The sequence below is a fragment of the Myotis nattereri genome (assembly GCF_964212035.1).
Source record: "Myotis nattereri genome assembly, chromosome: 5".
In the NCBI taxonomy this organism is placed as follows: domain Eukaryota; kingdom Metazoa; phylum Chordata; class Mammalia; order Chiroptera; family Vespertilionidae; genus Myotis; species Myotis nattereri.
Window position 1 is genome coordinate 88,663,993 of NC_138080.1, and position 132,720 is coordinate 88,796,712.

The 132,720-nt window shown below is 48.4% G+C and overlaps 1 protein-coding gene across 4 annotated transcripts; it reads left to right on the forward strand.

Moving 5' to 3' along the window:
- Nucleotides 1-220: 220 nt before the first annotated feature.
- On the forward strand, nt 221-91,341 carry ADRB2 (adrenoceptor beta 2). 4 transcript variants are annotated; one of them, XR_013996051.1, is made up of 4 exons: nt 227-2,303; nt 3,852-3,941; nt 17,471-17,575; nt 17,945-18,823. XR_013996051.1 is itself a non-coding variant. In XM_081092293.1 (2 exons), exons 1-2 carry the CDS (start codon nt 451-453, stop codon nt 91,211-91,213), a joined length of 1,233 nt encoding a protein of 410 aa, XP_080948419.1. In that variant the 5' UTR covers nt 221-450; the 3' UTR covers nt 91,214-91,341. The 4 variants fall into 4 exon arrangements, 1 of the variants encoding a protein (XP_080948419.1); XR_013996050.1 differs by having other exon boundaries at nt 17,471-18,823; XR_013996052.1 differs by having other exon boundaries at nt 3,756-3,941; nt 17,471-18,733.
- Nucleotides 91,342-132,720: the final 41,379 nt, after the last annotated feature.

Consider the following 132,720-nt stretch of genomic DNA (forward strand, 5'->3'; position numbering starts at 1 on the left):
GGGGAGCCAGGAGGGGTGGTGGCCCGCCCGCCTGACCGGAGTAGCAGGGCTCCGCCCGGGCCCGCCCCAGGAGGGGGCGGGAGAGGGGAGGGGAGGGGAGGGGCAGGAAGAGGTGGGGGCCTCGCCCCTTCGGAGAGGCCGGTGAGCCATTGGCGGAAAGTTTCCGCACGTCACCTGGGAGGCCGTTCCTCTAAAGCCCTGTGCACATAACGGGCAGCGCGCACTTGGAGGCGGCTGCTCTAGATCTCAGGCTGGGACTGACGGGCACCGCGAGCCCTAGGCACCCCACAAGCTGAGTGCAGGACGGGCTCCCACCACACCCACCCCACGGCTGCTGAATGAGGCTTCTAGGCGTCCCGTTGCTGGCCGCAGCGCCCAGCCGAAGGTCCGCCCTCTGAGGCGCGGCCAGTGAGCCCGCAGCCCCTGCGCTCACCTGCCAGCCTGCGCGCCATGGGGCAACCGGGGAACCGCACCTTCTTCTTGCTGGTGTCCAACGGAAGCCATGCACCGGGCCAAGACGTCGCGCAGGAACGGGACGAGACGTGGGTTGTGGGCATGGCCATCCTCATGTCGCTCATCGTCCTGGCCATCGTGTTTGGAAACGTGCTGGTCATCACAGCCATTGCCAAGTTCGAGCGTCTGCAGACGGTCACCAACTACTTCATCACCTCCTTGGCCTGTGCTGACCTGGTCATGGGCCTGGCGGTGGTGCCCTTTGGGGCCAGCCACATCCTTATGAAAATGTGGGCTTTTGGCAATTTCTGGTGCGAGTTTTGGACTTCCATTGACGTGCTGTGCGTCACGGCCAGCATTGAGACCCTGTGCGTGATCGCGGTGGATCGCTACTTTGCCATCACGTCACCCTTCAAGTACCAGAGCCTGCTGACCAAGAATAAGGCCCGGGTGGTCATTCTGCTGGTGTGGATCGTGTCAGGCCTCACCTCCTTCTTGCCCATCAAGATGCACTGGTACCGGGCCACCCACGAAGACGCCATCAAGTGCTATGCCAGAGAGACCTGCTGTGACTTCTTCACGAACCAGGCTTACGCCATTGCCTCCTCCATCGTTTCCTTTTACCTGCCCCTGGTGGTCATGGTCTTCGTCTACTCCAGGGTCTTCCAGGTGGCCAAAAGGCAACTCCAAAGGATCGACAAATTCGAGGGCCGCTTCCATGCCCAAAACCTCAGCCAAGTGGAGGATGGGAGGAGCGGGCATGGACATCGCAGGTCCTCCAAGTTCTGCTTGAAGGAACACAAAGCCCTCAAGACTTTGGGCATCATCATGGGCACGTTCACCCTGTGCTGGCTGCCCTTTTTCATCGTCAACATTGTGCACGTGATCCAGGATAACCTCATCCCCAAGAACGTTTACATCTTCCTAAACTGGGTGGGCTACGTCAACTCTGCTTTCAACCCCCTCATCTACTGCCGGAGCCCCGATTTCAGGAGTGCCTTCCAGGAGCTTCTGTGCCTGCGCAGGTCTTCTCTGAAGGCCTATGGGAATGGCTACTCCAATAGCAATGACAAGTCTACACAAGACTACACAGTGGAGACCAGTGGATATCACCTGGGACAGGAGAAAGACAGCAAACTGCTATGCGAGGATGCCCGGGGCAGGGAAGACTTTGTGAACCGTCAAGGTACTGTGCCTAATGATAGAATTGATGCACAAGGGAGGAATTGTAGTACAAATGACTCACTGCTCTAATGCAGCTTTTCTACTTTTTCAGACCCCCTTCCCTGACAAGACACTAAGCAGACTATTTAACTTAAGTGTAATAAATTTAGAATGAAATTGTATAGAGATGTGCAGGAGGAAGAACATCCTTCTGCCTTTTTTTTTTATTTTTGTAAGCTGTAAAAAAGAGAACACTTATTGGATGGTTGTTTCTTGTACAATTCAGTTCCTCTTTGCATGGAACTTGTCCGCGTGTGTCTGAAGGGCTTCAGTCCCAGAGGACCTGGGGCTGCTATGTTTTGATGACTTTTCTGCGTATCTACCTCATCAGTCAAGTATTAGGGGTAATCTATTGCTGCTGGTAATGTGTATCTGAAGGAGACCTTCCTTCCTGCCCCCTCGGATGGAGGATCCGGAGTAGCCTGGACCTGACAGCTGTGAACACGCTCCTCTTATTTGCTGAAACAGGGTGTTGTGGGCAGGCATTTCAGGGGTAGCTTCAGTTGTTTTCCTGAGCAAAGTCTAAAGTTTACAGTAAATAAATTGTTTGACCATGACTTCATTGCACCTGTTTCTCCAAAACCCCTCGACTGGAGTGTGCTTGCCTCCCCCGCTGGAAACCACAGGTAACTATTTGTAATAACTGCCCGGTGACTTAATGTGGAATGGCACAGGAATGGCATGCCCTGATTGCTTAACCCTTTCCCTGGCCTTTGATTCTGTCGCCTGCAACCTTGGTCTCTCCTGATGCTGGGGCGCCAGATCAGTTCTGCCTGCTCCCAGCTGAGCTCGTCTCGCTGGTCCTATGGTGATTACTCTTTGTTGTTACATCAGAAACACTGACTCATGGAAATGGAGTTAGGAGCATCTGTTGTGTCCCTTTGTGCACCCCCACCACCCACCTTCTAGTTCTACTTGCTTAATAGCTGCTTATATTTATTGTTTGGCTGTGTCTCAGAGTGGGGATCTTTGTGCTGCACCAGGGCTTGGTATTTGAGGGATAAGTCAGAAGTTAATGTAAAACAAAAACAAACAAAAAACAACTACTAAACTTAACCTCGTAATTTCAAGGGAAACTGAAAGGACATAGGTCAGAGGGAGAAAAGCTGGAAGCCACTTAGCTGATGAACACCCCATGACCTAGAAACAGGGTTCTAACCCTCCTCTTTCTTTACTTCTGTCCCCTTTCCCTTCTCTCTAACACTCTTCTCACTTTAATATAAACCAAGATTTCTCAACCTCAGAGCTAGTCTTTGGGCCAGGTAGTTGTCTGCGGTGGGGGAATGTCCTATTCATTGTCTGACATCTCTGGCCCCTACCCATGAGATGCCAGTAACACCCTCTGAGTTGTGACAACCAAAAATGTCTCTAGACATTGCCAAAAACCCCTCGAGGGGGTGAGATTGCCCCTGGGAGAGAGCCACAGATGTAACTCAAAAATCTAAACCGATTTCTAGATTCTGTCTGATGTAAGCACTTTATTTTGTGCAGCCACAGGGAAGGATTTTTCATGGTTCACCGGCGAGGGACAGACCCTGGGCCAGTGCTCTGTTCACTCCATTCTGCTGCCTTCCGAGCTCACCTTCCAGCTGCCCAGATACTGACTATGGGCTGAACTGTTGGGGAGGGTTTATCAATGGAAGCCAGTCCTGGGAGCTGTTACTGCCTGTTTGTGGAGAGATAATGCTGTTAGAAGGCGCATAAGGGAAAATCACAAAAGTAAACACATTTCTTCTCTCACCCCCTTTCTATTTTTGCCTGTGTGTCTGAGCCAGGGCTTGGCCCAGGTTTGACCGGGTGGAGCGTCCTCCTTGGCAACGCTAGCCTGGAGATCAGCCTGCAGGGTTCATTGCCATTTCACTTGCTTATAAAGCTGATTCCACGTTTCTCTTCCCTCTGTCCCAGCCACGGTCCCCAACCAGAAAAGCACTGGCCCCTTCTGCTTCCTGTCGGTTCAGTGATGGGTGTCTGGGTGAGCGCTGAGCTCTCGGGAGAAAGTTGGGTGCCTATGATTTTGGAACGGACGGTGGAGAATTGGAGAGTGTCTGCCATTCAGCACCTTTCCTCTTTCTCCAAAGGCTTTCATACCTGTTATCACATTCCCCTTCTCCTGCTCTGGGCCCCACACCTAGAGATGCAGGCAGCTTCTCCAGCTAACCCCCCACTCCTCGTAGCCTCACGGATCTCGGACTTGGAAGAGCCCATAGAAAGCATTCGACATCGGCAGAGACCAAAAGCCTACAAGGGGGAATGACCTGCTCAAGGTAAGAAGCCAAGGACATGAGAGACGGGGCTACAGCCAGGGTGTCAGGAGGTCCGGGAACTGGTGTATCCTGTCCACCACATGCCCATTGAAATCTGCCCTTACCCTCCATTGTGGAGGCTTTGATCTGGGGCTGTCACATAACAAATTCATCTCAATGGGGGGTGTTTATTGCTTTTACACAAAATTATTAACACAAAATTCAGGCAATAAATAAACCATCTGCCGTAGGGAACAAGAGAAAGAATGTTCTTTGACTCAGCAAGAGTCCTCAGCAGATATCGGTCAGCAATTAGGAAATTATACTATACATGCTAGTTTGGTTAGAGGAGCATCTGATGTAATGTCAGTTAGAAGTTCAGCTATGAATGTTAATTTAGATCCCCCGACAAAAAGGAGTTTAGCCATATTCCTGTCCTTTGAAGAATACTTTTAAGAGCATTGATCAGTTTTAAGGGTCTTGACAAGCAGGAGCATTTTAGGCATGTCTCAGTCCCTTGCTTTCTACCTCCTTTTGTTTCGATTTGTTTCTTTTGGGGCAGGAATTTGCCAGTGTCCCTCTGTGCCTCTGTTTGCTGACAGGTTGGTTACATAAGGTCTGTGTTGGCTTCATGGTCATAAAGTTTTCCTTGCCTGGACAGCAAGTCCTCGGAGTCTGTCAAATGAGAACCTTATCCTGAGATGCAAGTTGACAGGTGTGCAAAGTGGCGGGACAGGGTGGGTCTCCCCTCCCTCTCCCCCCTCCCCACTCTCAGATTGTTACTCGGGGAGGGAATCTGGGGAAAAGGAGCTTGGAAATAGGAACTGTCATTACAAGATGCTTAGAATGTTTCCGGGGAACCTACTGCCTAAGGAAGCCTAGACCGGAATCAGTTGGGGGCTAGTATAGAGCATCTTCTGTGTGCAGTACGAGAAAAATATAGGGTTCAGTCTCTGCCTCCTGTAGCATCATATTAATAATATTAAACAGATCCTTTGATGGAATCTTGCTGAATGTTAGGGACTGTGCTAGGCACATTTTTAGGCATTATGTCATCTTGATAGCCTTCTGATGTAGGTAGCTTAATTGTCCGCATCTAACAAATGAGGAAACGGAGGCTCGGGATGGTTCAGGAACTTTCCAAAGCCACACAGCTGGCCAGTTGCAGAGTCAGGACTGGAACCCAGGACCATGTGAGTCCAGCACCCATGGAGCCCAGCACACATGCAAACCAGGAAGCAGCATGAGGCAGCTTGTCTGCTGTGCCAGGACAAGTGTAAGAACTGGAAATGCAATACCTTGTTGAGAGAAGAGGCGAGTGCTGTGGGCTGGGGCACGGAGGAATGTCCCCTCCGAAGCATGTGACTGCATGGCTGCTGGGGACTGGGACAGGACACCAATCACTGGCATGCCCAGCTCGCTTCTCTGAATCTTTGCTTTGTCTTTTCATCAGAGAATTAGTCCAAACTGAAAAGAGGATGTGAAACTTTAAACAAGCACAGGCTAAAGCAGAAGCACAGCCCGCCTCGGGTCCTGACAACTTCACTCTTCGTTCCCAGGCTGGGAAGGTCTCCTAAACTGAGCACTTAGCAGAACCTTGTGGGAAACGTGCAGGCCTGTGTGGCCCTGCAGTGTGTTATCCGTTCTGAAGTATCATCCTGGGCAAGGGAGACAGGTGACCTGACAGCAAAGAGCAAGGGGGGTCAATGCACTTTGAATGAGACTTTTCATCGACAATGTAACGTACACTAAATCCAGCTCTGTTCTAATCCCTACCTCACTGCCTGTGCAAATATAATGCGAAAGAGGCATTTTTGACATACCTAAGAGAACAAACTTCCCAAGCACTTTCAAGAACTTGAGAAGTACGGGTGTCTTATGAATAATAGGAGCCAAGGTGAGGTGAAAAGAAGCCTGGATCTATAAAATGGCCTGCGCAGGTGGTCTCTAAGCTCTCTGAATATCCATATCTATAGCGATATCAAGATAGATAGATAGATAGATAGATAGACAGATATAGATATGGATATGGATATGGATATAGATATAGAAATGGATATGGATATGAATAGATATAAATATATAGATATAAATATTTAGATATAGATATAAAGGCTAAGTAGAGACCGCAGTTTATATTTTTAATTTGAGTTGATCACATTTATCATATAAATAATGGTTGAATATCCTGGTGGTGGTCAGCCTGCAGAAAAAGACTATTGGTGCATGATAACTGCCTTCAGATATTTTCAAACCATTGGAGGAAGAAGAGCTTTTCAGTTCTATATGAAAACCAGAAGGCAAGCAGAACCTCAGAGGAAGGTAGATTCCAGCTCAGGTGAAGGAAAGACTTTTCCAAGAGTGAAATAGGTTACCTATCAGCATAGTGAGCCTCCTGTCGTTGGGAGCATTCAAGGAAGCCCAATTGCAGTTCAGTGCAGGACGAAGCACACGGAGTTCCTGCGCTGAGCGGGAGCGGGACTAAGCTCCTTTCAAGTCTGTGAATTCTATGTCCTTGAAAACAATAGACCTGAATGTTTTTTAAAAGTATTCCGACCGTTCCCTAATCCCAGCTCCGCTGCTCCCAACTCAATTGGATTTCAGAGGTTTCACTGCATTCCTAAACAGGAAAACCTCTGAGGGAAATCAGGATCTCAACAGTCTCTGGCCCTGAAAATCCAGAAATAGAGCAGGAAGGTTAAGCAGTTTTCCAAACTATCAGACCTTTTCATCAGCTGCTCTTCCCATGCCTTTTGCAAATGACCTACTAACTCCCAGAGAGAGAGGAACGAGGGCTGCACAGTTCTGTCTGCAAAGGCTATTACATCCTTCCCCACCCGCGGAATCATTGCACTTCCTGTGGTCTTTCCGTCACCCGCGCGGGCCTGGAAGGAAGGGAGGCAGGCCCCTGGCCAGCACCGAGCACTTCAGAGCCCTCCGGTCTAAGGGCCTGAGCCTTGGAGTCTGGCATAGCCAGCCACTAAATGGCTGGGCAACCCCGGGCAGGTCACCTCCCTCCTCTGGGCCTGTCTCATCATCTCTAGTGAGAAATACCTGGCTTGACATCTGTAAGATTTCAGGAAGTCTTCAGTGCTGCGCATCTGGCTTCATTGCTTTTATTTTAAAAGTACTTTGTTTTTCCTTGTTGAAAAGATAATATTAAAAATTGTAGAACATTTAAAAAATTATGAAAGCACAAAATGAGCTCAATCACAGATAATGTTACCGGCTAGAGTCAGGGGTGGGCAAACTTTTTGACTCGAGGGCCACAGTGGGTTCTTAAACTGGACCGGAGGGCCGGAACAAAACCATGGATGGAGTGTTTGTGTGAACTAATATAAATTCAAAGTAAACATCATTACATAAAAGGGTACGGTCTTTTTTTTTTTTTTTTTTTTTTAGTTTTATTCATTTCAAACGGGCCGGATCCGGCCTGCAGGCCGTAGTTTGCCCACGGCTGGGCTAGACACAGCCATTGTTGCCTGGGATGCATAGGCTCCCAGTCCTTGCCCTAAGCATAGCTATACAATGTGTATAAATATATTTTTAATAAAAATGGAATTAGATTATTCATAGATTTTAAACCCACCACGAATACTTTTACATGCCTCTTTGTGTGTGTTTTATGTATCATATGTTCCAGGTACGATCATTCCTACAGGTCTACCGGCCTAGCAGGAACAGTGGTCAGCATTTTTGAATTATCACCCCCAGGGCATCTAGACTGGGAGATCTGAGCTAGGGCTCAAAGATATGCATTTTATACCCCACACATGAGTGAAATCATATTGTTCTTAGCTTTTCCTGACTGATTTATCCCACTTAGCATAATGTTGTCAAGGTCCATCCATGTTGTTGCAAATCTGAAATGCATGAACACAAGCAGCAGTGTGGTGGTTGCCAGATGAAAGGGGGTGGGAGGAGAAGGGGGTCCTAATATAAGGTGACAGGAGAAGATTTGAATCTGGGTGGTGAGCACGCAGTGCAATATACAAATCTTGTGTCATAGAAACCCACACCTAAAACCTGTATGTTCATGTTGACCAATGTCACCCCCAATCAATTGAATAAATAAATATGTATTTTTAAAAATCTGCATTTTAGCAAGTTTGCCAGGTTTTTTCCTACATGGCTGGTCCATGGACCACATTTTGAGGAACAGGCTTACAGAGATGCATTTTGTAAATGAAACAGAATGCTCCCTCCCCACCCCTTGCTGGTGGATGAAAAGACATTTCTATACTTGTCTCTTTGAAAGCTCACTCGCTGCACCTGGGCTCTGACTTTGAAAGCACGGTCTCGGCCCCGGGGAACTCCCAGGGCAGGGTTCCCTCTGCCTTGTTAGGCGCCACTGTGCCGGCCGGTGGACTTGGGTTAACATCAGTCTCTTCAAGTGATATGGTGACCAATACCTGCTGTTTGAAAAGGGCAACAGTGGATCTCTATTCCATAGAGCACCTCTTGCGATCAGCGTGGCCCATGATTATATTTGTCTCCATCTTATCAGAAAGGAAACTGAAACGTAAAGGAGTTATATTGCCGAAGATCACAGGACTCACTGGAGGAGAGCCAGGTGTGCGACCCAGAGCCGCTGTGCTCGGGGCCAGGTCAGAGAGGGGAGGGACCCTGCTGAGAGGACGTTGCTTATGGGTGCATTTTGGTGATTCTCCAGGGATTTTTCCAGAGAGGCCGGATTAATGTCTGAGCTTGGAGCTAAGGGGTAAGGCCATGCTGTTTAAGTAGGTTGTGGCTAAGTAGAAGCCAGGAAGCCAGGTCGCCCTGAGAGCTGGCAGCTCGGTGTCCTTCACCTGAGTCAGCTCAGCAGGCCTGAGCTGCCCCTGGCAGGTCGGGGGCAGAGGAAGGCACCTGTACCGGCCCACGGCTTTGCGCTGAGTCAAATCACTGTTTTTGAGTCCGGAAACCCTTGACATCTGGAAATGGAGTGCTGTTCCCAGTTCTCTGCCCAGGTCTGTGTCAACATCTCAGGTTTCACATTAGCGATTACCAGGGTGGGCTGGGCACTGAGCAGGCCCTTCACGTTGGAGCCCAGGTGGCCAGAGGCGGGTCAGCCATGAGGGAGGACCGGGCCAGGCGAGGACCATCTCTCCTGCTTGTTCCATTCTTATTTTCCCAGCGCTGTGAGGGGAAGACTAGAGTTTCTGAATGTGTTCATTTATCCAGGAAGCGAAAACAATTTTTTGAAAATCACAGCGGCAACACCCATGACGAAGCAAAAGCGGAGTCCCCGGGAGCCCCTGTTTCCTTCCAGCCATTACTGATCTCGCCGCCCGGGCCTGGTGTCCCAGAGCACAGCGGCCCTTCCCGGGGAGTTGTCCTCACCATCCCCATTCTGTCTCCGTTCTCCTGCCCACTTTTCTCTCTATAAAACGCCTATTAGATGTTTCTAAATATTGCAGACAAGCCTGCTTTGTTTGGTTTGGTTTGTTTTGTCAGAGAGGTACTCACTGTTCTCGTGAGATGTATTGCGCCCTTAAGCCTGTGCTGCCTACAAACAGTCAGGCTCCCTTGCCAGTTTAAGTTCCGCCGTGTTTCTCTAGAAATACAGCTGCTCACCTGGCTCCCTCAGCCCCAGAGAACAGGCGGCTCAGGCTCCAGGGTCCGGGTGGCCAGCCTTAGAGATCTCTTTCCGAAGGACCGTGGAAGGGCTAGTGGGGTCAGTTTTGGTGTGAATCTCCTGACAGTATTTTATTTTACTGCAGTAGGTCCCAAACCTGGCGGAGAGCCCCAGCAGTGATTGGGGGAAAATTCTGAGAAATTGCACATTCCTGATGCCCCTCCCCCTCTCCCTGCACACTCTCTCCCCCACCCCCACCCCTGAGATTCTGATCTAACAGGCTGTGGTTGAGGGCCGGCGATTGGGTTTTGCCACAGCTTCCTGTAGAGGACGGTGAGTCAGGTGCTCTGAGGATCGCATTCGGGGACCTAGAAATCGCACTGCCTTCCCCTTCCCACCCTTCCCTGCGCAAGAGGATGTAGGATGTAGGCATGGAAAGCATGATCCCGCACAGCTGCGTGCATTCACCAAAATAATGCTGCTGCCAATCAACGCGATTCTAACTTTCCTGTTATCAAGTAAAACAATGTAGGTGAAAACAATTTAAAAATACAACATGACTAGAGAGAAGGAAGGTGATAATCAAGAGCCTTGAGCAATCGGGCACTTGATGACAAATGTGTTTTGTGACAACAGTTATGCCTCCCAGTAGCATCGTGGTCACGTGGTCCCAGAGCCTCTGCCTGAAGACCAGGAAGGAGCAGCCCAGGAAGAGAGGGGGATGTTGCTCCATGATGGGCTCCTTGTCCAGTGCCCCTTGCTCCTGGACACTCTGCCTTGGTCAAGGCAAATCACACTGAGGTCTGTGTGAATCCATTTGCCTAATGTACACACCCCTCCTACTTCAAAATCAGAAGGGGGACCCGCCCAGCTGCAGAGAAGGGTATGACTCATACATATACATTCACCTCCCAGATAAACACACTGACACACACACAGACTTGGTCATTGATGCCAACACCCATATCGACACAGATACCCACGTGCATTTTCACATACATATATGTTCACTGGGAGGTTCTTCTGTGTCTACTTCCATACGAATATGCACATCCCCAGAGGACACAGATGCACTCGGGTCTAATCATTCTTCCTTAGATAAATACACACGCGGGTTCCCCAGCACACTTCCGTGCGCTCCAAATCAGCGAACATGCCATGTCTAGTAGTCACGGTCCCACGGCTACCTCAGTGCCATGTAAGGGCAGGCTCATACACTGACCCCTCTTCCTGGGTAAGTATATGAACCCTTAATTCAAGGCATGGCCACTGCGTTCTTCCTGAGTCTGCGTAATGGGAGAGAGATGTTTTGAAAAATTATGCAAAGTTGCAACTGGGATAGCTGCTAAGAAGGAGATACAGGTGTTTGGGGGGCATCTTCTAGTAAGACGGAGAGCTCAATAAAGGTTCTCCTGGGGAGGTCAGGTTTTGGCTGAGAGCTAAGGAAGGCCAGATCATTTCTAGAGGAAGAGAGGAGAGAAGAATATGCCACTCAGGGAGAAAGGCACATGCAAAGGCCCTGTGCTGGAAGGAAGCCTCTCGTGCATAAGAAGTTCTAAGAGAAGGTCAGTGCAGCCGGTGTGCAGAGGGAGAGCACAGCAGACGCAGGATGAAGCTGCCCAAGGGGGTAGGGGCCACATCTGAAGGTCTTTATCCTAAGAGCATTTAGGAGCCATCGCTATGTGTAGAGCAGAGATCCGATTTGAACTTTGAGACGATCTCTGACAGTATGCCCACTCAAACGAAAGCACTCTTGCGTAGATCGGTGCACACATATGGGCTCACAGGCACACTGTGTGTTTCTTAGAAATGCATGCTTACATATGAGCGTTCACTGGCAGATGCTGCCTCTGTGAACACACCCGTATGTATTACACACATGGTGTATATAAACCCAGTGGGCGTTGGGTACCATCAGGACTAGGCTTGTCCTTGGCGAGGGATGGGGAAGTGGTGCATCAGAGCTGAGCCCTCTGACTTTGGAGCCTTGGGCTTTGCGGCTTGGCCTCACGCATGTGCCTCCAGCTCTGCTCCCCCTCCTCTCGGCTCAGAGCACCCAGTGACAAGGTGGGGTTTCTTCCAGAACACGATCATTGACTATTCTTGGCCCAGGCAAGGAGGGGAGGATGGGCAGGTCGGGTTGCATAAAGATTGCCTTGTGCCTTCCCAGAGTCATAAGCAGAACCTCTGGCCAGCTCCAAGCCCTGACTGCTCTTTGCAGAGAGTTGGCAATAGAGAGAAGTAAACAGAAGCATGGGAATCAGAGGTCTGTGGGTCCTGGTGGGGACCCTGTGGGGCTGGAAGTAGTATGTTCCATAAGGAACCACTGCGGGGAATGTGACACTGGAGGAAGGAACAGACAAAGCCCGGCAGGAAAGCCCTCTTCAGGCACGAGGTCTGACGCGGTGCCCTGCTGCCTTGGCTCGGCAGACTCTCGTACACACATATTTACGCATTAACGAATTTCCCTCCAGTGGGTGTAGCATCTCACAGCAGAGGAAGTAGCAAGTCACTTAGCAGCCACACACCCTGCCTTACTTTCCCTCCAATGAATTAGAACTACACTTGTGTGCATTTGGCTCCTGTGTACCAGCAAAGCCAGCAAGGGCCTGGGCCAGGCCAGAAACAGACTCAGGGAGATCAATAGGAACATTCAGGCCAAATTGAAGGCTCACCTACGGCCTTACATCTCGGGGCCATCAAGATGTCCCCAAGTGAATCTGCATAGTCCAAAAACTCCTACCCACGGAGACTGTATGTCTTCAAGTGTGCGCTTGGCAAATGTTTTCTTCCATGATTAAAAGGAATTATATAATGTAATGTGAAGCTCTTTTTATTTTGCTTCAGGCTGTGCAAGGAACATCTTTCTTTGCTCCCAGTTGGGTGCTATTTTGTGCTCTCTTGGCAGCAACCTGCCAGATCCATCAAGCGCTGAGGGCCAGAGCACTGTGCTCAAGGGGACACTGTGTCGTAACCCTCTCTCGTATTGATCCAGCTCTTGGCCATTCACAGAGGGCTTTTATATCTGCTGTCTTATCCAATCCTCACAAATCTGAGGTCAACATGATTGTTCCCATTTCACAGACAAAAAGACTGAGGTTAAAAGACTTGTCTAAGGGCATGGATTGGGCCTTGAACATAGATCTTTATACTTATCCTCAGGAAGCAACACAAGTTAGACTGCACTCTGCTATCCTCCTGGAACCCAGGGCTCTCCTTGCTGTACTTCTCTGTATTTTATCTTATAAATAAACTAGAGGCCTGGTGCACAAAATTCGTGCATGGCTAGGGTCCCTAGGCCTGGTTGGCGATCAGGGCCGATAGGGGCCTTCCAGATGCCAGCCGGGGACTCCCTTCCCCAGCTGCTGGCTGCTGACTGGGGCCTTCCTTCGTTCTGTGCCACCCCCTGGTGGTCAGCGCACATCATAGCGAGCGGTCTGTGGTTGAACTCCCGAGGGGACACTTTGCATTATTAGCCTTACATATATATAGATTCAGCGTTAACACCCCCCACCCCCATACACACACACACCCAGCACTGAAGCCACAGCTGCCAAGCTGCAGATAATCTCCTGCTCAGGGACAGTCCCCAGGATGCTTTCAATATTGACAAGCCCCAACCATGGGTGAGTTCATGTTAGGTGGCGGCAGCGTCACTATGTCTTAGAGCAAAAACCCCAAGTCTTTCTGGTCCCGCGTGCCAGAGACCAGGTGCACGTTCACCAGGTCAGAGTGATGGGATGTTATATCCTGCTTCCTATACCTGCCCTGCCACTGAGGCTGCCCTTGTTCACGTTGCCTAATTCCTCTGGATCAGGAAGTTTCTGTGGGAAGACCCGGCGTGATCTGCCCCACTCCCACACCCACTGGGCACAGGCCAGCCTGCTGCGAAGGGCCAAGTTCCACACCTCGATAAAAATTGCAGGCTCCCAGAAGTATTTCAGCTTCTGGAAAATGGCTCGTGTTTGGTTGAAATGTTTTATTTTAGTCATAGCAATTAGATGTTCTTGTTTTGCACAGGCATCTACCAACAGAATTGGCTTCAACACAGGTGAGCAGGATTTAATGGGTCTGGGAAAACGTGCGGTAGATGACAACTCCCAACCGTGAGGAAAACTCCCATTGGCAAGCTCTTCTTTTCAGGGCATCAGCTTATCTGGTTTGCTTCGCTTTCCAGAGTGTGATTAAGTCATTAATTCATTTATTCAAAGATCTTTGAACACTTACCTATGCTGGCACCTGTGCCGGCTACCAGAGGTACAACCATGACCAAGGTAAACATGGTTGGTCCCTATTTTTTGAAGCTTCTTACAGTCGAGTGGAGAAGACAGACAATAAAGGGGATTATAAATGATGTTTGGATCAAGCTCCCTAATACTAACACCAGAGGAACTTAAATATACTGGTGAACGGGGGTGAGGGAGGGAAAATTGGTTTCTGGAGTTAGCCAGTGGGTTCGGGAAGCTATCTGGTACCTGTCAACCACAGACTGGCCACTAACCATTCCTAACAATATTACCATTTTCCTTTGAAAAACATGACGGAAAAAAATGGAATTGAAGGTGGCTCCCAAGGTCATCAATTGCCTCTGTCGTAGTCCACCCCTGGGCACTGTGTCCAGTTCTTAGGGAAACGTCTTTGCAGGGAAGAAGGGCATTTGGGCCCTTCTAGGCTGGCCAGATTTAGCAAATAAAAATACAGGGCCTCCAGTTCAATTTGTACTTCAGATAAGCAAGGAGTTCTCTTATCATGTAGGTATGTTCCGAATATTACATGGAAGATACTTACACCCCCTCTCCCCCCCAAAAAAGATCATGTGTCTGAAATTCAATTTAAAGGGGCATCCTGTATTTTCATCTGATAGCCCTACTAGAGAACAGGAACTAAGATGCTGAAATAAATAGTTGAAGGAGCCTGGTTTTTTAGCTTGGAGACAATGTTAGGGAGAACCTGGATTTGTGTAGGGAAGCATTTTTCAAACAGCATTTCTGGTGGTCTATATGGAAAACAGTAAGGAGCACTGGGAGAAAAAATAAAAAGCGCGGGAGGTCAAACCCTTGGGAAACGTTGCTCGCCCAGGGCTTTCTGCCGGCGCTCACGCTCTGCACAGCGTAGTAACAGTTGCGAACAAACGGTCTTGCAGGAAACGTACCTGGTTGACCCGCTTTCACCTAGCATGCCCACAGAATGCTGTTTACGGGCCTCTGTCTGTTTGTTTTGATGTGTTTGTTTTAGAGAGGACACCTATTCACAGCGGGCAAACTTCTGGCTCTGCTGAGCACGCTTGGCGGACCCCGGTATAAAAAGTGAAAGTTGTCTTCACATGATCCCGAGTGCTGCTGGGAGGAAACCCGTTGAGCTTTTGCAAACCAAAGGGCAGATCTGGACCCAATGCACAGGTAGCAGACGAATACTGGGACTTTCTAAAAATTACAATCGTCTGCAAGGTTGCTGGCTTCCTGTTCCTGGACACATTAAAGCAGAAACACAATGCCATCGGGGACACTAGAGGAAATTCCTGTCCTGTGTGGGACATCCTCAGGGCCTGCTCTGAAAGGTGTGTACACATAAAACACAAGGGGGCTTCCTCCAGCAAACTCTCTTTAAAACTATGTCCCAGGCTCTATTTCTCTTCTGTGGTCTGAGTCCAATCCTTTGGATTCGCTCTTGCTGTGTTCCCTTCAGAGCTATGGACCAACCAAACTCCTCAAGGTCAGTCCTGGTCAGCGAATGATCTTTGCTCTGCTCTGGGCCTCTTCATAGCCAGGCCCAGCACCGTGGGTCTTGGCTGCCAGGAATCCCACCCTGAGCCTCTAGGTGGGGCTTATAAACCTCAGATGCAACAGGGAGCTCACTGCTGAGCTTAGCAGCCCAGGGAAGGGTGGGGTCTGAGAAACCTGGCCCCAAAGTCCTCTAGGCTTGTGAGACCTGCCCTCCCCAACCACATAATATCCACAGTGGAGTCAAGATCACCACATAGCAGAGGCACTTGGCATAATAGAAGTGAGCAGAAGGTCAGATCCCAACTCTGCCACCTTCCTGAGTCTAGGAGCTGGACACATTTCTGTATTTCTCTCTGGAAAGAAAGAAAAGAAAAGAAGCGATACACTGCATCACAGTCTTATGAAAATTAAAAGAGATTAAAAGTACATAACAGACCCAGCAGAGTGGACATTCAGTAAATGTTTATCTAATGGATGATTGTGACCATGATAGCAAAAACTGTCCAAGAAGGTAAAGCTCTTCTTTAGAAATTCACTGATTAGCGTGCCAAGATGTCAGGCCCCTGCCAAGGCCATAAGCTGGAGATTGTCTAGCTCTCTACCCCAGCCGTGGGCAAATGGCCCGCGGGCCAGATCCGGCCCATTTGAAATGAATAAAACTAAAAAAAAAAAAAAAAAAAAAAAAGACTGTACCCTTTTATGTAATGATGTTTACTTTGAATTTATATTAGTTCACACAAACACTCCATCCATGCTTTTGTTCCGACCCTCTGGTCCAGTTTAAGAACCCATTGTGGCCCTCAAGTCAAAAAGTTTGCCCACCCCTGGTCTACCCCTTTCCTTTCAAGAGTCTGTGCTTGAGAACAGAAAGTAAGGCATGGGCTGCCCTGGCCAGTTTGGCTCAGTGGGTAGAAGGTTGGCCTGCAGACTGAAGGGTCCTGGGTTCAATTCTGGCCAAGGGCACATGCCCAGGTTGTTAGCTTGATCCTCAGTGGGGATCATGCAGGAGGCAGCTGATCAATGATTCTCTCTCATCATTTATGTTTCTATCTCTCTCTCCTTCTCCCTTCCTCTCTGACATCAATAAAAATATTTTTTTAAATAAAGTAAGGCATGTGTACTACAGCATGCTGCTTTCCTTTCACAGTCTAGAAAGAGCACTGGCCCTTCCTGACCCAGTCCTCATCTGCATGACAAAGGGGTTGGAGTAGAGTTGCTTCTAGGTTCTGTGAACTGTGCCTTTGAATTGGGGTGGTGAATTCAGATACTTAAGTAATATTAATGGTCCATAGTACTTAATGGAAAAAGAAAAAAGACCTCGCCAAACTAAAGCAGTGTGTGTGTGTGTGTGTGTGTGTGTGTGTGTGTATACATGACAACACACAATATACACAAGGGGCTTTGAAATCACTTTACCTGACCCCTGCGGTTGTGCCTGAATACAGGTTTGGCAAATAAAGAGTTGGACCCAGACTGAATTGTGAAGGAGTGAGATGAGCCCTGACCTCCGAATGAGAAGAGCAGGGTCCAAGTCCCAGCCCTGACTCTGTGGGACAGCTCCCTCCCCATCTCTGGGGGGTGGCACCGTCCCTCCCCATCTTCACCCTCCCCATCTTCACGTGAGGGGCGTGGTCCCAGCATCTCCAGGCGCCGTGTCTTGGGAAAGAGCCTCTGATCTATTTTCGTTGGACGTGCATGCTCTCCAGGAGGATTACCATCCGGCTGACTCAACCGGGCTTATTCCTTTTGTCTGATCGCTCTGCTGTCATAAGGCAAGCTCCGCGGCCAGTTTTAGCCCTTCTTGGATTAAGGGAGTGTCCAAATGAAGGTACTGGAGTATTGGTCACGGTTTCTGCCTGGGACACTTGCCTCCCCCTCCCCTCCACACCCCACCCTGACGCTCCCTTCCATCTGGCACAGGCACAGCACAGCACAGCCCTCCTGCTCCGTGGATGACACGCTAAGTAGAGTCTGGTTTTCACATTAGCTGAGAGGAGGCCCTGAAGTCAGAAATCCTTGGCACATGAGTCATTTGGTCTCTTTGTGCCTTATTTCCCCAGCTCTGAGTAGGCGGAGCTCGCACTCTGTCTCCCTGTGTGCTGTGGGCTCCTGCGAGGTGGCCCTTCCCCATGGGCAGGGGCAGGTCCCTGCTTTCCCAGGGGGGCTCACTTGGAAAGCCACAGCCCAGGGGGATTCTCTAGTAAAACTCGGTGTCTCTCTGTCTCTCCGCTTCCGCACCTGGCCCCCTCCAGACCTCCTGCAGCACCGCCCGCGTGCACTTGCTAACACGCAGAAGTCAGCTTTGCTGAAGAGCCTTCCATGGCTCCCCATTGCCTTCAGGACAACGGTCTCAGCAGGTGAGTTTGCAGGAAGAGCAGAGGAAACCCACTGCAAGAACGACACTCCCCACTCCCCACAGACCCCTGCAGGCACTGTGTGTCACAGGGGCCTTCCAGGTGCGAGGCCATGTGCTGGGGATAAGCAGAGACAGGCTTGGGCCCTGTGTTTAGAAGCTTATACATTTTTCACAAGACAGGTCAACAGGTACCCAACAATAATGTGTATTTTAATGTTTAAGTCCTGGAAGTGCTCTTAGAAATCATGGGCCTTGCCCAACTGCCTCTCATTTTACAGTAGTGGAAACTGATGTCCCAGAATTGGCAAATTATAAAGAAAAACTTGTCTCATAAGAGGTCTCCCTGCTTCTACTCTGCCTCCACCACCAGGAGCCCCTCTGCACCCTGCAGCCAGAGCCATCTGTCTGAGCAGCGTGTCACCTGGTCACTCCTATGAGAAAGCTTTCTGTGGCTCCCACTGGCCTACAATAGAAGCCAAACATCCTCCCAGACCCGTGGTGCCCAGGGTGTCAGGTCCACGCAGCCCGGTCGTTCCCTGTGATGAGAATGTCCTTCCGTTTCAGGACTAATGGCCCCTCTTCAGGGCTGCCCTCCCTGACCATCCATGCAAGGCAGGTGCACGGCCCCACTCATTGCCTTCCCATCACCCTGATTGGATGTGTTCAGAGCACATAATACCATCCACATCCTCTTGTTTGTTTACTGATTTTTCTTCTTTCATATCTGGGTCAACTTACTAGAGGCTAAGCTGCAGAGGGCTGAGATTTGCCTCTATCACTAGCACCTACAACATACTTGGCTCATAGTTGACACAAGAAATCTTTGCTGAGTGACTAAACCAAGAAATGAATACATATCACTGGAAATTTGAAAACGTAAAATAGCATAAAGAAGCAAATAAAATCACTCATACTTCCTCCTTCTGGATATTACTGCTGTTAGTATTTTGGAGTATTTTTTCAGGTCTTTTTTAATGTATATGTATGATGTATAGTGTGTATTTAACAAAATTAAGATTATGTTAAATTATGGTTTGTATCCTGCTTTTTTTCACTTATTATATTGTATCTCCACATGTTGTAAAATAATCTTTTAAAATATTTTTTTAAGTGCTGCACAAAATTTCATATGGATGCAATAAAATTAACTTAAGCATTTCCCTATGGTAGGACATTGATAATTTAATTTTATCTTCTAATTGATCTACTCCCTGCCCAAACCATTCTAATAAAATTTGGTTTTGAAGGTACTTCTGGTAACTTTTCCTCACTGTGAGTAGTTGGGTAAAAGAAAGTAACATCTTTCTTTCCAGGAAATGTCAGCAGACCAATCCTTAGTTTTGTATGTTTTCTATGGTCTCTCTCGGGGGGGTGGGGGGGGATTGACTTAGTTGATGATCTAGTTATTAAGTGAAAAATAAGTGGTGAGTAAAGGGTTGCGTTTCTAAGACTTCCTGTTTGCAGAAACCAGTTTATGTGTTCGTAACTGAATGCTGTGCGTGGGGATCGGACGCCGATCCCCATGACATCTACTGCAGACTCTTGGCCCAGGGATGCCTTCCTGTTGAAGTTAATGAAAACGCAGGTACAGAAGATCCAAGAGTTCCCTAATACTCACAGGCATAGAATCTTTGGGAACAGAATGAATATGAAAGATAACTAACCCCCTCACTTTTCAAGAAAAAAGATACTGAGACTCAGAGGCAACCTCTTGGCCAAGGTCTCATACAAAAAATGGGGGAGCCTTTCACCTCTCTCCCCTTCCCCTGCCTCCCTCTGTCTCTTTCTTCCTCCTTTTGAGATTAATCTTTCGTGAACTAGACTTCGGAAGAGATTTCACAGAGCTAGAGATCTTAGAGATGAACCCCTCCAACCTCTTCATTTTTGAAGATGAGGAAATGGAGGTCCAGACAAGGGAAGGGCGTTGTATCAGGTCACCACCCCACGGGCTTGTGGCGGGGCTGAGATGAGAACCCACTTCCTCTCCCTTCTCATCTATTGGCCTTCCCACTGCCCCAGCTTTGTGGCACTTATTAGCATCTGTCCTTGGGCTGCCTTTCCTTGAATATAAGAAATCATGTTATTCCACATAGAAAATTGAGAGATCAGAGCCTTCCATTAAAGCCAGCCCACATTTACAGAGTATTGGCTGTGGGCACGGCACTGCAGTCGTGCTGAGAATAGAACAGTACCTACCATGAAACATCCCTCTGCCATCATCCCCCACCCCCCGGCAGCACTGCGCTCCTGAAGAACATGTGGACCCCTTTCCCACTCTTTCCACACTGCTCATGTGATCTTTTGATTGTCAATCTCTCCCACTAGACTAAGCGTCTGAGAGCAGAAGCCCTTTTTTTGGTCTTTGGTTTCTCAGCACTCTATGCCCTATTTCAAGAATCAGTGCCTGGGACATAATAGATGCTCCATAAATATTTGTTGAATGAATGAATCCAACATAAGTCTCCATGTTAGTTTGGTGGGGCTGCCATAACAAAATGCCACAGACTAGGTGCCTTCAATAACGGATATTTATTTTCTCACAGTTGTGGAGGCTGGAAATCCAAGGTCAAGGTGCCCACAGGGCTGGTTTCGCCCGAGGCCACCCTCCTTCCACCACTTCACATGAGTTCTCCTCTGTGCACACACATCCCTGGTACCTCTCTGTGTGTCCTAACCTATTCTCCTAAGAAGAGTCATGCTCCAGCAAGAAATGAACTGCTCAAGGCTACATGGCTGGTGGCAGAGCTGACCTCACCACCTAGATTTCCCAGCCTACGGTACACTCTGTTAAACTCTGCCTGCATAAGTATAAGAAAACACAATTTAAAGAATGTTTTTCCCCCATGTTTGCCCATGCTGTCCATCCCGTTTTCACCTACTCTCTGAGTCTGGAAATTGTTTATTTTTCCAAGTTTCAACTCATTAATATCTTTCCACCTGAAATAACTACTATCATTCAAAATCAGAAAGATCCTAAAGAAATCTCAATGAATGTAGTTCCCTGTGTGGCTTTGTAGAATGTGGCCAAATGGCTCATTGCTACATTTTAAAGACCAGAAGGACCTGTTGTCCTTATATCTCATAGACACTTGGCGATAAACTTAGAGATAAACTACACAGCCACCCTGGCCTGGTTTGTTTTACCAAATAAATATATTAGGTCAGCAAACATCTACTGGTGCCTCCTGCATGCCAGGCACCATGCTGGCATCTCAAGATCCAAAGATATATCAGCTGGGTTCCTGGGAGAAAGGTTCTTACATATGGACACACATACATACACACTCATACACGAGTCTGTCTCACATCGTTTCTGCCCTGATTATAGCTCCTCACAGAGTTGATTTTCCAGCCCAGGGATGCAGTCTGGGCCCAACCAAGAAGACAGAAACCTCTCTAGGTCTTTCCACATCAGAAATGTAATATAAGGAACTGGATGCACAGGTGATAGAAGAACTGAGAAGCTATAAATGGGATGGTGAGGAACCAGAGATTAGCAACGGCAGGAAGAAACCACCGGAGGGACACAAGAGAAGGTGGTGTTACAAGATCAGGGCATGGATTTGGCAGGAGCCGAAGGCACGGAGCACATGAAGCCACTGATGGAGAGGCCGCTGAAGACAGACAGAGAAGACAGAGCCTGCTTCTCTCCTCCTCTCCCTCAACTTCCTGTCAGAGACTCTCATCAGCCCAACTGGCCTTAAAGCAACAGGTTAGGGCGCCTGGAACATGTCGGTCTCTCTGATGCAAAGCAGAGCAGGGGAAAACAAACAGGGGCGGACTGGCACCCTGGTGACCTGGGGCAAGTCCCTTGTCTCTCAGTGTCTTAGCTTCCTCATTGGTAATCTGAGAAGAACAATGCCTTCCATGTTTATTGTGAGACTTACATGAAATAAAATAGGTGAAAGCACTTTACAAGCTTCAAAAGGCATGTATACAAATGTAAGGGGTTTCATTACAGCTTTTAATCCCACGTGTTGTGAACTGTAGGCTCTAAAAAGAAGTGTGGTGGCGCTCAGGGTCATCAGGAACTTTGCCATGCCTTGCTGATGGCCTAAGGGAAGTGGCGCTCATTCTGTCACTCTGGCTCATCAGCCATCAAAAACCACCAGGACTGGTTTTGAACCCATTGTCGCATATCTGAAAGGATGTCAGAGCAGGCCCTCGAGTGTATTGGGGATCTATCTGTGGTTTTGAATCAAAAAGTGACAAATAAAGAGGACTCTAGGAATTACTTCTAGAACGTTTATTCCACTCTGTTCATTTGACAAAGGACCAGAGAGAGGATGGAATTTGCACGCTATCAAACTCACAGACGCACAGCCCCAGAGGAACCTCCCTCCTTCCTTGCTTGACCTTGGGATTTCAAATTAGTCTCATCTGACAGTTTTTACTTTCAACTTCTCCTTCCTCCTTTTCCATTCATCCTTATGCCTCTTTTCTTTCCTTTTAGTCTCTTATTTCTTCTTTCTCATAATGTTTGACAATTCGATTTCACACTTTTTCTTCTCTACACTGATGGAGAACAAAAGCTTAGCACCGAGCCCTGTCTATTTTAAATTAAGAAGGTGTGAACTTTTCCAGATAACTTAATTCCCCCTTTGATATTAGGTGTAAGAAAGTATCATCACAAACTCGTTTTGCTGCCAACCTCAGGGCTTACTGTGAAAACCACATGGTACAATCGCTTCCTTTCTACCAGCGGAAAGTACAGGCCACGACCACAGCTTCTGACTGAGTGCCAGGCCACTCCAGCCAGGCCCAGGAGACTGGCGGGATCCTCGCCCCAGTGGTACAAGGTGGCTTGACACTCTCAGCAAGATGGATCCTATCCTCTGCAACTTTTAAAAATTTTATTTTATTTTTATATTCGGTTTCACCTTTTGTTGAATTTATGGAGGTGACATTGGTTAATGAAATTATAGATTTCAGGAGTACAATTCTATAATTCATTGGCTGTATGTTGTACTGTATGTTCAGTTCACCACCCGGTAACTTTTGATGTATCTCAGTGGCAAGTGACATTGGTCAGGGGATGACAAAGTTAGAGGGTGCATCCCTCACTTGTCAAGTGAAGAGATGGTGCTTTGACCGTCTTTAAGCTCCCTTCTAGTGCTGACATTGAAGAAATCAGTATCTTTCCGCCAAAGAAGGCCTATTATGGTCAGAGAGGCACTAGGACAGTAATGGCCCCCTGAGTGACTTGAGGAATTTCCAGTGGCCCGCTGTGCATTGACATTTTGCTGGCGCAGAGTCTGGGGCATCTTTAAATGTCACAGCCAGAAGAGCGCTAATCATCATCTTCCATGAGTGCACTGAGGAGTCTGGGACCTGAAGCTTATGGGTACTTACCCACTGATTCCTTCAGTAGAAATTCACTGTGCCCCTGCCATGTGCCAAGCACTGCCCTGGGTCCTGGGGTACAGTAATGAATAGTACAGAGGAGGTATCAGCCCTAACATATGCTAGTGGGGAGAAATGCATGATAACAGGGAAACTAACAAATAAGCAAGATAATGAATGTGTCATAATTGCTTGGAAGGTAATAAAAATATAATGGATTCATTCACTTTATTCGATAGATATTGAATAATTTGGGGTGAAGGGGTGCAAAAGTTGTACTTAAGATCTAAAGCTGGAGAAGAAACCAGCTGTGGAAACCAGGGTGTAAAAAAGTTATAGGCCGAGGGAATAGCATATGCAAAGGCCCTGAGGCAGGAAAGCATGTGTTACGTTTAAAAAGTGGAGGGACAGCCAGTCTGGCTGGATTGTAATAAGGGAAGAGTCGTACGAGGAGTGGCTGAAGACAACCTCATGGGCCCTAGTAAGGAGTTTGGGCTTTATTCTAAGAATGGGAAGCCATTGAAGGGTCTTAAGCAAGAAAGTGACGTAATATGATTTGGCACTTGAAATAGTCCAGACAAAAAATGATAGACAAAATTAGTAACAAGGGAGATGGAAAGATGAGGGGCTTGGGATATGTTTAAACATGGAGCCTATAAGACTTACTGATCCTTTGGTTATAGAAACTGAGAATCAGAGGACACAAAGAAGTCATCTAGGCTTTTGAACAGCTGGGCTAATGGACGTTCCGTTATGATGTGATAATGAACATTAGAGGTGGGTGGGATTAGAGAGACCAATTTGTGAGGGGAAACGAACATTGCAGGGAGCACAGCTTAAGAGTGTACAGGTATGTGGGTGGCATAAGAATTGGTGTATTGGCCAGTATTAGCTATGCTTTAAGAGATATTGAGAACTTGAATTCAGCAATGGTATCCCACAGGTGTGATTTTTGGCCCTAAGGGACAGTGGGCAATGTCTGGAGACTCTTTTGGTGGCCACGGCTTCAGGTGGGTGTGGGTGGTAGGGAGAAGGGCACTGAGGTCCTTTTTTAAAAAAACTTATTGAATTGATTGGGCTGACGTTGGTTAATAAAATCACATAGGTTTCAGGTGTATAATTCTGCAATACATCATCTGCATATTGTATTGTGTGCTCACCACCCCAAGTCAAGTCTCCTTCCATCATCATTTACCCCCCATCTCCCTTGCCCTCTGGTGATCACCACACTGTTGTCTGTGTCTATGGGTTTTGGTTTGTTACTGTTTTTATTTGGGTGTTTTTTTTTTGCTAGTCCCTTCAATTTTCTACCCAGCCCTGCACCGCCCCCATCCCCTCTGACAGCTGTCATCTGTCTGTATCTAAGAGTCTGTTTCTGTTTTGCTTGTTTATTTTGTTAATTAGATTCCACATATAAGTGAAATCATAGGGTACTTGTTTTTCTCTGACTTACTTCACTTACCAGAATACCCTCTAGGTCCATTCCTGCTGTCACAAAATGTAAGATTTCCTTGTTATTGTTTTTTACGGCCAAGTAGTAATCCATTGTGTAAATGTACCACAGCTTTTTTATCCACTCGTGTACTTATGGGCACTTGGGCTGCTTCCAAATCTTGGCTATTATAAATAATGCTGCAATGAACATAGGGGTACATATATTCTTTCAAATTAGTGTTTCAGGTTTCTTCAGATCAATTCTCAGAAGTGGAATCACTGGGTTATAAGGCAGTTCCATTTTCAATTTTTTTAAGGAAACTCCGTATTCTTTTCCACAGAGGCTGCACCAGTCTGAATTCCCACCAACAGTGCACAAGGGTTCCATTTTCTCCACATCCTCCCCAGCATTTGTTGTTTGTTGATTTCTTGATGATAGCCATTCTGACAGGTGTGAGGTGATAGCTCATTGTGTTTTTTTGTTTGTTTTGGGTTTTTTTGTGTTTGTTTTTGTTCTGTTTTCTACCTTATGGCAACTGGATTTTAACCAGAAATGCTCTGCATAAACTCACTTTAGCTATACAAGGAAATCCCCTATCACCTTGAGATGACATTTTCTAGGAGAATGAAATGTTCTCTCAAGTCTGGTTCTGAAAACATGCAGAGCAATTTACAGTGCGATAAAAAGTAGAATGCTTACCCTGTTCTCAGAGGAGAACAATTCCAGTGTTCCAAGCATTATGCCCTTAAGAAAGTGATGAAAACTGGACAGCTCCTCTGCTCATGGTGGTTTTAATTTGCACTTCTCTGAGGATTAGTGGCATTGATGCTGAACGGAGGGGAGTGCTCCACCCGAAAAAGATGGCCTCTGTGGTGTGGGAGACGAACTAAGCCCCGGGGTCCTGGCAGCTGTCCCTTCATCTCTCTCCCCAGAGCCACAAACCCCAGCCTCTCCTCACACAACTCTAGTCCAGTTCACCCTCCCTCCCTTGACTGTACCCCAGGGTGAGTGACTGAAAATAAGATTTTGTGCATTGATCCTTTAAGAGGGTGCCTATGTCTCTAGTAGACTCTCGTCTCCCTGGCAGACAGAATCCTGGCTGATTTTTCCAACCAAATGTTTTGCGGGTGTCTTTTCCTGGCTCTGGTGCACTGGGCTGGGGAGTCCCGCTGGGAGTTGAGACCTCACACGTCTCTGGGGGAACCTCTGCAGCTGAGAAATCCGTCCGGAATCTCACCCACTGCCCGTGGGAGGGGGCCAGCCCTTTTTGCATCTCCACCCTTCCTACCAGTCTCCATGTGGCTTCGTCTGTAAATCCTTTGTTAAAAGACTTCTCTTCAGATAGTCTTCAGTTGGTTATTCAGGTAGATTGTCCTACATTTTAGTTGTAATTCCAGGGAGGAGGTGAGTGTAACTTCCACCTCCTCCACTGCCATCTTGGGTCTCCTGGATTGAGGTCCTTCTGACATCTGGTGGGTAGAGGCCAGGGATGCTGCTAAACATCCTTCAATGCACAGGCCAGCCCCCATAACCAAGACTTATCTGGCCCCAAATATCAACCATGCTGAGGCCGAGAACCCTGTTTTACTGGTTGCTTTGGAGTATTTATGCAAATAAAGGCCCAGAAAGGAGTGTCCTGAAGGTGTTATTCCAGAGGACTGTTAGGAAGGAGCCTGGACTTGCTTCTGTGGCAGAGGCTGACAGGAGCGGGTGAGTATGGGGCTGGCTCAGAGCCCTCTGGGGCCTTGGGAAGAACAGAACAGTGACTGGATCCAACCAGAAAGCATCAAGCCCAGGGGGAGGCCGGGCGGATACACTGGGAAGTGAGAACTCAGCTGAGCAAGTGGATAGGTGGAGATGGGTGGGGGAACCAAGAGTTTCCAGAGGAAGAGAAAGAAGCTGCGGGTCCTAAGGGGAAGGAGGGTAGAAAGCAGGAACACCCCCCTCCTCATGAATTTGGGCTTTGGGGGGCTGATTCTCAAACGGGAGATGCTCTAGAGCACTGGTTCTCAACCTTCTGGCCCTTTAAATACTGTTCCTCATGTTGTGAACCAACCACAAAATTATTTTCGTTGCTACTTCATAACTGTAATGTTGCTACTGTTATGAATCATAATGTAAATATCTGATATGCAGGATGGTCTTAGGCGACCCCTGTGAAAGGGTCTTTCGACCGCCAAAGGGGTCGCGACCCACAGGTTGAGAACCGCTGCTCTAGAGTCTGCTGGTTCTCGTGCCTGCCTGCACAGTAACATCACCTGGGGACATTTTGAAAGTACTCATACCTCGGCCCCACCCCGGAGACAGCTATTACATTAGTCTGGCTTAGGGCCCTAGCTCTGGAATTTTAAAAGTTCCTCCATGTATTCTGGGTTTAGAAGCACTGATCTAATCCAAACATTGAACACCAAGCTGCCCTGGGGCCAAACAAGTAAAGGAAATGAGAGACAGGGCAACCTCCCCCCCCCCACCCCCCATCCCCCGCCCTCAGTGGGCAGCGTGCGCTCAGCTATGTAACCCACCGTTGCCTTGTAGAAATCTGGGCTCAGTGTTGCCAAACCTTTCCTGTTTTTCTTTTCTATTTCCCCAAGATGCCTAAAATCCAGATTTAAAAAAAAAATTAGCTCCAAATATCTTAAAATTCCATGCCAACGAAAACATGTATGCAGAGCGCATCAGCCCCGTGGGCTGTCATGTAGCAACCTCTGATCCAGTTCGGTGGTTTTCACACTTTTTTTTTTTTTTTTTTTTTTTTAGCCACAGGAGGTTTTTTCCAAACAAGTTATTTTGTGGAACTGCTATAGATTAAATAAATCCCAGCAGGATGTGGGTGGGACAGGGCAGACCCCCTCAGCCCTGCCTTCCAGCCCAGGCAGTCCTCGCGGCTGCTCCTGAATGAAGCCCCTCGCCTCTAGGGAACCTCTCTGGTCCATTTACCAGAATGGAAAACTGAGACCCTTCAGAACATAGTCCCGGGGCAGAACCAGCCCCACGGAGCCATTTGGAAATGTGTGGGGATGTCTGGAATTCTCACGGTGACAAAGTGAACACTGCTGCCGTTTGGTGGCCGGTGGCCAGGAATGCAAAACTTCCTGCAATGCCCAGGACAATAAAGATTCAACCCACACGAAATGCCCGCAGCTCCCCACGGGGAAATACCAGATGAGGAAGCCGAGTCCCAGAGAAGGGACATCAGCTGGCGCGCTCACAGCAAGCGCACGCTGGAACTGTGACCCCCGTCCCACAGGCGTGGGACTTGTCTGTGAGTCATAAGGAGAGGTCGCTGGCCAGGCCAGGTTGGCTCTATTCCAAAACACGGGGGGGGGGGGGGGGGGCGGGCACTTTAAAACTAAAGCTACATAGCCTCCCAAGGGGTAGCAGCTGCCACATAAAAAGCTAAGTGACAAATTTTGAGATGTGGCTCTGGAAAAGGAGATGGGGGCGGCTGTGTCTTAACCTCAGGGGCGGAGACCCAGGATAGGCACTGGGAGGAGGCGGAGCAGCTGACAGGCTTGCGCAGGGCTGCCACACAGGTTTGTTGGCCATATTGGTCATTTAATCCCTCAGCCAATGCCAGGTTCAAAAATAGGATGTGGGAGCAGAAGGGGAAAGGAGGGTGTTCCCCGGCCTCCCAGAAAGACAGAGCCAAAGGCGAGCTCATCCTCCTATTTCTGTCATCACAATGCTGCCTATTATACCATTTCCCGTTTATAAAATCCTTACTACACAATCGCCATCTCCGTAGCCACGGGGCAAGGGCAGAATTATCCGCATTTTGCAGGCACAGAGATGGGGGCCTCAGAGTGGCGCTTAGAAGGCACTGTTTTTTGTTTTTTTTTACGATCGGATTTTCTTGGTTCAAGCCTACGTTAATGGTCTTCATGAGCAGCTCTCAAACGGCGGTGGGTAACAGAATCACAGAGGGACTTACTAGAAACACACGGGCCCTGTCCTACTTTGAGAGGCCTGGCTCTTTATTAGCACCCTGGGTAATTCTCATGCGCACCAACACCCAACCACTCTGCCCCAGCTCAAGGAGACAAGTCCGCCTTCCATGTCCTTGATGTAATGCAATGTCAGCTGACTCTGTGGGTTTCTAGATGCTGATGCTGATTCTCCCAGCTGGTGATGGAGCAGAGGCAACACCCAGGGGTGTGCTAGTAAGCTAGTGTGGCTCTGGGTGTGGGGAGCCTGGTTTGTAATGTGCCTATTTCCACATACTCCACCATGGCCCGTGTCAAGCTCCCAGCGTGACCTCACTGAGTGTGGAGTTGAGAAGAAGCACACAGTCGACGCCTTCGAGGCCGGGTAAGCCAGCTCCAGCGCACGTCTTCTGAGCCCCATCTCCCACGCTGGGGGTCTTTCCCCTAAAACATCCAGAGTTGGGACATGGGACAGGCTCGTGAGGGAAGCCAGGACAGCATGGTCTATGACAGCACCATTTTCAGGGAGCAAGACCAGCAGCGGCCACAATGTGACATGGTCTTTGAAGAGCAAGAGACATGACTTGGAAGCCCAACTTTGTGACTATTGGCTGTGCGACCTTGCATCGGCCTCAAACCGCTCCAGGCCTGGGATCCCTTGTGTTAAAACTGGAAACAACAACACAGTCCTCACAGGGAAACCTTCAAGGCTGAAAGATACACATGTACATGTAAAACACGGGAACGATGACTGGGCAACTTATGACACTTAGAGAAGGTTTGTGTGTGCCCCTCCTCTCCCATGGCCCCCACATCTTTAAACCAGAACGGACCTATCCTGTTCCCATCCAGACGGCTTGCTGGGGAATCAGAGAGTTGAATAGAGTGACTGCTTCGCTCAGCAAACTGCAGCCAGTTAGCCTGGAAGCCACTCTGCATTCTTGCCTCTTGACTCAACAGGTCAAGAGATTTGTCACCAGACTACAGCCTCCCATCCTACCCTGATCCCCAGAGTACACACAAGTTGGGTTCCTGGGCCATCCTGGAAACCACCCTGTGGAAATTCCGTGTCACGCCCACAGGGCAGAGATTTTGTCACGGTCACTGTCCCTGCAAATGTCCGGACAGAGAAGTCTTTAGGCATTTTGCTTAAGCCGCCGGGCTCCGGGCGCAGGCGGGCCCTGCAGAAGGCCGCTTTCCCCTTTCTGCCTCAGATGACGGAAACATCGAAGCTTCGGATTGTGCCTCTGCATCCTCTTCCTTTCACACCCGCTGATGTGTTTTTCATTTCTCTTGGCGGGCTCGATTTCCCCCATGTTCTCCCAAGCTCTTCCTCTCGGCTCCCCAGGGCTTCCCACAACAAACCTGCGTGCTGGGCGGCAGAGCAGGCTGGGCCGCTGACATGTGTCCCGGACATGCCTCTGGCTGTTTTTCAGCCCCAGCCCAGGCGCCGGTGGCTGGAGCCGAGGGCCAGCCTCGGCTGTTCAGGTGGGCCTGGCATGCCTGCAGCCTGCCCACGGGTTGACTGTGCTGGGCCCCCGCAAAGACCTTTCCCTCTTTGTTTCACACGGCGCACTGTGCATCTTACAATAGCCCTTTCACCTGTGGCTTCCTGTGTACCGCCCATTACAACCTGGTGAAACACGTAATATCACAACAGGTCAGCCAGGGCTGCCGCTGGGGCTGCTCACCCCAAGTGCAGAACATTTTGTCCTACCCCCTAGCTGGCTCTTTCATGAAAAGGAGGAGGCTGGCTGGCACATCAAGTTTGTGTAAGACCTGCCTCATCGCCCTGGCTTCTCAACCTCACTCCTCGCTGCCCCGTCTTCCTGGAAATCACTTTGTTCCCTGAGAGCCCTGGGGGCGGCGGGACATACACAGCTCCTGTGAGCCTCACAGAGCAACAAAGGGTTAAGTGGAAGATGTTCAAGCTTTACATTCCCTCTCTGAATTCCCGGCTAGAAAAGGCACCACCAAAGAAAACAAAAACATCACTAAAACCACAATGAGGTAGCACCTCACACCTGTCAGAATGGCTACCATCAATAAATCAACAAACAACAAGCGTTGAGCATGTAGAGAAGAGGGAACGCTCCTGTGCTGTGTGTGGGGATGCAAACTGCAGCAACCACTATGCAAAACAGTACGAAGGGCCCTCAAAAAACTGGAAAGGGAATTACCGAAGGACCCAGCAATTCCACTTCTGGGTTTATGTCCGAAGAAACACAACACTCTAATCCGAAAGAATATATGCTCCCCTGTGTTCACTGCAGTATTATTTACAGTTGCCAAGATATGGAAGTGGCCCAAGTGGCCATCAGTAGACGAGTGGGTAAACTAAGCTGTGGCACATTTGCACCATGGAATCCTACTCCGCCGTAAAAAGAGAGTGAAATCTTCCCTTTTGCGACAATGGGTGGACCTAGTGAAATAAATGAAATAAATCAGTCAGAAACAGACAAATGCCATGTGATTCCACCCAATACCTAATAATAAGGATGACAATAATAATAATAATAATATAGCAGTTTCTATTTATCAGACTATCCAATCTTGCTTAGCCCATTGCGATAACTAGTGTTCCTATTCCCCGTTAAGTAACTTTCTAAGGGCTACGTAGACGTAAGAGCAGCAGCTAGGGTTTCCAACCCAGCTTTGCCTGATTTTCTAATTCCCAGCCTGGTGTCCTCAATTTCTCTGATTTCCTGCCTCGCCCAGTGGCTGGGAGAACAGGCCCTCCACGAGGGAATTCCAATCTGGCCTCACTAAGCATCATCACTGTCCCAACAGAAAGCACATTGCCAAGGTCACTTCACCCCACACGGATTTCACTGATGAGGGCACGAACGCCAAAGAGGGGAAAGTGAGTCAACAACCTCGGGGACAACAGCCAGCCTCACGCCATTTCCCCTGCTGCCTCCAGCCCCTCGCCTCTCACTTTCCTAAAGAGTTTCCGAGGAACAGGAACGGCTCGGCGTTGGAAAGCTTGGGCAGGAAGAGGGTGTGGGCACAGACGTAGGTCACGCTTCACGATCACGCTATGCAGGACACCAGGGACACCTCGGCTTCCCTGAAGCTTTACTTTCCTGAAAAGTCGTGCGTAGATCAAACGCCGACTTTCCCGTTCCAGTAAGCCGCCGGCCTCGGGTGGGTGAGTCAGTGAGGCTCGTGGCTGGGAGTCTGCCACGGCTTTGTCTTTGCGCTGGCTGTCAGTTGACTGTACGTCCGTGAACTTCAGGACATACAAGATTTTATATTCACAAGCAGTGTACAGTGTACGGTCCATGTACACGCCCTAGCCATTCCCGTATAATGTAAGTTTATTTTCTGTCATTGTAGTCTGTGTCCCTGGGTTACTGTTTAGCTCACTATTGACATTTCGTAGATAATTCTGTGCTGTGGGGGCTGCCCTCCACATCGTAGGCTGTTTAGCAGCCTCCCTGACCCCTACCCACCAGATGCCCGTGGCGCCTCTCTGCCCCACACTGTGACAACTAGAATGTTTCCAGCCATTGCAAAATGTCCCCCGGGGGAAACTGTCCCCTCCATTTGAGAACCACTGACTTTGCCTCCTGTCTCCCTTCGCCCGTAGGTGGAGAGGGGGTGCCGATTGGTGAAGAGGCGAGCACCCTAACCTCCAGCCCGGGTTTATAGCGCAAGGACGCTCCGACCTGCGATTGGAAAATATTTGCATGGTTTCCGTGCATTGCATGCTTGTTATGTGCCTGACACTAGCTAAAAGACGTAGTGATTGTTTCCAGGCTGCAGATGAGAACAGTGAGGCTTGGTGCGGCTTATCTAAATAACAACACAGCTAACAAGCCGCCTGGGAAAAGATCAGGCCCGTGCCCTTCACCTCTGTCCCAGTGTCTCTGAATCCAGGAGGCCCAGTTCATGCTGGGGGGGAGGGGAAGTGTGTCGTAATCTCTTGGGTGCTTGGGGCAGAAACACGGCTGGAGAACCGCTGCTCTGTGCTGTGACCTCATTGGTTGGTTATTCCAGAATCACTGACTATCATCAGGGTTGGAAGAGACCTTCAGGACCAACCCAGTGAGATATTCGCCCGAAAGCTCACAAATAAATGAGCAGACAAGTACGGTGAGTACTCTGATGGAAAGCTGATTTGACAGGGGACACACCTGGCCTGGGGTCAGGAGACGCCTGCCCTGGGAGTGGATGAGCCGCCAGTGGCTAAAGAAGCCATGAAAGCAGGAGGATCCCTAAGATTCTGGAAAGGGGCCACTTGATCCCGGCGGGCCCTGCAGGAGGATTTCTTAGGGCTGGCAGGAACTCCCTGCACAAAGGGACAGAGGATGTAGGGACTGGAAGTCCTGTCGGGTGAGGTTGAGGGTGGGGAGAAGTGACCGTCATAAAATCGCAGAACCCCATCCAATACTGACTCTCACGTTATAGAGGAAGAAACAGACCCAGAGAAGGTACTTGTTCCTGGACGTGGAACGAGATGTGACGACAGGGGGATCCTGCCTCTGTGTCATTGACACAGGAAAGTGCCGCCTGCGCCAGTTCCCGCATTGCCTGGTCCTCCTTCCTCCCAGAGCCCCGCACCTCTTGGAGCATTTCACTCGGCCGTAAAGCGCAGTCAAAATGCTGTTCTAACTCACCCTGAACATCGGGCCGTGCCACAGAAACTCACCCAGAGAGAGGGGGAGTCCATGCTTGGGCTCCATACACAGTCAGCCATCAGGAGCCCCCAAATAACTCCGACCGCTACAAAATGTAGCCCACAGGTCAGATCTGACTCACAGATGTGTTTTGTTTGGCCACCATTTAGAAATCAGATTTCATATAAAAAAAAATTCCAATTCCTAGCCTGCATTCCTGCATGACAACATTCCTGAGAGCTGCGGCCTACCTCTCCTCACTTTCCCCAGGTGCCCATCCGCCCACTCTGTTCCACCCGCCCACTCTGTTCCACGCGCTGCCTACTCTGGTGCCTGGAGCACAGCAGACCTGCAGCATGGTGTCCCTGCCCGGCCCTGCCCTGTCCCACAACAGTCCTCAATGATCTGCAGATGGTGACCTTGGAATGGCCCCTGGGGTCATCGGTCTGCAAGCTGCCGGCCAGTGCCAGTTCTCTCAGCTGTCACCGCTCCTCTGATTCCAGCTGCAGTTTCCTCTGACCCATCACCCTCTTTCTGGCCACACATGCTCCCCGAGATCCATGTCCCTCTTAACGGGATGTATATTCATAACCAGAGTTCTGCTCCCGGCAGAGCTAACCCAGGCGGGAATTTAAAGAAAGTCTTTAGATTACACATCATTAGTTTTCACTCTGCCAACCAGACCAGCAAGCACAAGGCCAACAGAACTGAAAGAAGCCCCATAAATGCAAAGTTGTCTCTGTCTCATGGCTCCAGCCAAACAGAATAACCTCAGGGGAGAACAGCGATCATTTCCTGAGACTCCACACAGGCAAACGCGGAACAATGTGGGAGGAATGACAAGCATTTTGAAACATTTTTTTCACTTAGAAATAAATATAATCAGGGAGAAGAGTCTAAGGAAGATATTTATAAAAAGCCCTGGTAAAACGGCGATGATCTATCTACCTGGCTATGGGCAGTTCCTGCTAGTTCTCTCTGCTCCCAGAATGAACCCATGTGGACCCCTTTGTGCCCTCTGAGATAAAAACCTGCACAGAGACAAAGCAAGAAAAGGAATCTATAATAATAAAAGCGTAATATGCAAATTGACAGAACGGCTGAACAGTGGAATGACCATCCGGACAACCATGCTACGATACCCACTAGCACCAGGCCAGCCAAAGTGGGTGGGATGCAATTGGTCAGGGGCCCCACCATTGCCCCATGATTGCCCCAAAGAGGGAGGTCCAGGCTACCCAGTGGTGGGGTGATCAATCGTGGGGCTCCTGGACTGAGGGGACTCCCCCCACCCCCTGCACTGGGCCTCTAGTGGTGCTATAAAGACAACAAAAGCAAAGCCCTGGCCTGGGACCACTGGGAACTCAGTTTCCTCGTTTGTGCAATGAGATTGTTGAATCAGATAGGACAGCGGTTCTCAACCTGTGGGTCACGACCCCTTTGGCGGTTGAAGGACCCTTTCACAGGGGTCACCTAAGACTGTCCTGCATATCAGATATTTACATTACAATTCATAACAGTAGCAACATTACAGTTATGAAGTAGCAACGAAAAAGATTTATGGTTGTGTCACAACATGAGGAACTGTATTTAAAGGGCCAGAAGGTTGAGAACCACTGAAATAGGAGATGCCACAAAGTAGGACAGGGCACCCAAACCTTCGGTACTCTGTGAGCAGCACTTCCCAGCATTTATTTCCCCAGCCACAGGTGCCCCTGAGCCATTGGTCATTTCTGTAACGCTTCCTTCAAAACTGACTAGCCATCATTTTTTAGTGTAGCCTCATCCTCAAACATGTACCAGATAACAGATTTGATGTGTTATGATTTTAGTGCATATTAAAATAAACACTCAGGAACTAAAATTTAAACCAAATGCTGTCCACGTGCCACCTAAAATCATCTAGTTTGCATCCAATACTTCGGGGACATCAAACTGGGCTCATGGAAGCCCCTGACTACCCTTACATTGTGTTCCGAGCTGCATGTGGAAGGGGGAGGATTTTTGTGGGGAGAGACTTTATAAATTCACTGTGATTCTCAAAGTTCTGTCTGTTTCCTAAAAATGCTGAGAACCGTCTCCATCAGTTGGTTCCTCAGAACCTGTCCTGTCTTTCTTGGGAAGGGAACGGGTGAAAGGAATGAAGTTTCTAAATAGTCTGCCTGGGTCTCTTTTCAGCAAATTTCCTCCCCGTCTCCTTGTTTTAAAATGTTATTTTTCAATTGCAGTTTACATCCAATATTATTCTGTATTAGTTTCAGGTGTACAGGGTTGTGGTTAGACACTCATCTGCTTTACAAAAGTTCCCCTGCTCTTTCCAGGACCCACCTGGCACCATCCATAGTTATTACAATATTATTCACTATGTTCCCTGTGCTGTACCTTACATCCCGTGACTCCATTCTCCTTTTAAAACGTCTTCTATTTGCCTAAGGAAATTCCATGCAGTTACTACCCAGGGGGGTGGGAATGGGGAGCTGAGCCTGGGAATTCCACAGGGCACAGCCTAACCCTGGCTTCCTCTGCACCTGGGCAGGTTAGTGCTGGAGGTGCTGGAATGACATCACCCTGCAGGAAGAAGCAGGGTTTTGCTTAAAGTGACTTTGTAAACACTTGGCAAAAGCTCCCAATAGCAGACTCACTGGGAGCCCAGGGTCAGCAGATCGCTCTCCTCAAAGGACTCCTCGGAGGACTTGGAAGGAAGTCCAGCTCTGCGGGATTGCCGCAGGGAGGGGGGCAGGGATTATATGCGCTCCCTCCAGCCCTGCTTTGCCTGCCGGAACGCCCTGCTATTTCTGCACCTGCTTGCTTAGCAGCTTGCTGAATTTCCATATGTCTGACTTGAATGGTTAAGTGGCTCTGATGGTCGGAGTATAGGAAAGACTCATTGACTCCCTCTCAGGCCTTGGAAGTGATGGTGGCTACTGCTCAAGCAGATGGAAATATGAACATATCAGGCATCTTGTAGTAACTGGACAGGGAGCTTTCCAAGGGGAGGCACAGAGTTCTTCATCAAACAGCAGCTTGCAGTAAATGTTGAATGAGTGAATGAATAAATGAATGAATGAAAACTACTGCTCAGGACAATAATGTGGCCATACACGGGGATGGAAAAGGCAGCCAAGGAAAGCATGTTAGAGGCAATATTTGAATGAGGTGTAATTTTAACCACACAGTAGGCTAAGCTATGATTTGGTTAAACACTGGGGCTTTGGAGTCTGGTGTCTGATTGGGTTGAATTCTGACACTCCCATGTGCCGGTGTGACCTCCTGCAAATCCTTTAACCCCTCACAGCCTGGGTGTCCTCACTTACAAAATATGGATAAGGATGGTGTGTGAGCAGTAAGTGACAAAAGCACATAGCCACTTAGCAGGGAGCCTTGGCGAACCTTCCTGGTGGTCCTCATCGGGACTGTCATCATCACCAGAGGAAAGTGGGAGGACAGCCCTGGCCGGTGTGGCTCAGTCGCTTGGGCATCATCCTGTGCACCAGAGGGTTGCTGGTTCGATTCCAGTAGGGGCAAATGCACAGCTTTGGGGCTTGATCCCCAGTGGGGGGCATGCAGGAGGCAGACAGTGACTGTTTTGCCTTCATATCCATGTCTCTCTCTCTCTCTCTCTCTCTCTCTCTCTCTCTCTCTCTCTCTCTCTCAATAAAAACTATTTTTAAAAAAGAAAGAGGCCAAAACCGGTTTGGCTCAGTGGATAGAGCGTCGGCCTGCGGACTGAAAGGTCCCAGGTTCGATTCCGGTCAAGGGCATGTACGTGGGTTGCGGGCATATCCCCAGTGGGGGATGTGCAGGAGGCAGCTGATCGATGTTTCTCTCTCATCGATGTTTCTAGCTCTCTATCTCTCTCCCTTCCTCTCTGTAAAAAATCAATAAAATATATTTTTTAAAAAAAAGAAAGAAAGAGGGGAGGACATTCTGCATAGAGAGACTTGAGTGAGTGAAGCACAGAGGAGGCAGCCAGCTTGCCTACAATTTCCACAGCGTGATCATCTCACCTGAGCTCATCTGGGCTAATGCTTGCAACCCCTTGTCCTTCTCAGCAGGCTCTGTTCTGAGCTGCCCAGTGGGCCAGCTCTGCATTTCCTCCTCTGACTGTGGGGCACTTGGCTCCAGCACAGAGCCTCCTGGTCCAGCCATGAGGAGCTCCTACATCCGCAGGCCCTGGAAGCAGATCCTTCTCATGGCTGCATTCCCCTTGGAGAGAGCTCAGCAAGGAGGCCCAGCAGCCCAGGGGCCGTCAGGATGCAGGAGGAGCCCAGAATAGCCAGAGGCCGTTTTTGAACATTTGCTCCTGGGTGGGTCCAGCTAGGCTTGTGCATCTCCGGAGCAGGTGTCCCTGGGGCTGTGGACCGGGTGGGCCCTGTCCTTTCCTCTTGTGTCTATGATCACCCCCTGTGACTCGGACTCCATGGCTTTGCTTTTCCTTCTTTGCACTGATATTCCATCCTGGCAGTGAGTGTGGTATCTCTTGTGTCGGTAGGCACTCAGGGAGTATTTGCCCGAGTTGAAAGAATGAATGAATGAGTATCCACCATGCCTGCACGTAATGCATGTTCCATAAGTAGTGGTCAAACGGCGAGAGTATGGGAGGGGAGAATTGTGTTCAGGAAAGCCTCCCTGGGGTGGCTTTTGAGCTAGATCTTAAGAGCTACAGTGAGATTCCACAGGGAAGGCCTAGCAATGGGGCGTTCCAGGCAGAAGGGACAAGTCCTTAGGCAGGGAAGGCATTGGGAACAGTCCAGCTCGGCTGGAGAGCTGGACTATGAAGAGGAGTTACAGGAAGCTGTGCCTAGAGAAGTGCCCCCAGCATTGTAGAGTGTCTCAAAGGCCACACTGAAGGACAGCCTGTCTCCATCAGGCAGTGAAGAGCCAGTGACGGTTTTAAGGAGGGAATAAGGTGATGTGACCAATGCTTTAAGGACACGGATACCACAATGCCTTGCAGAGTGGATTTGAGGTGGGAGGGAGACAGAAAACAATGATTTGAAGCATGAACGGGGTGGGGTGGATCATTGGATGTTGGTTTAAAACAATAAGCCAGGCTCTAGCTGGTTTGGCTCAGTGGATAGAGCATCAGTCTGTGGACCAAAGTGTCCCAGGTTTGATTTCAGTCAAGGGCACATACCTTGGTTGCAGGCTCTTCCCTGGCCTGGGCCCTGGCACATGCAGGAGGCAACCAATCAAGGTGTTTCTCTCACATCGATGTTTCTATCTGTCTTTCCCTCTCTAAAAATCAATGGGGAAAAAATAATAAATAATAAAACAATGAGCCATGAAGGGAAGCATCAGAGATGAAGTTTAAGTGCCTACATGGCTGATGGAAAGAGGAACTGTAATAGGTGAGTACTGGAAATATCAGGGGGAACATTTTGTAAAGTATATGATTGTCTAACCACTATGCTGTACACTTGGAACTAATCCTATATAATAAAGAGGTGATATGCAAATTAACCCTCACAAGATGGCTGCCTATGACCAGGCCGGCAGGGGGGTTAGTGAGGGATGACCAAACAACTGAACAAGCGGGCTGCGTGGGGCAACCAGGCTGGCAGGGGGGTTTAGTTAGGGATGACCAGGCCAGTGGGCGGAGGGGAGGGGCGGCGGTTAGGAGCAACCAGGCCAGCAGGGAAGGGGCAGTTGGGGGCAATCAGGCCAGCACACAGAGGCAGTGAGGGACAATCAGGCCGGCCTGGGGGGGGGGGACCCGTTAGGGGCGACCAGGCAGGCAGGCAGGTGAGCAATTAGGAGCCAGAAGTCCAGGATTATGAGAGGGATGTTGGACTGCTGGTTTAGGCCTGATCCCCTAAACCAGCAGTCAGACATCCCCCAAGGATTCCCAGATTGGAAAGGGTACAGGCTGGGCTGAGTGGATACCCTCGCTGTGCACAAATTTTGTGCACCTGGCCTCTAGTGTAAAATAATATTGAATGCAAACTGTAATTGAAAAAGAAAAAAAATCAAATTACACAATATTGTGGCATCCCAAAAACATGGGGGGTGGGGGATGGGAGGGACAGTAGGTTGCAGCCTAAGGGCTGCTATTTGTGAAATCTGACTTGAGACAGGTTTGCAGCTGGACACAGAGATACCGGGTGCTCCTTTGAAAGACAGAGGCGCTACTTCCTCCTCCTGAGATGTTGGACTCAATCTCTCCCACGTGTAAAAAGACAGGAGTGCAGGAATGACCTGATCCCCTCCAGCACTGCACCTCTGAGATCCCAGCATCTGGTGGTGTGTAGTCTGGCCTTGATGGTGTTGAGGTGAGCATCGGAAGGGGTCTAGGGCTGGCAAGCAGCCCAGGAGGGCCGGGGAGATGCCCGCGGCTATTTACCTGCTGTGGGAAACGCCAAGCAGGAGCGGTGGTGGCTGCTGGAGGAGCAGAGAAACCAGGTAGGTATCTAAACTGACTAGTCAAACCACTTTACTAAGAACTACAGCTGAACCGAACCTAGTCCGAATGAGTCCGTGTGTGTGTATGTGTGTGTGTGTGTGTGTGTGTGTGTGTGTGTGTGTACAGAGAGAACAGGCCTGAGTGTAGCTCTTCATCTGTTTGCTTTTCTCGAGTTTGATTCTGTGTGAATGGATCTTTCTAATCCCTTGTACTAATAGAGAAGTAAATCTCAGCTATCACTCCATTTCCAGAAACCATTCCAGCAGCCCCCACCTCCATGGCCATGCTTGGGCCAGGTCCCCGGCGCCAGAATCTGCAGCCAGTCTCTGTTCTAGAACACAGTATGGCGATGGAGAGAGTCCCACCACCAGCCTGACCATCAAGAGCTTCCAGCAAGCTCCGACCCTCCTGCCGAGGGATAGCTGGGCGCCTCAGGGCCTGCATCGCTAAGATGGGGCAGGTGCATGCCCCCAGGGACAGAGGAGACACTGCTGTCCCAGCAGAGGGAGGTGGGGATGCCGGGAAGGCCAGGTGCTTGGTTAGCCCACAGTAAAGATTTGGTTTCCTCTGCTGTGCCAGGCTATCTGACGGATCCGTGATCACCTTCTCCCTCAGCAGATGTATCCTACTGCTCCCCAGCTCATGACATTTTAGAAGAAGAGATTTGAGATCTTTTTTAACAGCAGGACTTTTTTTTTAATGATATCTTGCACTAAACGCCAATATATAAAAAATATTTTTCATTGTGTGATTAACATGTACGTCAGTCCATTTGAATCTGTATTCTTGGGCGACAAAGATGGTATTATTTTTAAAATCTCAGGAGTGCCTACACAAGACGTTAGGGTTCTGTGGAGCATGGTGTGAAACCACTGATAAAGCCCTGTCCTTCTGGGTGGCAGGATTCTGAGGGATCCGAGGTCACTGCCACATCTTCCACAAAGTGAGATAAGGATGCATGGCCACTGCCGTCTTGTTTCCCAAAGTGAGATAAGGACGTCACAGCGTTTCACAGCCTTTGCTGATGAAATTAGAATAGGAAGGAACTAGCATTGTGTGTTGGAGAGAGAAAGGCTAGTGCAGAAGGAAATCCAGGCCCTAGTTTGGGCTCTGGGGAGTTCGGGCTCTAATCTTTTGAGAGTTAACACTCCCCGTGAGACTCTGGAGAAGTAAGTCCCTTCTTGCCTATGGATGAGATTTCCCCATCCATGGGGGTCACTTCCCCTGAGGGTCTGGGCGATGGTGCTGCTCGCTGTGTTCGGCACAGAATGTGGCAGGATCACCAACCACGCAGCTACACTCAGTGCCCCACAGAGGGACTCAGCCCCGACTACACACCCACATTTATATGTGCGACTAAGTCCTGTAGAGCAACTACAGACCCAGCAAGGCACATGAGCTCTGGAAGGTCTCAGATGGGTCCACGAGGGACAGAGAGCAGCCAAGAGGCCATGGCTGAGAAGCCCGGCCCGGGAGTCAGCCCTAGAATCCAGTCCTGACTGTATCAATTACTGGCTATGGGATCCTGGACAAGAAAGACATGGATCCTCCTGCTTTCCCCGCCTATAAAGTGGGGAGAGCATCATACCTGCCCGGCAGGGAAGGCTTGGACGGTGCTCGGACCTGGATTTAGATCCCTGCTGTTCTACTGATACGCAAAGTGACTCTGTAAACCTTAGCTTTCTCGTTTGTCAAACAGGGATGGCGATTAAATCCAATGTTTGTAAAAACACTTCAGTTAACACTACACCTGGACTACAGTAAACATCCAGAGGGGAAAACGCTATGGTCAAACGTGAAGAGAAATTGGAGGAAGCAGTGCCAGGTGTAGATAAGGAAAATGGGCAAGGCTGGATGCCCTGGAGTGAAGGCTGGGCCAGCACCCTGGCCATGCCCCGCTTCCTGGGTATCCTCGGAAGGACTTTCCTCTCTCTCTGGGCTACCATCTCTCCACCTGTACCAGGAGGATGCTGATCTCCACAGCCGGGTTCTAATGTCCTCTGGCTTTAAGGTGGATGCTCAGCTTCCAGTTATAGCCCCACAGAGGGTCCTGGGAGGCAGTGTCCAAGGTCCCAACTCAAATGCCCTAAGGATCAGACACGAGGAAAGTGAGTCATCTGGAGTTGCATTGTTGTCAAGACAGTGACAAAGTTGACCTATTAAACATGAAGAAATATTCTTCAGATCCACCAGGAAATGTGCTCACTCCCATTTTTCTTGAACCACTGACACAGCCTTAAGTTTGGCAAGACTAAAGGCTGAAGGGGGCGCTGAGTAAATGGAGGTACTCAGGCCCGACAGAAAGGTGGCAACAGTCAGTTATTGCCACAGAATGAAGGCTCAGTGCTATTAGATTGACCGGATTTTCAAGAAAATCCGGTCAATCTAATAGCAAAGTAAAAATAGTAAAGTAAATCAGGCAGGCTTGATTTATTGACAGGGTGTGTGTGTGTGTGTGTGTGTGTGTGTGTGTGCGTGTGTGTGAAATCTTCTGATCATTAAGGTTGGCACATAAGTCAAAATCTTAAAACAAAACAAGAACTTCCACAATCTGCAGATTCAGCTCATGGTTGGCATTGGCAATTTCAGGTAGATCCATTCCTAAAACATACCAGCCAGTGTCCAGGGCTCCCCACCTCCATGCCCCCTAATAGAACACGGCCTGTCATTCTCCTTACAATACATGCCCCCCACATCTGGTGGGACCCAGGATGAGAAGCTGACCCTTAGCCAGCTCTCCGTGGCTGTTGTTTTCAAATTTTAGGATCCATAAAAATCACTTGGGAGTACGAGTGATAAAAAGCACACAAGGAGTTTGGGTGTGAGGCAGCCTTCAGGCATCACCCACCATCCAGAAACTCGGATTGAGCAGGTCTGAGGTGGGCCTCAGGAAACTGCCTGGATTAGGCCTCCCTTCAGAAACTGATCTCTGAGCCAGTGAAACATCACTGCGAAAGTCCTGCCCCCGTGGGTGCTGGAGGGTGATCAGCTGAGCCCACTGCTGCACCTCAAGGGACACAGACTTAGGAGGGCTATTCGCCGCTCTAGGAGCCTGGACAGAGACCCACTCCTGTTCCTCATTTGCTAGGAGTTTATTCTGAGAAGTTAGGAAGATAGGAAACCAACTGCACTGCAGGTCAAACCCCACGGAAGTCAGAATATTTCCAGCCGCTGGGCAGTATCTCAGTGACTGGGATGCCCATGAGCCATGGGCAGCATCACTGCCTCCTCTGTTGATGACCAGCCTGCTCTCCCAGAGGTGAAATCTGATTGGTGTAGCCAGTCCCCAGCCAAGGCACAGAGGGCTCTCATTGGACAGGGCATTCATCCTTCATAGCTGCTGGCAAGGTCAGAGCTAGCAGTCTTTGGGTCAAGCCACCATTCTGTATTGCATCACCTGGAGCCCCAGTGTCAAGGTCAGGGAATGCTCAGCAGGCCAACCGATGTGTCAGAAGCCTAATGGAGAAAAGCTGGGGGACAAGAGGCTGCTGCCTAGCCCACCTGCTATAATGACAAAGGCGAGACGAGTAATAAAAATGGCCGAAGGTATAGGCTCCATCGGTCTGCAGGGACAAATGTTCTCCCAGGAGCACTCGGCCTTGGCTGGTGCCGGAGGCTGCAGGTAAAGAGCAGACTAGCCAAGGGGGTGAGGGCACAGGCTCTGGACCGGCACTGCCTGTGCTCTCACTCCGCCCCGCCATTCCCCGGCTGTGTGACCTTGGGCAAGTTAACCTCTCTGAACCTGAGCTTCCCAGTCTCTTCATAAGGATGGTCTAACAATGCCTCACAAAAGGACTGTGAGGGTTAATGAAGTCCTGGGAGTAAGGCTGTAACACAGAGCCTGGTGCACAGCAAAAGATAATATTTAGTTTAAAAGGAAAAAAAAAAAAAAGAAACCTACAGAGAATTTTCCTTCTCAGAAAATGTCCTCAGAGAACAGAACAACATTGCAGAGGAAACCCAGGCCTGGAGAAACACGGACCGTTACTGTTATTCTCCAAGTACAGACAATAAATGTGGGGTAGAGGTGGCTTCTACGCAGGGCTTCCACCTGGGGGTGGGTCCCCACGGCCGTGTTGTAACTAACCCTGCGACCAGCCCTTCCTAAGCATCTCCATTTCTAAAATGGGTGGCTTGGGCCTCTGACCTCAGAGGGCACATCCAACTCTCCAGCTCATGACTCTTAAGAGGATCAAGAACGGCAGAAGGAGACAAAAAACAAAGATTTTGTTAACTCACCCCAGATTGTAGAATGGCTGTTTGGGGGGATTTTTTAAAAAAAGGTAAGTTTACCCTGAAAGATAACTGTGGGCTGAAATGACAGCCAGATATGTGGGGATAAGAAGGTTTCATCGGGACCTAAGAAGGGTCTTCAGGAGTGTGGAGGACATCGCCTGGCGACAGGATTGAACGGGGGCCTGGGCCGCCTGTGGGTGGAAGGCAGACTCTGCCTGTGTCACAGGTGACCATTCTGCCTTCCCCAGATGGCTGCAGGGCACATCCTCCCAGTTCCTCCAGGTCTCTCCTCCGAACAGTAAGCCTGTCTCCCACTGCCCCAAATACACCGCCATTGCTGTCACTCTCTAGGCCATGCTCACACACAGCCCCACATCACAGTATAAATTATCTGACTCCCCCAGAGGACCATCAGCTTCGCCAGGACAGGGAATTTGCTTCTTTGACTGCTGAATCCCCAGCTCTCAAAACAGGGCCTGGAATGAAGCCGATTCTCAATAAATATTTGTGGACAGAAAAAGAAGAGGGGGTGTGGGGGGGGGAGGAAGAGGAGGGGGAGGAGGAAAAAGAACTAGTCCTATAATATAATGCTGTCTTTTGTCCTCGCGAACAAAACCTGGAGTTAAAGAACTGATTTCTAATTGCTGAAATTCAGAACTCAGCCTGCTACCAAGAAAAGGCACCTTCCCGTAGTCCTGAGCAGCTTTCTCTACACGGAGCCCCAGGTGGAAGGCCGGGGCATGGCCTGGGTCAGGGGGCCCGGAGGGGCTGAGGAGAGCATGGGCCCTGCTTCTGGAGCGGCCCGCCTGGGGCAGGATCTCCCCCTTTTTCTGGAGGCTATTTGCTGGCCTGCATGGGGCTTTGAAGGCTCGGACGTTCAGGAACTGTCCTGAAATTTCCCCTCTTCTGCATCCAGGAGGCTGTAACTTTCAGGAACTGTTGATTGTCTGGGGAATATAAACAAAAGAACAAAGGCAAAAATCGAGGCATTGGAAGGAAAGGAATCTCAGGGTGAACAGAACATAAAACCACTTGGCATTTAAATGCCCAGAGCGGTTATGCCAAACGAACAGCATCACAAACCCTGGGGAGGGGCCCCCACAAACCAAAGACATTACACTCTGGTTCTCAGTCCCTGCTTATAAGAACTTCATAGAAGGGGTGCGTGCCCCCAGAGCTTGAACCACTGCTCGCAAAGCAGCCTTGGTTGCCAGTGGCATGATCGCTCTGAGAGCGGAGGGAGGCGCCAGGCAGGCTTGATTTATTTACCTAAATCTGGTCTCTGTTCTGGAAGGGCTGTGAGACTGGCATCAGGGGACCTGGGCTGCGCGGCACTTTTACTTTTCAATCTGTACGCTGTTCAGCAAGTTCCTTCCCCTCTGCAGGCTGGTTTCTCTTCTTCTAGACAGATTTTTTCTAGACAGGAGCACCCCTGCTGTCTCATCAAACCCTTGACAGTGGCCTCAAGGACTTCAGTTCTGGTCTCCCCTCATCTCCCGCCTGACCTCTCCACGCCACTTTTTCTGTGGGCAGATAAACTGCTTCCAGCTTGATGTGGAATCGCATCCCCTGAAGGGGAACCGCTTTGAGCCTCCGTCACAGACACAGAGGTGAGGGGGACTCTCCCCACTGGTCTGACCACTGCATCAACCTCGGTCACTTCTCTATGGCACCAGGGCGAATGGGTCCACCCTGCCTTTCTCTCTCCCTACAAGCAAGGCCACCTCTGCCTCTTTTGCCAAGTCCCCCCTATAGCATGTGGCAGTGGGACACCCCGAGGAGGAAAAGCTGCCAGGAAGTGTCCAGAGTCCTTGGCCTTAGGTGAGAAGGTGGAGTCCTCTGGGGCTACAAGGGGAGCTTTCTCTGCTCAGTAGCGTCAACTTCCTTGCCTATGAAATGGAAATAACAACTCTGACCAGCCAACTCAGAGGGCTTTTGTAAGAATCCGATGGGGAAAATAGATTTGGAGGAAACCTTTGAATCGCTGCTTAGACCCTTGGGTCCAAGACTCTCAGGCACTGTTCTGACGTCCTGCCCCTCCGACGGGCAGTCTCTTCACTGTGCCCATCCTGTTAGCTTCTCCAGCAATAACAAAGCAGTTCTGAGCACGGGCTCTGGAGTCAGGCTGTCGAGCGTCTCATGCCGGCTTTCCTACTTGACGACTGTGTGACCTTTGGCAAGTTAACTCACCTCTCTGATCTTCAGTTTCCTCACCTGAAAGTGAGGATAAGAGAGAAGCCACCTCAAGGGCTGCTGTGAGATGCTGTATGAAAAGCATCTGACCAGCAGCTAAGATTGTTAGTGCCTATTGCTCTTCATGTTCTTTCTTTGAAGACCCCCAACCTGTTGATGACAGTCCCGCCAACACTGATAAAGTCAGGGTAAGACCCAACATGAAGCTCAGAGGCATCCTGGAAAAAGCCAGTTCTCAAGAGGTGGTCCACAGACGTTTGGGAAGCCTCAAGGTCCTTTTAAGGATCCACAAAACCAAAACTGTTGTCAAGATAATTCTACTTTGTCTCTTTCACTGTGCTGACATTTACACCTATGGTGCAAAAGCAATGGCTGGTAACACAGCTGGAGCCCTAGCATGGATCCGGGCAGTGGCACCCAACTGTGCAAACATCGTTGTACTCTTTACCAGAGACAAAGAAAAACACTGGACACCGTTTTATGAAGCAGTGCATATTGTCAATCGTATTATATCTGGACCCTCCAGTATCCTTCTTTTTAAACTGTGTGTGACAAAATCAGGCCTGGCATAAGGTACTTTAGGTAGACCCTGCGGAATGAGAGTTGTTCAAGGAAACTCAGACCTGCTGATGTGCGATTTTCAATATGAATGAGCGCCTTTGTCATGAAAAAAAACACAAACAAAACATTTTACTTGAAAGAATGACTGACAGACTGACTTGCAAACTATCTTATTCAGATGTGGAAGTTCCACCAGACATTTTCTTAAAAATGAATGAAGTGAGCTTGTCACTTCAGGGAAAGTCGCTGCCAATGTTGCCTAAGATAAAATGCAAGCTTCCAAGTGAATGTGGGAAGACTTGTATCTGCTAACATGAGCTTGTCAGCTTCCGAATACTTACTTTTCTAATAAGATTGATGGTAATATTAATGAATGTGATGTTTTTTGGATTGTAGAATGAAATCTGTTAATATTTGGAAGGTCAGCATGAGACCAGTGAATGGGCATTTCTCCAATGACCAAAGCATGATGTTACAAATCATGAATAGTAAAAGACCCATTTAAAGTGTAACTTAGACCAATGGATTATATGTAAAAAAAAAAAAAAAAAAAATACGGAAAGTTCATTGATATGGTTCTAGACTCCACATGGCAACTAACCATTCTGAAATCACTTGTCAAGTTTCGAATATCAAAGAAGAATCCCCAAATTATCTGCAAAAACCATTAAAATATTTCTCCATTTCCCAACTATACCTCTGAGCAAAGGCAGACTTTATATACTTCAAGAAAACAGCATATTGCAATAGATTAAATGCAAAATCAGATAGGAGAATCAAGTTGTCTTCTAAGATGTAAAGAAGATATGCAAAGATATAAAACAATGTCATTTTTCCTGATATTTTGTTTTTGAAAATTTTTCATAAATATGTTATTATGTTAACATGTAATGGGGTTATTTTTGTTATTTTTCAGTGATTTAATAAATCAATATTTTAAAAACATGTTTTAATTTCTTATATGGTAAATATCAGCAGGTGTAGTCTATATAAACTAGATCTATTTGTAGTCCTCAATGATTATTTTAAGAGAGTAAAGAGATCTAAGGCCAAGAAGTTTTAGAATCACTGCTATAAATGTTTGAGAGAGAGACAAGCAGAGAGCAAATGAGAGTAAATTGAAGCTCCTTGCGACAAGCACAGAAAGTAAGTCCTACTGCACTCTATTGGTCAGTTCACATGAGGAACGTTCTGGAATATCTTGTCCAGCTCTGAGCATCACACTCTAATAGGGATGCTGACAAACTGCTGGTACCACCTAAAAAGAGTAACTGGACTATTAAAGACTATGAAAACTATGTCTCATTGAGCAAGAGAAATAATTTGGTAAATTTACCCTGGAGAAAAGCAAAAATAAAAATAAAAACTAATCTTATGAAATCACAATAGCTTCTTCAAATCTCTGAAAGGTTATCAGATAAAATTGAAACCACAGGAATGTATAAAAACAGCCCCAAATGTGCATTTCGTTCTACCCAGGATTTTTTTTCTGTTTGGTTTCTTCTCATTTCCTTCTTTTTTTCATCTTTCTTTTTCTAGTTTTCCTTCATTTTCTTACTCTCTCCCCTTTCCTTCTTTTCATTATTTTTCTCCCTTAATTATTCACAATAGATAACAGACATCTTTTTTTTTAAGTTTTATCTTTCCTTTCTTACAAAAGTGAGTGAAGGAAGAGAAGAAGAAACAGGAGAGGAGGAGGAGGAAGAAGAGAAGGACCCTGGCTGGTGTTGCTCAATGGTTAGAACATCTGCCTGTGCACTGGAGGGTCTCAGGTTCTATTCCTGGTCAAGGGCACATCCCTGAGTTGCAGGTTTAATCCCTGGCCCTGATTAGGGTGCTTTTGGGAGGCAACTAATCAATGTGTTTCTCTCATATCGATGTTTCTCTCTCTCTTACCACTCACCACTCCTTTCCACTCTATAAAAATCAACAGGAAAAATATCCTCGGGTGAAGACTAACACAAGAAGAAGAGGAAGAAGAAAGAGGAGGAGGAGGAGGAGGAGAGGAGGAGGAGGAGGAGGAGGAGGAGGAGGAGGAGGAGGAGGAGGAGAGGAGGAGGAAAAGGAGGGTAGCTAATCAGCAAATGAATAAAAGGTGAAACAAAGCTATCCCATGGAGACACATTACATGGCTTTAAAGACAAGGAGAAAGGTGGAGTGGTAGTTGGTGGAGAACCCAGACTAATTACTTATTCTTTTCTATTTCATGGTTATCATAATTTGAATGATGAACTAGACCAATTTCTTCTCACACACACTAGAATTAATAAGTAATGCCGTTACTAGACAAGAAACATTGAACTTCTACATCACTTGATTTCTCTAAGAACAAAATGCCAGAAATAAAGATTATAGAGAATATCACAACTTTTAATTTGGATACTAGCACAGCTATAATTGATCTTTTGATTCATAGTAATAATACAACTATTATTTTATCATAATGATATCAACTAGCATTTGCTGATCATGCATTATGAGTATTCATTGTCTTAAAGACACATATAACACATTTATTTAATCCTCACAACTTCCCTTTTTGCAGAAACTAAGATAGAGAGAGTTGAAGTAACTTGTTCACATTCACCCAGCAAATAAGTGTTGGAGCCAAGACTCTTTAGGAGTGTTACTCCCTGACTTATCCCAGGCAAAGAAGAGAAAAACTAAATTGAATGGGTCAAGAACAGGAAAGGTGAAGTAATTCTGAGGTTGCCAGGACACTTCCATTTCAGAAAAGTTCTGGCATGAAAGGGGAACAAACTGGCCTTTAGGTACTCTCGGTTCCTTTTTCCTAGTGGCCAGGAACAGACAATGGTTTTCCCTGAGCCAAATGTACTAGGCCCTGCTGCCACTAACCACATAATTATGTTCTTTGAAATTCTAGTTGTCTGGTGGCTGGAGCATTGAGGTTCACCTGAAGAACCCTGAGAACTGCTGAAGAGCAGAAAGCAAAAAGTTTTTCTTATAAATGGTCCTCCCAGTCTGATTCCATATCTGCACACCTTTACAGCAGTTACTGAGTGCCTTTCTATTCATGATTTCTTTTCATTTTCACATCAAGCCTAAGGTAGAGAGGGAGGTGTTGTGACCTCTGGATCTTTGCACATCCTGTTCCTCTTCTTGGAACATTCTTTCTCCTCCCCCTGGTCTTATGTTATTGCTTAGTCATCTGGCTTACGATTTCTTATGTTTTAGAGAGGAAAATAGTGTCTCAAACAAATATCTTTAATTGGTTCTGGACTAGATGAGATAATAACCTATGCCTCTCTTAAGGGGAATAAACATCCATATCAGTCCAGCCTTGGCTGCTTGGGTAAACTGGAAATATTCAAGGATAAGAATCCAAGCTACTTAGAACTTTACAAGCCTCGTATCAGTTGGGGGTAGATTTATTATCATTGTTATGGAGTAAGAAATGTATTATAAAAACTAGACCTTACACAATTATGGGAGATGCTGGGGAAGTGAAAGTCTTAAAGGAATATCTGAAAGATCAGAAAAGGAGTCAGTAAATCTGAAAAGTTAAGCATCTGCAGCCACCAAAGTGAGCTACCAAAGGGGTAGTGCATGAACAGGTCTGTGGGAAGCCATCACCCCTTAGAGGCTACTGCCTCTGGGATCCAAGTATGAGGTGGCAGGCCTGGAGCTGCTGGATGTCAAGAGGAAGAGCCAAGTGAGCTGAAGGCTACCAGGTACCTCTGCACCTGTCATCACATCTGACCACAATGACCTTTAGGGAGTAACAGTGGCTGCTGCTTCACTTCTGCCGTCCAAATCTTGTACAAGTTCCTCTTTTGCTCAACTCTAGCCTGGAACCATAAAGGGAACCATATGTAGTTCCCATCTAAGCCAAGTTGACACAGCAAAATCCAGCACACACTTTTGAGCAGAAAAAGGCAAACTAAAGTAAGGGTCACTAATGTGGGAGGCAATGTCCCATTAGAGTCACCCTTGACTCCTCACATCTCCCACATGCCCAGTTTTTCATCAAATTCTCTAGCTTTGATCTCCACAATGACACACACATTTATCACCTCTTCTCTATCACCGTGGTCATCACCGGAGTTCTGATTCTCTTTACCATTTTTCTTAAAAAGTGAATGTTTTTTGTGTCCTCTATTCATGCTGCTCTCTCTGGCCTATGCATTCTTTGCATTTGATACCTCTCCCTAGAACACTCTTCTCATTTATACTTCAAGTATCCATTTAAATATTACTTCCCTTTGGATGAATTTTTGAATCCCTCCAAAAATCTGACTTAGGGCTTCTCTATTCTAGCATTTATTACACTTTAAATATTATTTAATTATCTTTTTTCTGCATCTTCACCTACTAGTGCCTTGCATATAGGAACTCAATAATTGTTAGGTGATTGACAGAATGAATGAATAAATGAGTAATAAGTCTCTCCATTTCCAGTATATCTTCCCTTTAATATATTCTATATTCTACATAGAAATCAATGCCTTTGAAAGCTTAAACTTCTTCTGTGGGCTTGTCATTGCCAGTGGAATAAAATTTAGAAACTTCATCTGGGCATTCAAGAGCCACCACATGTGATGCCAGCCTCTTTTCTAAATATTTCCCATCAGTCCTCTACATGTTTTCTTGCAGACAACCAAACTGAACTGTAGATTCTTCCCTGACAAAGAGTAATTATTTGCCATAATAATCTCAAACGAACAGCCTTTATTTATTAAGCACATATTATTTACTAGGCACCGTGATGAACATTTTATATATGATATTTTATTGAATCATCAAAATAAGAGATGAGAATGCATTCCTCATTCTAGACATAAAAACACTAAAGTTCAGAAGGATAAGTCACCTGCCCGAGGTCACACAGCGAGGAAATGATAAAACCAGTACTTAAACTCGTGTATTATCTGACTCCACAGTCAAGATTATAACCACTCTACTGAATTGCATCCTTCTTTAAGCGGCTCTCAAAAACTGTCTGTTTAAATGATTAATTAGGTGCTTACCAAATGAAATACTTAGAATAGTAGTTTATCATTTGAATTCTCAAACAGCTTTATTGGGGAAGAACTACTATTTCCAGATTATAGATGACAAAAGTGAGACCCAAAGAGGAAGTAACTTAGGGGGGTCACATAGATCAAAAGGGCAAAACTGAACTTGAAGCCTGATCTGCCTGCCGACAGAGCTGGAGGACCTAATCACTGTCAAAATCTCGGCTAACCTCTTGTCTAAGTGTCCTATGGGTAAGGGGACAGTTCTCAGGGAGGCTAAGTGACAGCCCCGAGGGTGGTACACTAAGACTCTGGCTTGCTGTCCGGTGTGTTTTTATCATAAGATCTGTCTCCTTCCCTGACCAGAAATTGGTCCTAGGCCACAGCATGATAAGAGCCAAGTCTTGCCGACCACACAGCGGGAGCACACCCAGCCCACTCAGCCTTTGCTCGTTCTGTACCCTCTGCCTATTAAAATTCAATTTCACTCTGCTGGCCCTCAAGCCATCTGTTTCCTGTTTTCTAAGAATACAGGGAAGAGTGAATCAGGGAGATGTTGTGCCTGCCTTCCAGGAGCTTCAAAATAAAGAGTGACAGTGCTGACAGGAACACTGTGACCATGAAACAAAGGTTCCATGAAAACAAGCACACAGGGCTTTCTATTCACACCGCTGCGGAGCCGGGGAGTCCTGAAAGCCACATGCTTATCCTGAGCTGGTTCTAGGGAAAATTATCACCTTCCTGGAGAAATTTTAAGAGTTGAAATGCTGCAAGAGGAGCCCATCCACCCAGAAACTGGGCATTGGGTGGGGCTAGGGTGCATCATGAAGGCATGGAGGTAGGAAAGGCATTTCAGAATGAGATGCAATTTTTTTCTCATTTATTTAATCACTTTTTTTTTAAGGATTGTTTGTTTTATTCCTGTAGAAAATGCCATTGGAATTTTTTTTATTATTATTGCCTAAAGTATTACAAAGGGTATTACATATGTGTCTTTTTTTTTTTTTTTACGCCCTTGAAAATCCCCTGGCCTCCCTTACCCCCCAGTGTCTTATGTCCATTGGTTATGGTTATATGCATGCATACAAGTCCTTCGGTTGATCTCTTACCCCCCTCCCTCCTGCCCCCCAAATCCTCCCCGGCCTTCCCACTGCAGTTTGACAATCTGTTTGAGGCAGCTCTGCCTCTGTATCTATTATTGTTCAAAAGTTTATAATGGTCTCTATTATCCATGAATGAGTGAGATCATGTGGTATTTTTCCTTCATTGACTGGCTTATTTCACTTAGCATAATGCTCTCCAGTTCCATCCATGCCGTTGCAAATGGTAAGAGTTCCTTCTTTTTCACAGCAGCATAGTATGCCATCGTGTAGATGTACCACAGTTTTCTAATCCATTCATCTACTGATGGGCACTTGGGCTGTAATCACTTCTTTTTTTAAAAAACATCCTTAGGATGCACTTAGCTACCCAGGAATTGTATGAGAGCTTAAAACAGAAGAGCTTAACCTAAATTAACTGTGATAAACATTTTGTATACGATATTTTATTGAATCATCAAAATAAGAGATGAGAATGCATTCCTCATTCTAGTCATAAAAACACTAAAGTTCAGAAAGGATAAGTCACCTGCCCAAGGTCACACAGTGAGTAAATGATAAAACCAGTACACAGGACTTTCCATTCACACCGCTGTGGAGCCAGGGAGTCCTGAAAGCCGCATGCTTATCCCGAGCTGGTTCTAGGGGAAATTATCACAGGGAGAGAATGTCTACGCTGATATCTGAAGGTAGGAGATTGGGTAAAGACAGGGAGAGCATTGTAGGTGTGTGCAAATAGCAGGTTCGAGAGCCCTGAGGTGCGCGAGAACATAGTGCATTGGAGGAACCAAAAGAAGATCTGAGACTTGGAATGATTCAATATTTTGAATCACGGAGAGATGTTAACGGATTGGTTAACAAGCACCAAATCACAAAAAGCCCTTCAATTCACTCTATGGATTTTTATCATTAGGATGTGGCACTTTTAAAATTTGATGCCAAAATCTTTGATGCTCCTCCCATTGAGAGGAGCTCTAGGTCACCAACCTGAAATCCAGGTTCCGTGATGAGGTGCCAAATTCTGGGCTCAGGTCTTAAGAGGAAGCAGCTTCTGCTTCCTGTCTTTTGGAACTCAGCCACCACGTGGTGAGGAAGCCCAAGCAGACCGCAGAGAGGCCCACATGGACAGGCCATATGGCCAGGAACCGAGGTCCCTGACCCTTAGCCCCAGGTGAGCTTGCAGATAACAGCCAGCGCTGACTTGCCAACCATGCAAGTGAGCCATCTTGGAAGTGGATTCTCCATTGCCTAGTCAAGTCACTTCAGCCAATGTTGCAAGAAGAAAAGATGAGCCCTCCTGGCTGAGCTGGGCCCAAATTGTAAAGTCTTGATGTAAACAAATGATTGTTATTGTTTTCAAGACAGTCAAGTTTGGAGCACAGTCATGCATTGTTTAACCGTGGGGGTAGGTTCTGAGAAGTGAGTGGTTAAGCAATGATTCTGTTGTGCGAGCACTGTAGTGTGCACTTTCACAAACCTACTAGTAAATGGTCTAGCCTACTACACACCTCGGCCACCTATGGCATCTAGGCTACGAGCCTGTACAGCATGTTACTGCACTGCACACTGTAGGCAATTATCACAGAATGGTATTTGTATATCTAAACAAACATAGAAAAAGTGTGGTACCAAAGTTTAAAAAACTGGTGTAGAGCACTTACCATAAATGGAGCTGGCGGGACTGGAAGTTCCTCTGGGTGAGTCAGGGAGTGAGTGGTGAGTGACTGTGAAGGCCTAGAACATTCCTGTGCTCTACTGTAGACTCTGTAAACACTGTCCCACAAGCCCGCCCCCTACTTCCTCCCACGGTGGTCAAAATAGAACATTGAAGCTGTCCGTGTGGGCTGGATTGATTGGAAATATCGAGGAGAAACTGGCTGGGTAATAGTGCCTGCCAGGGGGGAGTGAAAGGTGGCCTGTGGATCAGTAGGAATAAGAAACCAAGATGGAGAGGTAATGGAACATAGGGGCTTGCCATGGTGGTGTGGCTTGGGCTGGTGCATGTTGGAGATGAGCAAGACTAATTTAAAGCCGCCCTGTGTAAGACCTTCATGCCCCCGCTGGGGGCTGCAGCCTTGGTGGTCTGATTAGCTAGGATTTCTGCTAGGAGTGGAGGCTGGCTTTTAGCAATCGTTTCAGTGAACGTAGGCAAGTTTTGCTGGGAAAATGTCCGAGGCATTGGGGTCTTCAGACGTTGGGCTTAGAATCGTTCTACTCAAGTCTTACTGCCTCTCAAGATTAAGGAGCCCCCTACCACCTCAATCTCCTGTAGAATTAATAGGCTGAAGGGGCCAGGAGGGCCGTGCTGATTCCAAGTCTAGATTCCCGAGTTCCAGTTTCTTCACATCTTCTTCAGCCCCACGGTCCCTCCCATAGAGTCAATCCCTTTCCTTCCTTCCTGGAGTCCCAGGAGTCCCTGGCCTCCCAGTGTCATGCCTTACTACTCTCCATGCAGAGGGCTGAGCAAATCCAACCACACCACTTCCCTGCCTAAAACCTATCATGGATCCCCCTGTCTTGGGTTTCAATCCAAAGTCAAGGAGCACAAGGCCACACAACCTGGCACTTGACCACCTTCCTTGCTTCCCACGCAGTCCAATCACATCAGCCATGTCGAACATCCTGGACAGTGTGTGGGGATGTGGAGGCTTTTCACACTTCTGTGCCTTTAGCCCAAACACCCTTTCTTCTCTGCCTGTTAAATAACCATTTATCTTTCAAAACCATACTCAGGCAATTACTTCTAGGAAATCATCCCTGAGAGTCTCTCCTCCTTCTCGTTCTGATGTTATGCCTCTCTCACTGTATATGTTACACAGTGCTGTATTTACCCACTGGGTGTGTCTTCCCTATTAAAAGTCCAGATGCCGGTGGTTGGGGTTGCGTCTTATTCATCGTCACCCCAGATTCTTACCATGGCATTTGGTATGTGGTAGGTTCCCAGTAAGGTTTTGATACATAGACTGTTCAAAGTGAAGCTCTTTGTTACCATTGAACTATAGCTTTCAGGAGACTTCTTATTGTTTATGTATGTACATGAGTTAACCAACTACAGTGACAAGCAGAACTCAAAATCTGACAATCTATATATATAAAAGCATAATATGCAAATTGACCGGACTGTGGAATGACCAGTTGGCTATGACATGCACTGACCACCAGGGGGCAGATGCTTAACGCAGGAGCTGTCCCCAGCCCACAGGCCCTGATTGCCCGATGGGGAATGGGGAACCAGGGGTGGGTGGTGGCTGACACAGGTGGCGTTGGGGCCCCAATCTCCCAGGCAACCAGAGGTATGGTGGTGGAGGATGGGGCCAGCTGCTGGCAGCCAGGGAAGATCAGCCCTGATCACAGGCCAGGCCTACAGACCCTACCCGTGCACAAAATTCATGCACCAGGTCTCTAGTTGCTTTTTAAAGGCTGTTTCATTTGATCCTGGCAACAAGAAGCCTCTCTCAAGTCCCCAGACCCACACATAGACCAGTACAGAAGTCTAAAAAAAAAAAAGGAAATATTAGAGCTTCTCTTGATATTTTTTATCTCAGGTTTTTAAAAGTTTTATTTTTTTATATTTTATAATGCACTTCACAGTATTTGCAAATAAGGAAACATCTACTATCGAGGAGTATTTACAATTATCTCACTGATAGAACACATGATCCAGAACGTCTAGAGACATTGTGGTAGGAAACACGGCTCCACGTCCCAGCACTTGTGCAAGAAAGGCAGTGTAGCCTCCCAGCTGAGTTGCAGGGAGCATGTTTTATAGTTTGGTGACAAATCCCTGGCTTAAATTCCCAACTCCCCATTTTTCCTATTCCTGTTTCCCAATTACTAGTTGTGGTGGTGGTAGCTGTTAGCATGTACTGAATGCTTTCCAGGCACTGTGTTAAGCATATTCATGCATTATCTCATTTAATAATCATAATAACTCTATGAGGTAGACGCTATAATCCTTGATTTACAAATGAGGAAATGCAAGTGAAAAAACCAGCCCAAGGTCACAGAGGCTCCTGGGATAAGTAGTGTGGGGTTGAAGGTCAGTTCTGGATTCAGACATGGACTTTGGCATTCACGGTGCTGTCTCTACTTCAAGGTCAGTGACATGTTGTTTTAATGTTAGTCTAACCCTGTTATGGTCCTCCCAGCCAGAGGCGAATGAATGAAACATGATGCATAGGGGATGCTGCATTTCTGAAGGATGTTGTACGCCTCGCAGTACCAATGAGAAACTGCTCCTATAAACAGCATAATCCTTCGACACCACTATTCTGGTGTGGGGAGCCCAAACTCAGGCCTTGTTCCTCATTACTCAGTCTCTGGTCCCAGAACTCAGTCCCTGGTCCTAGAACTCAGTTCCTGGTCCTAGAACTCAGGCCCTGGTTGGGCACCATACATGGGGAGCCGGCACAGCCTTGGCATACTCAGCCCCAGGGCGCCTTATGTGCCATGCCAGCTCAGCCTGGTTCAGTGACCCTGAGTGGGGGTGATGAAAGGTTTAGAAAAGACAGACATGAGAATGAAAGCTGGGTTTTGGTGGGACGCTGCTCCTCTGATGGACAGCACCAGCGCCCACAAGCCATGTCTTTATTTTATAGTAGATGCCACAAGGCAAAGTAAGGGTGTGATCAAGATGTTTAAAACATTCTCGTTGGTTTCAATCCTGCTCAACTACATGCACCTGAACTCTACCAAGCCCACATTACTCAGGCACATGAGCCATGTGTTCGAACCATAGGTTCAAGCTCACAACTATAGCTGTTGGCTATAATTGTGCTGGGAAGCCTCTGCCCTCCAGCTGGGACTTGCACGTGGCAATGAGAGGACTGTGCCCTCTCATCAGTCCAAGGCTTGAACCTGTCCAAAACACTGTAGCCGCGCCCCATACCTTGGCACCACCCCATCATGGCCAGGTGTCCAAAATCGTTAGCAGTAAGTACATCAGTGTATAAAGTGAGCCTCAAATGGAAAGTGAAGTAAACCAGCATGCCTTGCCTTCTGATGGTGCAACCTCACCAAATTGTTTACTAAATGTGTTGACAGAGAAAACGAAGGGAGGGTGAGGGACCTCCCAAAGCAGGTAGCAAGACAAGCACTAGCGTGGCTGACCGTGGCTCTCACAAGCTGCTCCTCCCGCAGCCCCGACACAGGTCCTGGGCATCGCTCTCCACGTACTGGTCTCCTCGATTCCTGCCTCCGTGGATCCAGTCCCTCAAGAGTAACACCAAACAGGGCTCACCTTCTCACCTAGCATCTGTGTCTTGCATATGGTTAGCCAGCTTTCCCCTCCCCCAGCTGCCGATTGGCATATGACACCACTCCACTCCCCCCCAGGAAATACTTAGCAAGGAGAGAGGGCAGCAATCCAGAGTCCCTGGGATGATGACACAATGATGTGGCCAAGGTCACTGTGAAGGTCAAGCTTTGTGTGTGTCCATTGGTGTATGGAGGAGCCCACTGGGTTCAGATCTGACTTGGCCGTAGGAGCACCAGGTTCCTAATGTCCCTGAGCAGCTTAGCGGAGACCAGGTGCCCTCTTTTCCTCCCCTCTTCTCCTGGAGGCATGCGGTCTGGCTGGGGCTGCCACAGCCGTTTCCCGGGCATCCAAGCTGGGGTTGATTTATTTCTGGTGCCCAGAGTGTGGCCGGCCAAGAAACCCAGTGAGGAGGACACCCCATCCTGCTGCTGGGAATAGAACTAGGAAGCATTTTGTCTTCCTCTGAGCCCAAGCTGTGATGCGACAAAGCCTACAATGACCACAGATCAGGATGCTCTGTAGAAGGCAGCAGAGAATGGGGAAGTAGCTAGAGGACCATGTAAAATAAAGGAAATCCTTTGTCTGACTTGGGTTGCTTTTAACTGGAGACACTAGAGCTTGTTTTATGCTCATGGGATTGATCTCATTGAGAAAAAAACATGAAGGTATGGAGAGAAAGGGAATCATTTTGGAAAAATAATCCTTGAAAAGAGAGGAGTGGGTAGGATCCAAAGTGTGAGTAAAAGGGGCTCATCTTTTCTTAATAGGAAAACAATATTTTTTTTGGGGGGGGGGGTGGGAAATCCACTTTGGGCAGGACTGCTCCAAGCAACCCTGGCCACAGTAGGTTTTCCAATCACTGTGTCAACAAAAGAAAAAAAAATCCCACGTCTCTCCAAATGCTCCATGTGGAGTCCAATACTGCTCCACTGAGAACCAAGTGGCCACCTCCTGCCTGCTCCCTCTCCCCTGCCTGCCCCTGCCACTGGGGACCCAATCTCAGGGCAGGGTAATAGGGTTTTGAAACTGAGCAGCTGACAAAGGACTCTGAGGAAGGGTGATTCGGCAGAGCTCTGGGGACCCTGAATCAGAAGCAGCAGCCGGCAAAGCCCAATGGGGCTGCTGCTCTGCAGGCCGCCTGAAAACCAGGGCGACCTTCCAGGGGGAGTAGCACCCCTGGCCCTGAGGATTTAATGGCCCATTGCCCTGATTCTGCCTGTGATAGACTAGCTTGCAGTGCCCACGAGAACTAGAAAGCGGGATAAAGTGCAAGATTTTAAAAACTCTGCTTGAAGTCATCAAAGAGCTACTAGGGCTTGAGGGACCAAGATGCTAGAGAGCAGGTGAGCCCCTTCTTCCTCCGAGACTCCACCTGCTAAGACCTCCCCAGGGGTTTTGTCTTTAAGTGTCAAACCTGCTATTTGGATGGCTGTTCATGAGCTGGTCCCGCCTGCCTCGGTCCTCATCTCTGCCTGCCCCTTACACTCCACATCTTAGGCACCAAATGTCCTCCGATCCTCACTGCACAGGCCTGTCTCCAGGGCCTTGCACATGCGCTCTTCCCATCCAGACACGCTCACCCACCCTCGACTCACCTGCCTCCTCTGTAGCCTCTAATCCAGTGGTTCTCAACCTTGGCTGCACATCAGAATCACCTGGGAATCTTTTTAAAATTCTGATTTCTGGGCCTCATCCTTCGGAAATTCTGTTTCTTTGTTATGGGGTGGGGCCACAACATTAGTAACAAAGAAACAGAATTTCCAGAGGATGAGGCCCAGAAATCAGGATTTTAAAAAGATTCCCAGGTGATTCTAATGTGCAGCCACGATTGAGAACCACTGCATCTTAGCTTTGATATTTTTTTTTGGGGGGGGGGGGGAGGCTTTTACTGATTTTTCTTCCCATCAATCTAGATCAGTGGTCGGCAAACTCATTAGTCAACAGAGCGAAATATCAACAGTACAACAATTGAAATTTCTTTTGAGAGCCAAATCTTTTAAACTTAAACTATATAGGTAGGTATATTGTTATTAACTTAATTAGGGTACTCCTAAACTGGCCTTTGCTAAAAACGTCCTCAATCTGATTGAGGTACGTTCGCTGAGGTCGACCCCTTCCAACTCTCCCATCCACACTTGTCTTGTATACTTGTTTCGTCTATCTCCTTTCATTCATCCTCTCTGTATGTCCACACCCCACTTCTTCTAACACCACTTCTTCAAAATAGACTCGCCCAGGCCGAAAACCGACTTCTGCGCATGGGCCACGAAGTTTCAATCGCACTGTACGTGCGCCCGCACGTGGTATTTTGTGGAAGAGCCACACTCAAGGGGCCAAAGAGTCGCATGTGGCTAGAGAGCCGCAGTTTGCCGACCACTGATCTAGATTAAATGTCCCTCCTCCGTGTGCAGTGGCACCCTACACCTCTGCCATGATAACAAGCATCACCCTGGACTGTAACTGCCCAATCCCTTGTCTGTCTGTAGCGATTCGGAGTTAAGAGCCGTTCCCTGTGCTGCTCATTGGAGACACAGAGGCTGCAAGAGCCTGTGGACTGTAGGGCCTTGATCTGTGAATGAATGGTAGCGCTCCTGGCACAACACCTGTCGAACAGGAGGCATTTGTGCATCATTTCTTCATTTGAGCACAGAGTTAGGAGTCCAGAGGCCTGGGACAACGCCTAGACCTGCCATTAACTCTGGGATTACTGGTGACAAAGTCACCTCTCTTTCTTGGCTAGTTTTCTGTCTGTATAGAGAGAGCACTGGGCCAGCCCCCGAATGGCCCTTCCAGCTCTTTCTCTCCTTCTGCAGCGAAGGTGAGGGAGACGGGAGCCCTCTCCCACGGTGCTGGCTCCCAGCCTCTCGCTGTGAGTCCGCTGTCTGCAGCCAGCCTGACACTCTCTGGTAACCTACAAGGACATTCTGAGAAAATGCAAACTTCACTCTTTGGCAATAGGGAGCCTGTGAGAAAGGAGGCTTGGGGTGAGGCCTGGAGATACTTGCCCAAAGCCAAATCCCAGACAAATAGGACTTCAGTTCTCTGGGCCATGTCTGCTATCCTTCCCGAGGAGAGGCCCATGTCTTAAAGGCACAGCCACTGACTCCAACCACAGTGCGTCCTACCTCCCATCCCCATCCCATCTCCTCTCTGCTGGGTCCCATCATGGTCAAAACAAGTTTAGAATAAGCAGCCTGCCTGCAGGCTAGACCTTTAAGCAGGCTGTGTGGGTTGGTAGATGGGAGTGCACCGCTCTGGGACACGCAAGGCCAAGTCTACATCGACCTCTGCAAAGAACTGCTCTATGATGCAGCCCCGAGGGTATCCCTGTTCCTCTCTAGACCTGTTTCCTCTGCGGTAGGAGGATCAGGTTCCTATGAACTGGGGCTGTTCTCCCGTTGCCTCTGGCTCTAACATCCTCATATTCTATGACTGCTTTGCAGGCCGTCCCTGACTACCCTCAAAACAAAGCCCAGAGGAACATGCCAGTGGCCACATTCCAACCCCACCTTGCTTCTTGGCTATTTGACAGGGCTTTCACCGCTCTCCCAGATGAACCTCCAAATAGTCCTGAGGAACAATTTAAGGGGCACGTAGAATCGGCAATTTATGAAAGCCTTGGTTCCCAGGTTTATAAGATGGGGGGAATGAAAAAGGCACCAGCCTACGCAAGAGAAAAGGTGGACTCCACCACATACAACCTCAGAGACAACTCTCACAAACATTACATGAGGGAAGGAGCCAGCCACACCCTGTGGAGGATCCCATTCCTGTGATGTTCTGGAAGAAGCCAAGCCGATCAATAGTGGCAGGAAGCAGGCCAGGTATGCCCGTGGCTGCTGGTGGAAGTGGGGATTAACTGCCATGGAACACAGGGGAACTTTGCAGCTGGAATTGTTTTAGACCTTAATTAAGGTGGTGATCTAACAAGTGTATTCATTGCCAAAATGCATCAAACCCTGCCCTGAAAACCAGTGCACTTTATTGTAGGAACTTATGTTTTAAGAAAGTTGATTTTAAAGTATTTTTTAAATTACCAAGCTAAACAGAAAAGGTGCTTTAGAGAGAGAAGGAGAATAGTTTAAAATAGGAAAACCAAATTTAACATTAAAAGGGCCGATGTCCTGAATTGCAGGTACTTTTCTCGAAGCAAGCTGCTTCTTACTTGAGCCCTCTGCATACCTGGGCTCCAAGAAGAGAAGCAGTAGAGACTGATTTGAATCTTTGATTGATTGATTGATTAAAAAAGCAACTCCAGAGCTGCCAGTGAATAACAGAGCCGATGAGGGAGTTCACGGAGGAGCCAGACTTGTTTGTGGATGAGACAGACACCCCAGGCCAGCGCTTCTCAACTCAGCTGTGGGGAAGGGCTCAGAGTTTTTGTTGTTGTTGTGGCTTGTTTTGTAAAGTAAAAGAACCACCTGTGCTAGAGGTCACAGTATCCTCTACATGTTTCTCAGTGTATGAGCTGGCCTGGTGGCAGACTGTTGCAAACACACACAGACTGGCCCAGATGCCCCCTCTCCCCGCCCCCAGCACTGCCCCAGAGGGTTCCCAGAACTACATGGGGAGTGACTGAGGTCCCGTGTCAGCAGAGAGGCAGGAGCCAAAGACAACTGGGTTACAAAGCTGGACGTGGCCTTGTTTGCACAGTGGATGGTGAGGTCGGAGGAAGTGTGCTCAGGGGGATTTTAGAGAAGGTATGTGAGTCAACCAAGCACTGCTGGGGACAGCTCCATCCGGCAGCGCAGGCAGCATGGTGAGGGACAGAGTGTCCCGAAGCACGGATGGATGAGGAGCCTGCTGCAGCCACGCAGGTGGGGGGCGACCGGGATCTGAACTGTCCTGGCAGCTGTGGAACTGGGAAAGGGAGTGGTGAGCAGGGCTGGGAAGGGAAGGTCTGTGGCTGGTGACAGACCGGGGAGGCGCCTGGGAGATGAAGACAGGGTCAGAGCGGGTGCTTTGGCCCAGGAGGAGGCAGGCATTCGGAGGACTGAGAAAAAAAGGAAGGAAGCGGGTGTCTGGGGTCTCCATTTGCTCTGGGAAATAGGAAGTAGGCTCTTGGGTGGGCCCAGCCTGGGCTGGCAGTCTCAGAGGGCTGCCTGCCTGCCTTGGCCTCTGGCCCAGCAATCCTTGACCCACTGCCGCCCATGGTGCCACCCACAGTGCCAGAGCGGGTGGGACAAAGCTCAGGCTTCTGCGTGCCGTTGTCGGTGCCTGGCTTGCCGGCCTCCTCCCACTCATATTCCTCCTCCTCCCCTTCCAGGCCCAGCACAGATGTCACCCGCAGGATAAACTCCCTGCCTGCTGCCCCGCTCCCGAGGTGTCAGCACCCCGGCACATCACGGGCCCGCGGCTCCTGTGCTGGCCTGCCACCACTATGGCATCGCTGTAGGGGGCGTCTCCCACTGCTTTTCCAACCTTTAGCCCCGAGTCGGATGGAGGCCACGTGCACTGGGCTCAACAGGTGTGGAGCGAACGAGAGCCAGGGGTCACGTGTTTCCTCTGCCCTGATACATCTGTGGCCCATCATTTGAACCTTCCCACTTCTCCCAGCCCAGGTACTGCAAGGGCTCCTTTCGGAACGAAAAGGCAGTTGCTGCCCAGCAGGGCAGAACTTCCCTGGGTGTAGCCACCAATGCCCAGAGCAGGTTCATCTTAAAAGGCTGTACGTTCACAAGCTGGACAAACCCTGATCTGACCGGGGAGCTGGGAAGTCACCACCTTTTGTGTGAGGACAAGAAGCGAAAGAGAAGCTGGGATCCTTCAGCTCTGCTGGTGCTGAAGTCACTGGGCTGGGGAAAGGTGGGATGATCACAGACCAGCGGATGGAAGCTCAGGTTCCATGTGGGGCTGCCAGTCCCTGGGGACAGGAGCAGTGGGCCAGGACAGCCTGGGGTTTCTGGGCTGGTCCATTCGGCTGGTGCCTTGCCATAGAGCAGGGGTAGGGAATGCCCTGCTGGCGGGCCATATAAGGGCCCGAGAAATCATTTTGTTGTAGACGGTGGGAATAGCGTCTAGTGTCTGACTCGTGGGGTCAGACTAAACCTGGGTTCAGCAACCTCAGTACTTGGGTTCTCCCTAGGAAAGAATTCAGAGCAAGACCCAAACTGTAAGAGAACGTTTGGTAAATTAGAGGTAGAAGAAGTCATTCCGAGAAGAAATGGGCTTAGGAAACAAGTTCTAGAGTAAAGGAAGGGCTTTAGGAGGCTAATGGTAAAGGGCCTGGAGAAGGAAATGGAGAGAGAAGAGAAAGGCACGGTCTGCTCCCTGGTGGGAGAACGCACTGGGGCCTCCATCCTAAGGCTTTTAAGGGCTGAGATTTTAGGGGCGGTCCTGGGGGAAGATCTCAATAGAATATTCAGTAGTTTTCCAGGTGTGTCCTTTTGGGGGTTGGTCTCCACTGGTTGATTGGCCAGCACCAGGGTGGGGTCATTATTCCATACAGCTGGTCCTGTCTTCAGCCGTGGCTGGTTTTGTTGCTTATCTGGGCCTGGAGTTGAAATACAACGGAGGCCTAGATGTTATCTCCAGGGAGGAAAGGTCAGGGGGTCCAAACCTCATGACCAGTAATATGGTAGGGGAGGAGAAGTCGCCCTGGGGGAAGATTCCCCCGTACAATTGACTGTCCATTGTTAGGCACCTGGGGCTCTCTATCCTGGTGACCTTCTTGGCCCATCCTCCTTGCTCTGCTCACGTCTGTCTAACTGCCTACAGCAGTTTGGTCTGGCCCTGTCAAGGCATTAGGGTTGAGTTAATTAAACGTTTGACCAAATATAGCAGGCTAATTTTTAAGTTGATAGTTTCATATGGCCCGAGAATGATGTTCTAAATATCTAAGTGGCCTTGGCAGAACAAAGGTTCCTCCCCCGCTGCTAGAGAGGATGTTACATGTTTTGAGTATCATCTCCGCCCACACCCTTTTAGGAGAAGGATTTTAATCTGAGAAGAGGCTTCTGCAGCTCCGAGTCTAAAGGGATTGAGACCTCAGAGCAGTGGTTCTCAACCTTGGCTGCACATTAGAATCACCTGGGAATCTTTTTTAAATCCTGATTTCTGGGCCTCATCCTCCGGAAATTCTGTTTCTTTGTTATGGGGTGGGGCCACAACATTAGTAACAAAGAAACAGAATTTCCGGAGGATGAGGCCCAGAAATCAGGATTTTTAAAAAATCCCAGGTGATTCTAATGTGCAGCCAAGGTTGAGAACCACTGCCTCAGAGGGAAGTGACAAGAACAAAAGAAGCAGAAATTTTAGCCCAGCTGCCGAGAGTGGCTCAGTGGTTGAGTGTCAACCTATGGATCAAGAAGTCACGGTTCGATTCCCAGACAGTGCACTTGCCAGGGTTGCAGGCTCAATCCCCAGTAGGGGGCAGCCAGTTAATGGTCCTCTCTCATCATTGATGTTTCTATCTCTCCCTCTCCCTTCCTCTCTGAAATAAAAATATATATATATATACACATATATTTTTTTAAAGGAGAAATTTTCGTTGGGAGCAGGGATTCCTAGACATGAAATGTTCAGTAGTAAAACCAGGACAGTCCCCGGCAGCTGGGTCGGTTGGTCAGCCTAGTTGGAAGAGACCTCTGAGATCACTGCCTAACCCTCTCATAAAATGTAGTCCCAGCGAGGGCAAGGGATTTGGCCAAGTTCATACCGAAGCAGAGCAGGTCTGGGGCTGCCACCCAGATCTCCCACTTGCCCTGCAGGCCCTTCCCTCCACGGCCATTTCTGTGGGCATCCTCCTGCCACTCGCCTTCCTCACTTCCACAACTATGGCTACTTCCCTGGTGCCACCCTAAGCAGGGGCCCTCCAACCGCCTTTTAACTGCTCCCTGTTGGGCAGGAGGGATGCCAATGCCCCACTGCAGTTCCCACGACAGGGGCGGGGTCAGCGCTGGCGAGGAGACCTCTGTGAGAGCTGAGCCCCCATGCCCGCAGGCCCTGCCCCACGGCACGCACGCAGGCAGGTCCCCCGAACTCTCTCGGCTTGATCCCTGGCAGCCTCTGTGCTCTGTCAACGTGAAGAAATACTCCTGTCCCAAGCCTGGACCCTGGACCGGTGGGTCCACTTCTCTCCCTCCCCCTGGGGTCCCCCTAAACACAAAGTCTCAAAAGGAATAGAACCCTCTTCCCAGGCACCCCGAGCACAGCTGGGCAAAAGGAGAGGTAAATGCACAGATGGAAAACTCATGATGCTGGCACAGCGCTCCTCTGTCCCCTGCAGACGACACCTTTGGGGTTCGTCTCCTCTCAGTCCTTGGAGGGCTGAGTGGTTATGTCAGCAAGTGACTCCCCTGCCCAACCCGACTGGAATCAGTGGTCCCGGGGTGCACCCCCGGGGTGAGGGGCTCTGCATGCTTCCCGAGGGACGATCAGACCCCATGACGGACGGACGGGCAGCTCCACCTCCACAGACTTCCCAAGCCTCTCCTAAGTCCCAGGCTGTTTACAGATGTTGTGTTCTCTTCTTCTCTCTTCTCATGCCTGAATCTGTTCAGGAATGTCACATTCCAGCCTGTGGGCCAACCACATGTCACAGTGCCAACCGTCCTAATGCCACGCATCCCGAATATGGCGGTTCTGAATGAGTCAGGCAGGAAGGAGTGTCGGACGTTTGAGAGCAAAACCCACCTCCTACCCCTTCATCACAGGACCCCAGGGTTTGCACCATTACATGAGGTATCTCAAGATTCTTGAGGGCAACGTGCAATTTCCGGCCCAGGTTGTTGAGTGACACAAACAGCGAAGTAGGTCCCAGATAATAAATTATGAGACTGCTTTCATCACTCTTTAATTCATACAGTCCTGCCATAGCCATGCCCTCAATTGGTCCTTACATGAACAGCCATGCGAGGAAAGCAGCTGGGAGAGTTCAGAGGAGATCAGATGTGCTGATGAAGGTCAGGCGGTTCTAGAAGCCGAGTCCTCGGGGCGGGACAGACTACAGGGCTTTTCCCACGCCACCGTCCAGGGTCTGTCGTCTCCATCCTCCTTCAGAAGTGGACACGCTTGTTAATCCATGGAGTGGCCCTGCCAGGGGCTTTTCAGAAGCACTGGAGTGGACACTTTGGAAATAAAGCAAGTGAGGATTAAACAAAAGGAGGTTTGGAAGACAGCAGAGTGTGGTAGTTGAGAAACCAGGGCTTTGGAGTCCGTAGACCTGGACTCAAGCCCCAGGTTTGCCACTTGCTAGTCGTGTGGCCTTGGGTGAGTCACACCGCCTCTCAGAGTGTCAGTTTCCTCATCTGCAAAGTGGGGATACAGTGAGTCCCTGCTTGATAGGGTTGTGAGGATGCAAAGCAGTAATGTATGCAAAACAGCGTCGTTTAGCACAGTGCCTGGCACAAAATAGGCACTTAAAAAATTTGCTGAATCATGGGCTGAAATAATTGGCAAGGTTAGGGTGTGAAAGACTGGCTAAGTCTGAAGCCGGGGCTCTTTACCTTTATGAAATGCTGGTGCCCAAACACACCAAGCCCCTCCCACCAGACACCTGGAGTAAGAGGCCTTCCAGAAACAGCTGGGGGTGCTCCTCAAGCCCCTTCCAAGCCTGAAACGCCCACGTCACTCGCTTTCTTGGATGCCTTCAAAGAGGAGGAGCTTGGGGTGGGACTTAAGCCTCCAACCAAAACACATATCTCTGTGAGAGGGAAGAAGTGGACTAGCGAAAAAATGGGGGCAAGATCTGGCCCCAGTCTACACCCAAGATGAAACATTTCTGTCTTCAGGGCCCACAGAGGGGAAGCAACTCGCTCAAGACTATACAGCCAGCCCTGGCCGGGTTGCTCAATGGTTAAAGTGTCAGGCCAAGGACCCAAGGGTCATGGTTTCAATTCCTGACCAAGGGCACGTACCTCAGTTGCAGGCTTGATCCCTGGCCCTGGTCTATCATTAAATGATGTGTCTCTATGTTTCTCCCCTCCACCCCCCGCCTCCTCCTTTCCCTCCATTCTCTCTTTAAAAAAAAAAAAAAAAATCAATGGAAAAAAGTGTCCTCTGATGAGGATTTAAAAAAAAAAAAAAAAAAAAAAAAAAGACTACACAGCCAGGTAGTGGCAAAGCCAGGGCTGGAACCCAGTCTCCTGGCCTCCAGCGCCAGACTCCCTGCCACCAAGTCCCTAATTACAGCACCGGCTTTCAAAACCATTAGGGCACAGAATTAGCGCAGCACTAAGCTTTCCAAATCCCCACGGGCCCTCCCACAGTTCCTCTAGTCTAGAGGCAAAATCACTCAGGGAGAAAAGGGTATTAACCAGCCTTTTGAAAAGACAGAGGAGGTGCACCCTGGGCCAGGAGCTCCTGAGCGAAATGGCTGAAATCGGATTTGATCAAGGATCCTCTGGGCTCCGCCCCTTGTGCAAGTTTTATCTCCCTTTGGTCCCGGGATGGTGTGGGAGGTGAAGTGTCAGTTTTATGAGCCTGATGGTCTCGGATAAGCACATTCCATACGTCCCTGCAGCATCGCCAAAGGAGTGGCAGGCCTCGTGCAGCTGCACCAAAGGTTCGGACAAACAGGTTGCTCCAATCCCCAGCGAAGTTTATTATTGGGAGGTGCCCCACCCACCCCACCCATGAATTCCAAACAACGGCTCTATTCTCACTGCCCTTGGCAACTGGGTCACGAGCCTGGCTGGGCAACGGGCTCTGGGATGGCGGCTCAGAAACTCGCAGATAGAACGCTTTACCTGTCGGTTCAGGGAACCGAGGCAGAAAGGAGGGGCTGCCCAAGGTCACACGGTGGGCTCAAGGTGAGAGTTTTGGCTATTTGTTCCACCACCTCCTTTGACCTGAATGCAGGGCCTGAGCAGTGCAGGTGACAGAGCATCTGACAAGGAGCCCCGGGCACCAGGGCAGCAAGGAGCAAGGAGAAGCACCCGGCAGCCCTGAGTGACTGAGCCTGGAGCACATGGCGGTGCAGGAGACCTATCCCCGACGGCCAGGTATCTCAGGGCACGCAGCCAGGTGTTTGCATAACCTGAAGCCACACCTACTGCAGACACTCACCAGAGAAGTGAGCCCTTCCCCCTTCATGTCTCCCTGCATCCCCAAAGCTGGGTTTCCCAAGCAGATGTGTCACCCGGAGAAGGGACACCTTGGTTTGCAAGAGGAGACATGTAAGTTAGATGCCAGGGAAGACAATCCCAAGTTTCAGAGCTGAGTGGCATTACTAAGGAATTTCCTCCTTTTTAAATAACTAAACAGCAGGCATGCTTCTCTGGGAACATGTAGTTCCAGAATCGAATAACCTATAAATGAAGTCTAGAAAGCTAGTCCAGAGGCATTTGCTGTTGTTGGGATTTGAATTCTGGGTTGGGGGACTTCCTCATTTGTTTTCATTTCAGTTGCCAGGGGTAGGGTCCTTCCCAAATAGAGTACTTGGAAAGACAAAACAAAACACAAATAAAACAATGAAACCCCTAAAAAAATAATACTTGGATATGGGTAGGAACGGTGCACAGAACCACAAGATACGTGCTGGTTCCTAGAGTCACCTTCAGGAGCTGCTGACATAAGGAACCCTTTTGGCTCAAAGAACAAAGACAGCACAAGCACCTCTGTGCATCAGAGTCTAGAACTGCCTTCATGTACCAAGGTGCAAAACCTTGAGATTTTCATGAGAAAATGGTTTAAAACAAAACAGTGAAGTTTGCAAGGAAAAACAAGTGTATTTTCCAGAGAATCAATAATGTTCTCAAATGGAGGAAGCAGGAAAGCTTGACCCGCCCGTGGGATGCTAGCTGGGCCATGATTACCTCCCAATTATAGACTCCCCAACAGGTGAGGTACCAACCTGAAGGAGTCTGGTAAACAGAAGGCACTCAATAAATGTTTCTTTTACAGCACTAGCCAGTTTGGCTCAGCGGATAGAGTGTTAGCCTGTGGACTGAAGGGTCTTGGCTTCAATTTTGGTCAAGGGCACGTGCCTGGGTTGCAGGCTTGATCAAGGCCCTGGGTGGGGCGCCTGCGGGAGGCAACCAATCGAGGTGTCTCTCTCACATCGATGTTTCTCTCTCTCTGTCTCTCCCCTCCCTTCCACTCTCTCTAAAAATCAATGGAAAAATATCCTCGGATGAGGATTAACAACAACAGCAAAATGTTTCTTTTACAAGTAAGGTCAAGGAAGAGAATTTTTGTGAAAATTGAAAGTTTAAATGCTTGGTCTATTTCTCTTTGAGGAGCTAAAACTGGTCCTAATGGCCATAGCTCAGGGGTCCTCAAACTCTTTAAACAGGGGGCCAGTTCACTGTCCCTCAGACCGTTGGAGGGCCGGACTATAGTTTAAAAAAAAAAACTATGAACAAATTCCTATGCACACTGCACATATCTTATTTTGAAGTAAAAAAACAAAACGGGAATAAATACAATATTTGTATTTGCATGTGGCCCGCGGGCCGTAGTTTGAGGTCCCCTGCCATAGTGCAACTAACATTTTGAGTGCCTTCTGTGTGCAAGCACTGCACTAAGCATTTCTTATTCACTTCCCCATTTAATCCTCATGATAACCCAATTAGCAAGTAACTGTCATTTGCTCCATTTTACTCGTTGGGTAACTGAGGATTATGGAAGTTGAAAAACTTGCCTAATAAGTGGCAGAGCTGGAATCAGAACATGGGCTGTCTGACCTCAGAGCCTATTTTTTAAATTATGTTCTACTTCCTGCCAATCCCAAAAGCTTCCTATAATTTAGTTAATTAGGCCCTGGGAAGAGGGTATTTTCTGTTCCTAAATTAGCAGGATATGAACTTCAAGCTCAGCCTGTGTTTGCGAGTGCTGAACTTTGGCTCTTGACCTGGTTCTGGGAGGGCTGGGATTCTTCATTTAACAAACACGAGTTTATTCATTCAAATCCATTACAGCGCCTCTGACATGATGGGTCCTGTACTCAGCACAGGAAATACGGAAAGATGTGACAGAGGGTCTGCCCTCGGGGAGCTCCCAGGTGAGTGGAAGGACAATCGATAAATTCCACGATTCAATTTGCTAGCACATGTGCGAGGTACTGTGAGCACCAGAGGCAAAGGCGCAGCAAGGTGGTGGTTGTTTAAGTTCACGGATTATACAGTAGGAGAGGCCTGAGGTGGAGTCCTGGATCCTCCTCCATTTAACGAGTTGGATGCCCTGGACAAGTTCCCTAACTTTCCAAGGTTCAGTTATTATCACTTTTTAAATGCTGACAATAGAGTCCACGCCTCCCCTGCTGTTACAGGAAGGGATGATAAATGCCTGCTCCAGCACCTTGTAAGTGCTGCATAAATAGGAGCCACTGGAAAAGACTAGGGATTCAGGGATGGTCTACATGAGACTTGGGCAGGAGGGGCAAGTGGGAAGTGTTTATCTCAGGAGGAGAGACTGTGGACAGAAACAAGAGGAGGTGAACACATAACGTGTGCTCAGGGGAAAGAGAGGTTTGCTATGGCAGAGAGAACCAAGAAGCATGAAGTGTCAAGAAAGAGGGTGTGAGGGTGATCTGGCTGCGACATCTGTCACCCCCATTGATCACCAGGGTTGATTTGGCTGATCTGGATGGCTAGGCGGGTGTCCTCCTCCTACTGCACCAATCCATGTGCGTCCTCCCGAAGCTGCATGCTTGGTCCAAGAGGATGACCTTCTCCCCAGAGGAGAGGACCGGTCTTCGGTCTTCGGTCAAAGGTATACAAGTAGCTGCGCTCCCCTGCTAGAACCTCCAAACAAGTTCTCAAGAAGAGAGTGATGAGCCGTGTCCAGTACTTCAAGCACAACTTTGTAAAGACAGACATACAAGGAGTTCATTGCAGTATTGTTTGAAATGGGAATGAATGCATGCATGAGAGAATCCTATATGATAAAGAGGTAATATGCAAATTGACCATCACACCCTCGCATCCCAAGATGGCCACCCCCATGTCATCACAAGATGGCCGCCCCACATTGTCACAAGATGGCTGGCAGGGGAGGGCAGTTGGGGGAGATTGGGCTGGCAGGGGAGCAATTAGGTGTCAATCAGGCTAGCAGGGGAGCAGTTAGGGGGTGATCAGGCTGGTAGGCAAAAGTGGTTAGGGGCAATCAGGCAGGCAGGTAGGCGAGCAGTTAGGAGCCAGCAGTCCCGCATTGTGAGAGGAATCCCAGATTGGAGAAGGTGCAGGCCAGGATGAGAAACAACCCCCCTTCCCACCCCTCGCACAAATTTCGTGCACCGGGCCTCTAGTATACCAATATATCAACAAGCCAATAAATAAGTAGAAACCACCTCAGTGTCCATCCACAGAAGATTTGCTAAGTGAATTATGCTGTAGCCACATAATGGAACACCATTTGGATATTTTCTAAATGATGCCTATCTAGACATACTTACAGGGAAAGACAACTGCACTGTAGTGTTAAATGAAAATGTCAACTGCAGAAGGGTCTGTTGAAATGATCCAAATTTGTCAAGTCATGAGCAGCAGTATAGAGGACTCTTTCTGAAATTATTTATAGTAGCTGTCTCTGGGGAATGGCATGGGGGTGGGGTTGGTGATGTTTCACTTTCTACTCTATAATGAGAGGTATTATTTGGGGGTATCATTTTCATAGTACAAATTTTATTAAATATTGATGCCCCAAAGGAGTTGAATAGGATAAAAAAGGAAAAGAGGCTATTGGGAGGTCATCGGTTACCCAAACAAAGCAGGTTTTGGCAGAGTGGTGGCGCGGAGATTAACAAAGCAGTGTGGTGAAAAGTGGGGTCAGCAGGTGAGTCATTCCTTCCCCTGTATGTCAGGTAGAGAAGGAGCCGGAGCAAAGAAGAAATTTGGGATGTTGCAGAAGCCCTAAGGCAGTGGTTGGCAAACTCATTAGTCAACAGAGCCAAATATCAACAGTACAACAACTGAAATTTCTTTTGAGAGCCAAATTTTTTAAACTTAAACTATATAGGTAAGTACATTGTTATTAACTTAATTAGGGTACTCCTAAGGCTTAGGAAGAGCCACACTTAAGGGGCCAAAGAGCCGCATGTGGCTCAAGAGCCACAGTTTGCCGACCACTGTCCTAAGGGAAGGTCCAGGGATGGACAAGGGAAGAATAAGATAAACAGATAGATTTAGTAAAGAAGGAAGGAATGAAGGAAGGAGAGGGGAGAGGGGAGGGAAGAGAAAGGAAGGGAAGGAAGAAGAAAGGGAGGGAGGGAGGAAGGAAGGAAGGGAGAGAGGGAGGGCGATGGTAGTTGTCACTCTTAAAAGTTTGAAGAAAATGTTGGGTGGCCTCAGACGTATCAGTCAAGTGGGCAGGAGGTGGGGTGGAGTAGGGCAGTGTGAGCTTGGATTGGAGGCTTGAGGAGATTAGAGGACCCAATTTCTGACTAGCTCAGAAGGGATGGCAAGGAGCTCCCAGCTGGTAGACCTGCTGGTCCTCCCATTCCTGACCCCCCATTCCAGGTCTCCAGGCTTCCTGGTGCCAACCCACCCTTGGCTCTCTGGGCCCCAACTCTTTGTTTTCTAGAGCCTCCCTGGGGATGTGAAGGTGAGGGAGGGTAGAGGGTGGGTGGCCTGTGGCTACCGCTACTAACAATGCTGCTTCCGGGTATTTTGTCCCTGGTGGAATAGGATATTTTTGTTGTTGTTGTTAAGGTCTCGGCTTTCTAGAGTATTCCAGTAGTGACTGAAGGCTCTCAGAGCCAAAGTTTTCACACCCTGGGTCTGCTGGGAATCAGCAGACCGTGTGTCTGAGACTGGAACCAGCAACTCCTTAGTATTGATAATTGCATTGTTTCTGAAATCATTCTCAGCAGATGGTACTTGGAGTGTGGAAGGGGAGGAAAGGAGGGAAAAGAGGAGAGAAATAAGAACAGGGAAGGAGGAAGTGAGCCGGCAAATCTCAGAAGGAGGGAAGAGGGGTAGGTGCTAAAGCAGAATGTGTGCCCTCCCTGCAGCCCACCTGGAGGGTTGAGGAGCTGGGTGAGGAGTTGCAGTTGTTGCCTCCGGGTCTGGAGAAATGCTAGGAGCCTGCGGTCTCCATGCAGGGACCCATCCTCGTCCTCACATATTTGGAGGTGGGCTCTGGAGGATGAGCGACAAACTCACAGTTTATACTTCATGTCTAAGGTAGACTTGTGGTCAGGAGGAGCATCCGCTCCTACTAGGGGGAGTGGGTCAGGATAGCCCTGCTGGGCTGGGCTATGTCAAGGTCTGCTCTTTTGATAATCAGAAGGCTCCAGGCCAATTATAGCAAGAAGAAAAGATTCTGAAGGCACAGTATGTAAGAATGTCAGTACTAGGTCCTGACTGGGTAGCTCAGTTGGTTAGAACGTCATCTCGATATGCCAAGATTTCAGATTTGACCCCTGGTCAGGGCACATACAAGAATCAACCAATGAATGCATAAATAAATGGAACAACAAATCAATGTTTCTCTCTCTGTCTTTCTCTCAAATCAATAAATTAAAAAAAAAAATGCCAGTGCTGGAAGGAATCTTAAAGATCTTCCAGACAGAATTTATCCCTTCCTCTTCCCTGTCTCTGTGGCACTTCTTGCAGACAACATGCTGTATTATAATTTATTGGCATACATCTATCAACAACAACAACAACAAACACCCTATGTTGCATTGCCAAAGCATGGCCTCTAGCTGGGATAGAGTTACTGAATGTCCATGAGTGTTTGTTTCACCTAGTCTTACCCCCTTGTTTACTGATGAGAAAAAATTAGTCCAAAACACTGGAGAAACATACCAAACTTGCTCAGGCTAATGACACACTGGCCAGAGGTTTAGCTCCAGGCTGGGGCGTTCAGGCCAAGACATGAAGGCTTTCCACAGCGCACAGTGAGCTGGAGAGAACTGAGTTTCAACACACAGTGTGTCCTGCACAGGGTAGCTTGGCAGCTACACTGTGGAAACAGCCTTACAAGCAAAAGAGATTTACAAGAGTATCTGGTTAAGGAGGCAAGCCCCCCAAAGATGCTCTAACCCTGAGGAAGAGTGTACGAGGCACCAGCTTTCCTCTTTGCATTAAGAAGTGGTCCCATCTCCTTCATAAGGGAGTTGCCCTTGGAATCCTCTCAGATATGCTCAGAAAGATCCTTAAGTAGAGTCAGGCCTCCAGGTGAGTGGCTGAGTTGGGTATCAGGGATGATGAGGGGTCAATCTTCGAATTAACCCTTTGTATAAACGCCCTTTAAACTTTGCTCAGACAAAAAGAGAGAAGGTGAAATCCTCCTGGAGGCGTTTCCTCTGAACACCAGCCCCCATGTATGTTCTTGAAAAGGAAAACAGGGCCCTGTGACCAAGGAGGACGGATAAAGGCCGCTTTCTAAACCTGCCCTGGGGGCGTGGCCACATGCATAAGCACTAAAGGCACTGAGAAATCCTGCAGTGAAGAATCCGGTTGAACTTTGTGCCGACCAGTATTGCACATAATTATGTCGCCAGGGAACACTTTGTTCCCTGTCACCCTCAGGACAATGGCTCTCAGGCCTTTTTGATCACAGCACACTTTCAGGTTCTGGAATTTGGGGCAGCACACTTGAAATCGGTAATGTGGGCAATGCGCACGGGTGGGGCTAGTATTTACCAAGGTCTCTCCCTGGGGCCAGAACTGGTATGGTTCACTCAGTGCCCCTTAGCTGGAGGTTGACTTGACCTTGTCTCTGCTTTATATATTCCCAAAACCAAGTCCCCACCTATTCCAGCAAAGTCTTCATTGAAATGCCTTGTTATTGCATTATTCAGGTGACCCCACTCTTCAAAGACACTTAGCTCTAAGTTCTCCCCACCAGGCATCATTACAACAGTGTGATGTGCAGTTGAAGCAAAAGGAAATTCCTCCACCCTGAAAAAAGTTTGGTAGCACATCTGTAAATGATTTAAAACACACAGGCTGAGAGCACTGGCCCCGGAAATGGTATTCCAAGAAGTAATCCAGGAGGGCTGTTAAGAGGAGGCATTCCTGCGGAGTTCGCTGGGGCTGGCCCTTGCTTCTCAGAGGCATGGGAGGCTGGGTGGGGCTGCTGGACCCCTGGAAGCCAATGTCTGAAGCACAGAAACAGAAAGTAGCATCAAATCCTGTCAATGAAAGAAACATCCAAATCTGTAGAGAATTTTTATGAGTTTATTTGAGCCAAACGGATAACAATTCCTGGGAAGCAAAACCTCAACAGGTGGAGATGCTCTGGAGAATGGCAGTTTTCCCACTTATTTTGTACATTAGAATCAAAGGAGGAGACGCAGAGGGTTACATGAAATCCGCTGGTGTAGAGCAAGGGGGCGGGAGAAAGCAAAGCGGGGAAATCGCTGACTGGATAAAAGTAAAACAGAGAAACGCATACACCTTTTACATCAGTGGGTACAGGACAGTAAGCATTTCCAGCACATAGAGATGGTATGTGGGCAGCAGATCACACGGAGGTTCTATGGCCTGCCTCCTGGTGTCTGCTTTTGTACCTCGAGGGGGCCAGCAAGGAAGAGTCCCCTGACATTTCAAAGGCATGTTATCCTAGATCCAAAAAGACTAAAGTCAGACACAAGACAAAAGGTTAAGATTGACCTTTGCCAAGGAAGCAACAGGCCTAGGGTGTGACTACGCCGTGACCCCCTTCCAGTGAGCACTTTTTATGTTCAGACCACCCCTATGCGGTTACTGTTCGTCTCTGAGTTTGTAGGACCTGCCATGCTGGCTCCCCTGAGCTTGCCATAATTAGTATGTGGGCCCCGTTTTGTCCACAATCCCATTTTCCTCTAATTGTTTATTTATTTACTTATGTGTTTGTTTGTTTATTTTCTTTCCAATTCTTTAAATAGCAAATTTCATGGAAAGGGCTTTGGTGTTCATTTATTTAATTACATGCTTGTGATTGGTTATTTTTAAAGCAACCTTCCAGAAAATCACACTAACCCTTAATTAATTCTCATTAGGGAAATTATGATGCGTAAAAGGACATCCGTCAAGAAGAGCAAAGACCCCTTGCATCCTCTTTGTGGCTCTGCCACTAGATAAGCAAGTGGCTTCAACCCCCCGAGGCTCACTTTCCTTCACAGCAAAACGCTGAATTGGATTATGAAACTTCTAGAATATTTTCAATTCCGGTATGATTCTGATTTCTAAAAGGTGCGAGAAATAGTTCTAAAATTAATACATAGAAAGTAAATGAAGGATTGTGAACTGTTGGAAGAAAAAAATAAAACTGGGCCAAAATGGAGTCACTTTCGCTAAGCCAGTTCACCCAACCAAAACAATAATAATCTAATGAGCTATCTTTCAGCCTTTCCCAGGAGAGGAATTTTAAATCCAGCTGGTCCGGCTGGAGTGGCTCACTTGGTTGGAACATGGTCCCATGCACCGAAAGGTTGCCAATTCGATTCCCAGTCAGGGCACATATCTAGGCTGTAGGTGTAACCCTGATAGGAGGTATACAGAAGGCAACCAATTGATGTTTCTCTCTCTTTTTCTTTCTCGCTCCCTTCCTCTCTCTAAGCATGTCCTCAGGTAAGGATTTTAAAAAATGAATAAATAAATCCATCAGTCTGGAGTCTTCTGATCGATACTGGTGAGGTAATCTACATGATACCACTACAGTGCCCTACCCCCCAAAGATGACCTGGCCTAAAAATAAACCTTTTTTTTTTTCTTTTGCTAATAACTCCCTTGCCCCACCCTCCTGTCTATAAAAACCTTCCATTTTGTACAACCCTTTGGAGCACCCTCCTAGCTATTAAATAGGATGTGCCATATTCACACATTGCTTAATAAAGCCAATTAGATCTTCAGATTTACTGAATTTTGTTCTAAGTTCTCCGAGGGCTATTATCTGTGTGGTCTCACAGCATGGCTGTGAGCTAGGAGTCGCTGTTACCTTCTCTCACAGACAGTAAGATGCAAATCTCTTGCAGAGGTCAGGGGGCTTGACCAGGACAACCATGAGAGTAAGTAGGAGTAAGCACTGGGATTTGAATCCTGACTCTAGAGCTGATGGATTTTCCAAAACATCAGGCTTAAGGGTATAGTGACAGATCTGTGAGTGTATCTTTCAATGACAGGAAATGTGTGTGAAAGAGAAATCTAAGAAAGGAAACACAAATACCTAAAGAGGGAAGATGTCTAAAAGGGGCTGATGCAAGAACAAAACTCAATCATCTAGCCAGAGCACAGACTAGACCAGGGTTGGGCAAACTTTTTGACCCGAGGGCCACAATGGGTTCTTAAACTAGACTGGAGGGCCGGAACAAAAGCATGGATGGAGTGTTTGTGTGAACTAATATAAATTCAAAGTAAACATCATTACATAAAAGGGTACGGTCTTTTTTTTTATTAGTTTTATTCATTTCAAACGGGCCGAATCCGGCCCGCGGGCCGTAGTTTGCCCACGGCTGGACTAGAAACTGCCTCGCGCAGGCCCCAGGGGTTGGACCGGGGTTGGTATGTTGCCCAGACAGTGGAGGTTCCGGGGCTGGGTTCAGGAAGGAGTGAAGTAAGCTACAGGGCAATCCCCAGAGGGAGGAAGCTGGCAAGTGTCCAAGGGAAGGTGGTCCGAGCCTGAGCATGAAAACTTAGAAGCCTTGCATCTCCCAGCTACTTGGGAGCCTGGAAGTCATCCCATCCAACCTCCCACCCAAAGCAGGAGTTCCCTTTCCAGCACCGGGTGGGTGTTTGGCTGAGCGCTGCAGAGGTGGAGCTTGCTGTTTGTATCAGACATCTGGACACCCGAACAGAACAGAAAGCTCCCTTCCTTTTCATGGGACCAAGTAGCCTGATGGTGATTTCTACCAGGTTCTGCCTCCAAGGGCCCCCGAAATTACCTGGGACCCCTTTCCTATGTTAGGCTTCAGGAATTAGGAGACTAGCTGAGCCTTTTACCACCAAACTAGAGACTGGCTCCTGCAGACATTCCTCATGGGGCAGGTCTTGTCCCATCTCCCTCTCAGGCACCATCCTGTCAGCATTATCAGACTGGCCAAGGCCCACATGCCACAACCTTTGTGGTGGGGTTCAGGATCTGAAGGAGGGGCCAATGCACAAATGAAAATGCTATACAAGAAATATGAATTTAGAAGGCATGGGGGCAGGTGGAGACCTCTTTTTTAGAGAGGCACACGACTTCTGGCCCGTCTGTTTTTTATTTACTTGAATACACATTTGCCCTTTAGCAATGCATACAGGCATATCAAAGGTAAAGTTTGGTAAACAGTAAAAGGATTATCAGGTTAGGGAATTGCCTTGAGCCACTGAGCCCACAGCAGGGCAATATTAGATTTTCAGCTCTACTGAATATCAAAGTCCATTGGCCTTCCAATGGGTCTTTTTGCATTAATATGCTCACTACTGTTGGTTTTAGCCCCTGGCACCCACAGCTTACCTTGGTGTCTGGGGAAGGACCTGGTTCAGGGCCTGCCATGTGATATAGGCACAATGTGATTGATTATTTGAAAAGAACTGAACAAGGAAACTGCAAGAGGAAAATATGGCAAAAGATGAGAGCCTGGGCCCTTCACAGCATTGCTTAAACAGCCTCTATGTCCATCTGCAGATCTGGGGCCACTTTCCAGATCTTTCCTGGGAGGAGCTATCCCCCCCCCCCTCCCCCCCAAGGTGCACTTGGGACACAGGGACACTGATCCCTGCTGAAGACTTGAAAGGAGTGTTTTAGGGATCAGCATTATGACCCCAGTACTGAGCCCAGGGCCTGGCCCATAGTAGCTACCAAATAAACACTGAACAAATGAATGAGCTTATTGTGCACCTACTATGCGTCAAGTATTACACATATTGCCTGGTTCAAACCTTACAACTCCATGATTAAAAAATTAATACACCCATTTTACAGATGAGGAAAGTGAGAATCTAAGAGTTGAGGATGCTTACTCAAAGTGACTCAACTGGTAAGTTGAAAAGCCATGATTCAAACCCAGACTTGCTTATTTCTAAAACCCATGCTTTTAACTGCATCATAATGCCTTTAAGGCAAAAAAGGAAAAGACAGACAGGCAGAAGGCAGATGAAAAAGTCAAAGAGACTGAAAAAGAAAGCATGTAAAACAGCCTTGTGAACTGTGGAGTTCTCTGTAAAAGGAAGCATTGGGGCCAGTGTGAGAAATCAGGGGTGGAAAACTACAGATTTAGATGTGTCTGCTTGGCACGCAGAAGTGTTTGGGGCAGAGTTTTTACAGCTCTGGAGCTCCCTGCACTCACGGGCACCGGAAGACACTCACCTCTTTCTCCGGCGACTGGTTGGCAAGCCTAGCTTTGCACCCATCCAGGTCAGGAGACCTAGGCCAGGCCTGCCACAAAGTCCCCCAGGTTGTACCTGGCCCCTTGGCATCCCCTCCTCCACCCAGGCATTTCCTCCGGGCCTTGTCCAGTCCACCATGTCCCCTGGACGCCAGCAAGGACACCAATGTATGACTTTTGTCCCAGTTTAGGCCACAAGGGTTTTACAGAGCATGTGTCCCGTGACCAACTTTGTGCTTAACTCCTAAAAGAAACCATAGCTGGAACCCCCTATCCCAGCTGTGCATATGCTAATGGGTGATGCTGAGGCATGGAGGCCACTGCACACAGGGTACCGTCTCTATGTATATCAGGCGCTCCCCAGCTCATTCCCTTCAATGCAGCGGAGCAATCAGACTTACAAAGCAATCCAAACCTCATCCCTTCCCTGTTCTGCTTCAGACCCTCCTGGCTGTGCTTAGAATCCCCACTAAACTCCCATGAGGCCCGCCAGATCTCCTGCCCCACTCCCCTGCCTCCTCTCATGCCCCCCAGCTCCCGCATGGGCCAGTGTTCAGAGCCTCATGCCTGTTCCCCCACCTGTCCTGAGTCCAGGCTGTCCCTCTGCTCAGACAAGCTGTCTCCTTCTCTCCATGGACCAACTCTCCTCCTTCTAAACCTCAGGCCCTCAAGGCAGCCACCACTCAACCCCAGGCCAGGTGGCACTCCTTGTTATAAGTCCTGAAAGCAACCTCTAATCCTTCCAGGTGCTTTTAATTGTTTGTTTAAAATCCATCTCCCCTGACAGACTGTAAGCTCCATGGAACCGCAGGCTGTATCTGCCATGTCAACAGTCCCCTCCTCAGAGCTGTAGCCCACAGAGGAAATATCTGAGGGTGTGAGGCATGCTAGCCCGGCGGCGGGCCTGGCTGGCGGCAGGCTTCAGGCCACTGGCTCCCGCTCTCTGGGCCTCAGTTTCACCAACTATAAAATGGGCCGGGTAAGCCCTGAGGCCTCTGGCCCTGCTAATGTTCTAGGTTCAACAACGGGAGAACTCTCACAGTCAAGCAGCAGCCAAAGATAATTTTAGAGCGATCCCACCCGTGAAGGAAGACCCTGGGAATGTGACTCCCTCCCGTGGTACGGGCTGTGTTTACAAAACAAACCCAAATCATCATAAATCATTCCAAGTGGAGCTGCCTGGGTTGAAGCAAGAAGACAAAAATACCTCTGGGCACAGCTCCTCCGGCCCCCACCCAGCCCCAGAGAAGCAGGGCCAGTGCGGTGCCCTCTGCAGAGCCGGGGCCTGGCTTTCCTTTGTATTCCGGGCCCCTCGGAGGAGCGCTTCTCCTTCCCTCCAGACACCTAAGCCCTGCTAGTACCTTCAGTGTCCGGGGACCTTGCAAAGAGGAAATCACCTAAGAAGACCAGGCATTGACTCCGAGGTCAGCCACGTCTGAGCTGTGTGTCACCTTCACAAATGTGTCCTCCGTTCTGACCCGAGCTTTCATCTCTGTCAAATAGGGCTTCCAACACGGCCCTAATGACCTTGGGATGACTTTTGGCCCTGGTTTCCTCTTTGGTTGCTGAGTAAAACTTGGCCAACGGGAGTCAGCATTTTATCTCTAACGGGAACCGGTGGTGTGGTTCCTAGGTCAGCGCATTGCCTGGCCCGGCTCAGCTGGCCGTGAAGGGAGATCTAACGCAAACCTTCCCCCAGGTCCCGGAGTCGGGAGGGGGCCCTAGCGCTTAGCCAGACCCAGTCCCAAGAGATGCCGCTGCAAGACCGGCTGGGTCCCTGGGGTTCTGGGGCCTTGAAGTCTCAGCGTAGCTGAGGGTTCAGAGGGCGTCCTTTGAGGCCAGCCGGGCCTTGGTTGAGTTTCTCTCGGCTGGTGACCAGCTCTGTAAGCTTCGGTTTCCCCTTCCAGGAAACAGAGTTGACTGGCCTAAAGCATATAGCTTTGTAAGCATGTCCCATGTTAGGCATTAAAAAAAAATAGTGTCATTAGGAGATCAATGGTGATGGAAAATAAAATTCAATTCAATTTAAAAAAATAGTGATATTGTTATTGCCGCTGTCATTTTTTATTCCAGGGCCAGGACCCTGCCTATGCCTTCACCCCACCTCCACACACCTGGGTCTTCCCTCCATCCCCCGCATTTTCTTTCTACTTCTGCCTTGTCTCACCTGCCTCATCATCCTTCCTGTTTTCCTCTCTAACAACTCTGTGAGACAAACATTTCTCAATTTACCTTAGTTTACTCATATTGCTCAGGACATACTTCTGGAAACAAGAGTTCTGGACAAAGCAGTCTTGCTCAATGAGTGTACCAAATGCAAGTGTCTTTATGGGACACCTGGGCATCTGGGTGCTGTGGCACAGGAAATAGATTCCTGGACTATTTGGAGTTGAGATTTTTTAGATCTGGCTTGGCCACTAATGACAATTGCAATTTCACATCCCTGAAATCTTAGTCTTCTTATCTGTGAAACTAAAATATCTATTTTTTTAAAAAAATTTATAAGCCTTTTTCCTAGCTGGACAAAACCCCATCCCTCTGAGAAATCTTTTGCAGAAGCTCAATATATAAAATATTTAACAGAATAACTGCTCTGGATATAAGCGGTATCATACATATATAGGTGATACACACACACACACACAGAGAGAGAGAGAGAGAGAGAGAGAGAGAGAGAGAGAGAGAGAGAAGAGAGAGAGCATAATATGCAAATTGACCAAATGACCGAACAGCAGAACGACTATCCGGATGACCTTCCAGACGACCAAGCTATGACATGCACTGGTGCCAGGACAGCCAAGGCAGATGCAATGCGATTGGTCGAAGGGCCCTGCCATCATCCACAATCACCCCACAGATGGAGGCCCTCTGTGGGGCAATTGATGGAGGGCTCTGTGATCGATTGCCCCACAGAGGGAGGCCCAGGACACCGGATGGCGGGGTGATCGATCTGGGGAGCGGGGGGAGGTGGCTCTGTAATCGGCCCAAAGAGGGAGGCCCAGGCCACTGGTCTGTGACCCCATGGTGGGTGTGCAGGGCCAGAAGAAGGAAAGCCCCAATAGGCCCTGATTGCTGGCCAGGCCTAGGAACCCTACCTGAGGGGTCCCGGATTATGAGAGGGCACAGGCCGGGCTGAGGGACACTCCCTCCCATGCACAAATTTCATGTACTGGGCCTTTAGTGTGTGTGTGTGTGTGTGTGTGTGTGTATATATATATATATATATATATATATATATATATATATATACATATACATATACATATATATATATATGCCTAAATGACCATTAAGACTGAACAACCAGAATGACCGGTCGACCAGTTGCTATGACATATACTGACCACCAGGGGGAAGACACTCAATGCAGGAGCTGCCCCCTGGTTGTCAGTGTACTCCCACAGCGGGAGTGCCACTCAGCCAGAAGCCGGGCTCACAGCTGGCGAGCGCAGCTGTGGTGGCAGGAACCTCTCCCGCCTCCACTGCAGCGCTGCCGGGTGACGGCTGCAGCGGCAGGCACAGCAGGGCAGGATGAGCCCCTTCGCTCTCGCTTTGGCACTGCTACATCCCTAAGGGGCATGTCGGACTGCCAGGTTTTGGCCCAATCCCCACAGGCCAAGCAGGAATCGGGTTGAAACCTGGAAGTCAGACATCCCCTGAAGGGACCTGGATTTCAAGAGGGCGCAGGCCAGGCTGAGGGACCCCATCCATGCACGAATCCGTGCACCAGACCTCTAATATATATCAGGCTCTGGCCTGATAGCCTTCCTGGACTTCACACAGTCTTGCCCCTTCCCCTCATCCCCAGGACAGCAGAGAAGTCCCTCTATACATACCCATAGGCATTATAACGCCCTGCTTACATAACTCTTTGTGCCCTGCTTACATAATTCTTTGGGGAAAATAACTAGTCCTCACAGTGTTGGTTGTAGGAATTAAATAAATTAATATACCCTTGGCACAGTGCCTGGACTACAGCAAGTGCTCAATAACATTGAAGCATCACTATTATTACTATTGCCCCTCGATTGTTACGATGTCTCTCAGCCAGAAGCCTTAGGAATCTGCGATCATTAGATGCACCGCACAAATGTGCCCACGTATAGAGATTGTAAATTATGCCCCCACCCGCCATCCCACCACCACTGTCCTCATGGACATAAGAAGAGATGGGATGTTATTTCACAAAGTGGAAAAATTCTGTTTCTATTGAAAGCTGTGTTTTGTAAAACAGTATTTCACTATTCCTTTCACTCCTTGATTCCTTGGACAAGCATTAACAGAGCTCCCATTCTGCGTGCCAGGGTTGGTGCTAGGAATATAAATAGAAAAGACAAGTAATGGGAAGAGAGAACACATGAGCGATGCCAGCCAGTCTGTGTTCTGCAGCTGGCGGCCCAGGCAGACATTCATCCAGCAAATATTTATTGTGCAACTACTACGAGCCAGGCCGCTTGCTTAGGAGCAGCAACGATGAAGAAAGACCAGCCCCTACCCTTGTGGGGCTCGCTTTCCAAGGGGTATGGGTAAGAATTTCATAGAAAGAAGCAGAGGATGTGGGGGTGTGGGAGGTGGAGTGGGGGAAGGGAAGGCAGCCCCACTGAGAACAAGATAAGGCTTCAGCAGAGATCCATTCCAGAGAGGGACCAGGGTGTGGCCCCAGGCGAGGTGGGGCAAAGGGAACGGCGTGTACGAAATGATTTAGCCCAGGGATTTCCAAGAACACTACTGTTTGCCTCTATTAACTCGCTCCTAGGAGGACAGGCTCACACTCTACTTTTTGGGGAACCAATTTTTTAATGTTTTAAACACGCTGTTCTATAAACAATTATTGAGGGGACATGTGACATAAGCAATATGATTTTAAACTGATCTTAGAATTTATTGCCTCCTCATGGTAATTAATAGGCTGGGGTCTTGTTCCACAGAATGTTTCGTTCTGGGAAGCTGGCTCGAAGACAATTAATTGCGTTGGAGGGAACCTGAGCATGAGTTTGAATGCGGTGCACAGGAAAGAGCTAAAAGATCTGGAGAAGACCGAGTTCAGACCCCAGATTCTTACTGATTGAATTTCTTCTCTCCGAACCCTTTTTTCATCACAAAACGGGGATCAGACATGACATAACTGATGTACAAGTGACCGACAGGTGCTAAGGCACAGAGAAGCCATTTGTATTTATGTCGATAACTTCCTTTCTTTGTTTCTATGATTCCCTTGCCCCCAACCATGATGAAATAAGATTATATTTGTGGCACCTGTATGTTTTTTGTTAAGAAGGAAGGATCGCCCTAGCTGGTTGAGCTCAGTGAGTATCGGCCAGCAGACTGAAGGGTTGCAGGTTTGATTCCGGTCAAGGGAATGTGCCTCAGTTGCAGGCTCGATCCTGGCCCTGGTCGGAGTGTGTGCAGGAGGCAACCAATCGATGTGTCTCTGTTATATAATGTTTCTTTCTCTCTGTCTCTCCCTCTGCTTTCCACTCTCTCTGAAAAAAAAAAAATCAATGAAAAAAATATCCTTGGGTGAGGATTAACAAAAAGAGAGAGAGAGAAGGAAGGATCCACGTCTAACGATGGCCTTGTATTTGTCTTGGGCTCACGAGTCACCAAGAACTCTCCAGTACAACCTGCCAAGGAAGCCCATCCCAGCCAGGAGCCTCCTCTACCCTTAAATTCCCAGGGGAGTAGGCTGGGCTCTCGCCTCTGCTTAGAGACAATCCCCAGGAGCCAGCTTCCAGCTTCCAGGACCCTGCTTTCTGTTCCCCACACCCTGGCACTTTCACGCCAGTCGACCTCATCCCTGTCCTTCACACCGTCCTCGCCTTCTCCATCCCAACCACCATGCCAGCTTCCCCCCCCCTTTTTGTCACATCTGAATCCACCACTTCCAACCTGTTTGTCTTTAGAGTAAGATCTCCATCCCTCACATCTTATTTTTTATCCATAAAAAAGGATCTGATAGAGGAACCTACCCCATAGGGTTGTTTTCAGGGTTAAAGGTGATTGTCAGTTTTTTAAATATTTTTATTGATTTGTATTTTATTTGATCTTTTCCATCACCATTTATCCCCTCCATGCCCTCCTCCCCCAACCCTCCCAATCACCACACTGTTGTCTTGTCCATGAGTGCTCTTTCTCTTTATTTTGTCAATCTTCCCACCCATTTTTATTGATTTTAGAGAGAAAGGAAGGGAGAGAGAGAGAAACATCAATGAGAGAGAAACATGGATCAGCTACCTCCTGCACACCCCCTACTGGGGACCTAGCCTGACCAGGCATGTGCCTGGCCCAAGAATCGAACCAGGGACCTCTTGGTGCATGGGACAATGTTCACCCCACTGAGCCACATCAGCCAGGGTGGTAAGTGTGCATTTTAAGGACTTCATACAATTGAAGAAAATTGTCAGTACTAGGAAAGTATTATTGTTACTATTCCCCATTTTTTCTTCCTCCCTCCCTCCCTCTCTTGCTTCCTTCTTCCCTATTCTGACCCTTTTCCCTCTTCCCATCCACTCCCCCTTCCTTCTCCTTCCCTCTCTCCCTTCCCTTGGCCTGGTGTGCCCCCGCCTCCCCTCACCCTGACAGCTTCCCCAGCAGTGAGTCATGGGAGTTTGCTCCCACACTGGCTCCCGAAAGCCTCCGGCTGGCAGAGGCGTACACAGGCCCAGGCGGGAGGCGGCGGCTGCCAGGCTGGGATTTGCCAGAAGGAACGGCCTGGTGCTGGACTCGAGATACTTCTAGGACTTGAACACGCATTTGTGGAGCCATCAGCTGTTATTTTGGGGAACTATAAGAGGCCTAAAGTCCCCGAGGACTGGGAGAGGATAAACATTGTATTGCCCATCTTTGCTAAAAGGGGAGAAAGATTGATTCTGGTCATTTTAAGCCGTTCTTTTAATATCTGGGAAACTCTCCCCCAAGTCCTCTCCCAACCTGCGAGGGCCAGGGCTCTCGGCTGAGCCTGCTCATTTCTTTCCCAGTTTGAATCTGGCATTGGGCCCTGACACCCATGGCCTTTTCCTCGCTTCTCTGCTAGACGCCGAGCTCCTGGAGGGCAATCCTCTGTCCCCTTACACTGAACTGACAGCCCCGTGCACCTGGTGAAGAGCATGGCCCCTTGGGGACAGGAGCTGGCTCAGAACTTTGTCTATGTCCCCAGCTGACAGCACAGAAGCCAGGACTCCTCACAAACCTGGGGACACTCTGCAGCCTAAATCTAAAGTCCCCCACACGGAAACAGGCCAGAGACACTCAATGCCACGGCCGTGGGTGTGGCTTGGATTGACCTCAGGTAACCCCAGTTCTCACTGATGTGATACCTGATTATAATTAGGCTTTTCCAGTGAAGAACAAGCCAGCTCCTCCCTGTCCTGCTAAGAGGAGGCTGTACTCTGTGGAAAGCTCATTCCCCCACAGGGAGTGGCTGGTGAAAGATAATATTGCCTTTGGTCTTCCTCTTCTCCCCGAAACAATTGGAAGGGCCTTTCCTTTTCCCGTCTGGCTGGTTGGAAGCCCCTGATTCCACTTGTGCGCCTCAGATCTCCCCTCCATGAGGGCTGCGTGGCTCGGCCAGCGGACCGGGGGGCCGTTGTCTCCAGATTTCCGTGCCAATCTGGGGTGAGCAGCTTGGCATCTTGTTGAATGTCTTGTTCTCCTCGAGCACTTTGTGGACTCATTTCCACCCCCACCGAACTGGACCCAGTGTAATCACAAGGGCCCTTCAAAGTGGAAAAGACAGGTGAGGAGGTCAGAGTGATGCCACGTGAGAAGGACTCAACCCAACTGCTGACCTGGAAGATGGAAAAGGGGCCACGAGCCAAGGAATGCAGACCAGCCTCTGGAGGGAAACACAGCCCTGCTGGCATCTTGACTGCAGGCCAACGAGGCCCGCGCTGGACTTCGTAGCTGCAGAGCTGTGAGATGATAAATTTGTGTTGTTTAAAAAGCCCCTACATCTGTGTTCCTATGTTACAGCCGCAGCCATAGGAGACAAACGGGCCATGCATGTTTGTGGAGGGGTTGGGCTGGAAGTGATTTCAGGGGCTCTTCTACCTTTGAGCCTCTGAGTGGGGGCTCAGCCCTAATAAACAGTTCTTCCTAGAGCTGGGAAGGAGCACAGAAATAAGTGGCAAGAAGTTACTTGTCGCTGGAACATAACAAGGGATCAGCCGAGGGCCAGAGTCTCAGCTCACACCTGTCTACCCACATCCATTGCCCTCCTGGAGCCCCCAATCCAGCCAGCAGAGCCCCTCCAACCCTAGGATCTCCTCCTCAGGCCGGTGGCCTGGAGCCAACAGAGACATTGAACAGCCAGCCTCGCACCCATCCTCACAGCTCTGGTCCCTGCAAAGCTGCCTTGTTTGTGCTGTTTTATTTTTTATACATTTTTAAATTGATATTTAGAGAGAAAGGGAGAGAAATAGAAATATGGATGATAGAGAAACATAGATTAGCTGCCTCCTGCACGCACCCTACTGGGGATCCAGCTGACAACAAGGGCATGTGCCCTGACCGGGAATTGAACCAGTGACCTCTTCGATCATAGGTCAACACTCAACCACTGAGCCACACCAGCCGGGCATGACCATTTATTTTAAAATATGAAAAATGAGAAGAAATATGAAGTATTGAGAGCAAGAGGCAGGAACCTCCACCGCGCCCCCCCTTTCTCTCTCTCCCCTCCCTCACAGCTGCTCCACACTCTGGCTGCATTCCCAAACTTCTTGCAACAGAACCCTGCCGAACAACACACGAGCCCTTCAGTCCAAAGTGTGGTTTCGTATCATCTCTTCCGGAGCCGTGGGAGACTTGGGGTGGGAAGGAGTCAGCAGGCGTGGAGGCTGCTGGGGACTCGCAAGAGGCCATCACCCGGGACCAAGGTCTCCCTTGGGGGATGGAGAAGTCTTAATATGGATGCTTTGGGGAGGGGGGTTAGGGTGGGGAAGGAGTAGCTGAGGTTTCTGAGCAGAGAGGGGAGGGGACACAAGGCCAGCCCCCCTCCAGCCTGGGCCTCCTGGAAAACGTGGATGGGGCACCGGGCAGCCGCGGGCTAGATCTCTGCAGGGAGATGTCAGAGCCTTTGTCACCAACACTGACAGCTCCACAGCAGCACAGGTGACAGACCTTTCAGGCTGCAAAGTCCCTTCTCACGCCACCTTCTCTGTTTTTGTCGTAAGCACAGGCCTTCTACACCATTATTAGCATTAATTTTTTTCTTTAGGTGACTCCACTATTTCCTTCAAGATATTTATATTTTAAAGGACCTTTTTAAAAATCACTATCTGTGGTAGAAACTTCTAGGGCTCACCCTTTTCAGTCCTCATCTGTTTCTGGGCACATGGAGAGGATAATCCCTGCCCCCACCCCGACCCCGCCACGCACACTCCCTTGAGTTGGGTGAGCCTCGGGATGTTTCTGGCCAATGGATGGTGGAGGAAGTGATGAATATTTATTTTTTATTTCTATCTTCTATTTGAAGTTATTTTTATTACATGTTTCAGGTATAGAGAATTATAATCTGACATCTGTATGCACGACAGAGTGCTCACCACCAAGAATCTAGTTTAAACATCCATCATCGTGTGGTTGACTCCTTTCACCCATTTGGCTGACTCCCAACCCCCTTCTCCTCTGGGAACCACTAAGATGTGCGCTTATTGAACGATTCCATATATTTCCTATCATTTTATACACCCTTTAGATATATCCATAGATCATAGATTCTAGACATGTGTGAAAGGATTCATAGCAAACTGACTGTAGTATTACCTCCAGGAAAGCACCTGAGATCAAGATGGGGAAGGGGACAGTGGTAAAAACAAACAAACAAACAAACAAACAAAAACAAACTTTAAATTTACCTCTATTCTATTGTTTTAAGTTCTCACGAGGAAAATATATTCATATATTACTTATATAAGTACAAATTACCTTTAAGATGAACATCAAAATGAAAAAAGGAAACAAAACTGGCAAATTATATTGTAACTCTATGTGGAAGCATCTCAAATGTCAAGCTAAGAGGTTGTGCTTCGTGCTGCCGCAGCAAGAAGCTAAGGGTGACGTGTGAATGGTCATGACCAGGCCCATCTGGGTGGGGATAGCGCCTGCTCCGAGGGTGGGTGCAAGGCCTGGATGAATAGACAGCCATGCGATGCCCAGGAGAGACTCTGACATCCTTCCTTCCTTCCTTCTCGTTCTTCAGAGATGAACCCAAATAATAGCAGCTCAGTGACATCTTCCATGGCCTGTCCTTCTAAGTCAGTGATGGCAAACCTTTTGAGTTCGGTGTGTCAGCATTTTGAAAAACCCTAACTTAACTCTGGTGCCGTGTCACATATAGAAATTTTTTGATATTTGCAACCATAGTAAAACAAAGATTTATATTTTTGATATTTATTTTATATATTTAAATGCCATTTAACAAAGAAAAACCAACCAAAAAAAATGAATTCGCATGTCAGAGGTTCGCCATCACTGTTCTAAGTCCTTCCCCCAGCCCACTGTGCATCTCCATCAAAGTTTCCTGTTGGACTTCTTCAGAACTCTCATCACAATTTATAATCACACCTGTGGGCTGGTTTTTTATTTTTATTTTTACCTGTTACTTATTTTTCCCATCTGGTCACAAGTATATAAACATCACAAAGGCAGAGATGGACCACGTTGTGTCCACTGCTGTTTCCCAATGCCCAGTAGAGTCCCTGGCACAAGGTAGAGGAAGAATAGCGGTAGTAATAATAGTAATAATAGTAATAGCTACTATTTATGGAGCACTTACTAGTGGTCAGGCATGTTTTTACAGGCTTTACATAGATTAATGCATTCAAATGTCATAATAGGCCTTTTGAGTGGATTTTAACATCATCCCCATTTTACAGATGAAGAAACTGAGGCATATAAGAGAGATTTAAAAACTTGACCAAGGTCACACAGTTTGTGTCAGAGCTGGGATTCCATGACAAAATCTTATTGAATGATGAGTGAATTAATTAACACAATGCTGATTTGTGGTAACCGTGAAGTCCTTCTAAATAGTGAAAAATGCTTTAGAACAAATGAGAATGATTAGCCTAATGGGTAGAGTGTTTGTAGGGAGGTCACCTCAGGAGGAGTGGCAGCTATTTTCCATTGAGAGGCAGGCCTGCAAAGAGGAGAAGGGTGTGCTGGCAGAGGCATGGGGAGCTCACCCAGCTCCAGACCCCATTTCCTGGTTCTTTAGAGAACGCTCCCTGCTGCGCCCATGGCCAGAGCTTTGAGAAAAGGGTTCTGGGACCAGCAGAAAACTAGCTGCTCTGAGGAAGGCGTCGAAGTATGAGAAGCCAGCCTCTGAGTCAGGCAACAGATTTCTGTCTTGTCTTGTCCTTTAGCGGCCAGACCTTCCTGGAAGCCACGTCTTACCGAGTCTTATTAGATGGATGCCAGCAGCTGCCAGCCGTGCCTCCGAGTGTGCAGATGTCAAAAGAAAAAATAATCACAGGATGAGGCAGCTAAACTCAGCGGGTCCTCACCATGTGCCAGCGACTGTGGAAGGGGCTTCAGGTAAATGATCTCCCTCAATTCTCATAACAACCCTGGAGGCTCCTTCAACACTCATTCTGTCAGTAGATAGTTATCAAGCTCCTGCTACCTTGATGAGGTAAGCACTATTTTTAATGCTGTTTTACAGATGAGGAAAGAGACTTGGAAAGATTAAGTAATTTGCCCAAGTCAGATATTGGCAGCCTTAGAACTTGAACTCAGGTCTGCCCGATGCCAAAACCCTCCTTCATTACCTCTACTCTAAATTGTCTTCTAAATTTGAAACTATCATGTACCTCTATGTGTCAGGTACCGTACCATAATCAGCATTAGGAATTATTCAATGAGGTTATGTCACCTGGCCCATAATAAATTGTCAATAAATATTAGTTGTGTTATTCTGCACATTATCTATATATGTAAAAGGCTAAGTGACTGACTGTCCATCCGTCCAACTGACCAACCGGCTGGTACATATGATGCGCACTGGCACTTTAAAAATAAACGTTGACTTGCCCATGTGTGACACATCTAAAGCTCCCATTGAATTTCTTAATAGTATTACTCCTTCAGGAATGCCATGTCATAAATTAAAATTGAAAGTAGGTGTCATCATCATGCTACTGAGAAATCTTAATAGTAAATGGGGTCTTTGTAACGGTACTACATTTATTATCAAAAGATTGCAACCTAACATAATGATGCTGAAGTATAAACAGGATCTGCAGAAGGAGAGATCGTTCTGATTCTAAGAATTGATTTGTCCCTGTCTGACACTGGCCTCCCATTTAAATTAATTCAAAGACAGTTTCCCATGATGCCAGCATTTGCGGTGACTATTAATAAATCACAAGGACAAACTCTAGACAGAGTAGGAATATTCCTACTTGAACCCATTTTTGGACATGGTCAGTTATATGTTGCTTTCTCCCAAGTTTGAAGAGCGTGTGACGTTAAAGTTGTAAATACTTCATCACAAGGGAAATTAGTCAAACACTCTGAAAGTGTTTGTACTCTTTTTTTTTTCTTTTTCTTTTTTTAAATATATTTTATTGATTTTTCACAGAGAGGAAGGGAGAGAGATAGAGAGAGTTAGAAACATCGATGAGAGAGAAACATCGATCAGCTGCCTCTTGCACATCCCCCACTGGGGATGTGCCCGCAACCCAGGTACATGCCCTTGACCGGAATCGAACCCGGGACCTCTCAGTCCACAGGCTGACGCTCTATCCACTGAGCCAAACCGGTTTCGGCATGTGTTTTTACTCTTAATGTGGTGTACAGGGAGATAGTAGAATAAGTTTAATCAATTTATCAGTCATTGTTTTTATCAATGTTGTTTTTATATCATGTTTTTGTTGTTTTTATATCATGTCTTTGTTATTATATCATGTTGTTATTGTTTATTTATTAATCAATCTATATATTACTAAAGGCCTGGTGCACAAAATTTGTGCACTGGCAGGGGGCGGGGGGGAGGGGGTTGCCTCTCAGCCAGCCTGCACCCTCTCCAATCTGAGACCCCTTGGGGGATGTCCAATTGCCACAGGGATCGGGCCTAAACCGGCAGTCGGACATCCCTCTCACAATCCAGGACTGCTGGCTTGCCTGCCTGATTGCCCCTAACCACTCCCCTGCCAGCCTGATCACCCCCTAACCACTCCCCTGCCAGCTGGATTGATGCCTAACTCCTCCCCTGCTGGCCCGATTGCCTCCAACTGCCCTTCTCCGCAGGCCTGGTCACCCCCTATTGCCCTCCCCTGCTGGCCATTTGTGGCAGCCATCTTGTGACCACATGGGGGCGACCATCTTGTGCAAGGGCATGGTGGTCAATTTGCATATTACCTCTTTTTATATAGGATTTTCATATACATTTTACCAATTGTCTTTCATCTCTGACACTTCTATTATAGAGAAAGGGCAAATAGTGATATTAAAATATTTCTTCTAATTAATTTCCTTTCAATGTGCACAAATCTGTGCACTGGGCCACTAGTATATTTATATATTGTGATGGTTAATTTTATTTGCCAACTTGGCGAGCCCACAGTACCTGGACATTGGGTTAGACACATCTGGATACTGCCGTGAGGGTTGTTTTAGATCAGGTTAGCTTTGTTTCAGTAGCCTGAGTAAAGCAGATTACCCCCCTTCCTGGGTGGGCCTCATGCAATCAGTTGAAGGCCTGAATAGAAAAAGACTGACCTCCCCCGAGGAGGAGGGAGTTCTGCCTCTGGTGGCCTTCGGCTCCAGCTGCAACATCAACTCTGCCCTGGATCTGGATCCTGCTGGCCTGCCCTGCACATTTTGGTATTGGCAACCTCCACAATCACATGGGCCAATTTCTTAAAATAAATCTCTCTCTTTCTCTCCCTCTATTATTCTAGAAATTTAGCTGCTAATGAACATTACAGCCTATAACTGCCACCAACATCTTCACTTGTATGGAAAGAGTTGATTTACCTAATTTGGCTAGAAATTAATTAGAGATTAATCCTAGTTCTGCCCATTCCCTTCTCTCTCTGGGCCTCTTTCTCACCCACAGAAGGAGGTACTCGGGACCCTTTCATGACAAAGACAGGAATGAATGGACAAACCCCTGGCGGTCGGGTCCTCCCTTTGCACTCTGTAGCTCAGTGCAGGCAGTGACAGTGGAGGGGCCCCAGTCCAGGAGCCACAGGTCCTGTGGGCTGGTTGCAGGTCACCACTCACCCACCAGCCAGATCCCTTCCCCAGGTCCCAGCTACAGTTCCCTCCTCACCAGGACAGTAATGAAAATAATTACTGAGAATTATTGCAAAAGTCAACATAACATCCTGTATGTGATGTTAGTTTATGAATGGCAGGTATTATTTTTTTGTTAATCCTCACCCAAGGATATTTTTTCTATGGATTTTTTGAGAGAGAGTGGAAGGGAGGGAGGAAGTGATGGGAGGGAGGGAAAGAGAGAGAGAGAGAGAGATGGATGTGAAAGAGACATTGACTGGTTGCCTCCCACACACATCCCGACTGGGGCCGGGGATGGAACCTGCCACTGAGGTACATGCACCAGGCCACTCATATATTTATATACTGTGATGGTTAACCTTATGTGCCAACTTGGCTAGGCCACAGTACCTGGACATTTGGTTAGACACATCTGGGAATCAAACTCTCTCTAACCACTGAGCACACTGGCCAGGGCATGACTGGCAGTTTTTCACTCTCAGAAAGAGATAAATAAGCACAAGCAGTGTCCAGGCTCTGCATCAGGGCAGGGTCGGCCCTGGGTGCCCCCTGGAGTCGGCCAGGATGGTTTAGTCGCTGTGCATGTGCCTGGGAGCTTCTGACAAAGTCACAGGAGCCCCGTCAATGGCAGAGTCATCTCAGCTCCAAAAGCTTGGTCTCCTTTTCTCTTCCTAACAACCCCCTGAGGTAGGCAGCCGAGGAGGAAGGGGTTAAACTTGTGGCCACACACCACAGTAGAAGCCAAGCTGAGCTCCAACCCATCTGAACCCGAAGTCCAGGGTCGGCCCCACCCCATCACCAGCGAAGCCCAGCTCACAGTCAGATGTAACCTAATGATTCAGGAGCCAGGAGAGCCCAGTGACTCAGCCCCAAATCCTCAATCTAAAGCCAAGGCCTCTCACCACGGCGGAGGGCCTGGGAGACAGAGGGAGACCAGACAGAGAAATCAATTTGAGAGAAAACAGGGAAAGCATCAGAAAGATTCTAATCAGAGAATCTGGCCGCCAGCTGAGCAGAGAATCATTTATCAAATGACGCCCAGAATGCAAACTTGATGTATCGCTTTTCCTGTTATCTTGCGGTTGGGGGAAATGAAATACATTTTCATATGACTAAACCTGGGCACCAACTCGCTCTGTGACATTGAGCAAGCCTTTCCGTATTTCTGAGCCTCAGTTTCCTCTACCATAAAAAAGAAAAAGAAAAGATGGTACCAAATCAGGTTCCCCGGCTGCAGGCATTAGACTTCTGGGGTCCTGATTTTCTCCATGTGTGGTAACCACAGTTATTCTTGTTTACCTAATATTGTTTTTATGTGTGTTTGTATATTTAAAAAGGAAATCCCCGCCTGGTTGGCGTGGCTCAGTGGTTGAGCCAGGAGGTCACGGTTCATTACCGGTCAGGGCAGATGCCTGCGTTGTGGGCTCAATCCCCACTGGGGGGCGTGCAGGAGGCAGCCGATCAATGATTCTCTCTCATCATTGATGTTTCTCTCTCTTTCCCTCTCCCTTCCTTTCTGAAATCAATACAAAAAAAAAATTTTTTTAAAGGAGATCCCCTATCATCTCCTAAATCAGCGGCTCTCAACCTTCTGGCCCTTTAAATACAGTTCCTCATGTTGTGACCCAACCATAAAATTATTTTCGTTGCTACTTCATAACTGTAATGTTGCTACTATTATGAATCATAATGTAAATATCTGATATGCAGGATGGTCTTAGGCAACCCCTGTGAAAGGGTGGTTCGACTGCCAAAGGGGTTGCGACGCACAGGTTGAGAGCCGCTGTCCTCAATGTAAAAACAGAGCCTCTTGCGTTAATGACTCATAATGAATACATCATTGCTAGGATTTTAAAATTCTCACATGGAAGACACCAAGAGAATTCCTCAGACTGTCTGTGGGAGTCATGGCCTCCAGCTCTGTATCCCCCCAGTGAGACCCCTGCATCCCTGCAGCACTGTTGAGTCTCAGAGTGCCTCCTGGCCCCCCAGCCAGGCGGGGTCCCTCAGCTCGTCCCTAAGTAGGCGACGGCTGTGCTTTCCTGTCATCATCAGACAGCCCGTCCGTCACTCTCTGCTCAAAGGCAGTGGCTGAGCCCACAGGCTGCGGGACCGGGTTTGAGCAACGGTACCAGAGCCACTCCCTGTGTCAGCATTGTCACCTCAGTCACACTGTCACTTCACTTCATCCTTAGAAGGAGGCTAATTTTTCTTCATTGGATAGAATCTTGAAAAATTATCAGTAATTTGGGTGAGAAAGGTAACATGGCAGCCCAGAAAGTTGAAATCAAGGGAAGAATTTGTCAAGGGCAGAGACAGGGGGATGGTCACTTCATTCAATAGAATCTCCTTCCTTTATGCTATTCAGTATAATCATGACGGCCACAACTGGTATTTATTTAGTGGTTACTATTGTGTTAAGTGCTTTTTAAGCATGATTTCTTTTCATTTTCACAATCATTATTATTATGTGAAGAATTTACAGATGAAGAATTAAGGTTCAGTGAGATTACCTGTCTCATCCAAGGACACACCTAGAAGTAGCAGAGGCTTGAACTTGAGTCTGACTCCAGGACCCATGCTCCCATCCCCAAGGGCAGGAGCTCCTGGACCAGGCACCGTGGTCACTACTTCTCCAGGCCCAAGCTGACCACCCGCTCCCCCGATAGGCTCCGAGCTGGGCCAGTGACCAACTGAGTACGGTTCCTGATAAGACACTGCAGTACATGCCTTATCTCCTTTGCAACCATCCACTTCTTTTTGAGTCGCCCCCACCCCCTTGCTATCTTTTCCTTCCTGATCTTTCCTGTGAGCATCAACAGGTTCAATGACCAGAGCACAGCCTTCATCTTCATGCTACAGCAAGCCAGCCCCCTCCCCCTCCAAGGAGTGGCCGTGGCTCTGGGAGACCTGTGCCACAAGCCCAGGAAACCTGGTGGCTTCCAGAGTTCCAAGGTGGCACTGCAAAGAGAGAGCATCGGAGAGGGGCCGGCTCCCTCTGCTATACAACTTCTCCCTGCGTGAAGTGTCATCTGGATGAGTACTAACAGGATGGCACTGGGCATAGAGGGGGGAGACCCAGGCTTCCTCCTGGCTGTGCCAGGAAGTCACTGTCTCTGGGCCTCGGTCTCCTCACTGGCAACATGGAAATGACTGGCCTGTCTTACAGCCCTGGTGGGGATACAGAGAGTCCGTGGACAACACTCATGCATACATTTGAAGTGACCATGCAGGGAACATGTCAGCAAACCCACGTAAACAATTATGATGAAAACCAACGCCTCTTTCTGGCATTTGGAGCCCACCTTTTCCTTCTTCCCTTTCATGGGGCGTGGCTTCCTTTAATGCTGATCTCCTGCTCACGCTATTTTTACTTTGTCTTTCCAGTCCCTCCAGATGCCATCTCTTCTCTCTGCTTCCATGCAAATGATAGGGAGTCTTTGGGACCCAAATCCAATTCAGTGTCCTTTCGGATCTAACAGCCTGGGCTTCTGGCTCAGCATGACCTGCAGTAGCCACCGCATGAACAGACCTGCCGCCTTTGCGCTTCTCTCCTCACCTCTCTATCCCTTCCCCAGGGATCCCTGGCCAGCCTGGGACAGATGACAAGGTGAATGGGTCAACTTGGACAGCCCAGCCACCTACTCCAACTGCCCCCATGAATGGGAAATGATGGACAAGCCAAGGGCTAGAGCCACAGATCAAGGAGATAGGAGTTCTGAGTGAAATATTCCTTGTCAAGAGCCAAGACATGTGCCTGGCGCAAGGCATCTCCGCCTGAGCCCCTTTTCCAGCTCAGAACAAGGGATCGGAGAGTTCCCTAACCCAGTGGTCAGCAAACTGCGGCTCGCGAGCCACATGCGGTTCTTTGGTCCCTTGAGTGTGGCCACAAAATTTCAATCACACTGTACGTGCGCGCCCGCACCTGGTATTTTGTGGAAGAGCCACACTCAAGGGCCCGCAGTTTGCCGACCACTGCCCTAACCCATGGATGGCTGTCCTGGGCAGGAGCCATGAAACTGTAGCCTCCACAGCAAACTCAAGGGCATCAGGTTTTTAGCTGCAAATAGGGAACACTGGGCCTGGGCTCACCTGTCCCAGGTGGACAGTGATTATAAATCTGACAATAAGTAAACAGTTTAACCCGGAGGAGCTTAACCCTAGGCTTTGAAATATCATTCTTTGTGCCTCCTGACACAGGTCTTCCCCAATCTCCCCACCCTCTGGAAACTAAGACTGCCGCCTTCCCCAAAGCTGAATTCTAGGTGTTTCTAATGAATGAATGAATGAATGAATGAATTAGTCGGTGAAGCACAAGTAGACGTGACCCTCAATTAGGAAAATTAACACACATGACAGAACTCCATTGGAGTGAAAATTCACATCCCAAATGGTTGGCTCTTTAGCTCAATGTGCATTGAGGATGTAATTTGAATGACAAAAATTGAGTTTAGCCACAACTTTTCTGGAATACACATAACAGAATATAAATCAAGGCCAATTGGAAGCCTGAATCATAAGTCCTTTCTACAGAAAGGTCAAGGGTAATGATTTCCAGACTTTAATATGCATCAGAATCACCTGGAGGGCTCGTGTTCATGCAGGTTCGGGGCCTTTCTCCAACCTGCCTTATCTCTGGGGTGGGCCAGGGGTCTGTATACTTAACCAGCTCCGTGCCTGGAGGCCTGCAGTCTGAGCCACACAGAGGGAGGCTGGGGGCTGGGCCTTAAGGCTGCAGTCCTCTTGCCTGAATGCAGCTTCCCCAGAGCTTGCAAAGCGTGGAGGGTCAGTCCCTGGCCGCTGCCCGGAGGAGGCCATCAGTGCAGACACCCCTTTTCACCCAAGAGTTGGACCCCCTCCTGTGACTGAGAAATCTGCCCATGAGTACCCCAGATATAACAGCAGGCTCAGAAGGCTTCTCCCATTATGTGGATGAGAGGACAGTGGACAAGCAGAAAACACTTGCCCAGCAGCAGCTGGCGGCCCAGATGGGCATGTGGGCAGAAGCTGGTCTTCGGGTCGCTCGCCAGTGGCTGCTCAGCCTCCAGTTCTCTGCTAAGTGGCCCTTCCTTCAGGTGTGACCATGAGAAAGAATCAGGGCCCCGTCATAGCCTGTCCTCAAACTCGGCCTTCGCCTTCGCACTAATCACGGTGGGTAACTGCATATCACTCCTCGATGTTCATCGTCCCAGCTGGACGGTGGACTCCGCGAGACAGGGACCGTTTCGTACATGGGGATTTCCAGCACCCACCCCAGTGCCCAGCACATAGTAGGGAGTCCATAAACATTTATTGGATGGATGGACAGACTAGTGACAATGGTCTGCCCTATGTAAGAGAGAACACGAACATTGAAAAAGAGGGGTTGTCCACGGCTAGGAACAAATCTACACCGTGGGGCCAAGTCGACACCACTAAGGCAGAGGGAACCCACTCTCTCAGGTCTCAAAGTCTGGGATTGGACCAAACGGGCTCTGACGAGCCTTCCCACTCACAACAGTCTATATATGTTTAAGTTTTATTCGATGAGTCTAGGGCAGTGATGGCGAACCTTTTGAGCTCGGCGTGCCAGCATTTTGAAAAACCCTAACTTAACTCTGGTGCCGTGTCACATATAGAAATTTTTTGATATTTGCAACCATAGTAAAACAAAGATTTATATTTTTGATATTTATTTTATATATTTAAATGCCATTTAACAACAAAAAAAAATCAACCAAAAGAACGAGTTCGCGTGTCACCTCTGACACGCATGTCATAGGTTCGCCATCACTGGTCTAGAGGATGGAGAGACTAGAAAGTGGCTCAACAGTAAACTTCCACTTTTCGAAAAGGGGTGGGGGTCCCTGAGGCCACCCAGCTTTATGGTTTCACATCGCCCTCTAGTGACCAGGACATGTCACTATGGCTTGTGATTGAAAAACAGCTTAAGTTTATAGGCCTGGCTTGAGTATAATGAATAACTTGCATATGTATGAAATGCATTAAATCCATTGAGACATCATTTAGCCATTCAATGACACTCAGTGCCTAGTATGTGCCCGGGACAGTGCCCGGTGACAAGATACAGCAGTGAGCCTGTCGGATCTGTCCCCTGGCCTGCGTGTATCTTACAGGGGGCGTGGGCATTCAGTGATCACACAACACCGGGTGCAATTCCACTGCGACAAGTGTGGGAAGGAAACATACAGAGTGTGAATAGAGAGTGTGGACCCTCAGGAAGGCTTCTCGGAAGAAATCATGCTTAGCTTGGAACCGAGTGATGAGAATCAGTCAGGCAGAGGTGGGAGGGAAGGAAGGGGCAAAGAATTCTCGGTAAGAAAGCTCCATGCGCTTGAGGAAGAGAGAGGAGGCAGGTGCCTGGCATAGAGAAGGGCACAGGAAGGCAGTGAAGACGTGGTATCATCACCACCATCACGTTCCCATTAATGGGACATGAGTTGCTGTGGTGACAGCTTCTGGATAGTGACAGAGAAAAGGAGGCGGGATGGCCAGGGTGGACAGAGGGGGCTGTGGGGACAAACACCAGGCAGGACACGCAGTGGCCTATGGGAGACGCGGGAGCACACAGCTGCTGCAGCCACCAGAGCTCAGGAGCAGCTGCTAGGAAGTGTGTGAGAGGTCACCAGGGCCTCTCTGTCCAGGAGAGAACCAGGCCCGAGGATGGTGGCCTCACAGCAGTGAGTGACACCTCCTCTCCCTCCTCCCTACACTCCGGGGTGGAGGAGCTCCCTGCTCCCAAAGGCGCCAGCCTGCCTACCCTCCCCCACCAGCCTCAGACACGCCTACAGGTCACTGAGGGAAGGTCCTCTCTCAGCCTGTGAGTACTTCCGTCCTGGGATCCATCTGCCATTATCCTGGGGGCGGGGCTCCAGGGGCCACTTGGACAAGCTATGCATCCATCCCACTGGACCCTGCCCTCCCTCCACGCCTCTCCATCCAGACCCACAGCAGCTTCCACGCTGAACTCCTGCCATCTCTCCCTGCTGGGGCTCACCCACAAACTCTTCCCCCTTCAGGTCCCCTTTCCCTTCCTCCTAGCCTGTCCAACGGCCGCTCACTCTCCAGGTCTTAGCTGAGACACCTCCTCTCCAGAAGCCATCCACATCCCCACCCCCTGACCTCGCCTTCTGCACGTCCCCATTGGAGCATTTTGATTGCCTGTGTCCTTTCCATCGCGCCAGCAGACATGAGCACGTAGAGGTCAAGGACTATGCAGATCCCATTTCTCCTGTATCCCCAGCAGCTAGAAGGTGCCCAGAACTATTCCTTAAGTAAATAAATGAAAGAAAATAAATTACAGGTGCTCCTCAACTTATATGGGTTAAGTTTCCATAAATCCATGGTAAGTCAGAAATGCATTTACTACACCTAACCTGCTGAACATCATAGCTGCGCCTAACCTCCCTTAAGCGTGCTCAGAACACTGTCATTATTGGGACATAACCCTATCGTAAGTCAAGAAGCATCTGTAATTGCCATCTTCTCACTCCCACCAGAAGCAGGAGACACGGACGGGTGTTTTACAGACATGATGGGATGCAAAACCAAAACACAATATCCAAAACAATGCTGGCAACACAGCAGTACACTGCCGAAAATCGGCTGTTTACCATCGTGATGGCGGGGCAGCCGCTGCCCAGTGTCAGGGGAGAGTATGGTACCACATACTGCTAGCCCAGGAAAAGACCAAAGTTCGAAATTCAAAGTACGGTTTCTACTGAATGCATATTGCCTTCATACCATCGTGAAGTCCAAAAATTGCTCTGTGAAACCGTCGCAGGCCGGGACCCTCTGTAGTCTAACCCAGGCTGCCTGCTGTTCACCACCCTGCAGTTTCCCATTTCCATCAGGCCACCCTCCCTGCCCTCCATGTCTAATGGAGCCTGCTCACTGCATTACTGGATGAGAGAAAGAACACAGTCCCAGCCCAGGCAATGACTCCTCAACCTTATTACTTGTGGCAGCTGTTGGTGTGCCCTAACCTCCCTGGGGAAGGCAGAGGGAGAAGCGATAAGGAGCTGTCTGCGCTTCAGGCCTATTAGACATTCCAGCCACCACCAGCACTTGTTTTCCTGGTGACTAAGAGTTGGGCTTCTTTCTTGCCAACTTCCACAGCACTCAGAGGCTTGGATCTCTCAGGGTGAGTCTACAAACCATCACAGACCCCAAGGCCAAAAGCTTACCTGAGGTAGCCCCACTCTGAATCAGCTTATTCCCCACGCTGCATGAAAAAGGGACCGCTGCTTCTGTTCAGTCCATGGCAAAGGCCTACTGTGTGCCAGGCTGTGTTAGGTGCTTTGGGTCCATGGAGAATATGTTTTTCTCCTGTCCTCTGCAGAGCTACCATTCTCGCAGGAAATACAGAACTAAGCAGGTTATTACACGGTTATTCAATGACAATTGTCATGTAAACAGAGGAGGAGAAATGCTAGGGGCCAAGAGAACACAGCCTGAGTGAGCTGGGGTCACCTGGAGGTCAGGGCAGCAGCCCTGAGACTGTGACCTTTAGGATGAGAGCTGAGGATGAGCAGGTGTTAGTTAGGCAAAGAAGGGGAGGGCATGTGCATATGCAATGTGTGTGTGAGCACTTGTGTGGGTGCATGCAAACATGTGCGAGCATATATAACCACAGATGTATTGTGTGTTGTATGTGTATGCATGTGTGAGCATATATATGCCACATATAGTGTATGCATGCATGTGCGTGCATACGAATGTGTGCGCGTGTGTGTACCTGTGTGTGTCACTCATGTGTTATGTCCAGGTGAGCAGGTGCGTGTGTGTGTGTCCCAAGAGCATGTGTGTCTCTGGTAGAGGCTGTGAAGGATATTTCAGGGCTTCTCTATACAGAGCAATGGAGCTGTGGTTCTTAAACCTCTCTCAGCTGGGGGATCACTCCAATAACAATAAGAGCTCCTCCATGTTCCCTGTGCTGCCGTCACTGAGCCAGACTCAGAAAGTGTGTCCTCTCATTGCTCCTCCAGCAGCCCCAGGAGGCAGCCACGGTCACCGCCCCATTTTGCAGAAGGAGAAACAGAAACTCAGGGAGAAAAGGGACTTTGCCAAGGTGGCCTAGTGAGTTGGTTTGGAGCTGTGATTTGGAGTCTGTGACTCCAGAGCATGTACTCTAACCCACGGAGCTCTTTCCTGTCACCAGGACAAGGAGCATGGTGGACCAGCCCTATGGCAACACCCTCCCAGCAGTGAATGGAAAAGGTCTTCAATGAAGCCCTGCCTCAGTTCAGAGTCACATGACCTTGGTAAAGGCCCGCCCTCTCTGTGCCCTGCCATTCTATGGGGGCAGCTTGTGTGGGCTCTACCACCCACACACTGCAGGCAGGTTATGTCATCTCTCAAAAGCTGTTTCCTCGTCTTCAAATGGACCTGATAATGGCGCACTCCAGACAGTTGTAAGGATCCAGTGAATTCATGCACCCAAAATGTCCAGCCGGGGACTGCCTGGTAAGCAGGCTCAATACACTGTGGCTGTCACTGATGCTGAGGAACCCAATGGCCCTGCGTTCCAATGTCCATTCTGCCTCCTAGTGGTCATGTGACCTCGGCAAAAATTACTTAGCTGTTGCATTTTCCTCACTTATCCTCACCGGTGCCAACTTCATAGGATTAACTGAGGAATAAATGAGCTAATGCACTTAGCACAACGTGTCCTGCAAGTGCTATTTACATATGTTGTATTATTTACATGTGTTGTGCAATATTATAAACAAGAATCGTTTGGGGTCTAATTTTGTCCCAGTTTTAGAAGCAAGTTTGTCCCAGGCTTTAGAAGCAAATGCAAGGATGCATCTGGTTTGACAGGTTTGCTAGATATTGGAATGTTCGTAAAATTCTTTCTAAAAACCAGACCTGGCTCATGGGTCAATGGAAAGTCAGTCTCCCTTTGGCTCTGAGGCTGGCAGTTCAGTCCAGTTTATTCTGGTGCTGGCTCACAGTCTGGCCAGGTTCAGGCCATGACCATGAGTAAGTGATTCCTCTTGCCAAAAACTATAATCATGGTCATATTCTAAATATTTATACTACAAGAAACCAAACCTGCCCAACCTTCAGAGGTCACTCACTCACTCAGTGCCGTTCATTCATTCATCCAGCTCTGAATTATTGACCATGCACCCCATGCCAGGCAGTGGGCATGCTGGTGGCTGCTGGGATAGGAGCCTTGGTCAGTTTGGGAGAAAACTGAGCCAGGGTCCTGAGGGATGGTAACTGCTCCCGGGCTGTGCAGAGCCCCGGGAAGAATGGAGGCCTGTGTGTCTGATGCGTCTTACAGGGGGGCCTGTCCCAGCTGGGAAAGCTTAGGGTCATCTCAGCCACCACACGCATTTGCCAGGTGGGGAAACAGGAGCCCAGAGGGAGAGGGAGCCGCTGAGATCGCTCTCCTGACTCCTGGGCCATCACTCTCACAGTGAGTCCCTGCGGCACTCCCAGGACTTCTGGCCCACCTCAAACCGAATAGAGGGTCCCAAGACATTTTAGGCCACAAGCAGCCTCAAGCATAGTGACAGTAAGAATAAAAAAGCAGCCTCACTCATAACTGTATTTACCATTTACTAAGTGAGGACTTGGGGACAGGGACTTTGTGAAGCATTTTATATGCCTATCAATTTAATACTCAAAATTACCTCATTGCGTGGGTCATTATTACTGCATTTTACAGACGAGCACACTGAGGCTCAGAGAGGAGAGGGGATTTTCCCAGGATAACAGAGCTGGAAGTGGCAGAGCCACAATTCATCTTCACGCTGCCTGACTTCACACTCCATACTCGTGGCCACTATACAATGTCCCTCGGTAAGATACAGGGCACAGGGTGCAGCCTGGCTACCGCTCCTCCTGAGCTCACCCAGGCTGGCAGTGGTTTGCTGCATGCAGCCAGGAGGAAAGAAGGAGGAGCAGCAGGAGAGTAGCAAAGAGGTTTGAAATCTAGTCCTAGGATTGAGCACCCACTACAATATAGGACTGTGCCCAGCTCAAGAGTAATGAATATGGAGAGTGATGGAGAGCTCATTGTCTGGCAAGGAGAGGGAGGGACGGTGCACAGACCACTCCAGGGCCTGTCCCAGGCTTAAGGTGGCACCAGGTGCTGTGAGACAACTTATGTCATGTGCCATGGAACCAACCACTTCCTCTCTTCTAGAGAGGGAGTCCAGTAACGTGAGTAAGCACATGGCCGTCTGGAGCCAGAATGCCCCAGGGTTAAATCCTAGCTCTGCCCCTTACCAGGCATGGGACCTCATACAGTATTAGCATTTATTGAATGTCACTTTTCACTTCTATAAAATCAGGATAATGATACCTACTTTCTAGTGTCATTATGAAGACTAAATGAGTTACTATTTGGAAGGCACTCAGAACAGTACCTAACCCATAGTAAGAACTGTTACAATTTTTAAATTATGTAATTTGAAATAAGGTATTTTGGGCCATAAAAGAGCAGAATACCCTAACCCAAAGTGGCTTTAATAAGAAAGTTTTATTAGCATCTCCCATAACAAAAGCCATCTGAAGGGCAATGGCTCCAGGCTCACAGATGTCCCAAGGAACTCAGAATTTTCTCCTCCCCATTCCCAATATCCTCCGGATATCATTGACGCCTCACCTCATGTCCCAAGATGGCTGCAAAGCTCCAACCATCACATCCTCACAAAACCACATGGAAACAAAAAGGGAGAGACACGGAAACTCTCCTGAACATAATGCTTTCTTATGAGGGAGGAAAACATTTCCTAGATGCCTCCCAGAAGACTTCCCTTATCTATCATTAGCCAAAATAGGGTCATGTGGTCACCCCAGCCGCTATGGAAGCTAGAAAAGCAAGAGTCTGACATGTTCAGTCTCTGCCCAGAGCTAGGTCCCACAGCAAGGAAGATGGAAGGACGAGGAGCCGTTCCAGGGACAGTCAACCGGCCTTGCAGGATAGTCTTGGGAAGAGAACGTGAGAAGACGTACAGGAATACTGTGAGTCAGCCACTTCCACTGCACACGTGTGAGATATTGTTCTCATAAACGACAATAACAACAGCAACGCGAATCCCTGTGGATTAGAGGTAGAGTCCACAGGAAAGCAGGATGCCAATAAGTCCAGGTATTTCCCCACGGACAGGGCCGGCAAGGGAAACATGAAAGAAAGCCAACTGCCTGAGCGCCCTGACCACCGAAACTGACATTGTATGACCTCGTAATAACTCAGGCCCAGGGAACAATTGGTCACTCACTTCCGCTCTCAGTTGGGCAGGTTATAAATAGGCCCCGAGAGCATGAAAATGAGGTAGAATTCCTCCAAGAGGAAAAAAAACGTTTATTTAGAAAACACTTGATGGGCCATTTTGTAGTGAAAAGTCAGCCCTCTGGCCACAGTCTCCAACAGGAATCAACGTTTCCTACAGAGGGCCGGAGAGCAAATATTTTAGGAATTGCAGACAATATGGTCTCTCTAGCAACTACTGCACTTTGTGAAGTGTGGAAGCAACCATGGACCATATGTCAACAATGGATGTAGCTGTGTTCCAATAAAACTTTATTTATACAAACAGGACAAGGACCAGATTTGGCCCCCAAGCCATAGTTTGCCAACCCCTATTCCACATGGCAAGTTACACAAAACAGCAGCCTAGGCCACGGGTCTCCAAGTCAAAGTGCACACGGGGCCATGGAGTTAATACAGAGAAGCGAAGCAGGCTGGCTCGGGTCTGTGATGAACCCATGACTCAGAACTGGGCAGTTGCAAAAACCGATGTTGTCATATCCTCCAAACTTTTTCTCAGGACAACCAGAAATGCAGAGAGCTTCCAAATTTTAAACGTTAGCAACCAATTCAAAATTTTAAACCTAATGCAGACCAAATAAAACTCATCTGGGGCTAGCACAGCTTGTGCGGGCAGCCAGCATGTGACTTTTGGCCTGAAAGATCATCCTCTTTGAGCAACGTGCTATGACAACCAAGTACACATGACACATTTGAGTGGCACGATCCAGGAAACTTAACACAAAGCCAGTCTGACCTATCGGGAATGGAATGCACAACACCACCATCCTGCCTGGGGGCCGGGCATATGTGGGAGCCCAAACCCAGAATACCTGGCCATTAGCCTGTCTGTTCCGTGTTTCTCTTCCCACCTCATTCATGCCCTGCTTCCTCTACACGGTGGTGACGTCAGCAGTGTCTGGGACATCAGGCTCTGTGTCACCTTCCTCACACACACCTTCCCGGCACACCTCAGAGGAACCTTGAGGTCATGTGCACAAAAGCACTTGGCAAACCATAGAGCCATATACACTTCAACTTGACCGGTGTCTGGCTTCCACAGCCCCAAACGCTAACTCAGAGGCTCCTATAATGAGTATATTCCGTAGAGAAGGGTCCACCACGGCAAGCAGGACAGACACACAGCAAAAGAACTCAACCAGCTTCCCTGCTGGTACAAAGGCCCTTCTGCTGTGTCCACAGTGCTCCCAGGAAGCTGGCACCACCTAAATGCCCCGGGCAGCAGACAGCTCAGCATGTGGCCCGTTTCCTTGGCTGTCTTTTAGCTGCTCACACACCTATTCAGTGACTCCTTTACTCTTCCCACCAGTTCCTGTAAATCTGAGGCATCCCAAGTACTTTGCTGGGAGCAACTCTGTTGCCCAGATGAGTTCTCCATCATCTTCCACCTCTGCCTTTTTTCATCTCTCTGCAAACCACCTTCAGCCATATCTTGGCACCGGGGGGGGAGGGGGGGGGCGGCGGCAGGAGGGGATGGGCAAGGGCAAGAGGACAAAACAAAGAAGGAGAGAGAGAGGAGCAGTTCCTTCTAGCTCAGACCTTGCCCAACCCCATATCCACTGAATCCAATTCTGTTCAAATTAACTGCTGGCTCAGCAGTTTTCCAGTCTTTCCTCAATTTCTGTGCTTCCCCAGAGCTGGCTCAGGGACCCTGGTAGGGGGATGGAGAGGGATGCCACAGGGCAGGGGTGACTTCAACAGAGCAGCTCCATCTTATCTGTTTTGTGTACTATAGTCCCACATAAACTGTAATTGAAAAACTGATTCCAATGCTAAAGAAAATGTTTGAAAACTCATGCACTAGCCACTGTGCCCAGATCAAAGCTCCCATATAGAAGAAGCATATAGGCTCACTTGAGGGAAGCGATATTATTTGGCAAAGGGTAACTCAGGAACAATTGGACTAAATTTTTGTTCAAAATAAAAATAGCTTCACTGAGTTTCAAATGGGAAAAAAAGTGTGTCCATACCATTCATAAATATCTATATATATAAAAGCCTAATATGCAAATTGTCCCCTCAGGAGTTCAACTGGGAGACCAGGAGGTCAATCACTCACTATAATGTGAGCTGACCACTAGGGGGTGACGTGGAATGAAGGAAGGCCCCCACCGGCAGCCAGAAGGCCCTGATTGGCCCTGATCGCCAGCCAGGTCTAGGGACTCTTCCCATGCACAAATTTTGTGTACCGGCCTCTAGTCTGTTTATATCTGCCTAGTGGCGAAATGGGGGAACATGTCTAAACTTTCACACTCCAAGTAGGTTATGAAGCATTTCTCAAAGCTGCCAGGAGGCTCTGCTCATTACTGCTTAGTGACTGGACCACCCTTGGGCACCCCAGGGACCACTGATGGGCAAAAACTTGTCGCTCAATTTCAGCTTTCCCCAGTGTGGTCTGCGCATTGTTCCAGGGGATGGTGAAACCCAGGTCTTATGGGCGAGCACGGGGAGGAGGCTGGCAGGACCTACCACGTGGAGCCCGCAGGGAGAGGCCAGCGGGAGTGAGGGATGTACTGTCAGCTGAGCTCACACAGCCTACTGCTGACTCAGCTGACAGCTCAAGCTGCCTGGAATTGCAGGTGTGAACCCTGTGCCGCTCTCAACACAGAGAAGGCATTAACCAGATCATTTTAGAATCGTACATTCTCAGACTGTCAAAAGCACGACCTCTTCGAAACTCGGGCCTGGAGGGCACAGAGGCTTCGGTTCCATTAGAGTTAGGTTCCCGGGCTCTGCAGACAGAATTCAGGGCCCCTGGAAGGCTCTGGCTAAAGGAAATGGACTGCAGGGTGTGGGCCAGCTCAGCTCACAAAAGGGGGCAGAGGAGAATGTTTAGGATGAGTGCAGAGCAGACAGCAGACGTTACCTGGCAGCCCTGCCCAGAAATGAAGCTATAATCAAGTCCCGAGGATTTCTGCTCTCCACTGATAAGCTCAGGATTCCAAGTCCCGGACAGGAGAAGTTCCAGCTGAACCTTCCCTGACTCACCAGTGTGGTTTGAAGGAACCTTCAAGCACTGTAGCGAGAGAGGAAGACGTCTGATTTACCGGTCCGTTGAGGCCATAAACACCGAGCCAGAGAACTCCCAAAGGCAGCCAGGGCGCTCGGGGAGTGGGAACGCTGCCTGGGACCATAAATAGTGGACCTTTACGACCATGCGCCGCGGGGCTGGCGGAGGATTGGCGGGGATGACCCACATAAAGGGCTACATGTACTGCCTGGCACGCAGTAAGCCCTCCGCTGCCAACAGTGCCTCTCGTAGCTCACCTGGACCCCCTCTACGGCGTGCCTGGCCAGCAGTGACCTCTAACCCAGACCCTTGCACCTTGTGGACCCTGATCCTAAGCTACCTCGAATGTAGAGACTGTTTGGCTGGGGAACGTTAGGAGGTTTACTGACCCCAAGTACATCCTACGCCGTTGGGAGTCCAGCAACATCCAGATGGCCAGACAGAGACTGTCGCGTGGAGGCTGCTCTCATCATTCTTCTGATCACGGCCTACCTGCCGCCTGCCTCTCCTCTCCTCTCATCAGTCTGAGTGAGGTTCTGGGTTCTGGCAGGTTATCTTTATCACGCCCTGAGGTCAGGAGAGGAGAAACAGAAACTCTTAACAGAAGACAGACTCAGAGCCTCATCTCCTCCTCAATATTCTGCTGAGTCAGGGGCAGACTCCTTGGATCTTCCTGCCAAACCTCAAAAACTCTCGAAGCCTTTGCCAGGGAGGACACGCCCACCTGCTCCCCTGCTCACAGCTACCGCCTATTACAGGGCTGCTGCAACCCTCTGGTGGCTTCATTGGAGGCATAGTCTAACTTTAAAATCAATTGTGTGGAAAGGGAGGGTAAATAGCAAGCCATTCTGCAGTGGTCTGGCCCCTCAAAGCCCCCCTGCCTGGCGGCCATCCGCCAGGCTGATGGTGCAGACCTGAAGCTTGTCTCTGGGCTCCCTTTCATTTCTATGTTGATATTTGATGGGAGCAGCAGGGCCCTAAGTCAGCAGCTCACGTCTTCAGCGTGGACACCTCTAGCTTCTCCCTCTAAGCCGACCAGTTCCAGCATTTGCTCATTCAACAAACATATGCTGAGACCCACGAGGACCACTTCCAGAGGGAGGCGTTGAACAGGGATCCTGCTATTGTTCACAGAGGGCCGCCGATGAGCGGACACAGCTGTGGTGCTGTCTCCACGCTGATTCCGCTCATCGCCGCAGCAGCCCTAAGGAGTCTCTCGCTCTCTTCTTTCTGTAGTAACTAGTATTTGTGCTGCTGGAGCAACTGGAAAGTTTTCAGTACAGTGCACTAATCTGCTCCCGTTTACCTTGCCCGTGATGCTCTGTTGCCCTCAGAAAAAGCTAATAAATGGTTCCCAGAGGCAGCAGCGCCCAGTGAGCACTGAAGTCAGAGCCCACGACAGCGCCTGGGGAGGAGGAAGTAGAAAGTGGAGGTGGGGTGGGGTGGGGGATCAGCGATGGCTCCCCTGAGTCCGATGGCCTCCCTTGGATCTAGGTTCGCCACCCAGCCCCTCAGATCCCCCACAGGGCCCAGAACTCTGTGTCTGTGGGACCTGCCCAGCGATGACTCTCCCGGCAGGACCAGCTGTTTGGCTGTGTTTGAACTGTCACCCAGCCAAAGCAGCTTGGTGGCACGCCCAGACTCCAGCCCAGCACACACACCAGGCCTGGAGCCCGCGCCAAAACCTTTTAAATACTTAATTTGAAACAAACAGCCAATCAATTTAAAAATACTCCAAGCAAAGAGCCAATGAGATTTGGAAACAAGGAAAACTGAAAGTAAAAGGTAAATTGATGTAGTCATTCATTATTTAAACTTGTCCTTTCTTCAGGGAGGATTTAAGATGTCAAGAGCCAATTATTTTATGTAAAAAAACAAACAAACAAACAAACAAACAACACCACAGCCATACTTGCAGGTCATCCAGACCAGGGTTTCCCAGCATGCATGTACCTACCTCACAGTTTTGCCATACGCCAATACCACCTTCATAGGTTTCTTTAGATGTTCTCATCTACAGACACACATGTAAGAAAATACACTATATCACTGCCATAAATGGGAAACCAGGATGACCTGTCATAGAACGGTAACCATAAGAATAAATAAAATGAAAACAAAACAATCTGATTAAATCCTTATCTCGGTAGAGACAGACCATCTAAGGAGGAGGGCTGAGCCTGGAGTCTGCTCTCATGCTGTAAAGCAGTGGTTCTCAACCTTGGCTGCAATTAGAATCACCTGGGAATCTTTTTAAAATCCTGATTTCTGGGCCTCATCCTCTGGAAATTCTGTTTCTTTGTTATGGGGTGGGGCCACAACATTAGTAACAAAGAAACAGAATTTCCAGAGGATGAGGCCCAGAAATCAGGATTTTAAAAAGATTCCCAGGTGATTCTAATGTGCAGCCAAGGTTGAGAACCACTGCTGTAAAAAAGTAAGACCAGGTGTTTAAAGGAGGTAGAGATAGATTAACGCCACTCGGAGATGTTCACCTGTCCTTAATCGGGAGGATTAAACTGTGCCCAATTTTCTACTCTGTGATTTAATTGTTTTTAATGTTGTGATAATTAGTCACAGGTTTAAAGAAATCATGATCCAACCCAGCCCTCTCCTTTTCCAGAGGAAGCTGGGGCCCAGAGACAGGTGGCGACTTGCCCGAGGGCACACAGCAAGTGAAAGCACAGCCGGTACCCACCCCGAAGTGTGTTCAGCGAGACTGGGCCGCAGAGCCTTAAACCAGCACCCTTGGAAAGTCTTAAATTTGCTCTTCACCATGACTGAAGACCAGTCTTGATCCACTTTATTTTGGATCAAGAATAAACCGAAATCCTTCCCAAACTGCCAGAACGGGGATCCCTCTCACCAGCCCAGCTCAAAATGTTTCATTTTGTTCCTGCTTTCTCCAACCACTCCTTGTCCATGTGCTATAGAAGTTCTTGCAATAGAAATATCTACTAAGATCCCAAATAAAACCTAGAAAGTTTGTAGAGACTACTGAACATCCGAGAACTTAAATAGGATCCTTAGACAACCTGCTGCAATAAGGGAATCAGGGGGACACCCAGCCCCACCCCATAAAGACTCCGTGTCCTATAAAAACTCTCAGGTGTGAGCATCTGGACTCAGTGGCCCTCACTGCCTAGTGACTGTAACACTTCCATCAGACCCCAATCTTCCCCAGAGCAGGGTTCAGCAGCGGCCCAGGGTAGTTACAGAAACAGTCAGCCTGCAAAGAAGGTGCATCCGGACCCTCGCGCCTGTGGCTTCTCTGGGAAGGTGAGGCCGGGCTTTCAAAGTTTCTCTCCCAGGACAGGAGGGAGCGAAAGGGATATGACAGGTCACGGAATCTGGCCGATGTTCCCTCTTTCCTTTGGAGGGGGAACAGGAATACTTTAAGGCTCCTTGAGGGACTGAAATCCATGTTTTATGGTGACAAGGCTGGAGTTCAGCCTTTCCCTGCCTGGAAAGGAAGCCTGCTTAACCCCCAGGGTACACTATACCCAGCTTATTATGTGAGCAGCACAATAGGCCGAGGCACCCGCCGTGTGAGCACCCACGGCCCAGACCTGACTCTTGGTCCTAATGTGGAAAGTGCAGGACTTCCTACACCGCAGCAGCCGTTTCCTGAAATAGAACAGGATTTGAGGGAATGGTTTTCCCTGGGTGGGCAGGGAAGGCCGAGTGTGGCTAGTTCATTCAGGGCGACTCAGACCCTGCTCCTCGCGCTGCTCCGGTTGGGCCTGACTTCCCTCCAGCGATTGCGGCTGTCAGATCCCCTCTCCGCCAGTGCGCATCGTCTGCCCTCCTGTTTGGTTTCTTGGGGGGGCCGTGTCTCTGTTCTTCCTCTCAGGCCATTTGTACTCAGTTCCAGTTTCTATTTTGAAATTGATTGGGTCTTGATCAACCGCTCACGTTCCTTTTCAGAACACCCAGAGGTGGTCTGTTTCTCTCAGCCGGAGGCAGGGCTGCTCCTGGAGCTGTTTTTGTGTTGGGTCATCGGCCCAGGTACCACCAGAATTAGCGGGGAAACGTGTACTGAGGGCGCTGACTCTGCAAAGACCGCCTCGGACGAGCTGCATCACCCGACTCCATCCCCAGACTCTCCATCTCTGTCTCAAATTGGCCCATTCGATCAACACTTAGGGAGTCTTGACTACAAGCCAGGTTCTGTTCTGAGACTACAGGCACGAAAAAGCCCGGTCCCTGGTGCCCAGATTATACCCCAACACGGAAAGCACTGTGGGGTGGCAGGGGGTCAGCATGGTGCCCCCTGTCGGCCTCTCCAGCTCAGCTCACAGCTCTCCAGCCCTCCTCCCTCGCCCTGGCCTCCTGCCCTTCATTCTGTTCCTGGTTGTCCTCTCTTCCTTCCTGTCTGGAATGAACTTTGCCCATCTCCCCACCTGGCCAGCCCCTCAACATCAGTCAGCACAGCTGCACGCCCTCCCCAGGAGTTCTTCCCCAACCATCTCATCATTTCCCGCGGCCGCCCTGCAGACACCCCAACAGTCTCTGTCAGTCACCCCTTTCCTCCTGCATGCATGGCCACCGTCTGGCAGTACCTTGCTTATTTATTTGTGTGTTGCATATTGTCTGTTTCCCCCAAATAAGATGTCATCTCCACGAGGGCGGGGACGGTGAACCTTGCCTTCCTAGCTGTGTTCTCAGTTCTCAGTATCTACAGTCTTGGCACAGATCATACGTGCCAAGGACGTGACTTTAGCAGGTTGCCAGGAGACCAGGTATGCAGGTGAGCATTTCCCAAACAAAGACATGAAGCATTAGGGGAATGACAGGAGTGAGCAGGCGGTGGGCGGACGGGGCGAAGGGATCCAAATGGAGACTGAGAAAGCAGGCAGGGACCCTGTGGTCATAATCTGTGGATGTCAACCTCAAGAGTTTTGTTGTGTGTGTTTTTTTTCCTCTGGGACAGTGATAGTCACTCATCAACTAAGCCTGAAGGAGCCATGACCTGCTTTCAGAGACGGCCTCTTGATTTCAATGGCGACGGGGAAGCCACGCCTGGCATAGGACAGGTGCTGAGATCGCTGCTTGAACTGTGATCGGTTGGAGGTCATGGCTCTTGTCAGAACAGGCTGTGAGCATGTGGTCCAGAGGAGGAGAAAGCACAGGCTGAGGAGGGGGCGCTTCTCAGGGGTCACCCGCTCCAAACACACAATATCCTCAGAGGGAGGATGTGAGCTTGTCACGCGTCCTTAGGCATCCACCTGCCGACTCCACTCACATTCAGTTCTTGCTCAGTATTTCAATGCTCACCCCATCTTCCAGCTGGGCCAACCTCACTGGTTTCTACCAACCTGGTGGGAAGAACCCCCGCTTTGGAATCAGAAAAGCTGGACTTAAGTTCCAGAAACATTTTAAAAGCTGCCAGATATCGAGCCCTTGCTGTGTGCCCAACATTATGCTGAGCGCATGACACACATTTTGTTTTATTGACTCTTCCAAGAAATTCTCTAACGCAGGCCGTAATATCGTCAGCCTCGTTTTGCGGGTGAGAAAACAAGCCGAGGTTCCCCAGCTCCGTTTTCAGCGCTGTAAATTGTTTCCTGATCCACATCATGTAAATGAACATCTCACAGCAGGTGTGATCATGGAAATCGAGTGGGCCACCCTGTGAGTGTCGGGCGAGGCTCTGTCCTCTGTGGCCAGCGGCGAACACGTCACCGTAAAGCTTGTTAGAAACGCAGAGCTCGGGCCCCTCTCCGAACTCCCCGAGCCAGAAGCCGCATTGTAACAAGAATCCCCGGACACGTGTGTGCACTTCAGTTTGGAGAAGCAGTGATGTAAGCGGTTACTAGCCCCCGCTGTGCATTGTTGAGCTGGCGTCTGACTCATTACTGGTCTTCTCCGCTTGGTTAGTAAGAGTCTGTTACCAACTTGATTGCTTCTGAGCCAGTCCTCCTCCAGCTTTCATGGGACTACACATCAGCTGGGGTTCAGACTACGATCCGGCGGGTCTGAGTGGGCCTGGGGTCTGCATTCCTAACATGCTCCCGGTAGCACAGCCGGGCTCAGAGCTCACTCTCTCGCGAGGAACCTGCCATCAGATAAGTGAATCAGCAAGGACCTTGCAGGTGGAATGAATTCAGGGGAGGCACCTCCACTCCACAAACACATCCAGAGGGCAGACAGCATCTCCAGTCCTCCCCATGTTCTCAGCACCAAACGCTCTGTCACAGGGAGGCATGAGTCATCACTGAGTGAATGAATGAATGAATGAATGAATGAATGAATGAATGAACCTCAAGTCAGTCCTCACCTCTCCCCTGCCTGACACTGCCCAGGGGCTTTCTAGGTCTAGGAAACCCCACGAGGCTCACCATGGCCCACAAAGCCGGATCTGACCTGGGTCCTGCCACCTCTCTCGTCCCTCCTTCTTCCCACACCCCCTGCACACACACCCATGTCCACAACACTAGGCTTCTTCTTGCTTCTCTAACACACTAAGCTTTTTCTTGCCTCGGGGTCTTGGCACCTGTCCTCCCGCGACCTGGAATGCCCTTCTTCCAGCTCTTCCCATAGCTGGCTGCTTCTCGTCATTCATAACTCAGCTCACATTTCACCTCCTCAGCAGCTGTCCCCGATGGACCCGTCTAACCTGTTGTACGCACACCCCACCCAAAACCCTTTATCGTGCTTTTCATTAGCCTTTATCAACCTGAAAATATTTCATTTGTTTACTTGCTTTTTTTTTTTCTGATTCTCCTATCAGAAAGCAAATTTTATGAAAGCAGAGACCTTGACTACAACCCCAGGCCCATAGTAGGTGTTCAATAAACAGTGGGGGAATGAATGGATGAATGCTCTAACACACCCCAAGGAACCCATAATTTGCTTCTCTGTCTTTGCAATAAGGGAGGGAGAGACTGAGCACTATGTGAGGCCAGAAGATAGAGCCATCACTTCCTCCTGGATGAGGACATAGGGGTGGTAATCAGGGCAGACTCCCTGAAGGAGGTGGTATTTAAACTTCACCTTGAAGGGTGGAAAGGATTTTGACAGGGAATGAAAGGCAGAAATGGCCACCACAGGCAGAAAGAACATCCTGTACAGAGCCTGACAGTGCAGAGGTCGGGGGGTGGGGGGGGGGGCGGCGGGAGTAGGGGGGTGCTTAGAGAACACAGTATATAGCTGATGGGTGGAGCCTTTCTACCTGGCCCATCCCTGCCTGGCCCAGGACTCCAGGAAGAGACAGCCCCACTGTAGGTGTGACACAGTCTGGCAGGGCTCCTGCCTCTTAGAAACTGAGGTCACTGCCTTCCCTCAAGCAGGCCTTGGCCTCACCCTTAGCTGAGATGACAGAGCCCAACTCTCTGAAACAAGACATCAGGAGGGAACAGGTGGACTTAGGGTTGGCCCACCTCCCTCCAGTGGGCAGCTCCGAGGCTTGCCTAGCTCCTGTCCTCTAGTCTGTACAGGGCCAGATAGTTATAATTATTTCATCAACCTCCCATGATAATTTGCTTCAGGTCTAAGTCTTTGTTTATCTCTAAGCTCCGTAAGAGAAGGAACCACATCGGTCAGCCTTATCTTGGCCCTGTTCCCAGAGCTAAGGGCAGAGAGACTGGCTCCAAAACAGGTCCTCAGCAAGACTTGTTCATCTGTTCACCACTATTGATCAGGTTCCTACAATGTGCTGGGCCTTGCGCTATACACTGAGGACACAGGAGTGACACTCGGCAGCGAAGGCCTTTACCTTCTCAAGGGTAGAAGTCACATTCTATTTGGGGGCAACATATTCTAAAGACTGCATTCTGCCAGTTTCACGGTGTGACCTTAGCAAGCCACTTCATCTTCCGGGCTGCACAGAAAATAGAAATGGGGAGACTGAATCACAGAGTCCAGAAAATGTTAGTTGGAAGCCACTTCCCTAATCCAGCCTTTCTCTGGCCACGGCCTGGGCCCGAGCGGAAGAAGGTGGAAGCCCCTCGGTTGGGAGCAGCTGACGGTGGTGGAAGGTCAGTTAAGGAAGTGCAGTGGTGGGTGCTACCCAGAAAAAGAGCAACCTGGTAAAACGTCCAGCGAGATGAGGTGGAGACAGGTACTGCCTGGGCCTCCGGGACATAGAATAGTATACCTGATGACTGACAATGACCAGAGCAGGTAACAGGACCAGGGCCTCACAGAGAGATGGGTGGGAGCTAAGTGAGGTCCCCATTTGGGAGACACTGGGACCTAAATACAGAGACAATACATGTCAGAACTGAAGTCCAGGGTGGGGATCTGTTGGCTTCTGAAGGGGAAACCATGGCTCAAGGCCAAGGTCAGAGTCAGAACAGCAGCAAGTTGACTCAATGCTGTGAATCAAGCTACCTGGCCAGAGCCTTAGGTCTCCCACCAAGGCTAGTCCAAAGTCACGGACACAGGGGTCCGGAACCGGAAACACAGCCCCCTTGGCCCAGTCCTCTGAACATCTGGTCCTCTGGGTACCACCTAACTGGGCTAGATCCCAAGTCCAAACAAGATTTTCTAGACTTACAGCAGACACTGAGCTGTTTATTGAGATTGGTGAAAGGAGGAGATAATTTTCCCTTAACTGAGTCCTGGCTTGTGTCCTTGGGAATTGGGCAGACATTTGGATTTTGAGCACCGGCCCATAGAGGAACTGAAGTGCCTTTTTTTGCCTCCAGTACACGCACCTCTGGGGTAGTTTTAATGGTGATATTAAAGTTCTGCTACATAATACCAAAGCAACAGGCCAACTCAGGCCAAAACTAATAAATAACAAATTGCTACTATTAATAGTGAATGAGTACTGTCTGCTCATAACATTTTTGGCGGGGGGGTGGGGGGGTGGGGAGGGGGGTAGCGGCGGGCGGGCAGGCCATTCTGTTCCCACTCGAGGCCCCTCTACCATGTCACCCTGTGTTACACTTCAGGTCACTTACATTCTTTTCAATGGTAGTTCATCCATTTCTAAATGTCTTCCCCATCAGAATATAAGCCCCATGAGACAGGGAATGTGTCCGTCTTGTTTAGGGCTTTCTCTCCAGGGCCTAAAACCTGATAAATACTCAGGAAATACCTGCTGTATGAAGGAATGAGGCAGAGCTATGTGTTTTTTATCTCAATGGTGTATTTTGAGTGAAGACAAGGTGCGAATATATCTAATGAGGTCACTATCATCTGAGTGATGATGGAAATTAGCCTGGAAACGGAATTCAGGAGACATGAAGAAGGAAGAGTCAGTTATTAATGTTTATATTTCTTTTTTAAAACTATATTTCATTGATTTTTCACAGAGAGGAAGGGAGAGGGATAGAGAGTTAGAAACATCGATGAGAGAGAAGCATTGATCAGCTGCCTCCTGCACACCCCCTACAGGGGATGTGCCCCAAACCAAGGTACATGCCCTTGACCAGAATCAAACCTGGGACCCTTCAGTCTGCAGGCCGACGCTCTATCCACTGAGCCAAACTAGCCAGGGCAATGTTTATATTTCTATAGTTTGAACTGAGAAACACTGAGATGCCATCCCATCACTATCAAAGACGCAAAGACATAACACTTGGCTGCAGGCTGAGTGGTGAGGACCTTAGGAAAGAGGCCTCTCAGGTATGGTGAGAGTCTCCTTGAGTCAGCAGCATCTACTGAACCAACAATAGGATTCCCTTAGGGTTCTGCTACTGCATTTTTGTAGAATTTATCTTACACATATAATCACAAGCACATGAAATGACATATGTATAAAGGTCGTTGTTGCAGTGTTGTTTATAATAAGCAAAGTATTGGAAACCATCAAAATTTCTGTAAAGAGAGTGAAGATGCTCATTAGATGCTCATATGGAAAGTTTTCCAAGGTAAGGCCTCCAGTGAAAAACACAAAATGCAAAACAGAGTGTATTGAATGCTACAAGTTTTTTAGGGGGGGGGGGGGGCATGTCATAGAGTTTGGTTATATATACACAAAATATTCTTTGGATTCCAGGCTGCACTTAATTTGAATGAAACTACATGCTCTACACCGTATGTCCTGTTAGGGCATTGTGAGTTCTGAATTTTACTTTAATTTTTTCATTAGTTTCCTTTTTTAAAAATCGCCACTTACCTTTTTGAGAAGCTCCCATCTTGTCTCTGCTAAAGGTCACCTGGGCCCTGAAGATGACCATGACCTGGAATACGGTGGTGGAGGGACAGGCCAGGTCCTGAGTGGAGTCTGGCCCGCAAGAGGCAGAGAGCAAGGAGCACCAGGAAACACACTCACTGGAATGGGAACAGCCTCTCAGATGCAGGCGCTGAACCCCTGGACTCAGTTTACCCAGCTGGATGTCACAAGAACCAAATGTAGCTCCCTTCCCCCTCCCCTCTGAAGCATGCCTGGGAGCTAAACTGCTCAGTAATTCGACGTTAGATGAGGTAACCAACACTGGTTTCATCTCACTGACGTGAACACTCCCCTTCCAGTAACAGCACTACTTTCCTCACTGGGAGTTCCCTGCTGTCCGCAGTCCACCTGCTGCGGCCCTGGGTCGCAGTGGAGTCTACCCCGCAGTCATCAGGCCCAGCCCTTTTGTGCAGAGCATTGAGAAATGAGCTGCTCCCTCTGCTGTCACAATCAGACCCGGGAGGAGGACTGTGAGAGATGGAACGGCAGTCACTGCGCTGAAACTGTGCGAAGCTCAGGAAGGAGGGAAGCAGAGGCAGGAGGTGGCGACACCTGCAAGGGACAGGCAGCCTGCTCTGGTACCCGCTGGGTTTCTAAGTCACATGAGCCGACACATTTTGTTGTTGTTGTTGTTAAATTTGAAACACAGGTAAACCTTTTCCCCCCGCTTTATTATTCAGACTGTTTATGGTCTTTATGTTAATTTGACTGTTGGCAGATGTCTCCCAACTCCCCCCTCCCCACTTTCCCCACTTCCTCCCAGCCCTTGCCCTACCCCAGGCCTTCACCACACTAGTGTCTGTGACCACTGCTTATGCATATATGTGTATGAGGCCTTTGGTTACTCTCTATGATCTCACTTATACGTGGAATCTAATGAACATAATAATCTGACAAACAAAATAGGTCCAGAGGCTTGGAGGCATGGAACAGACTGACAGATCTCAGAGGGGTGGGAGGGAGGGAGGGAAGAGGGGAAGAGGTTAACACATTCTCTCTCTCTTTTTAATTGTTATTATTAAGCCAGTTTAGATTTCATCTTCTCATTTTCGCAGTCCCAAGGACCTGCACACACATGCCAACGCCAGTGGGCAGGTGGTGACTGCCTAAAGCACTCGAATGGGAAGAACCCTGGGCCTTTATCTGGGCTCATGATGCACGAGGAAGGCATGCGGGGAAACAGAGAAGATGCGTAATTGGTGCATCCCTTTGACTAAGAAGTGACCCCTGACTCAGTCCTCTGCCTCATCTGGACGAGGCAGTGCTTCGTATGCTTCCAAAGGCTTGCTCCGTCTTTCAGGTTGGGGTATGGGAAGGAATTCGTCAGCCTGCGACCCCAAAAGGTAAATATCCACATTTACTTAGCGGTTATGTGGGTCTCCCTGCCCTCAGAGAACCCAGGCTGGTGCCGTCAGTAACCGGATTCCTGGTACCTGCCCTCAAATGACTTACACTCCTAGGGAAGTGTCTACTTCCTGGGGGATCTTGCACGCTCCGTGTTCCACTCACCTCTCTGACCTCAGTTTGCAGTCCTTATATGGTCAAAAGGAGTACTGATGCTGGAAGCATGAGGGATTACAGAGGCAGCATTTTAAGTTTACAAAACAGAGAAGAGGAAGTGAGTCCTAAGGACTAAGCCATGAAAGGCTACTAGTTGATTCTTTCTAAACTATTTGTCATGGTTCCCAGACTTGGACAAGCTGATCTGGTTAATGACAATTCTTCTCGATGGAACTATTATTCATTTTGACCTCATTTGCATCTTTAGAAAGTAGATGGTGCATAAGAAGAAGGAATGTGTTTTGCCCTGACCAGGTGACTCAGTTGGTTGGAGCATCCTCCCATACACCAAAAGGTTTTGGGTTCAATTTCTGGTTAGGGCACATACCTAGGTTGCAGGTTCGATCCTAAGTTGGGGTGTGTACTGGAGGCAACCGATCAATGTTTCTCTCTCTCTCATTGATGTTTTATCTCTCTCTCTATCAATTAAAAAACAACAACATATCCTCAGGTGAGATAGAGGGGGGGAAAAAAGAATGGGTGTTTTTCTGACAGAAAATTATTCACTCAAAAAATTTTAAAATCAAAAGATGCAAACAGAAATTAATACTTTTTTGAGGCAGTCAGGTTATGAAGGTATGATTTACATACAGTAAAAAATTAAGGTTTATTCTCTTAGCAAATTTCAAGTATGCAATACAGTATTGTTAACCATAGTCACCATGCTGTGCACTGGGTCTCCAAAACTTACTCATCCTTCATATCTGAAACCCTTTGATCAATATTTCCTCATTCCCCTCCCCTGCCCCTGGCAACCACTGTTCTCTCTGCTTTTAAAAGTTCGACGTTCCTTAGGTTCCACATATAAGTGACATCATGCAGTATTTGTCTTTCTGTGTCTGGCTTATTTCATTTAGCATAATGTCCTCCTATGTTGCTGCAAATGGTAGAATATTTTTTGCAGCATTATTCACAATAGCCAAGATCTAGGAGCAACCTAAGTGTCTGCTGACAAATGAATGACAACGGTGTGAGGCTATATATGTATAAACACACAATGGAATAGTATTCAGCCTTTAAAAAGAGAGAACTCTTGCCCTAGCCAGTTTTGCTCAGTGGATAGAGCATCGGCCTGAAGACTGAAGGATCCCAGGTTCGATTCTGGTCAAGGGTACGTACCTTAGTTGCAGGCTCCTCCCTGGTCAGGGCTCATGCAGGAGGCAACCAATGTGTTTCTCTCACATTGATATTTCTCTCTGTCTTTCCTGCTCTCTTCCATTCTCTCTAAATCAATGGAAAAATATCCTTGGGTGAGGATTAAAAAGAAAAAAGGAAGGAATTCTTTTTTATTTGAGTAGCAGTGTTTTGATCCAACCCTCATCAATCAACCCATGTGAAACTGGGTATGTTGCTTAGCTGCTGTAACCCTCAGTTCTTCATCTCTACAAGGTTTTGTGAGGATGAAAAGAACAATGTATCAGAAAGAGCTCTGGAATCATAAAGCAATGAAACATTAGGTATTAATAAGAACACAGACATGACTACTGAGATTAAACAGGCAACCTTATCAAGCTCAGGTGTTCTTAAAACCTAACAGCATGGGCTGTGTGATTCTTAAATGTTAGAACTAAAAGAAATTCCGTGACCTTCCACCAAGTCCTAGCTGTTAATGATAGGAACGGAGCCCCTGAAAGGCCAAGGCCACACAAAGTTACTAGTTGCACAGCCAGTTCGAGAATTCAGAACTGCTGACCCTGTGCCCAGTGTGCTCATTAGCCTACACAACCTCCTTCTAACGGCTGGTTTGAACAGTGATCAGACACAACCAAACTTTAGGCCAGTCCCCACCATAATGGAATAATCAGACAACTCCAGTAGCCCTCAAACACTCCCCATCACATGTTCGTCTTACTTTCCTAACTCCCACCTTCATGCATTGTGTGTGTGTGTGTGTGTGTGTGTGTGTGTGTGTGTGTGTCTGCCCCACTGAAAGCTAAATCTGCAAGGGTATGGGCCTCTATTAGCCATATTACCACATAGTGCCTGGCACATAGAAGTCCTTAATAAATGATTACCGAATGATGGTTAGGAAAATGGGCTTTAGTCAAATGATTTATGCTTACAACAGGTTTGACTTAATGACAGGTATCTTCTTTGACAAATTTTTAAGCCATTTGTTTGGGTGACGTGGAGGTTTCAAGGGCCAAATCAGAGGGCAAGAATGGCTCAGGCACACAGACAAGAGGGGCCTGAATCCCATTCCCATGCCGTAATCGCCTGGTCCTGCTCCGTCTTGCTCCTCTAAGGCACCTGTTGTCTAAACAGTACCAAGTGTTAACTTGCTAAATCAGTTACACCCAAAGGGTTGAGATTATTTAACAATGCACTAAGATGAGGTCATATCAAGAATTCTGAGGAGAGGCAGAGTTTTCAAAGAGTCCAGTTCCATGCCAAGGAGCTATTGTTTATGAAATGATTTTTGGAAAATGAAGGATTAACTCAGTAACTCATCTCTTTCATGGGAATTCATTAGGCTTAATTCTCTAATTTGAAATTCTTGGTTTTAGATCCATTCCATAATCATGTTATTAGTCTCACTTTTTAGAAGAAACATGTGAAGCAAATGCTTCTGAATTTAATTGAAATGAAATCTTAATTATTTTAACTCATCTGCATGGAGGAAACAATTCATAATTGCCAACCATCTTTGTTCTCAACAAATATTGGTTCCACCTGCCACCATTGGGAATGTCCAGGAATATTCTCCTGGATTCTGAATTCCTGGAGTTCAGGGACTTGGGAGTTTTGTTCATTGGTGTATTCCTAGAGCCTGGGGCAGTGATAGGCTCATAGAAGGAATCTAATCATGATTTGTAAGTGCATAAATAATGTGGGGTTATTTGTCTAGGTTGAAACCCTCCTATGGCTTTTTCAGGGAGAGATCAGACTGGGCCTCGAGCTCTTAGCCCTGTCCCAGTACAGACCTGTGACATCCATGGTCTCAGGCTAATTTATGGCCCTTTCCTCAGAGCCTCCCTCTAGGACAGTGGTTTTCAACCTTCTGGCCCTTTAAATACAGTTCCTCATGTTGTGACCCAACCATAAAATTATTTTCATTGTTACTTCATAACGGTAATGTTGCTACTGTTATGAATCGTAATGTAAATATCTGATACGCAGGATGGTCTTAGGCCAGTGATTGGCAAACTTCAGCTCGCAAGCCACATGCGGCTCTTTGGCCCCTTGAGTACGGCTCTTCCACAAAATACTGACTTCTACGCATGGGCCACGAAGTTTCAATCGCACTGTACGTGAGCACCCACACGTGGTATTTTGTGGAAGACCCACACTCAAGGGGCCAAACAGCCACATGTGGCTTGTGAGCCGCAGTTTGCCGACCACGGTCTTAGGCGACCCCTGTGAAAGGGTCGTTCGACCGCCAAAGGGGTCGCGATCCACAGATTGAGAACCGCTGCTCTAGGAGCACTGAAGTAACTGGATGCCAGGAACCACTGCAGAAACTAAGGGGAACCTGACAGGGATGGAGGTGGAGTGATTTGGGGAGAATTGTGAGATAAAGACTTAGGTGAATGAAGGTCTGGTCACTTCCACACTGTGTGTGAAGCTCGCCAAATCACATCCTCACTCCAGACCTCATCCCCAAACTGAGGAGTTCTTTAGATCATGGGTTTTGTCATCTAAAATCTCCACTCTGTGGTCTAGAGTCAGTTTTTACACTGGGTGCACCCAGAGGTGAGCCCGTCTCCACCTCTGCCACTCCCCAATGCCCACAAGCAAGGCCTGAGCCTACTGCTGCACCTGCCTCTGCCAGGGGCCAAGTCATGTATGCCCACTAGGGGACAGAGCTGACAGGCCTAGTATCCTTTCTGCATCTTAGAGATGAGGCTGATTTCTTCCAGCCCCACCAGGTAATAAACCTTGGCACTCTAGGAGTTACATGGTGGGAGGTTCAAGAAAACCAACTGGATTTTATGAAAAACAGGTAACGAAGTATCTTTCTCCTTTTTCCATGGAAATGAAAATAACTTTCAAAGATCCTACCCTCAATGGGAGTATCTGCTCTCCCAAAGCCCACTTTCTTAACAAAGGTTTTCAAATAGGTGGTTTTATTTTAAATGCCTTAAAATTAAATTCTGAAGTTAGGATATTTTTTCCTATTGGATTTGCAAAGGTTTGCACTGGAAGTAAAACAATGAAGTTGAGTTTTTTAAAATCCTATATAATAAAGAGGTAATATGCAAATTGACCCTCACACCCTCATGTCACAAGATGGCCACCCTCAAATCATCAGAAGACAGCTGCCCCCCTGTTGTCACAAGATGGCCACCCCCACATTGCCACAAGGTGGCTGGCAGGGGATGGCACTTGGGGGCAACCAGGCCTGCAGGGGAGGGCAGTTGGGGGTGATCAGGCTGGCAGGGGATCAGTTAGGTGTCAATCATGCTGGCAGGGGAGTGGTTAGGAGCCAGCAGTCCCGGATTGTGAGAGGGATGTCAAAGGGGTCCCAGATTAGAGAGGGTGCAGGCTGGGGTGAGGGACACTCCCTCAGTGCACAAATTTTGTGCACCAGGCCTCTAGTATATTATAAAATAGTTTCATAAACTTGGATCCAAACACATGTCAGTGACTATGGGTTTATAGCTCTTGTAAATATGTTTTTCAAAATTATCCTGATTTCAAGTACAGTCAGAGAAAGACAAGTATCATATGATTTCACTCATCTGTGGAGTCTAATGAACAAAATGAACTAAAATGCAAATAGGGAGAGACTCATAGGTAGAGAGCAGACTGGCAACTATCAGTGGCAGGGAGGAGGGGTTGGGTAGCTGGATGGGAGGGATTGAGTAAAACAGGAAAAAAAAAATCAAGACTTAATTTATGGCTTTGTTAATTGTACAGACTTAAGAAAGTGATGCTAATAATGCCGATTCTACTTAAAACTGTGTCAAGTCTGTAGCTGTTACATTGTAATGAGCACATCAAACAGGAAATGTTCTTTTAGATACAGCAAAAAAAAAAAAAAAATCACTCATAGCATTGACAAATGAGTGATTTCCTAACTTCTTTGTTGTTTCACTTTCAGGTACTTGCTAATGAAAATACCAGCCAATATTCATGTCAAAACTATGCTTTCCACTCTACACACAAGAGTTCCTCATAAATCAATGAGTCCATTGTCTTAGAACCAATTGCCTATATGAAATGCACAATAAAAGCATTTCTATTTTATTGTTATTTGTGAATTGTATGCTGCACACCCTTTATAAAAGGAAAATTTGTAAACTTGAGTATGCATATATGCAAGTTGTCCAACAGGGGGCATATACATGCACACCTTTTTCTTTTTCAGAGAATCTAAAGACTTAGCCATTTCCCTCTGACTCCCCTCAGAAGCCCCTCATCTCTTCCCACAAGACCACCAGGCCCTGCTGCAGCCACCAGGGCCTTAGGCCAAGTGAGGTCACGGTGGGCCCGGGAAAGGGCCTGGAAGTTCCAGGCCGAGGGAAGGAAGGCCCGTGTTTACAGTGAGGGCCGGCTTCAGAATGGCCTTTGTGTGCTCAGGGCCTTTATTTATTTTCACACCAGCCTAAGGCCTTTGACCCCAGTTTGAAGTCAAACAACAGGAAGAAAGGTCCTTTTTTATTTCCCATAGGGATTGGCCACATGGTTTGGAGAGAGAACTTGGGGATGCTGTTAAAGCCTGGCTGGGTCATCCTAGAGTGCTGGAACCACAGCTCTTGTTAGAACTGGAACGGATGACCCAGTGCCTCCCGGAGGCCGTGCAGCCTGCGGAATCCCGCCCTCAGGCGGGTACCTCTCTGTTTCCTGTCATGCTGTTGTTCTGCAGGGGGCATACTTATTTATTTCATTATTTTATCCCCGTATAATTTATACCCTAAATTAAGCACTGATTTCCAGGTCAGAGAGAACTGTTTCTTATTGTATGTGTGTTTTTAAACACATTTTTATTGATTTCAGAGAGAACGTGAGAAGGAGAGAGAGAGAAACATCAATGATGAGACAGATTTATTGATTGGCTGCCTCCTGCACACCCCACACTGGGGATGGAGCCCTGACCAGGAATCAAACCGTGACCTCCTGGTTCATAGGTCCATGCTCAACCACTGAGCCACACCATCAGGGCAAGAACTGGTTTTGAGTCTTCGCAAGTGTGTTAACTACTTGGAGCCTGGACTCCTTCATCTGGGCGGTGGGGAGAGTAACACCTCTGTGCAGGGTCGTTTGGAGGGTCTCGCCATTGCTGCAGGTGGATTATTAGCACAACGCCTAGTGGCGGGCAGTGCTCAGGGAAAGACCATGTCCTGACTGCTCATAACTGCTCCCTCTGTGGGAATTAGGAATAGGCCAGCGCATCTATAGCAACTCAATCTGAACAAATGAAAATGAAACTTATTATTCTTAATAAATAGGCTTTTACTGAGCAGCTGCTATGAGTGGGAGTATCACCCAGTTTTCTAGTCACTCATGAGCAAAAAGCAGGTAGAGTATTGGTTTTAATACTTTCTCCCTCTCATGAGTGATAAAAGGGGTTGCGAGCTGACTCCAAAGTTGCACTCATTTTTGTATTAACCACATCTTCGTTGAGATTCTACTATGTGTCAGACACTGGGCTCGACTCTGGAAATGCAGAGGTGAGTGACCCAGACAAGGACCCTGCTCTCATGAGGCCTCCGATCTAGGTGGGGTGCAGAGGTCACCTTTTAAAGGTCCACACAGATAGTACAACTATGAACTATGGTAAGTGCCCTAGAAGAAACGTAAAGGGATCTCTAAGCACGTGCACACAGAAGACCCTGATCTAAGAACATAAGGAGAAAGATGTTTATATAACTGAAAAGGAAAGGAAAGGAAGGGAAGGGAAGGGAAGGGAAGGGAAGGGAAGGGAAGGGAAGGGAAGGGAAGGGAAGGGAAGGGAAGGGAAGGGAAGGGAAGGAAAGGGAAGGGAAGGGAAAAGAAGAGAAGAGAAGAGAAGAGAAGAGAAGAGAAGAGAAGAGAAGAGAAGAGAAGAGAAAAGAAAAGAAAAGAAAAGAAAAGAAAAGAAAAGAAAAGAAAAGAAGAGAAATGTCACTAGACTTGGAAGAGGGTCAGAATATGTCCCGCTAACCCCCTAGGACTTTCAAACAACAGCTCATCCCTCTGCTTGGCTGTCCTTCCTCCACCCACTAGAGTCCCAAAGCTACATGTTCTGGGACAGACAAAAGTCTGTTTTGTTTTGTTTCATGAATAAGTAGCTGTTTGGTCCCCAGGATTACCAGGCAGCTGTTATTTCAGCCTGGCCCGCGCCCCTCCCCCGGGGGAAAGCCGATGCGGCTGCTGTCACTGCTGTCTGGTCCCGCGCGCAGAGGAGCCAGGGCGGCCTCTGAGCATCCCTACGGAGCAGGTGTCCAATCTCTCCCCAGATGAACAAACATCAAACGTTCTCAACTTACAAGCAAGCTCAAGAACAAAAATACCACCGTCTCGCACAATGTTTGGCCCATGCAAGAAAGGTGATGTGGTTGAAGTCATGTACACCATGTTTAAATATCATACTCGAGATCTAAAAGGCCAATCAGAAATGGAAGAGAGCGCCTATCGCAAAAATCCTTTGTATCAGTAGTGGTAAAAAGTTGGAATCTCCAATAGAAATAAAATGGGAGAGTAAGAGAAGAGAAAAGCATTCCCGAGTCCGATAAGGAACAGACTGTTTCTAACACTATCTATGCGTGAGAGGGTTTAAGGCACCCTGACATGAACATGGGCTCCTTCAGGCTGTTTGTTTTACAGACACATGTGGAGGCCGATGGTGCCCCTGCAAGCTTTCCCATGATGTCAACAGTAGGTGATTCTCTCATGCCTGTGACCTCCTTCCTGTCGCTGCCATTCAAGTCACATGACCATGACGAGACAGACCCATGGGGCTCCACCTGCTGCCTCACTGTTCAGGTGTCCATTGCCTTCTATTATTCGCTCTGGGTCTCCTGCAAATTCCCTTCACTCACCCTACTCTTCACCTGGAATCTTCAAAATCTAATTTATAATTTTTTTTTGACCCATCACCACTATGCCATTATATAAACTTTCTCCTTTCATTTTCCATCCGGGAAAAATGGTTCATCACTTTTTCTAGACTAAGACACCCGATAAGCTCCATGTTTTTCTTAAGACCTAGAAAAATCAGGTCTCTCCAAGTCCCTTCTGGAGGAATTCATTTTTTTTGACCACCGGAACCACAGTGCTGATTTCAGCCCAATATTCCAGGCTGAGGAAGCAAGTTTTAATCTTGCTTCTATTGTGATCACTCTGGTGATAGCATCTGTCTCCTGACACGTATAATGTAATGGGTTAGAGCTCTAGTTCCGGCATCAGGAAAATGTAAGTTCAAATCTCGCCTCGACCACTTACTAACTGTGGACTTAAGCCACTTCCATTCTCTAAACCTCAGTGGAGATTAAAACAAAACAATGATATTCCTCAAAATGGATTACATGAGAGAACCCTCGGAAAGATTTTGCAACAGGGCCTGGTGCATAATGTTCATTCAACAGCATGAATCGTTTTTTATTTTTGACCTGTACCTGCCCTCTGGTCTCAGCAAAGTCGTCTGGCCAACGATAAGAAGGAACAAAGGCTGCAGCCTTCCTGTGCTTTCTGAGAGGCCGCCCTCCGGTCAGTGCTTTTCTAACTGCAGCTTAGGAATCTAGCAATCAGTTTAGAAGGCCATTAGCTGGACATTTTAAAATTAGAGTAGAATGTAAAAAAATTACAGGATAGAAGACAAGTCAGAGAAAGACAGGAGAGAAGAGGAGAAGAGAAGAGAATAGATCAAAGTCCATTTCACGTTGCAGGGACTACGCGGTGATATGCATAGGAGGACCCAATGTAAAAGCATTTCTTGCTGTGTCACAGTAAGGAAAGAGAAAAAAAAAAAAAAGGTTTGAAAGCTGCTGCTGTAGGCTGATGCAGAGCTATTAAATACTGTACTTAAATACGGTTTAGGAGGGACATTACTGCCCCCTACTGGGGCTATTCTTGATTTTGCACAGAGATGGGACACCATAGGTTAGCAAAGGCCCTGACTGTCATTGCCCACATGACCTCAGCCATCCTCTCCTATCCCATCTGAAGGCTCACCTGGAGGGGACTCACCCCTTGAGCTACCTCAATACCCTCAGTGATGAGTCAAGGCAGCACTAGAAGTAGGACCTTGAAAATAATTTTTTAGCACAGCGTCCTTCCCTCCTACCCACCCCCCACAGTCTCTCCTGGGAAACTAAGCTGAGCAGCCCCATGACTGATTCTCAGCCACATGTTATCCTTGGTCCCACCTCTGCCCCATCCCACATCCCAGCTGGGCAGAGCCTTCCCAGCCCTACGCAGCCACCTGTCTCTGCTTCTCTGGGGAGACTACACCCCTTAGAGGAATGCAAACCAACTGCATGTTCTCAGAGCCAGGATGCCAGCAGCCTCCATCCTCCAACCCCCTGAGGTCTGAAATAACTGACTGGGGTTGCCATAGCCAGATCCTCAGGGGTCTCCCACCTCCCCTCCTGCTGCTCTGTAGCCCATTCTCAGGCTCATCTTTCCAAAGTGCAAATCTGACCACACTCTCTCCTGCTTATAACCTTTCTGTGGCTCCCCCTCGCCCTCAGGGTGAAGGCTAAACCCCTCAAGTTCTGTCTCCAGCGCCCCCTCCAGCCTCTCCTCTCACGTCTGCTCCCTACCTCCTTGACTCGGCTCCAGTTTTGCTGAACTTGCGGCTCTTCTCAGAAAATGCCAGGCCCTCTCCACCCCCTGGCCTGCAGTTAGAATGATAGATCTCTTTCTCAGGACTCGGCTTGGATGTCACTTTTTCCAGGAAGCCCTCCTTGGTGCCCTCACTCCCGTGCCTGAGTTAAATTCCCTCCCTGAGTCCCACACAACACACTCCGTGACTGGCTCCCAACACAGTGCTCCTCCTCCTGAATCACATTCATTTACCTAACGTGCCCCTTCTCTCTCCCTGAGGTGGGACGCGCATGCCCAGGCTTGGCACTGAGCAGCACGGACTCTCCTGGCGGGGAGGGCAGCCCTTGGCACGGGGAAAGCACTTTCCCCGTTTCTCTAGTTGCTCCAGGAGGACAAGAGTGGTCTGTCTTCCACGCTCCCTGCCACTTGCCAATCTTCTTATTTTCACATAATGCCCGCCCGAGCCTAGCTGGGCACTTGCCTTGGCAACAGCTTCTAGTTTGAGTTTAGTAGATTGTTTTGTTTTCACTGCATTCGTTTTTATTTATAAATTCTAATATGGAAAGTAATGCAAGATTTTCTTTTATAGAATTAATTTATATGAGTAAAGGAAGTAAATCAATTTAGAAAAAGGTTGGCCAACGGCTGTCCAGGTGGCGTGCATGGCGGTAAACACATGCATACTCACACGCACACGTGCATGGAAGCGTGAAGGTCAGAACCCTCCGTTAGTGCAGTAAGTCCTCGGGGCCTGGGAGGCAGGGTGCTAACCACCCGTGTGACTGGGAGAAAATCACTTTTCTGTTTCTTAGTTTAGTCGCCTGTAAAAAGAAGAGAACAAAATTGGGCCATAGAAGCAAATGATTTCATCTCCCAGATACAAATCTCTCTTCCTGCTCATACGACTTGGAAATCACTTTGCTGAAAAGGAACCCATAGGTGATTATACTTTTTATATTAGAAATCAGAGATCTGAGGGGGACAGAGGTCAAGCAACTTATACAAGGTCACACTGCAATTTAATGTCAAATTCAAGACCTGAATCCAGGTTTTCCCACCCCGGTGATCTGTTTTTCTCCTCATTCTGAAGCCACCCCCTTATGAAACACACACACACACACACACACACACACACACACACACACACTATAAAACCATCTTGCAATAATGGAAAAATAAATAAGAAAAAGATAAAGGCCATATTTAACAATGTTAAATAGGGAAGTAATATACCTGGAAGCTGAGAAAGTATGTTACAGGGCTTTCCACAATGCTGTAATTCCCTTGTTCTTTATGTGGGTTAGACACCAGGAGCCAGGAGCCAGGCAGGCCACACAAGTTTAAGTGAATCACCTTTGGTTACTATACATTTATAATAAGACCTGCTTATGTAGACCAGATCCAATCACCACTTCACCCTCCGTGGGTCATGAAAAACAGCTTCCTCAAGATTTCAAGGGGGATAGTCACCCACATTTTTCAAATGGAATTTTTAGACACTTTTAAAACTATCTCAGCAGAGCAATTTGCATATATGATGTGGTCCCTGCAATGACACCGCGCAGTGTTTTCCTCTAATCTTGTCTTCGCAAGTGCGCTGAACATGTTTATCACTGAGCTGGTCAGAAGCAGACTGACCAGATCTACAGATGAACCAAAGTGCACAGAATCAAAACATTTTAACCAAAATTCCCAATGAAATGTAAAATGGGTAGATCTAACGGCCTTCATATATATATATATATATGGTCACGTAAATATACATGTATGTGCGTATATATAAATTTCATATGTAGCAATTGAGAAAGATCTGGTCAAACTGACGGTCATGTGTGATGTTTCATAAGCCCGCTGTAAGCCAATGGTAAAATGTGGTGGCTCGGGGAAAAGCAACATCCTAACACAACGCTGAAATAACAGTAAGTACCGTGACATCCCTCTGTGCGCCCACCAGCCAATCCAGAGGCCTGGTGCAGTTACGGGAACCACACCGTCAGAGCG

Excerpts from the sequence above, each read along its gene's own strand:
- ADRB2 (XM_081092293.1), top strand. The coding sequence starts at position 451 with ATGGGGCAACCGGGGAACCGCACCTTCTTCTTGCTGGTGTCCAACGGA. Across the intron at positions 1,640-91,169 it reads AGACTTTGTGAACCGTCAAG|CGGCCAGACCTTCCTGGAAG; the intron begins GTACTGTGCCTA and ends CTTGTCCTTTAG.